General features: G+C 29.6%; 10 protein-coding genes and 2 long non-coding RNA genes across 27 annotated transcripts in view; 7 read left to right on the top strand and 5 right to left on the bottom strand.

Moving 5' to 3' along the window:
- Positions 1 to 3,589: 3,589 nt before the first annotated feature.
- LOC413270 (kelch-like protein 10) lies at positions 3,590 to 11,829 on the bottom strand. The gene is made up of 9 exons (XM_396715.6): positions 10,749 to 11,829; positions 9,916 to 10,253; positions 9,061 to 9,392; positions 8,005 to 8,189; positions 7,202 to 7,413; positions 6,265 to 6,600; positions 5,844 to 5,966; positions 5,327 to 5,494; positions 3,590 to 4,988 (listed from the first exon to the last, which is right to left on the bottom strand). The coding sequence occupies exons 1-9, from the start codon at positions 10,973 to 10,975 to the stop codon at positions 4,813 to 4,815; spliced, it is 2,097 nt and encodes a 698-aa protein (XP_396715.5). The 5' UTR covers positions 10,976 to 11,829; the 3' UTR covers positions 3,590 to 4,812.
- A 1,070-nt stretch (positions 11,830 to 12,899) lies between these two features.
- On the top strand, positions 12,900 to 22,767 carry LOC409847 (15-hydroxyprostaglandin dehydrogenase [NAD(+)]). Of its 4 annotated transcripts, XM_006560115.3 has the most exons (8): positions 12,900 to 13,107; positions 18,096 to 18,216; positions 18,785 to 18,860; positions 19,322 to 19,445; positions 19,702 to 19,808; positions 19,915 to 20,088; positions 20,419 to 20,573; positions 21,402 to 22,767. In XM_006560115.3, the coding sequence occupies exons 2-8, from the start codon at positions 18,203 to 18,205 to the stop codon at positions 21,514 to 21,516; spliced, it is 765 nt and encodes a 254-aa protein (XP_006560178.1). In that variant the 5' UTR covers positions 12,900 to 13,107; positions 18,096 to 18,202; the 3' UTR covers positions 21,517 to 22,767. The 4 variants fall into 4 exon arrangements, with proteins under 4 accessions (XP_006560178.1, XP_006560177.1, XP_016769892.1 ...); XM_006560114.3 differs by lacking the exon at positions 18,785 to 18,860 and having other exon boundaries at positions 12,905 to 13,107; XM_016914403.2 differs by lacking the exons at positions 12,900 to 13,107; positions 18,096 to 18,216 and adding an exon at positions 19,038 to 19,177 and having other exon boundaries at positions 18,850 to 18,972.
- Positions 13,234 to 17,461, bottom strand: LOC102655223. The gene is made up of 3 exons (XR_001704447.2): positions 17,151 to 17,461; positions 14,909 to 15,752; positions 13,234 to 13,512 (listed from the first exon to the last, which is right to left on the bottom strand). It is a non-coding gene; the product is annotated as an uncharacterized LOC102655223 (long non-coding RNA).
- Positions 22,768 to 24,296: 1,529 nt separating the features above from the next.
- On the top strand, positions 24,297 to 28,591 carry LOC100576781 (15-hydroxyprostaglandin dehydrogenase [NAD(+)]). Of its 6 annotated transcripts, none has more exons than XM_006560112.3 (9): positions 24,297 to 24,339; positions 25,034 to 25,138; positions 25,479 to 25,593; positions 26,090 to 26,216; positions 26,678 to 26,772; positions 26,986 to 27,162; positions 27,244 to 27,389; positions 27,829 to 27,991; positions 28,327 to 28,586. In XM_006560112.3, the coding sequence occupies exons 3-9, from the start codon at positions 25,510 to 25,512 to the stop codon at positions 28,450 to 28,452; spliced, it is 918 nt and encodes a 305-aa protein (XP_006560175.1). In that variant the 5' UTR covers positions 24,297 to 24,339; positions 25,034 to 25,138; positions 25,479 to 25,509; the 3' UTR covers positions 28,453 to 28,586. The 6 variants fall into 6 exon arrangements, with proteins under 6 accessions (XP_006560175.1, XP_016769890.1, XP_026299215.1 ...); XM_026443431.1 differs by lacking the exon at positions 24,297 to 24,339 and adding an exon at positions 24,414 to 24,924 and having other exon boundaries at positions 25,037 to 25,138; positions 25,479 to 25,606; positions 28,327 to 28,588; XM_016914399.2 differs by lacking the exon at positions 24,297 to 24,339 and adding an exon at positions 24,417 to 24,924 and having other exon boundaries at positions 25,037 to 25,138; positions 28,327 to 28,584.
- Positions 28,592 to 30,825: 2,234 nt separating this feature from the next.
- LOC724838 lies at positions 30,826 to 43,060 on the top strand. The gene is made up of 18 exons (XM_026443365.1): positions 30,826 to 31,030; positions 31,305 to 31,431; positions 32,736 to 32,842; positions 33,232 to 33,405; positions 33,808 to 33,965; positions 34,265 to 34,388; positions 36,947 to 37,048; positions 37,150 to 37,276; positions 37,708 to 37,814; positions 38,051 to 38,224; positions 38,897 to 39,045; positions 39,438 to 39,570; positions 40,887 to 40,985; positions 41,176 to 41,299; positions 41,759 to 41,865; positions 42,026 to 42,199; positions 42,469 to 42,596; positions 42,836 to 43,060. Exons 1-18 carry the CDS (start codon positions 30,938 to 30,940, stop codon positions 43,008 to 43,010), a joined length of 2,382 nt encoding a protein of 793 aa, XP_026299150.1. The 5' UTR covers positions 30,826 to 30,937; the 3' UTR covers positions 43,011 to 43,060.
- A 4,708-nt stretch (positions 43,061 to 47,768) lies between these two features.
- On the top strand, positions 47,769 to 51,469 carry LOC100577149 (15-hydroxyprostaglandin dehydrogenase [NAD(+)]). The gene is made up of 7 exons (XM_003249582.4): positions 47,769 to 48,360; positions 48,717 to 48,877; positions 48,955 to 49,081; positions 49,319 to 49,425; positions 49,516 to 49,689; positions 50,026 to 50,180; positions 50,269 to 51,469. Exons 1-7 carry the CDS (start codon positions 48,357 to 48,359, stop codon positions 50,501 to 50,503), a joined length of 963 nt encoding a protein of 320 aa, XP_003249630.1. The 5' UTR covers positions 47,769 to 48,356; the 3' UTR covers positions 50,504 to 51,469.
- LOC410015 (protein LSM14 homolog A) lies at positions 51,091 to 57,270 on the bottom strand. Of its 2 annotated transcripts, none has more exons than XM_393502.7 (7): positions 57,043 to 57,270; positions 55,832 to 55,986; positions 55,240 to 55,528; positions 53,944 to 54,145; positions 53,547 to 53,828; positions 53,120 to 53,299; positions 51,091 to 53,015 (listed from the first exon to the last, which is right to left on the bottom strand). In XM_393502.7, the coding sequence occupies exons 1-7, from the start codon at positions 57,161 to 57,163 to the stop codon at positions 52,715 to 52,717; spliced, it is 1,530 nt and encodes a 509-aa protein (XP_393502.3). In that variant the 5' UTR covers positions 57,164 to 57,270; the 3' UTR covers positions 51,091 to 52,714. The 2 variants fall into 2 exon arrangements, with proteins under 2 accessions (XP_393502.3, XP_006560173.1); XM_006560110.3 differs by having other exon boundaries at positions 55,345 to 55,528.
- A 256-nt stretch (positions 57,271 to 57,526) lies between these two features.
- On the top strand, positions 57,527 to 60,397 carry LOC413605 (cytochrome c1, heme protein, mitochondrial). Of its 2 annotated transcripts, none has more exons than XM_006560107.3 (9): positions 57,527 to 57,660; positions 57,796 to 57,913; positions 58,488 to 58,535; positions 58,771 to 58,919; positions 59,007 to 59,139; positions 59,344 to 59,508; positions 59,652 to 59,765; positions 59,847 to 59,981; positions 60,058 to 60,397. In XM_006560107.3, exons 2-9 carry the CDS (start codon positions 57,842 to 57,844, stop codon positions 60,172 to 60,174), a joined length of 933 nt encoding a protein of 310 aa, XP_006560170.1. In that variant the 5' UTR covers positions 57,527 to 57,660; positions 57,796 to 57,841; the 3' UTR covers positions 60,175 to 60,397. The 2 variants fall into 2 exon arrangements, with proteins under 2 accessions (XP_006560170.1, XP_397047.2); XM_397047.7 differs by having other exon boundaries at positions 58,485 to 58,535.
- Positions 60,398 to 60,754: 357 nt separating this feature from the next.
- LOC409920 (ubiquitin-conjugating enzyme E2 variant 2) lies at positions 60,755 to 63,503 on the bottom strand. Its single transcript, XM_393411.6, has 4 exons — positions 63,247 to 63,503; positions 62,682 to 62,824; positions 62,272 to 62,397; positions 60,755 to 62,199 (listed from the first exon to the last, which is right to left on the bottom strand). Exons 1-4 carry the CDS (start codon positions 63,269 to 63,271, stop codon positions 62,059 to 62,061), a joined length of 435 nt encoding a protein of 144 aa, XP_393411.1. The 5' UTR covers positions 63,272 to 63,503; the 3' UTR covers positions 60,755 to 62,058.
- A 504-nt stretch (positions 63,504 to 64,007) lies between these two features.
- LOC413464 (tyrosine-protein kinase Src64B) lies at positions 64,008 to 134,661 on the top strand. 4 transcript variants are annotated; one of them, XM_026443428.1, is made up of 9 exons: positions 64,026 to 64,243; positions 65,128 to 65,222; positions 66,578 to 66,741; positions 127,695 to 127,924; positions 128,731 to 128,922; positions 129,715 to 129,925; positions 130,271 to 130,524; positions 130,619 to 131,329; positions 131,592 to 134,661. In XM_026443428.1, exons 4-9 carry the CDS (start codon positions 127,882 to 127,884, stop codon positions 131,804 to 131,806), a joined length of 1,626 nt encoding a protein of 541 aa, XP_026299213.1. In that variant the 5' UTR covers positions 64,026 to 64,243; positions 65,128 to 65,222; positions 66,578 to 66,741; positions 127,695 to 127,881; the 3' UTR covers positions 131,807 to 134,661. The 4 variants fall into 4 exon arrangements, with proteins under 4 accessions (XP_396908.2, XP_006560166.1, XP_026299213.1 ...); XM_026443429.1 differs by lacking the exon at positions 65,128 to 65,222; XM_396908.7 differs by lacking the exons at positions 65,128 to 65,222; positions 66,578 to 66,741 and having other exon boundaries at positions 64,008 to 64,243; positions 128,731 to 128,862.
- A 1,802-nt stretch (positions 134,662 to 136,463) lies between these two features.
- Positions 136,464 to 138,662, bottom strand: LOC724683 (oxidative stress-responsive serine-rich protein 1). Of its 3 annotated transcripts, none has more exons than XM_001120574.5 (2): positions 138,201 to 138,662; positions 136,464 to 137,341 (listed from the first exon to the last, which is right to left on the bottom strand). In XM_001120574.5, exons 1-2 carry the CDS (start codon positions 138,314 to 138,316, stop codon positions 136,660 to 136,662), a joined length of 798 nt encoding a protein of 265 aa, XP_001120574.1. In that variant the 5' UTR covers positions 138,317 to 138,662; the 3' UTR covers positions 136,464 to 136,659. The 3 variants fall into 3 exon arrangements, with proteins under 3 accessions (XP_001120574.1, XP_003249629.1, XP_016770019.1); XM_003249581.3 differs by having other exon boundaries at positions 137,889 to 138,201; XM_016914530.2 differs by lacking the exon at positions 138,201 to 138,662 and adding an exon at positions 137,586 to 137,729.
- Positions 138,663 to 138,690: 28 nt separating this feature from the next.
- Positions 138,691 to 144,179, top strand: part of LOC113219056 — a 9,359-nt gene continuing 3,870 nt past the window's right edge. Inside the window, exons 1-2 of the long non-coding RNA XR_003305507.1 lie at positions 138,691 to 138,809; positions 139,129 to 139,154. This is a non-coding gene — a long non-coding RNA (uncharacterized LOC113219056). The remainder of the gene's footprint in view (positions 138,810 to 139,128; positions 139,155 to 144,179) is intronic.

Raw genomic sequence — 144,179 nt, 5'->3', positions numbered from 1 at the left:
GTCTTTGGGATTTTTCCTGTTCAGCTGTAAGATCGCATCGTTTCAAGTATTATTATTTTTTTTTTTTCTAATATCTTTACGCTCTGTCGCTATTTACGATCGTTGGATTATCGAGTGGATTGGAAGCGAGGAGAAAATGTTGTTCAAATATTCTGAGAATGGTCTTTCCTTCGTGTTATCAAATGGAAGTATTCGAATGCATTTGAAAATTACTCTCAATGCAAGAACCATTCTCAATGCAATTTTCATTTGTGAAAAGATATTCTCAAAAGTAACTCTCAATAGTTTTACTCCCAAATAAATTCGAAATTTAATTTGAGATTAAAACTGTCAAAAAATGTTCTAAAGAGTTATTCATTTCACTCAATGAATGCTGCGTTGAGAGTGAAAATTATTGTGGACTTATTGTTATTTATTCTTGAATGTATTTACTCTCTAAAAAAAAAAAAGACTCCAAGAATGTTGAAAAAATATTAGATCTTTTTTTATTATAATGTAATTTTATCCACGGTTTTCTGATATTAAAAATTTTTTCACTTGTTACAGTTTTAATCAATATCAATATTACTACTAAAAACTTTTCTATATTACCTAAATAAATTATCTTATCTTTCATATTATCTTCACATAATGTATTTAATTTTACAAAGTTACAGTATCCTTTTTATTTCATTAAAATAATTCATTTAAAAATTGATTTTATCTCTTTTTAATTAATCAATTAAGACAATTATAATTTAAAAAAAAACCATTCTCATTCTTTCATTATTGAAATCCAAAAGATCGATCTTCAGAAAAAAAAAAAAACAAACTCATCAAACTTATCCCTCTCCCTTCGCTTCTCCTCCACTCTCCATTAATTAAATATCAAGCCGTCGTTCGTCGCACACTCGCACGTATACCCTTTTTCTAATCTATTTGTAATATCTCGAATGATCGTATCAATCGCACGAATGATCTCGTTCCAGCGTCCTCGTGGCGCATTTTCTTCGACGTCGTCGTTTTCTGTATAAACAGTCCCACTCGAATTCTCGCGTTTCACGCGGAAGAAAAAAAAAACAGAGAGAAAATAAGAGGAAGAAAAAAAAAATAAACTTGTGGAACGTGAATCTTGTTTTATCTCCTATTGTCGATCGATGGAAAGAGAGCGAAAAAGGGGTGGAAGAGGATTAAAAAGAAACAAAGGGTTCGAATGGATTTGGATCGAAAAAACTTTCATTGCTGTCCTATTGTTTGCTCAATTGTACGTCTAATTGTACGATTAATACGCAGTTGTAGCCGGGTGTCGATTTTTTACTCTTATTCCCTCATTCTCTGTAATTGTTAATCAATGTTTTTTAAAACCTTGGAGTTAAATAAAAGAAATATATAGAGGGAACATTGTTGTTTGACTTATTTTTCATTTAAGAACAATTTTGTCAATTAATGATTTTATATTAATTGTGCAGTTTGTTACACATTAGAAGAATTTAAGTAATATTATAAAAATAAATATGTTTCTAGTTGGATAGAAACTAATATCAATTTTGCTAAAAGCATCTATATATTTTTACATAACTATAAAAATAAAAAATTTGTCAATTTAGATTTTTGGCAAATTCTTTTTTTGTTAAATTTATTCATTTTTCTGTTAATAAAACTGCAAGCTTTTTTTATTTTTATTTCAAAGAAAATGATATGCAAATCATCATGTTTTACTTATAGAAAATGTTCCCTTTATAAATTTCATTGCTCTAAAGTGATTTTTAGCTTGATCATTGTGAAGATTGATGTACGATGTTGAAAAGGTTCTCTTGCACGATTGGAATAATATCAATTACGTAAAAGTAAAAAAATTTGTTAAATAAACAGATTTTCTTATAGAATTTCTATAAATAAATTTACAAATTACAATTTAACTGATATTTCGCGTAAAATTTAACTAAAATATCTATATAATTTGCAATTTAACTCATTATTATTATAATATTACTACTTAAAATTATAAAATAAATTATCGTGCAAGAGATTTCAGATATGAACTTATAAATGATTCACGCTGACGCGAATTTAGATCAAGATATCTTTTTATATCAAATATAAATAATTGTAAATTATTATAATATAAATATAATAATCAAACATGGCTAACTTTGTGCCTAATTATATCTTCAAAAAAAAAAAAGAAAAAAAGAAAAAGTTACCAAGTTAAAAATTTAATTCTAATCAACAAATATAATCGTTGTACAAATGTACAACATTCGCGTGAGCGTGATCAGAAGAACGAATCGAAAAACGAGACACCAGTGTTCACGAGGCATTAGGAAGCCTTTTCTTCATCCTCTGAAGAGAGGCGTTCGCCCTTATTTTCCTCGATGGCCAACGTGCCATTTGTCGTCATTTTGTACAATCTTTTATGACGTGATTTCGGCCGAACAGGAACGAGAGAACGAATGATTCTTTCGAAACAAAGAGAACGAAACGCGAGCTGTTCGTTAAGCCGGATAGAGAAAAAGAATAGAAAGAAGGAAAAAGAGAAGGAAGAAATACGCGACGATATGGATGGAAAAAAACGACGTTTTCCAACGTTTTCGGTCGCGTTTCTTTCTCTTCTCTCGGATATTGCACGATCGTTGGAACGTTTCGATAGACCTCGCCCCTGTTATTCGCTCGACAATCGTAAACAGCGCAATCGTAATCGAGAGTCGATAAACTCGAGTGTCGTTGGTGTATGAAAACGATCGTCGATCGAATGGTGGTTACGTTGTTTGCGGGGAGATATGAAGGAATATGAAGATTGAGAGAATGAGGGGAAATTAAATCGATGGAGAATCGTTTGTAGTTGCGGAGAATGCAACCGTCAATGAACAACAAGTAACAACAATGTATACACTATACATAAATATATGGATGCATATGAAAAGTGAATAAATCTACATATACATAAATGAGATAGATTAATAAAAAAAAAAAAAAAGCGGAGTCTTTGATATCATTGTCACCATTGTTTTATCCTGTCTTTTTGATATCATATGTTGTTTCAAGTTTCTTTCTTTGCATAATTGTTCATTAATTTCGTTGCATGATTTTTTTCTTTTTTCTTCTTTTTTTTTAAAAATGGAACCAGCTTTATTTAAAATGTGAAGAGAAATAATTTAATATTTAATATAATTTAATAATAATTTAATCTATAATTATATAATTTTTACTGATTTAAGAAAGATTTAAGAAAAATATTTTCGAAAAAATCAGATGAAAATTCTCTATTCTTTTTCTCGATGTATTTTTTTTATTTCACTGTTTTTCTAACAGTTGCAATGATAAAAAATTTTGATAGGATTTACTAATAAATTAATATTTATGAAGAATTCACGTACAAATATTATCTAAAAATTAAATATCCAAAAATAGTGATACGATTTATGGTTCTTGAATGTATAGATACATAAATCAATGTGATAATTTCAATAATCACGAACTTAACATGGTAATTATCACATTGTCGATATAAATTTTTTTCAAGAAATTAAATCAAATCTTTAACTTAAAATAAAATCTTTTTTTAATTAATCTTGATAAAAATTATTGTCCAAAAATCAAAAGATAAGCATGTTCTTAATCGGTATAAATTTTATTCGATTAAAATAACAGACCAAGGCACAGGATCTCGTCCAAAAAAGAATAATCGTGCTATATGAGATACACGTGCAGGGGCAAGAAAAAACGTATACATCAAAAAATAACAATTTAGACTCGACTAATTATTAATCAAAAAGAAAGAGGAAAAAAAAAAGGGGGAAACAAAAAAATTCTGGCACGCCAGAATTGAAACAACCGTGCATGTGTATCTTTTATTTCGAATCGCACTTCTCGGTTAGGGGAAAAAAACGTCTTAACGAGAGGAAAAAAAAAAATTTGTCAAAGCCACAATAAAATTCATAAGTTATTCGCTAATACGAAAATCGATAAAATCCATGATCCTCGTGGATAGGAAAACCTTGAAAAAAATTTCACGAGGCGCAAGTCCTCCATAAAAAGAAGACAAAAAAAAATGAAAAAAAAAAAAAGATAAATAATAGCTTAACAGAAAAATAATATCACTTACAAAATTGCGATTTTCGATTAAAAATTGAAAGACCTAATTTTCGTTAAAACCCGCGTAAAGGCTTTACGCGACAAATTTTTATCGTAAAACTAGATATAAAAAAAATGGTTAACTTGATAAATTCTGTATACCTACCATGTTTTTATTTCCTAAGCCTCTGGTCCTGTCTATTAATTTTTTTTTCCTTTATTTATCCCTATAAATTTATTTCTTTCAAACTTTTTTTTTTCTTTTTTTTCCTTTTTCTTTTGCTTCACGAATATTTCAGAATTTTACATCGCCATATGAACATTTCTTCGAGCAGAAAGTTTTAATTTCCAGTTCAATTTGTCCATCTATATCTTGATTTTTCCCTTTAAATAATAATTATCGATGAAAAATATTCTGATAAAAGTTGAACGATTTCAAGAAGATAGGGCAGTGATGTATTTTTCTAAATTTAAAAAAAAAAAATAGTTTAATCGTGTATATTCTAAAATATTCACATCTTCTTGAAAGATACGTAACTTTCCTTCGAAATATTTTTCAACTGAAACTATTATTTATTTTACACATGTTAAACATTATAATTGAATTTTTTTGCCATTTTTCATAGTGTTTTTAATAAAATGGCGATAGAAAAATCTTGCGTATTCGTGAAACAATCATCTTCCGAAATAATGTCTGTTTTTTTTTATATTTTTGAAATTTTGAAAATTCTATCTCGCGCGCTGAACAGTGTCGTAGAATTATCCTAAATAATTGCCGACACTTTCAGCCATCTCGTTCATAGGGATCACCTCCCTTTGAACGTGTTCATCGAAGTTCACCGTCTCCTCTTCTTCGGTGGAAATATTGGCATTCGTTTCCACTGCACCCTCTCCGCCCTGGATGGTTTTCTGTTGATTCTCTGACGAAGCTTGACCTAAATTATTTATATTTATATTAATAATAATATAAATTTTTAATTTTTTAATTAAATTTTATAGAAAGAACACTTAACTTAATGGAAAATATTTTCACATTACAAAACTATAAAATAGATAAATAAAAATGCATTAATAAAAAATGCATTAAAGCAGCTATTACAAACTTTTCTTAATGATTAAACATAAGCATAAACATAAACAAACTTGATGATAGTTAAGAATTAAAGAAATAAACTTATAAAAAACGAATATCATAACATGCAATTCTTGAAATATTAATTTCTTTTTTTTTCTTTTTATTTCTGTTATTATTATTTACTCAACAATCACTAACCTTGACCAAGATCTCGCGCTTTGCCGTGATAAGAATATTCACGTGCATTCGCGAGACCAGAGATTACACATGCACTCAAGGCACTACGATTCAAATTCATCGGTGATGCATCGTACCATTCATTGCTGTCCGCATCGTAACATTCCGCGTATGCAATCGTTGTCGAGCCTTTTGAATGAAACATAAAATTTAATTATTTATTGCGAAATTAAATTTATTTTAAACAAATTTTTATTTTTATATTTATGAAACTTTTCTCATATAATTTATAACTTAAATTAGATAAGATTCTTAAATTTTTAACACTTTTTAAAAATTCTGAAAATCGAAACTTTCGAAGATTATTATTCCACTATAATTAAAAGACTAAGACTCTCAAAAATTTTCCAAAATTTTTAAGCTTTCAGCGAGTGATTCAAATTTTACAGAAGCATTCCAAATCTCTATTCATTGACTATGTATATGTATGCGTCTATACATTAATAGTATCCCCAATTAATATCCAAGTTTGCGTTACCATTGAATCCACCAACGACGAATATCATGTCGTCCAAAATGACCGTGGCGAAATTGCTGCGGGGGCTGAACATCTCTGGAACCGCGTGCCAATCCTCCGAATGATTCGGATTGTAACGCTCCCCTGCAAGATCATAGGGTCGATATTGTAGCTGAGAACGTTAATTTCTATGGGGCGTCAGATTTCTGCGCCAAAATTTCTATGGAATATATTCCGGAATATATGTTTTTACATTATCATCGAAATATTTTAGCAAGAGAATTTTTATTAAAAGAGAGAACTTCAGAAATTTCGAGAAAGATTAATTTTTTAATTAGATTGAATATTCAAAACCTGTGTTATTAAAAGCACTGTTTATTTCAGCATCATCGAAAATCTGGAAAATTTTCCAAATATAAGCTAAATAATCGTGCATGATTACCAGAGCTAAGCCTGATGAAGCCGTTGAAGCCACCCAACGCATAAAGGCTGTCTCGAAACGCGACCAAAGAGACACCAGACCGCGGATTGATCATAGGATGGATGTAGGTCCACTGATTGGTCTCCACGTCGAATACCTCCGCGGAATTCAGAACTTCACGACCGCTGAAACCGCCGACGATGTAAATCTTGTCCTGCAAGGCGGCAGCGCTCGCGTCCGATCTCTGCCTGTGCATCGGCGGTATCATCTCCCATTGGTTCCTTTGCGGTTCGTATCTTTCCCCTGAGCTCATTCTGGTGCGGCCATTGTACCCGCCGAGTGCGTATATCTTTCCTCCTGATGGTCAATGAGTCACGTATGGAATGATTCTCGTATTAAAGTATTTGTCTTTCGTTCGTGCCATAACTTATCTTTTGTACTTACTTCAAGCAACGATTGGAGATTTAAAACAATTTTATTAATCGGAGGAACATTTGAAATTTGAACATTTAGGTTTCAATGGAAGAAGACTTGCCATTTCTTGGTAGAAACGTTAAAGAATCAAGATTGTTACATATTGTAACACGATATTTGAATTTTTGATGAGATTTGACATCTCATTTTTTTCTAATTTTGACAATATGATAATTGATGTATTTATTCAATTATATAAGGAAATATTCAACGACAATTAATGTCTTTTTTGAAAAAAAGATATATAACTTTAAATCCTAACGATCCTTCTTGAAACAAAATTTATATAAAAAATATTTTATAACAATCTAACGAATTTTGAATGATGCACTCAAATGTTCGAATAAAACACCCTTTATAATTCTAGAAATGTAGAACCAGAGTGTTTCATACGCGGTTATACGTGCATATATGTTCTATATTATAAGTTCATCGTCCTGGCAGGGTTAAAAAGAAAAAGAAGGAAAGAAAAAAGGCCACTAACTGTGGGTGCAAACGCTGACGTAACACCTCGCGTGATACATGCACGCCCGTTCACGCCACTCCCTCGTCACTGGATCAAAGCATCTGACCGTGTTGAAGTGCTGGTTGCCGTCGAACCCGCCGATCATGTAGATCAAATTGTTCAACGTGCACAGGCCGTGGTAGGCCCTCGGTGTCGCGTCCGTGCTCACTGATAGAAACCATCTGTCAGCTCTGGAGTTCACATTACACACATTACCTGTGCGAATCTCTATCAACCGATTACGATTATTCGACGCGAGAAATCAACATCGCGGCGATCGATTGAGAAAATGAGAAAAAAAATCGGTGGATCAATTTATCTTTTAATTGTTAATTGTGTGATACAAGAACAATAGAATTCCATCCGTTTAAATTCACCAGGAAAGAATACAAAGAATCAATAATAAGATTAAAGAAAAGCCTTATTTGAATTTAAGATGAGATACATAAGATACGGAAAATTTAAAAAAATTAACATGATTTCTATCATGAATGATTAGCTATACTGCTAAGAAGAATATTAAATATTAAAAGTCATTGAATCATTAATTAAAAATGACACTAATGACTTAAAAAATATTATCCTTCTTATGAATCGTGATTTGTTTAGAAACTATTAACTAACTATTATTGAAAATATCAAAGTCATCAAATTTTTATTATGAAAATTATCCGTCAAAATTAATTTAATCAAGATTAAGTAGGATTTAATTCTAATAAATGGAATTCTACTGTTTCTATTAGCGGAAACCGTGTTTGCGGTTTGAGGAAGGTATCGAGCACCTCGTGTCGTAGGTTTCCACAAAATTCGTCGGGGAACCGGCACTCCAGCCACCGATCGCGAACAGGATCTCGTAAGGGATACGAGGTTTAGCCAGGGGATTGTTCAAATCAATTTCGCCACTCCCTTGTTTCGCTTCCTGCTCTTTTAGGTATTGGTTTGCGGGAGCTAGTACTTGCTGGCATGACTTTGAAACAAAAAAACAAATTTTACAATTCATTAATCGTGATATTAATTCATAGTAATTGATTTGTTGTTTGATAAATTAACAATTTAATTAAAAAAAAAAATATTTTGTTTTATGACACGTGTATGATAATAACGACATATAAGAAGATAATTTAAAGGTAAAAAAATATTAATAAATATCTTAGGATAAATTTTAAAAAAAGAAATATTTCGTGTTTATACATTTAAAAACTTAAAAACTTTAAGAATATTCAATAAATGTCGAAAAATTTAAGGGATGATTCTTCAAGCTAAAATAAAACTTAAAATTACACGAGTATCTCTCACTTGCATTTCGTCACTGATCAATTCCAAGCTCTAGACGAGTAAGATTGGTCAGTGATAGACGCGAGTAAACAGTTTTTTTTATTATTTCTAGAAGAACATACACAAAATTTCCTGGAAAAAATATAAGTCACAGATCTATTCAAAACTTTTCTACCGTGTTCTAAGCATTATGTTTGAATCCTTATATCTCAGCAACTAATTGAGATATAAAAAATGATTTTAATGGCATAATTTCCTCTATTTCTTGACTTGTATTTATATAAAATTTCAATTTTTTATTTATAATTAATATAATTATATAAAGCGATTTGTTTTTATTATTATTATCCATTTTAATTTTTATTTCGATTTGACGAATCATCCCTTTGTGGATATATTACATTTATTTTAATTATATATACTTTTTTCAATTTTATGATAAATGTAAGTAATTTTTATAAGAGTAAAGTGTAATAAAATTAATAAAATTATATAAAAATCTTATAATTATGATTCTAATTTTATTTATGGTATGCAAATAATCAATCGTAAGAAAGACTCACTTCATCCTCCTCGATAATCTTCCACGTGAGAACATTGTTCGTGAAGAAGTTGTAGCTCATCAAACCGTAGCGCACACATTTCAAGAGCCTGGGTAAATAAGGCCTTCTTTCATCGACGTTATGCTCGAGCCAGGTTTTAACGGCCTCGAAAACTATTTCTTCGTTTTTAACGTTCAACTCGTCGTCACGTAGAATCGCCTCAAGTTCCTTGCTCGTCAGCTCTTTGAATTCCGGGCTCTCTTGTAGTATCCGCTTAAAATGATGGCGAATGTATTTCCGGCCCTTCTCTTCTAGGTCGCGGCAGAAATAGTGACGAGCGAATTTGAAGATTCCTAAATAAAAAAACCGATAAAAATTTCTGTAAATTACCGTGAAATGTAGTAAAAAATATTCACGTTAAAATATTCGACGTGATAATTTTTTTTTATAAAAAATGTAATAATAAAATAATATAGAATATAATAAAGTTGATGATTTTAGAAGAATGGTAAAAATTTGATAAAAAATTTTAATTGCATAAAAGTAGTTAAATATTCTTGGAAATTATTATTTTCGGAGATAAATTTATTTGTTGTTATATGTATATATGTATATATGAATTAATTTTCATTGTACGAATAGTTGTATATTTTTTTTCTAAAAATAAAATAAATACTACAAAAGCATAAAGATATTTTTCACTGAAACTTAAATTTTACTTAACTTTCCAATTTTATGCGCATCTCTCAAAAGAAGATATTATATCTTATTTTAATACGATAATTGCTCGTCTCCAAGATTCATAAAATGTAATTTCTTATTATGTTTCTTTCTTGCGAGATAAAAATTAGAAATTTAATTAAAATGGTTTATTACCTAAGCAATTTTCCGGGCGAAGCTCCTGCAAAAGAAACTGGCAGCAGAGCTGAACAACACCCAGGACCTCGAATTGATCGGCGAGGGGTAAAAGTTGTTCGACATTGTCGGCGTTCACGTTGCATGTGCCAGTGTAAGCATAATCGAGGATCAGGCTGAAAATTTTCCCGGGGACCGAATCAATCGCGACCTCCGTGGTTTCCGTCTTCCCGCCTTTCAGGCTGTTGGTGAAGAGAGCCTTGAAATATGGGCTGACCGCGGATAAAATAGCGCGATGCACCGGGAAAACGTGGCCTGTGGCACACCTTATTGCACCATCGCACAGTTGTTGGTTTGCTCTAAAACATTAATGTTACAACATATTAGTAAGAGAAGAAACTGAAAGAAATTGAACGTACGTATTATTATTACAAATACGAATATTATTTTATTAATTCGTACGATTTCTTTAAATTTATCAAATATTTTATTCTCTCTTTTTTCTTTATTGTACGATTCGATTCGATCAATTTGAATCTAAATTAAATTTGCTATAATTTAAATTGATCAATTCGAGTAAGAGAAATGTTTAATTTTAATTTCAAAATTCATTAAGGCTAATTAGCCCCAGTGTGGAGGCTGTGTTGATTCTCAATCTCAACGGAATTCCTCAATACTATCACACCTTGAAAAATTCTTAAATTGTAAAATTTATCGTCTCAAATCGATCGATCATACGTTCGACAGAAGCCGATCCATTCTAGCTTTCCTCGTAACTCGATTAAAACATCCTATCCTCGAACGAAAGAGTGTAATAGGAGAGGGTCAGTGATGAAGAGGGAGATCGTACAGACCTAAGCTCGGACCAGACCAAGGGGAATTCAACGAGGGCGTAATTGGATGGCAGGCACATGCATTTCCTTATTTTAGCCGGCTGTTTTCTGACGCACTGCTTCAGCTTGGTAGCGGAAACGGCGGCCCGCGACATACGGCTGCGTGAAAGCTTCCTAAGCTTGATCCTTCCGCGGCCGTCCATTGCCTCGCGGACGAGCCACGCGATACCCGCGTCGCTGGCCACCATGTGCCCCGACCTTTCCACCGCGTTCCGCGATACGTTCCTCTTCTTCGTCCTCCGCTGTGTATTCGTTATGGTTAGCGATGCGAGCCCCGGCACACCGGAGAGTCGCGGCCATGACAGAGGAAGGCCGTGAATTTCAACTGAATGGTGAACGCGATCGAGATCGAGTCGTGGCGTCGATTCGAGGACAATTTCAATTGTGCTTTGTGGAGTTTCAAATATGGAAGCTTCGTTTCGAAGGAACCAACATGTTCGAGTTATTTTGCGTGTAATTTTTCACATGTAGGAATATGTATAATTTAAATTAGGTAGGTTTTTATGTTTTTATATGGATATTGTACGTATTTTCTCCTAGTTTTATTATTTTATTTTTATTGTATAGTATTTAGGTTTCTGAAGTTAATTCTAAAGATATATATTTATATATTATTTTTGATAACATTAGAGAAATGTTTCAGACAAAAATTGAATGATTTGGAGGAGCATACATTGTGATGTTATTAATTCTTTAGATAGATAAATGTTGTCTCATTCCATTCTGAATCGATAATATCGCATGCGACACAAGAATGATAACAAGTTTTCGAATTACGCGACACAAATATGCATTGAATGATGAAAATCATCGGAAATCTATTTTATATCCGTAGCCTGTTTTTTTATATTAAAATTATATTTAGTTACAGTTAATTATAATTCCTTTGATCCCAGTAGCGCTGTTATCTCATTTTATTCTCGATTGATAATATCGCTTGTGATACGAGAATGATAACTCCCCAAACAACAAAAAAATACATTATTTTATAATAAGACCGATTATACTATACAAAAAATTAATTATTTAAATTGTAAAGTATTTAGAACGAAGGAAAAATTAAAATTATACATAACATTTAAGATAACATGAAAGAAAGAAAAAAAGAAAAAATAAATAAATAAAAAATGAAACATTTAAATCATATTCATACAACAAACGAAAATATATCTTCGACGAATATTGATGTAATTTTTTCCAACACCCCTAAAACAAAAATCCCCCTATGAAGACACCAAATACAACCCCAAACGCTTAATCAACCCCTTGCTGCTATCACATGCAGCGCACCCTAAACGAGAGGCGTAGGATACGAATATAAAACAGTACATTACACACATCCTCGTATGGTTATTTCAAAGCACTTCACCACAATTACTACGCCCCTAAGAAGACGAGTAAAGTCACGTTACGAATTCACCGATTTCTCGATCTCTCATCGTTAGAAATATCGTTTGCTAACGAGCTTTAATATTTTACAATCAAAAAACAAAAAAATTTCTAAAATAGCATCATTTTCCAAATCCTCGAATCATCAAATCATCCCTCGTATACCAAAACCTTTCCTATCCTTCCCAAAAATCAATCTCCTTAAAAAAGAAAAACCTAAAACATCGACCATCTCCCCTCGAAAATTTCCAAACACCGATACGTGTCCCCTCCAACCAAAACACTCGAAAACACAAAGCCTAAACACACCGCTGCACCCTCCAAGCTTAATCAACTACCGAAACGAAAGCCAAAAAAGAAAAAAAGGAAAAAGAGCATCCCCCTGGATCTGGTGGATCTGGTGGCGCGACAGGGCGGGGTCGTTGCCGATCGAAAGCGTATCGGGCCAGCATCGTGGCCTCGAAAACAAAAAGCCACGGTCGAAGGTTAAGGGCTTGCGAGGGCGAGGGCGCGCGCTCATCGTTACCCGCGAAATCGTATCGTCCCGCATACGTACAGGCACACTCACACATACGCCCACGCACGATATAGAATATAGTAAAACGAAGACATGCGTGAGTACGTGCGTGGTCGTGGCCTACGTAAAAGTCACGTGGCACGCGACCGCCGCCAATCAATATCGAGGCGATGTGGGGTGTGTGCGTTGACGGGGAGGCAGTGAAAGGCGGCGAAGCAGCGCGAGCCAGTGCGTCCGCGGCCGTCAACCACACCTTGTCGGGTTCAGAGAGAGGAGAACGCGCGCGCGCACTCTCACAAACACCCTCGACACGCACCCCCGTCGCCGTAGTTCGACCGGTCGTTTCGCTTTCGACGCGGTCTGCCTGTTGCGGGACGGCTGACTCGCCGAGGGAACGAGGATTCCAAGTGCAAGGTACGACGGTGGAGCATTGTGTGTACGAATGGTTATTTTCCTTGTTCTCTGGCTTTCTTACTTGCTTACGAGGGGGAGGAATTGTATTTGGAGGGTTTAAGGGACGCGAGAGAAATCACGCACCAGTTTTACGAGAACAAATTTTGTTCGAGGGTATCTTTTTATTTCCTTTTCTTTTTTCTTTTTATTTTTTGGGTGGTGTTTGATAGGTGTAATTTATGTTGTTATCGTTGCTTGCTTTCTCTGCGAAGGAAGTTATATTGGAAGGAAATGAATGAAGTTATGTTGGATGAAAGAAGGGATGAATTTTGAAGGAGGATCTGTTCGTAGAAGTGAAGTACTTTTTCTTTGGTTATTTGTAAATGAAGTGCAGGATTTAGTTTCTTTTTTCGTAGTTCTTCTTGCCTAGAAAAAATTGAAAGATGTTGAGAATTTTAAAAAGAGAACAGGAATGATCTTTGTTAAAATGAATTATATCATTGATTTCGATTTGTTTTTGGTGGTGATAAACCTTTTCCTTTTTTCTTGCTCTTTTTTTACAGAAAATATAAGAGAATGCAATGATTTTAAGATAAAGAAACACAAATATTTTTTTATTAACGTAAATTAACATAATTCGTATCATTGCTTGATTTTCTCTTTCTTTGTGGATAATTCAAAATATTCTTCTTTTTTTTTTATTTAAAACAAATTTCTCTTACCATCGAAAAATGATTTAAAAATTTAAAATAATTTATTTGTATTATTTATTCTTGCAAATTTCTAAATATCAAGTTAAAGGATAATAGATACAATTTTAAAATGAAATATTTAAAAATTTAAGATTGGCAAAGCTGTGTATTATGCATGGACGTCGTGCACAAAAACTCAAGAGGATGAGTAGATAGTCTGGGGACAAATTAGTGGTGAAAAATGAAGTAAAAATGTTCAGAAAAGTGTATTCTCTGTAAAAGTTTTAAAAGCTTTATCACCGTGTTTAGAGGGAGAACGAGTTGTGTGAACATTATTTCGTTATCACGTTGTTTCGTGACGAAACGGAAAAGCATTGTTTCAGAAAAATTAAAACGTGTTACCTTGGTTAATTCTATTTTTTTTCTTCGATGTAGTTTCGAAACCTTTCAAACTTTCGATTTGAAAAGTTAAAAGTTTGTTAAAAGTTGAAAATCTGAATATTGTATTATCTGTTTCATAGATAAAGCCATTCATGAAAAATTAAATTTCGTTGTAATGATAATTTTAATTTCTCCTATATCTTATCTAGAAATTTTTTCAAATATATAAATAAATATAAATATAAATTAATAAGTACTAATAATTTATATACTACAATATACTACGTTTACAAAATGGCCTTTCTCTAAAATATAGATACTTTCATAAATGACTGTATTTGTATCTCTTCTCTGTTACTTTATCTTATCTTTCATACTTTACTGCATATTGTGGAAAAAAAAAAAGTTAATCTTTCGAACGATACGTTTATCAAAATTTTTATTATGTTTAATATTCTGTAAAATATAGTTAAACAAACTTTTTTCTAGTTCTTATCATCGCGAAAATAATTTATAAACTTTTTCTATTTTCCAACTAATTCTTCATTTAACTTTCCTAAATCTGAAACTCGTTGCTCCCTCAACGGATTGATTATAATAAATACATTTTTCTAACTATTAAAAATTATAATTAATTTTCAAACGATCAAAGAATCTCCAAATTAATCAAGAAACGTCAACAACGATAATCAAAGATCAATCCTCACCTCGACAATTCAAATTTTCTCGAACAAGGGTTAAATACAAACCAACAAAACATCGAAACTACTTCAAACTCTCCTCACGTCCACCATTCACCAACCCCATGAAACCCAAATCCAATAGACGTCTCGCCCTTCGACCAATGAAATTGCATAGTCACAATATCCTCGAATAATCGAAGAATATTCAAAGTTACTTTCGATGGCCTCAGTCTGGTTTCTTTGCCACATTTTCTCGATTCTTTTCCAAAGAAATGAGTTTCTGAAACTAAAAGGAAAAAAAAAAGGAAAAAGAAAAAAAGATGTGGTGGAAAACTCATCGAGACTTAACTACGGTCGAGCATTTTTCGAGGAGGTGAAAGTAGAGAAGTATGCGTGCCAGCCAGAACCGCTTCTGTCGGCGTTCCTCGTGCCTGATATCGAGCGATCGAGGCGTCGTGAATTTTTTAGATCGGCCCTTTCTGATGCTCACCAGGCGAAACGTGTTCGCCGGTTTATCTACGGCTGCCAGACACACACCGGTGTCACGGTGAATGCAATATTAAACGAAGCCGCGTGATGCTGTTTCGCGAGTGAGGGTGAGATTCAGACGGCATTGGGGGCGGCGTTTCAAATCCTCCACTCTGCACGCGTGAAATTCCTCGACGTTGTTCTCTGTTTTCGACGAGTCGATGGTATCTTCCGTGTGTTTGTATATTTCGTCTCTTCCTCTTGCGGTTTCTTTTTTATTTTTATTTTTTTTACACGAATCCTTTTTCTTTTCGTCCGTGGATTGGAGGGATGAAAGTTGCGTGCGAGGATAATTACTTGGATAAAATTATTATGTTGCGTTTGATGGTTTTGTAGGATAAAAGTGATATTATTTTGATGCACGTTTTGATGAATGGTTTATCTAAATAGAATAAAAAGAAGAACAGATTTGCATTTAATTTTCTAATAATTCACGAGAAAAATATTTGAAAACAGATTTAAAAAAAATGAATTATGTTATTATCTTTTTATAAAAATAATTTTCTACGAAAAGTAAATCGTAATATGCCCTGCTTATGATAATGAAAACAAATTCTGATTTAAATAATTCTTATTAGAATGAAATTTTTGTTTTACTTTGGATTCGTTATATTATTTATTTTAGATGATCGAATGTGATAACAAATAATTTTGTTGAACTCTAGAATTGAAACTCTATGGGACATGATGAATATTTTATTTGACATAGGTAGCTGAGCTCTTGAATTTTTTGTGAGGAAATTTTATTCGATATTTATGTTGTTTGTAAATATTTGATAACATTTTTATGTTATCTCTATTGATCGAATAACTTTTTTTTTTAACTAATACAATTTCTATCGTATCTAATTTTTTATAAACGATTCTATACACTAATCTTATTTTAATAAATCAGTAATTTGTTACATTATATTTTGAGATAAATATATTTCATAAAATTAATTTCCAAATATATAAAACATATTACGAATAAATGTTAAACGTCTAAAAATTATAATAAACTTAAAAATAAGAGAATTAAACAATGGAAAGTAGCTACAAAAAAAGTGTTAATATCTGAAGAGAAAAGTGAAAAAAAAAAAGTGTAGTCAGTACTGATCGATACTAGACAACTCTTCCCTATTTAAAAATTCTGGACACAGAAAGAAACTGGTTATATGAGGATATTTTCAACGTATATTTTATCAGAAAATTAGAAAAATATCAAGATTCATGCACGTATTAATTACGTGATATTATTTATTCTTGTAACCAGTATTTTTCTTTTATTAACGCTATAAAACAATGAAAAATGGATGCTATTCTTTTTATGTTCTTTTTACAGTCCGTAAAGATGAATTTTCGTGTTTCACAGTCATAACATAGCCTGACTAAATCTATGATCAACGAAACGTATTTCCATTATGTAAATTAAACAAAGATAAAATCTATATTTCACAAAGAAAAAACAAATTTTGTAATAAATTTAAAATTTGTAAAAGAATCATGAAAACCAATAATTATCTACTATAAATTTATCTCGTAAAATGTTTACTTCAATATCTCTATTCTTTATCTTAAATAATTTTCCCTATAAATATTCCTAAAAATATTCCCTATATTAAAATATTTCATATTTGTATATAAAAATTTCCAATTGTTTAATTCTCAATCGATTCATTTACACTACAAACGAATTATATTTTAATCCTAATAATTATAATTAATCTAAATTGTTTACATTGCAAATAAACTATTTTAACTGACTTAAACACTTAAATATGCAAATATTTAACCATACCTCTTTTTAACGTTACGATACGCCTATTCGTTAATTGACACGTATTTTTTATAGACACAGCACAACGAAAAACGGATTCAATAAATCACACGCCTTAATTTTCAAGCATCCTATCGCCCGAGAAGTCGAGAACGAAATGATTATAACGACGTAATTCGATTTCACCTATACGACCGTCGAGTCACAACAAATCGAAAGTCGTTTGTATACTGCGGCATCGCGTGCTGTTTCCAAACACGAATTAAAAATAAGCTCGAACTATCGAAGTGATCCTGTTTGATTTGGAAGGGAAGAAAATTTGGAAAAATATTTTATTTAATTGAATATTCGATATTATTAAATTTATGTTTTTTGAACGATTTATTTTATTTTGTTTTGTCTAATGTAAAAATCTAATAATCTATAATAATTGATACGAATTAAATGTAAATAAATAATTAATAAAAAATATAATTATTATGTATTATAACTATACTAATACACTATAATAAGAATTGTTTTAATAATTATATTAGTAAAAAAATTATTCGTTATATCAATTTCGTTATATCAAAACCAGTGAAATAGAGAAAATTCTCGGTTATTATTGTTTCATTTGCAAACAGCTTTTACAAAAAAACTTTTTCAGAATTTTGTGACAAAATTATATGTATTTTTATATAAAAAAAAAAAAAATATGAATGAATAATCAAATAAATAAAAAAGATGAAATAAAATGGATTGATTTATGAAATTCGAAGCATAAAATTAATATTGTTTCACGTATAAATATTTCAAATAAATTAAAAAAAATAAAATAAAATTGTTTTATCAAATTCGATAAATATTTTCTGAATATTTCTAAATTTTTATAAATAATAACTTTAAATAGATTGTTTTTATACAAATATGGTGATATTTTATTAAATATGGTAATAATACGATATAATATTTTTGCATTTACAGACGGATAATTGACAAGGGACTGAAGAAGATGGACATAAAAGGACGAGTTGCCTTGGTGACGGGTGCTGCTTCCGGTATTGGTAAATCATGTGCCATAGAATTATTGAATGAAGGTGCGATGGTAAGTGAAAAATAAAAAGGAAAATCGTCAATTCACAAAACAATTTAAAACTCTTGCAAAAGGAATATTTTTTCAACTTTTTTTTAATTATAAAATATCGTTAATGAATTCAATTATCGTGAAATGTGATTTAAGTGAAAACAATTTTGAAATAAAAATGATATATTTCTAAATATCAATACTAAAAATTCAATTATTATTTTAAAAAAATATTTAAAAATCTTACACAGGAAGAATATATTCAATTTTATAATGATTATCAATTAAAGTTCATTGAGTTTCGCTTTTTTCATTAAAAAAAAACTATTATTTTTTATCTTTTATTTTGAAATAAAATCCTAGCGCTGTAAAAATCCTAGGCAATCCATGAAACATGTTCTATTTTTCCCAGTACAATGTGCAATCTTTCATTTCGAAGAGGTTATTTATCATGAATGAAAATATACTACTTTCGAGACCAAAATCGAAACGAAATCTGTTCTTCAGTAGACAGAATAAATAGATTGATTCTTCTAGCAAGAAAAATGAAACATGCTACTTTTCATAACGCATCGATATTCATTTATAGGAATATGAGAGGCAATGAAATCTTTATAGTGCTATTTTCATTAAGGAAAGTGACGTTGATACGGGTTTACCCCATGGTACGTAGTACCTATAAAAAGCCGATATTAATAGAGCACTAAGGAGAGCCACAAGAGGCGTTTACTTATATGCATTTCGCAAAAATCTCCTTAAGGATATAACCTTGACTTAGTATGTATATCGTTCCATGAATATTCCAAGACTCTCTTGCTCAAAAATATCTCGCTTATATTTAGATTTCCTTCCCATCCGAGAAGAAGAAGTTTTATCTTGCTTTCTGACCGACTTCCACGAAATAACAATTTTATTTTAACGACTACAACGACTCGTTTATCGTGCATAAACGCATGCACAAATGATTGCATCGAGGCATCGAGTAAATTTGTATTTTTGCAATGTTAGAAAAAAAATTGAAGAAATTATTTGAGATATTTATTACGATATTTTACGATCAAATTTTGATTTGTACCGTTTTCTATCGTTTAACGATCGATTGAATAGTAATTATTTTTTTATATAGGTTTCTATATGCGATATAAATGCAGAAGATGGTGAAAAATTAGCGGAAACATTGTCCACGGAGTACGGAAAAGATCGTGTAATCTTTTGTCAATGCGATGTCACAGATTACGCGCAATTCGAGGGTAAAAATTCTGATTTAGTATTAATATAAATATGAATAATAAAATACATTATTAACTATAAATTCTATTGCACAAAATTTAGAAATATTTCAAATATAGAAATATAACATCTTTTAAATGATAATGATTTTCTTTTGTAACAAATCTAATTTTCGTATTGCATAATATTAAAATCTTATTTTTCTTCATTTTCTCTTCCTTATAATTTAATCTTAAATTTTTTTATTAAGTCTCTAACGAATAATCTAATTCGTAGAATCATTTCAAACGACGTTCGAGACATTTGGTCACATCGATATCGTTGTTAATAACGCTGGTATCATGAATGATCGGTTTTGGGAATTAGAAGTCGACATCAACGTTGTGAGTATTTATATCCAACACTCTTATGACTCCACTAGTTTTACTACTACTTTTTCTTTTAATTTTCTGTTTTATCTGCACGAGGTCTTTGTTGAAATTATTGCAGAATGGCGTGATTCGCGGAACTATGCTCGCTCAGCGATTTATGGGGACGGATAGGGGTGGCCAGGGTGGAATAGTGGTTAATATTGGAAGCAGCATCAGCATCAACCCTTACACCAGTGTTCCAATTTACTCTGCCACCAAGGCGGCAATCGTCCACTTCACCAGAGCGTTTGGGGTAAAACAATTTTTTAAAATAAAATTTTCTTTCTACACATCTTCACTTATAAATATTAGAAGAAAAAAATGAAACGAGTAAATAGAAAGATTAATACTTGTATTTAAAAAAATGTAAAAAATTATATTATATTATTTACTTATATATTTCATAATATAATTTTCATGATAATTTCTTAATTCATTTTTTATTTTTTAATTAACTTTAATAACGCACATTTCTTTGATTTAATTTTGAAAAACATTTTGTTTCGAGACTGTTATTTATATAAATAATAATTATAGAATTGAATATAGAATCATATATATTATATATATTTTGTTATCGTAGCACCAATATCACGTGGATTTAACTGGTGTAAAGGTGATGGCATTGTGCCCAAGTGCGACAGATAGCAAAATATTAGGAGATGTCAGTAAACAGTTGCTCTCACCTCGGTATGTAGACGCCTGGCTTCGTGATACAGCTAGTTCTGTTCCTCAAAGGTAAGAAATTAATTTTTGAATAATAATTACAAGCTTCTACAAGTAATTATTTTAATAGATGAATATTCTATTATACGTCTATATATATGCAATTTATTATTGAATAAACAAATATTTTTATGATAATAATTAGAAGTTTAATAATCTTTATACTCGTTTTTCGAAATTATAATTATTGAATTATTTATTATTATGTTTAAATATGATAATATCGCGGGTCATTAAATGTTTATATTTATTATGCATAAAGAGGTTGCAGACTATAAATATATATACGATCGATATAATATTCACTCTGTTAGGCTCATACATAATGATATTAAATTATTTTATTCATTGTTCTATTTACGTGATATTAAAATATACAGGGTGTAAATTGTATTCGTGGAACACCTTCGATGGACGATTCGAGAAAAGCAAATACAAAAGTTGATATATAAAAATTTCAGTTAAAATTTATTTATAAAATTATAAACAATTTCTTCTCTCCTCGTTTCATTTAATGCAAAATTAAATTGTTTATTATTTAATAAATAAGCTTCAATTATTTTTATATTTGCATATTTATTATATTATTCCATTATCATTGTGGCAATTATTAATATATTTAAATGTATAATATATTAAATTATTAAATATTTCATGAATAATATAATTATCTCCGTTATTTTACTTTTTCAATATTCAAATTTTTTCTCTAAATAAAAGTTATTTAGCTTCAAACTTCTTCATCACAGTTAGAAGATAAATATTCTAATAATAAAAATTTCTCATTTAATATTCCAATCAAATATTTCGAGACAATTATTCATCTTCACAATTTTCCAGAGCGGAACACGTGGCCAAGGCATTGATCCAGATCCTGAACACGGACAAAAGTGGAAGCGTTTGGCTTGTTGAAAAAAGCCAACCACCTCACGAAATCACATTCCCAAAGATCTAAAAACCTTAACTGCCATCATTCGCGTGGATCCTCTTCTCGCTTCAATACGAATAACCATATTATAATCACGACGCCGTAACGAGATTATTAATATAAAAATCTGAAAGATCACGCTCTCTCTCCTTCTCGATCTTCTTAATCGATTTTCCGAAAAATTCGTTCTGAAATCTTATCTTGAAATTGCAAATCGAACATGCCCTTGAAGGGAGGGATGGATCAATATCCGAGGCGTGTAAAGCTATGCGGGATCAAGAACGCGAATATAGATGTAAGGGAGAATAAATCGCATTACCAAAGATTACGAAAGGCAGTTTGTACGGTCAAAGCGTTTCTTTATATGTTGTTATCCGTTCGTGTTAGATTTAGAAAGAATAGAGCTCGTTCTTATAACATGATAATTTAATTAATGGATTTAACGAAGCGATCGTTCCTATTTTCCATCGAGTGATTGAAACGATCTTGAAAGGGGAGTTCTCGATATAAGTGGCGCTTATTATGTGATTAATAAGAGTGAGAGAGAGGGAGAGAAAATGAAAACTCGATGGAAATTGGTGAGTTGAAAAATCGATAAAGCAGTTAAAATCGTAAATCGTTTGGGATAAATTGGAATATCGTAAAAAAAAAAAAAAAATCGAAAATCGTTCCCGATTTCAGGATTGAAAGAATCGACAACTTTGTGTAAAATATTTCCATGACACTTACACTTTACATTTGTTGATAACAAATGTTGATTTTCCACGGATCAGATTTGTAAGGGATCTTTTTTAAATAATTGTAAAATCGAAGGCTTAGATAGATCTTGTACAATGTTGTAGCGGTAAGGAAGGTGTACTGTGAATTTTCTTCAACCTTCGAAACAAAATGTGGTCTCCTATTTATAATTTTTTTTTTTTTGTTAATACACGATTTTATTTTTATTTGTAAAATTAGTATAGTTAGATATTTTACTTTCAATTTCAGAGAATGTTTCGGATTGAACTTTGTTCGATAAAATTGTAAAATTGATCAATCAATTGTATTCTATTGACGATCATTAATCGAAATAATGAAGTTAAAAATTGTGTACAAAATACGTAATTTAATCTGTGAAAAGATTTCAATGAAAGAAAAAGAAATCGAACAAAGTTTTGATCTCTGGAAAAACTTAAAAAACACTTTCTCGGTTAACGAAAGCGTTCGTTCAAAATGTATGAGCATTCTTCAATTAGGCTTGTAGTGATGTATGATAAGGCAAAAAAACAAAAAAAAAAAGAAAAAAACAAAAAAACGATAAGATTCCAAGCAAATAATTAATCCTCTATAGCGATCCAACAATTTGTAACGCGATTTAAGATTCTTTTTATACGATTATTAAAATCTATAAAAAGATTTACCTCGATTTAGACTGTCCAATTCGCAATATGGATGCAAGCAATCATACATTTGGATATATATACATATATATTTAGTAACGAATATTGATTAGATATCAATTTCAAAATTAAATCTCTAAACACTTTTGTAAATTTTCTACGCTCTTTTTTAACTATAATACGATCAATGCGTAAGATATTTGGAAAACGACATTCAGTCCGTTAAATAAATATCTTAATTGTTCCGAAAATATATCAAAAGAGAAAAAAAAACTGGAAAAAAATGAATTCCATCCATGAGATAAAAAGTTTTCTACATATTTACAGAAACAAATCGATAATCATAAGTGGACAAGTATTTACTCGAGAACGAATTGATCCAATTCATTATGACTTCGTTCATCGTTTGATGTATGCAAATGAAACATCCATGAACAATCAAAATATAAATGCGCAAATTGTTTCGTGATCGTAAAGATATTGAAAAAAGTAGAACATTCTTTCAAATCGAATATACAACGAAGAAGAAAGGAAATCAAAAGAATTGTCCAAATTGAAGATCGAAACAATTTGTTCACACGGTCACAAGTAATAATCGTAATTTTTATACGAACTTTTAAACTTGAGAACGACCAATGGGAGAAAAATGAAACAAACATAGATTTAGATATGCGAAATCGAGGCCTAAAACTCTTCGATGCACGAGTTATAATTATTATTACATTTTAATCGTCCAGTCTTCGATCGAACGTTCTTTAATCTCTCTGTTTCTTTTTGGAGCAGAAATTACGAATTATAGAAATTATGAATCATATATATTGATATAATATATTTATATGTAAATTAATATTTATTACAATTAAAATAATATGATGAAAATCATACATCATCATAAACTTGGTATTGATACCTTTTAATAAAACTATAATTATAGATTCATAGAATTAACAAACTAGTCAAAATGGCGAATTTCGTATTTTTAAATGAATATTATTAGTCTTTGTTTAAATAAAAATATAATTAAATAAGTATATTTATCCATTTTCATCATATTACATCATATTAATTTCGATGTTTTGCAATATGAAATAGATACAAATAAAAGGTTTCTAGTTTTAATGTAAATTAAGTATAATAGTTGATAGATTTTCTTAAAAGATTATAATCGTTCCTTGAACAATGTTACGATCTAAACAGAGAGGATTTAAAGAACTTCCGAATCGAAGAACAACCGCACATTCGAATATAACATTGCGTAATCTTAATCGACAGCACGGTCGATAGCTAGTGGAAATTGTTGGTTTTGTTATGATTTGCTCGGAATGTATGTTGCAAGCCTAGCCAATAAAATGCATAGCTTTTTTTACAAAAAAATTGAGAAGAAAAAAGTGAAGAAAAGTGTATTACCTTAATTAACATTATTCTTTGACATTTTCATTCATTTCGTGTGGAAGATCTTTTTCTAATTAAGGTATTGAATTATTTATTGAAACATCTTGCTAAATATTTAATGTTTTTTTATTTTTATTATCGTTATTAATATAAAAAATGATCTTGAAATTAAAATAAATTTGATCTCTGGTTTTTAATTTTAATGTTAATATATATTTTTTTTTAAATAAATGCGATTTGAATCTATAATCACAAAAGAGGGATTAATGTTGCTTATTGCTTATTCATTTACATGTTTTATTAATATTAGCATATTATTATTGAAAATCAACCAATTCGCATGTAATGTTGATATGAACAAGCGAATATATTCTTTATGAATTGAGAGAAAAACGAATGTCAACATGTGACATTGACAAATGCAAAATGTAACTATCCAACTTTCGGTCAAAATTATTTCTAAATTACCTGTTTATTCATTTAATGTTGCATTTGCCGTTCATCTTCGTTTACTATTACTTTTTTTCTTTCTTGTGTACATACTTTATTACTTTATATTCAAAAATTCATAGTATTAATCATAAGGAAACATTATATTTTCAAACAACATGCTATCACGATACTTAACCTCACTTTCCTTCAAACTCCTCAATAAGAATCCAAGGTAATATGATACATTCGTTGCGTCCATTTTTATTTTCCCAAGAACGTATTTAATTCTATGTTAGTTTTCCATTTGATCATAAAGGTTTTGTTCTGTTCTGTCATTTCAGTAGCCTGTGGAAATGCAAACGGTGTCAATTTCATGTTAGTGTGGCGCGTCAGAAAAAGAAAAAAAGCAAAGGTGATGGTCCGAAGATAATAATACCTGGCAACTGGTGAATCTATATTTTCTATATTAAAAAGATAAATTATTTTCTTGGTAAAATATATTATTAATGTTAAATAGTTAATATTAATTTTTCTTCAATTAATTAAATTAAAGAAAAAATAATATTTTTTTTATAAAAACATCATTTTCAAATTATCTTTAAAAATATAATGATATACTTTTTGAAATACTTTCAGAAATTTATTCTGATCTATTATTTATTGAGAATAAAATATTTTTTATCTAAAATTATAATGTCTTAAAACTATGATTAAACAATAAAAGAAACTTGTATCACTTACTTTCGTATAATTCTTTTTTAAATTTCATTTAAATTTCAATTCTAGTGCTGAATCGTCTAAACCAATTCTGGAGCCTATGTGTAAAAATGCTATAGTGCTTGGAGGATCTGATGGCTTTGGTTTTGCAGCGGCTGATCATCTCTTGCTCAAAGGAGCACGTGTTGGTGTTTTCTGTAATATAAATTATCTTATTTTAGAATGATTTAATTATAATTATTTATATAAAAAAAATTATATGGTAAAATTATGAATGAATTTAAATTACGTTGAATTAATTTAATAAATGAGGAAGAAATATCATGATTATATATAATATTCACACTTTTAAAAAAACCAACTCTAGAGTGCCAAACAAAACATAAAAGTTGATATATAAAAATTTTGACTTATTTATTAAGTTATAAGTAATTTAAATTTGCATTACACGAAGTAAGATGAGGATAGAGCAATCAATCAACAATGTGACAAAGATAGAACTATCTTTTCATTCAATGCAAATTGCTTACAATTCAATAAATAATAAATAAGATTTTTATGTATCAATTTTTGTTTTTTATTTTGATATATAAAATTCTGCAAAGATATCTCACGAATATATTATTGACAGCCTATTAATAATACAAAATAAGAAATTGATATAATCCTTCGATTGATAGACTGTCGTAATAGCTGATCATGATCCTGAAGAAGGGAGAATAGCAGTCGAAAGACTGTGCAGTTTTCATGGAAAAAATCGCTCATACTACGCTCATTATAATATAATGAGTGATTGTCATAGTCACAGTGAGTTAATTAAACGATAGAGTAATAGAATTTGATTTTATACGAACAAGTTAATGATCGCATTCAAATTTCGAGATGAAATCTTTTAGATTTTAAAAGAAAAAGGAATAATAAAATTTGATTTTCGAAATTCGAATACACTTCCATCTCCATTATTTTATTATCTCGAAAAAAGAAAAGATTAAATTTAAATTTAATAAATCTATTGAAATTATGAATTCTTTAAAAAGTATTTTTTAAAAAAAGGATAATAAAGAATGTACATATACTATTATCCTAATAGTATTATCGATATCAATAGAGAAAATGTTATAAAATTATCTTATAACATTAACATGTTCGAATAAATAGAGATGTACTATTAATGAAAAAAAAAAATTCTTTTTCTATTGATTTTTCATTTCATATATTTAAAATTGCATAATAAAATTCTTTTTCTATTTGATGTATTCAATTTTTAGGTAGTTTACACGATGCTCTTTGCAAACTCAAAGTGATTCATATTATTTTTAACAATGTTGATAAAGAAAAGACATCGAATCCGAAGATCGAAGAAGTAATAAATGAGATAATTAATCACAGATTATATATAAATATATATTATATATTTAAATTTTTTATAATATAATATAAGTCGTTATTTATAAAAGAAATTATATGATATATTATTATTAAATCATAATGTTAATAATAATTTTTTTTTTGGATAATTAATTGCTTGTCATCAAACTTCGTAAAGATAATATAATTTAATTATAAAAATTTACAGAACACTATACACAAAACGATTCGAATAGGCTTGGAACTTTTAGGGAAGAATAATGGTGGTTCTGGCGGAATAATAATAAACTGTGCGAGTATTTTCGGGTTCTTGGGATGGCCTCAAGATCCATTCCCAATTTATTGCAACAAAGAACCTGCTATAGAAGTCACCCGACATTTCGCGGTATATTGTTTAAATCAATCGTATAAATCAAATTATTTTAACGTTAAATATTAAATAATAAATATTTATTCGTTGACAAAGAAAAAGTATAATGTGGAAACAACTGGAGTTCGTTTAGTGGCACTTTGTCCAACGAATAAACACCTTCGCGACATAGGATTGCCAATTTTTCCAGACCCTCTTCCAAATAAAACTATGTGTGAATTGCCAACTTGTATTCCGCATTCGTAAGTCATTAATTTAATTTATAAGTTCAATTTATAAGTTATGCACATGATAAATTTAAGAAAAAGTAAGTGGCATTAATAATATAGTTGTCATAAAATTATACAAACACCCAGCTTTTGTATAATACATCCAATTCAATTTAATTGTTAAACTCTTAACATTTTTAATAAATATGTATCATTACACTTTACAAAAAAACTGTAAAATGTAATGAAAAATATAAGAGTAATTTACATATTATTGATGATTGTTCAAACAGTGAAAGAAAAATAAAAGAAAGAATGATTGATCTTATATATAAATTGATAAATTCATTAATTAAATAATCAAATAAAAAAGTCTGCCAATTTAAATAAATTTAACTTATTCTATGATTCTTAACGTTTAAAATAAAATAAAAAAAAGAAAATTAAATTTACTTAACTTGTATCTGTGTAGGAAGTATCACATAGGAACAGCTGTAAGTCATATATTAGCGTGGGCAAAAAACGGAAGTGCGTGGTTGGTCGAACCTGCAATCAGCGTCAATCAAATTCCTCAATTACTTCATTTTCCGGAGAAGGAAGGCGAACAAGTTGACCCCAAAGTCTATGAAACACAAGTAAAATTAATAGATTAGAAAAATAATAGATCTAGATCCTATAAAAAGTTTTTTTAAAATAATTTTATCAAACATTATACATATATTGCCATATATGTATATATTGCCATATATGTATATATATATATACATATATTGCCAAAATATTTGTTTTAAATATAATATTATTCATATAATATTATGATTTTAATCAACAAAAAAAAATTTTTAATCAAATTTAATTTAACATTGACTGCAATTCTTTTTATTTAATAATTTATTTAATAATTTATTTAATAATAACGAAATATGAAAAATTATAAAAATAATATAAAAGAATTTTATAACAATTTTAGTATTGTACCGTGAATATTGACCCACCCTGTGCCAAAGCTAAAGTATGTACACCCACGAAAGAAGAAATGTGCATAAAGAAAGAAAAAAAAGATAAAAAAAAAAAGAAAAAGAAAGAAAAGAAATGAATCATTCCTTTTTTTACAACGTAGAATTATTATGTAATTGTTAATTCATCAAATCAACTGCAGAAATCAAACATGTCCTGTTAATTATAATGATATATTATAACGATGTATAAAAATATTTTTTGTCAATCATACATGTATATGTTTATAATTGTAAATACTTCAATGGAAATAAAAAGGAAATAATGCTTAATATATTTCAATTATTTAAAAATCTAATGAAATATTAATTTTTTAACGTAAAAAGGAATATATTATATAATTTAAATGCGTTAAATGTTAAATATTATATTATTCAATTGATATTATTATATTATTGTATATGCGTATCAAAAATAAAGAAAGACAAGGAGAGCAAATAGAGAGTAAAGGACAGAAATTCGACAAAAATTGAACAACTAGCGCCATCTCTGAACTACTTAAAGAAATAAAAATAAAAAAAATTTGAGATAAAAATTGAACAACTAGCGCCATCTCTGGAGCGCCAAAAGAAATAAACATAAGGAAAATAAGTAAAAATTGAACAACTAGCGCCATCTCTGGAGCATCAAAAGAAATAAACATAAGGAAAATAAGTAAAAATTGAACAACTAGCGCCATCTCTGGAGCGCCTAAAGAAATAAACATAAGGAAAATAAGTAAAAATTGAACAACTAGCGCCATCTCTGGAGCGCCTAAAGAAATAAACATAAGGAAAATAAATAAAAATTGAACAACTAGCGCCATCTCTGGAGCGCCTAAAGAAATAAACATAAGGAAAATAAATAAAAATTGAACAACTAGCGCCATCTCTGGAATATCTACGGAAACAAATATAAGGAAAGCAAATAATTAGAAAAGGATAAAAGAAAGAATAAATAATCATTTCTAATGCCAAATATGTTTTTAAAAATACATAAGAGATGGCGCTAACAGTCAGTTCGTATTCTTCTTTTACTATTTGTCTCATTTAAGGCATTTTAGAGATGGCGCTAGTTTTTCACTCTTAATCACAGATTAAATATAAAAATAAATCAATTATTTTTTGAACTTTCGAATTTGAATCAAATTTGATTGATCATATCTATTTAAAAATTTCACATTGATAACTTTTACATAAATCACATAAAATTTCTTGATATGATAAAAATGATTGTTTTCAATATAGTGAAATAATTTCAAGTAATATTTTTTTTTTATTTTTAAATATTTTATCATTTCTTATTTCTATTCCATTTCAAATTTATTTCTAATCTTCCAGATAAAAGATTAGTTTTTTGTAATTTCCATATATTATACATTTCATAATTAAATTTTTATAAATAAAAAAACAAATAATCAATATAAGTACGTATAATCAATATATATGTATATTAAGATATCAATTATCGTAAAAATAGTAATAAACAAAATCATTAAATAGATATGAAATAGTAAATATGAAAATTAAATTCTTAAATCTAATAATTGTAATAAAATACGTGACTTATTAGATATTTATGTTATAAATAATAATATTAATAATAAGATTTCATAAACATTTTGTAACTAAAATTTTAAATGATATTTTACATTTTTTTTTTTTTAATTTTTGCAATCTGTATAAATTGTATAGATATACATGTTCAAATACGAACATTCTTATATAATTTTAGATTGATACTAACGAAAAAAAAAAAATGTAATAATCAATTTTTTACTTATTATTCATTAATTATGCATTATATCTTCAAAATAAAAAAATTTCCATAAAGGAAATCAAATCCATAAATAATCCGTAAATTTCCATTTGTATTTGAAATAATATTTCTAATTAATTTCTATTCGAATATTATTCAATATCTCTTCCATGATATTACTCACTTAAAAATCAACTTTATTTATATAAATTATTAATCCATATAAAATACCCCCCTATTTTAAAAATGTTCATCTAAATCGTAAAAAAAAACGAAAATACGACAAGTATGTTATTTCGAGTATTCACGATACGAAAAATTATATTTCTAATAAATATAAAACCGACACAACTAAAACGCGTTAATTAAATCAACGATCAACCCGTTTCCTTCGCGATTCCATTCCTCTCACCTCCATCCACCTCCGTTCTTCCATCTTTGTTCCAATCATACAAAATTACTGTCTGTCGCCACGTGGACAGCAGAGATCTAAAACGTTGCACGGTAACTCAATAAATCCGTATAAACATTAATACCGTGCCACCTCGCGCCCAACTTTCCATCGATCGGCGTAAATTCGATCCTGTTTACGGCGGTCACGTTATCCCATCGGATTATCCGCGGGAGACATTCAATCTCGTACGATTGATTCCCGATTTCTCGTGTTTCACCTTCGCCTCCGTGTCGCCGTGGAGGTCCTCGGTCGTGGGATATATTCGCGAGGCGAGGCTTCGCGCGTGCACGCCACGAAAACCACCGTTCTTATCCAGCTGGAAGAAATAAAAACAGGGCCGGCCGCCATCCATTTTCTTTTTCTGCGATCGATCATGAGCATCGAGGGTAAGATCGCGATCGTAACCGGTGGTGCGAACGGAATTGGCTTCTGCACCGCTCGTAAGCTACTTCGAAATGGGGCGAAGGTACAACAGATTTGGAATATTAATTTGCTTGAATTTTGAATTTTCAATTATGCTGGATTCGTATATATTCTAACATTACGAATTTTCGAATATGATGAGAAGTTCTTTGTAATGAGAAAAAAATATTCATTTTATATTCATCTCAAAGTTGGATGAAATATAAATATTTGTGACAGAAAAATATTGTATAGTTGAATAGATATTTTTCTTGTATGTATCCTTTTATCCTCATCTAATTATTGTCTCTATCTTCAGTTTCATTTATGTGATTTAGGCTGTGGCTCTGTTGGATTTAAGCGATTCTGGTGGTGAGAGCGCAGCTGCAGATTTGAACAACGAGTTTGGAAAGGATAGAGCTATTTTTATTGCCTGTGATGTATCAAAGAACGAGCAATTTCAAGGTAATTGAAGATAATTAAATAAATAAAAGAAAATATGCAAAGATCGCGTTTATGTTTCCTTGATCTTTGATCTTTTTCTATCAGTTAAAAAGAGATCAGAAGGAAAGAAGATTTATTTATTTAAGATAGATATAAATAGATGATATTGGCTGAAAGTTTTAACTTAGATTATTGTAAATTTTTATTTTTCTATTGTTTTAATATTCTGTATAATACTAGATTTTTTTTGGCGAATATTTTAATTTCTATTAATATAAGCTAAATTAAAATAATTAAATTATAATTAAAATAGTAATTTTTTTATAAAAATTAAGTTTTGATATCTTCTTGGATCTATAACATGATGCTTTAAACAGTTTAAGCCATTAAAAATTATTTTTTATTAATAATATTCTATTTCATTCCTATTTTGAACTAATTTTTTTTTTCTATTTTTCTTTTAGTATGTATTATTTTTTACTTATACAAATGTCTATTTGTTTGCATCATTTTATCATGCAAACATTTATCATTTACAACAATATAAAATAATTTAATTTGATTAGATAAATCATTTATAAATTAATAAGAAATTTAAAGTACTTTTAATTTATTTTTCTTGTACAACTTATTCTTTCAAGTATTCAAATAATCCCATTATCTTATTTATCATATTATCTCATATTATTATTATCTCATGTTCATGCATTATAAATATCATACTTGTTTAATTTTTATATTTTATATATTATTATTTTATAATTCATATTATATTCATATTAAATTGATCAACAAATTTTCTTATCTTTTTTGTTTAATATAAGATAAAATTAATTATGTTAAAATACATATATATATGTATAAAATACATATATATAAATATATATATTTATCATTAAAGAAAATGTCTCATAAAAAGTTTGTATACATATATAATGAAATATGAATTTTTAAAAACATGAAATAAAATTTGAATATCAAAACTTGCCTATACTACTAGGTATTATAAATATTTAAAGTAATTACAATATTTTATTGTATATTATGTATTATATAAGGAGCATTTGTTTGTTATATAACAAATATTTAAAAATATTTATTTATGTTATATCTTCTCAAAACATGATAATAATATTACATAATTAATTTTTTTTTTTAAGTACTATATCTAATATTTGAAAATTTTACTAATCAAACATCAATTTATATTTATCTCTTAAACGCTTTACGCTAAACAACTATCTTTATTTTATTATTTCAAATAATTTAATATTATTTGATTAAATGTTAACTATAATAAGATACAATGAAAACATTGTGTACAGAATCGTTCAAGAAGGTTATTGATACGTATGAAACTTTAAACATTCTTGTAAATATCGCGGGTATTATGGATGATGCTGATTGGGAAATTATGGTCGATATTAACTACGTAAGTAATCCGATATTTCTTTATCATATTATTATAATATTATAATAATATTATAATAAAATATAAATATAAGAGACTTGTCGAAATAGTTAAAACAAAAATGAAAATAAATAATATTAAAGAATTATGTGTTTTTATAAATCATCATAAATTTTTATATATTAATCAAAAATTGTAAATTTAAAAAACAATTTTAAAAAAAATACGAATTCTTTATTTTTTCCAAGAAAAATAAAAAAACTGTCACTTTATGAATTTGTAATAATATGACTCAACGTCAATATTTTAGAATAGTAAACTTATCATTATTGTATTTTATATTATTCAAAATTATTATATTATTTATTCAAGAAATGTCAAAAAATTTACCAATTGTTTTTTATTGATAGAAAGGTATCGTTTATGGAACTATCTTAGGCTTGCACACAATGGGAAAATATAAGGGTGGCAATGGTGGTATTATTGTGAACATGTCTTCTGTAGCTGGTCTCGAAGGTATCCCTATAGCGCCTATTTATGGTGGAACACAGTACGCCATTGTTGGATTCACTCAATCATTGAAGGTAAAAAATGGAATGAAAATTCTATCTATTTGTATTAAAAATAAATTTTTGAAAATTCGCGTATATATGAATCTTGTATGAGAGCAATTCTTGGGGAAAAATTAGAATTTTGAGTTTTACTAAAACGATATGAAGATAAGAATTTAATATACCCAATTTATCTTAGAAATATAATTATATAAAAATTAAGAAAAAATATTTAAAAAATACAAATTATCATTTTAATCTTGAAAGAAAATAGAAAAAAAATAAACATTTTTTTCTCTGTTTTCAAGATATAAATATTTTTTAGAGAGAAAAAAATATGACATCAAATTTTAACTATCTATTTTTAAAATTATATAAATTTAAAATTTTTACCTTGAAATATTAAAATAGTTCTTTTTTAAAAAAAAACCAAAGCATTATTATGAAAAAACTGGCATCCGCATGTTGACGATATGTCCTGGATTAACAACCACAGCTATGGCTGCCAGATTCATGTCCACCAAAGAACATGCTATGGATCTTCTCGACGAAGAAACAGCGGCTATGGCGATGGTCACTATGCAAAAACAACCGTAAATAATTTTTTTCATTAGAATTAAAAGACGAAATTTAAAAAAATGTTAAATTTATGTTAATTATTAATAATAATTTCATTTAAAATATGATAATTATATATCGTAGTATTTTTAAAATAATTGAAATGTAGAAAAAAAATAAAAAATATTATAATTCAAAGATATTAATACTAAAAATTGCATATTGAATTAATATTTTCAATAAGTTTCTAATAATGTAAGTTCAAATTAATATTCATAAATGTTAATTTAAATATTATTCAATTTTATTTAAATATAATAATATTTGTTAACAGGCCAGAACACGTGGCAAGTGCCATTATCCAATTAATCGAGCAGGGGGCGAATGGCGCAATATTCGTTATCGAAAATAATCAACCTCCTTATGCAGTCGAATTTCCTAGTTATACTACTTTAAAAGTCTCTATATAAATGAAATCAGAGATAAATCTGGTTTAAAAAAAATATTAATTATCAATTTGTTATTAATTTAATTGAGAATTTATAACTTACATATTATACATTTATTAATTTATTATTTGTGAAAAATTCAAATCAATATTAAATGATTTTATCTATTATTATATATTTTTATATATTAAATCAATATTTAATGTTTATTAAAAATTCATAAAAATCAATAAACTATCCTTTCTTAATTGAAAATTATATCTGAATTGATAATTCATAATTAATGCAGAATCTTCTTAAAGAAGTATTGAGATTTTTGCGATTGAAAATATTTTATATTCAATATTTTATATTTTATATTTTATTTCTATAACATATTATTGAAAATTTATTGTATAATAAAATAAAATAAATCGAATTGCTTTATATTATTGAATTTAAAAAAAATATTTTCAGAAGAAATATTTTCAATCAAATGCTTCAAAATAACAAATTCGATTGGAAATTTCAATTAAGTTTTTAATTTATGATAAGATAATTATATTGATGATGTTGCAAGATTAATAATATAAAAATCACATAATGATATCTGAAAAATATATAAATATATAAATATATAAAATATATATAATTATATTTTGAAAATTTTTCTAATATATAAAATTAAACATATAAATATATTAATATATAATACATTATAATAATTATTAACAATAACAAGTACTAATTATATATTAAATATTAAATGTAACATTAAATATAAAAAAAAATTAAATAACAATCACTACTAAGTGGTGTATTATATTATATAATAATAATAATAAAATACAATAAATTATATTAATTATTAATTTGAAAACATTTATCAATAAAGATTAATTTATTTTTAGTGATCATATCAGAAACGTTCACATTATATGATATTATCAAATATATTTTTTAGATTTTATTTCTTTATTTGAAAAGATTTGAAAAAATAAATATTTTACTATTATTTTTATTATTTTTTATTGAATTCATTTTTGTTCTTTCTCTTAACATTTTATTATTCTGAACTTTTCTTCGTAGTTTTTTGAAATTTACTGAAATTTCTTCATCCTCGGAACATCATTGTAATTAATTGAACTAGATAAGTATAAAAAATTATATTTAAAATTATATTTAATTTATTCAATTAATTAATATATTTAATTAAAAAATATAATTTATGTAATAATAATATATAATGTAATTTATATTTAACATTAGCATATTATTATTAATATATATTTAATATTCATATTTAACAATAATTGAATCATTCTATTATATGGATATATGGAATATTCTATTATATGGAATACATAGATATGTAAAATTTTATTTAAATAAAGATAAATATAATTAGTTTCTTTGCATAAACAATGTAGTAATTTTAAAGTTAATGATATTCATTATATAACGAAAATTATAATATATATGTATAGTTATATATGACTGTAATATAATATTAAAATATAATAATATTACAGTTTTATATATATAAAATATTATAATTTTACAAAGATTATATTATAATTATTATATATAACAATATATAATCTATATTGAAAATCTATTATTCTACTAATCTCAAAAAGATTGAAATATTAATCTTTCCTCCAATCTTTCAATCCTTCATTAATTTAATATTTTTAAAAATACTAAAAGAATATTGATAATAATTCGATCGAATATATTATTAGACCCAAGCAAAATCCTCAAAAAATTATAAAATATATTTATAATCATAGTATAATCTATTAAATAAAATAAGGAAAATATAATTTATATTTAATATATAATTTGTTTATATTTAATTCATAATTAATTTTTTTTAATAATATTTAATTTATAATTAATTCATATTTGATAATATTTGGTAATTTTTTTTGTATCTAATGATTGCAAAAAAAAAAATTACAAAAGTATTAATAAATGAAATGTATTAAATAATAATTAATAATATATTTTACTGTTTATTTATTTATCAATTATTTGATACATTTGATTCTAAAAAATTACGTATATCTATAGATATATACAAGTTTTTTCCATCGCTAAAATTATTTTAAAAAAAAAATCTTATTTTGTATCACGTGTCATACGTACTCATGTACATATAGATATAAATGAGTGTCTATAAATATATATTTAATTTAATGTACGCATATAGCAACAGTTCATTTCTCAATCAGGAACGATACTGTTTACATCTCCCAATTGTTTAAAATAAATTCATAATAAACTTCATAAATTTTAAATTCAAACTTGGTGAGTGGATGAAATAATTTTTTTTTTTGAATTTTGAATCATTATTTTTTTTTTTTCTAATTCAATTATTGAAATGTTAATTTCTAAAGATTTTGATTCGATTTTATACGATCGTTTAATAACACACAATAATAATAATAATTTTAATAGAAGAAAAAATATTTAAAAATGTGATTAACGAAATTTGATTAATGAATTTTGATTAGTGAATATTAAAAATTAAAATTTATTCAGATATAAAATTTTACTATACGAACAAAAATTTTTTTTTATAGATCATGACAGACAATATCAAGAACAAAACAGCTTTGATCACCGGTGGAACGGTTGGACTTGGTTTAATCTATGCTAAAAGATTGTTAGAAAATGGAGCAAAGGTTAATTATTTTTAAAAAAATTATATCAGAAAATATAGTGTTCACAAATAAATTATGTTTCACTAAATATTAAATGTTAAAATTATTGATGTAATTTTTAGTGCGTTGCTCTTCTCGATTTGAGCTCTTCTCCTGGTCAACAAACGGTAAATAATTTGGAAAAAGAATTTGGAAAGGGCAAGGCGATATTCTATGCTTGTGATGTGAGCAACATTAATGAATTCGAAGGTATTTTGTGTTTTAATTAATTTTAATTTCATAAAATATATTATTTATATGTTTTTTTCTTTTTTCAAAAAAGAAATTATACTATTTATATATAATATTTATATATTTACGTAAATTTTTCATTTTTTCAATAAATAAATAAAAAAATTAATATGTAAAAGTGTGCATTAAAGTTTATTTTATTATCGAATTATAAACGACTTAATTTTGCATTGAAAATAAAGTAAAATAAAGTGAGATTCATTTAATAGAAAAAGATAATGTATAAAATAATTATACAGTATTATGATTCTAAAGTATTAATATATTCAACTGATGTTTTATATTCTTAAAAATTCTTAATATAAATGAAAGTAATGATTAGAAATGATCATCGATGAAAAAATATATTTTATTGAATATTTAATTCATTAAAAATTATATTTTTGTAGCGGTGTTTAAAAAAGTTGTGAACGATTTGAATGGCTTAGATATTGTCATTAACAATGCTGGTATATACAACGACAAAAAATGGGAGCAAACTATGTGTATAAATGTCGTAAGTAAAATATCTATATTTTTCGGAAAGAAACAAAGATTCAAAAAACATTATTTTAATTTCTTTTATAAATTTTCACGTAATACAAAAGTTTGATTTAAATATACATATTTACTCTTTAAAAGAAACGAGCCTAATTGATCTATCATTTTTATAGATTTGATGAATATCAATATAATCTCCTAACGAAATTATTTCCTGATTATTTCATAATTTTTTTTTTTTTTTAATTTTAGGGTGGCGTAATCCAAGGATCATTGCTCGCTTTTGATCATATGAGCAAACTCAAAGGTGGTAAAGGTGGTACTATAGTAAATATTGCATCGATCGTGGCTCTAGATATCATATACAGTAATCCTGTTTACTGTGCTAGCAAACACTTTGTATTGGCATTCAGTCGTTCTTTGGCGGTAGATATATTTAAATTATCTTAATTATTTTAGAAACATTAAATATTTTAGAACATTAATAATCGAAAGATAAGATGGAAAATTTTTAATTTAATTTTTTAATGGACTAATTACAATTTGTCAATTACAAATAATATAATTAAATGAAATATCTAGATAGATAGATAGATAATAGATAGGTATATATCTGCTTATGAAAACATTCAATTTTCTAATATTTGTTTAACTAATTGTCTAACCAACTAACTTGAAATTTTTTTCTTTAATTGATTAACATCTATGATCTAAATTTTATTAATTAGATATTATAATATTTAATATTTTATAAATATTTTGATTGAATATCTCGATTTTCCAATTTTGCAAGGATTTTCGAAGAGAAATATTAAATTAACTATCTATTTTTACTATACTTATATATTTTTATTTTTTAAATGTAGAGATTATAATAAGAAAAGAAAAGAACTCAATTAATCTAATGTAATGATGCAAAATTAAAAACAATAAATATAATCATTAGGTTATCATAAAAATTATATTGATAATCGAATTCAAATATTCCAAAAGTTAATTATATGATAAAATTTTTCTCAAAGATATAAGAAATCAAAGAATATTTACTTTAATTTAACGTTCTCCTATTAATTCACACATTTATTCCAATCATTTCAGAGATACTACAATAATACTGGAATTCGCATTCTCATAATGTGCCCTGGTGTTACAACTACGAGTTTACTTGAGAATCCTCTTTCTAAATCTTTTGATTTTGTCACGCAAAATGATTTTTATAATTGTTTAGGAAAAGACATCCCGCAAACGTAAGTGAAATTTTAAATATTACATAAACAATTTGAAAGTTTTTGTACAAAAAAAAAAAGAACTATTATTAGTATTTTACTTATAATAATATACTTCTTCCAACAATACTTATTCAATTATTTATTATATTTTTTCCTGAGAATTTTTTTTTTTAAATAATTTATATTGAGAGAATCAAATAGGCTTTAAAAGATACTCGATTTATTATTGAAAATTTTCTTATAGATTCAAATAAAAAATTTTGAAAAAAAAAAATATAAGATATGATAAGATAAAATGTGATACAATGATAAAAATATCATATAAACGAAAATAAATATTGATTGATAAAACTATTTAATATGAATAATATTATCAATATTTTTTATATTCATTATATGTTATTTTTTAGGCCAGAACATGTTGGAAATGCCATGGTAAAACTTATCGAGAAAGGCAAAAATGAAGCTGTATGGGTTTGTAAAGAAGGTAAACAACCTTATGCTGTTGAATTCCCTCCATTGAAAAAAATAGAGCTTCAATTATAAAGGTCTCCTTATAAAATCATAGTTATAGTAAAAGAAAAATTATTTTATGTACAATAAAAAATGTTAGAAATATAATTATTAATTGTTAATCATTTTGTATTATTGTTTTTTATTAAAATAAATTTTGTTATTAACTGTCTCTATATCCAAAAAAAAAACAAAATAACATTTTATATATATTTTTTCTTCTATAATAAAATCATTGAAATACGTATCCCGAGATTGATTATTCAAAAAATTTTGTAAGTTGATTATGCGATTATTAATATTTATGATAACGATGTAATAAAAAAATAATAAAAAATTCTTTTCGATGTTAACATATAATCTAATTTAATATCGAAAAAATAAAAAGACTTATTTAATGTCCAAGATCCAAAAATTTTGTTCCAAGACATCAATCCTATTATATTTTCATTAAATCTTTTATTTATACAAAACTCTCGTCAAAATTACTCGATAATTTTTAATTCTTCAACGCACATTCAATTATATTTTATGTATAATCGAACTTGAAGATATAAAACAAGAATAATTTAAAATAAATATTAAATTTTAACTTATATAAAATTATAAAAACTTAACATGTTAACATAACAAAAAGGCTTTAATATTAAATATTAAACTAATATGAAGCGAAAATGAGAGAAATGATTATCAAATTATAATTATACAATAATTTATCTAAAACGAAAAAAGGACAGAAAAACTAATCAACGCAACACTAATTCAATAATTTTTTAGCCAATAACAGATCAAAATAGCATGTGCTGTAATGAAAATTTGCACAGATAATGGAAAATATTTTCGCTAATCATTATGACGCAAAATAGGTCGAAGATCATGACATGAAAGCAGCAAGTTTCTTTCTTATCATCTTTGATAGAAACCTTCCAATAATGTATCGCGACGTAAAATTCTGACAGTTTCGCTCTTTGACTCTCATTTCTCTTTAACAATAATAATTTTATCCTTCCATAATTTTAATTTCTATCTTTGTAAATGAATCAAAATAGTAAAAATTATACGAAATTGTTCCATGAAAGTTCCAAATTTAACATATCAGATATTAAATCGATCAATTGGAAAAATAAAATATATTTTTAGGTAAAATAATAAAAAAGTTATTTATATTATTTAAAGTGTATAATTAATAAAATATAAGATTGTATCTTTTAAAAAAAGAGAAAGTGTCATCGAAGTGTACAACAAATAGAAAAAGTGTATACAAAAATTAAACGTATCGAAAGATTTTTTATGTTTATTTATTATTAAGATTTCTACTTTTTTTAGGAAGAAAAAGGTAATATAAAAAAAAAATGCAGATCAAAGATAAAAGAGTTATCATAACAGGAGTGGCAAGTGGGTTAGGTTTGACTATTAGCAGAGAATTGCTGAGAAATGGAGCATCTGTAAGTAATTGATAAAATAAACGAGAAAATATATTTTTAAATTCATAGATTAATTTGCATAAAATAGTACATCTAGAATTTAGAATAAAATGTTTCATACGAGGATGTAAAATATATAAATAAAAAATGTTTATGAAACATTTAAATAATTTAATACAGGAATATGCTAATCTATGAAAAATGATTTTAGATAATAGCGATGATAGATGCCGAAGAATCAGGCAAGGAAACAGTGGATATATTAAATAAGGAATTTGGACGCAACCGTACTATATTCTACCATTGTAACATTGCAAACAATTCTGAATTCGATGGTATATTTTATAAAATATAATTTTATAAATCTAAAATTAGATAAATTAAAAAACTCAAGACCTACCACGATAAGAAATAAAAACTATAGATAAATATCTATCCAAAGAACAATAAAAATAAGAATTGTAGAAACAATAAAATTTATAGGTATAATATTAATAAAAAAATTCCATATCAAAATTTAATATTGATGTCACTTATTTTTAAAATTAATATCTTAATCAAAGGACATCATTTATAAATTTAACAATAATCCAATCCAAGAATTTTTATAATCTATATTTAAAAACTATTTTTATTAAAATAAAGTATTACAAAATTTAACTGCAAAGTTAATATTTTATATTTTAATAAGTAAATATATGTTTATTATACAATAGTGATCTATTTTTGTAATAATGTAATATTATATATAAATATATATATATTTGAAATATTAATTTTTTTTTTATTAATAGATACGTTTAAAAAAGCTGTGAAGGCACTTGGTGGATTAGAAATTCTAGTAAATAATGCTGATGTAACGAACGAAACTGATTTCATGAAAACTATTGACGTAAATGTGGTAAGCAAAAATATTATTTTTTGATTACAACATTTTTTGCGATGCAATCCAAAATGTTATATCAAAAAGATTAAATAAAGCACATATTCATTTTTTTAAGATATGATATGTAAAAATATCTTTATGATCGCAATTCATTAATTGAGAACATTTTGTTTAGACTTCAGTGATACGTGCAACGCTTCTAGGAATCCAACAAATGCAAAAGGATCTTGGAGGCAAAGGAGGTGCTATAGTAAACATATCATCTTTGGCTGGTCTCTATGCTGCACCTCAACTACCAGTATACTCAGCCACGAAACATGCTGTGGTTAGCTTCAGTCGTTCTTTTGCGGTAAGTTTTTCACAGGGAAACATCATTCTCAAGTTTCTAAAATTTTATTCTCAATTTTCCAAGACTTTGAATGATATTTTACAAGCATAATTATGTATTTTCTCTCAGATGTTAAATTATTCCTGATTCAATTTTATGTCTATATCAATACTTTGCTAGTTCAGTTAATTAATAGTTATATTTATTTATTACAAAGATTTGATGCAATCAAATTATATGAAATTTTAATATTGATAATTTTAATAGTAATAATAAGTTTGATTTTGCAGCAACCATATCATTATAAAAGAACTGGAGTAAAAATATTAGTCATGTGCCCTGAACTTCCTCAAATTATTGATGTGAAAAATTTAGAGAACATCCCACATGATGATGTAATACAGAAGTATTTTAGAAGGTATTTTAATATAGAAGAATATTTAGCACATATTTTAATTAGAATATATTTTCATTTATTGATTTTCTAATTTTTAATTTCATTTTTTCATTTAAATTTTTTTATTTTTTGATATTATTCTCTCTATTTAGAATTTGTCTCTCCAAAAGTGTTTCAAAAAATGGAGAAATTTAAGAACTCTTATTTTTTTTATTAAAATATTATAATATACAATCAATTAAAATATTTTTTTATATTAGAATGCTCAGTATTGCACACGGATTAGTTTATGTGCTAAGATGCGCCCAGAATGGAAGTATTTGGATCAGTGAAAATGGGAAACCTGTGTACGAGATACAACTATTCGATAGTTTACCGCAAAAGAACGATGATTTCATATTGGATGAAAATGAATCTAAATTGCAGATAAATTAAACTTGTAAATACTTGTCGATACTTGTAAATAAAGATATATATTATGTTTTGTACATAATGTATATTATTTTCAATGTTATTTTTTTATTTATTGATAATTAAAAATTATCAAAAAATATTCCTGAGCAAACATCCATATATGAATGAAATACTATATTTCAAATAGCGAGAAATATAATGATTCTCAAATCATATATTGTAATCTTCTTTTCTATATCTTGAAATAATATGGAATAGTAATGGCTATTGCAATTCAGAATTATTATTATTTTATTGCTTGAACTACTCTATTTAATTCGTTTGTATAAGAAAATTTGATTATGTCTAAAAATATTTGATAATTAAAAAGTAAAGTTGAAAACAAAATATTTTATTTTTAATTTTTATTTTGATTTGAAAAATTATTCTTTAATTTTTAGATATTCATAAAATATAGAAAATATATATATATACACATTTATTTATCTATTCAAATAAAAAGAGATTTGTCTTATATATTATCCTAGTAATAATGGAGGGTGAAATTTCTCATAAATTATTTGATTCTTCTATTTAATAAATTAAGAACGTATCCGGTAAACATAGATAAGAAAACATCTATCAAAGTAATTATATTGAATACAATTTTCTCTGTACGTGATTGCAAACACATTCCAAATGAATCAATATTTAAAAAAAAATTCAACAAAAAGAATATCTATCGATATTCTTCAGAATATAAGCATTTAGCAATACAATAATTACTTGTTCAAAATTTGAAATGATTCTACAAATTTTTTATCAAAAAAATAAAATATATAAGTGATATATAAAAATTTAAAATAAAAATATATAAATTAATGCAAAATATATGGATATATTGTTAAATTTATTTTATAAAATTCCCTGTTTATCAAATAAAGATTTATATCAAATTGTTTCTATAAATTCAATTATAATAAATTTTTATTAAAGATTAATTTAGAGACCTACCACAAATATCGCATAATCTTTAAATAATTACATACATTTCTTCATATTTTTTCAAAGAAATTGTTATATAGTATACATATAAAAAAAATTTAATCACAAAAAGATTATTAAACATTTATCACTGTATGGAATATACATATCTTCGTAATACAAAAAAATATTTTACTAACACCGTAATATTAACTTACGATTATAAATTTGATTACCGAAATATTGATTCATTTGAACTTTAATTTGAATCTTTTATCATATAAAAAAAAAAAAAAAAGAAAGAAAGAAAAGAAAAAAAAGGATTTGATAAGCATTTGAACTAGTAAAAATAGTTAAATTCATTTCTAATACTTCTGGCGACATCTATCGATTGTACAAGGTACTTAACTATAAATTCACTAAAAATTTGAAGTCACTAGCAGTATTTTCTAATTTTTATTTGAATTATTTTGTCTCTCTTTTATAATATTTTTCATATGGAATAAGAAATAATCTAATATGATAATGAAAAATATAAAATAAAAATAAAAATAAAAATAATATATTTATATTAAAATAAATAAGTTATCAATTAAAAATGATAACTTATTAGCAACAACTCTTTAAAAAATATTTCTTGGTTTGCACATTAAAAATCTTGTACTAATATCTTCTAAAAAAAATCTAAGTATTTTATATCTATCATTCATAAAAATTATAATTTTAATTAAAACATTTTTTTTATATTTATATTTTTTTCAAATCTATCGAAGCAAATAAAATTATCAATAAAATTATTATTGAATTTATATTAAATTCGAACCAAGAATAAAATATTTATAAAAGATTTGACATAGCCTTCGTTTGAAAAAGTGATTACTTTGTAGATTTAATATATACGTAGTTACACCGTTTGATACGAAATAAAATTGTTATATGATTAATCATGAAAAACGAAAAAAAAGAATCCGTTAGGTCGAATAAACGATAACCCAATAACATACCATTTTTTTACTATTTAAAATCTACAAAGATATCAAGAAATAAGTATAACATTAGTCAATAATATTTATCTCGAAAGAATGAACATTTATCATTACAGAATAATAAATACAAATTGAAAAATAATTTTGAAAAATATTTTTTGGTTTTTTATTTAAAAACTTATGAGAGTTTGATATTAATTGAATTTGTCATCGATATGAAATTTAAATAATAGAAATTTTTTGAAGAGACTAGATTTAATAGATTTTCTTTATATATAATTTTATACATTTTCCTATTTTCTTTTTTAAATATAGATGATTAAAAATAAAAATGAAGACAAAATTACAGAATAATGATAAAATTATTGTAAAAATAAAAAAAGTAATTTATGAAAATTATTTTTTTAGGGAATTTTGGTTCTAAAATATATTTTAAAAATGACGTAAAACATTTTTTTCACTATCCTATAATAATAAATTCGAAAAATACAAATAAATAATTTATATTTATCTATTTATAAATATTTTCCGAAATATTTTCAATTGAAATGAATAAAAGTGAATGTTAATTTTGATTGTTTGTTGTGTCTTGATTTATTATCTCTATTCTTTGAATTTATAAATCTTTATCGAACGTTATTGAATTATTATTATTATTATTTTAAATGTAAATTATATTAAATATGGTGCCATAATTATCAACAATATACGTATATAGCACATCATTATATCGAAACAAGTATAAAGTATGGAACAAGAGATAAAAAATAACAATATTTCCAACGATCATTATAATTATCTCTCTTTTTCATCTTTATACAACAGTTACAAAATTTATTAAACATATGTTCATATTTTAAGACAATTATTTTCAAATATTTGCAAAGTCATTCCTTAGTATTTTTTTATCGTGATACAAAATTAAAAATACAATATTATGATGTAAGATGGTACATCTCTAACGATTTAACAGAAGAAAAAAAACGAAGAAAAGGAAAAAAAAAGATAAAATGAAAGAAAAATAAATTTAAAAAAAAAACAAACAAAAGAAAAAATTAAAAAACAGATAAGAAAGAAAGAGAGACAGACAAGAAAAAGAAGAAAATGAAAAGATAAACTAAAACAAAAAAAAATAATATTAAAGAATAGGGATAATATAAAAGAAAGAAAAAGAATCGAATTCGCGTTCCAAAGACTTATCAGACTTGTATTGAGTGAAATTCAATATAAAAACCGATTCTTACTGGATTCAGGGTGTGCCTTTTGGAACGCGTGGATTCGCTTCAATTTATCATGAATTCATGATAGATTAAATGCTCTTTTTTTCGATAAGGTCGGAAAGCACGAGCTGCGCATACGTCGACAGTTTATCGCAATTGTATGCCACACGACACGCGCGGAAACTACGTTTTCCAACACGATTTGTGATTGTATATAGTGAATGTAGTTTATTATAAAAAAAAGAACAGAAGAAAATAAGAAGGGGATCGTGAAAAATTAGTTCAAGGAAGAAAATACTGAAAGAAGAAGAAGAAAACAAGATAGAGGGAGAGATGAGGAAAGAAGAAAGAGAGAGAATAATGAGAAAGAAGATGATAGAAAAAGAAAAAGAAAGAAGAAAGAAAAAAAGAGAAGCAGAAAAGAAAAAAAAAGAATTGATGAAAAAAAAAGAAGAACAGAGAAAAGAAATAGAGAAAATGAAAAGAGAGATGAGAAAGGAAAATGAGAAGAAAAAAAAAGAAGCAGAGAAAATAAAGAAACAAATGGATAGAGAAAAAGAGAAAAAGAAAAGAGAGAAAATTAAGGAAGAAGAAGAAAAAATAAGAAGAGCAAAGCTGCAAATTGCCAAAAAAGAAAATAAAATAAAAGAAAAAAAGATGACGATAAGAAAATAAGAAAGAAAAATATATAAAAAATGAAGAAAATATGCTGATTTTGATAAGTATTAATATATTTTATTAGTATATTATATTATTAGTATATTTTCTCAAATAAAAATCATTGATAAGATAATCACTATTTCAATCTAATAAATTAACTACTACTAACATACTAAGATTTTTTTAACATCTTTTTCACACTTAAAGATAAAAAAAGATGAGTCAAGGAAAATATTTAGATCTTTTAATTCTAGACACTTTTAATTCTCATTTATGAAAAAGATTATAAAAATCATATAAATAATATTTAAAAAACAAAATAAATAGAATAATTTTAAATAGACACTTTTAATTCTCATTTATGAAAAAGATTATAAAAATATAAATAATATTTAAAAAACAAAATAAATAGAATAAAATTCTATTGAACATAGAATTTTTTTCGTAAGGTCATTACACTATATTGCATTCTTAGAATCATGAAAATCACGTAATATCGTTGAATAATCAAATATCAATATCACGTAATGCTACGATATTAAAATAATTTTGCCAAAGAATTGATTACTTTTAATTCTGAAAAATTTGTTAGAAAATTATGAATTATAATATAATAAGAAAATATTGAATTTAATTTAATAATAAATATGCAATATATTTCCTTTCGATAAAAAAAAAAGATATAAAATCAATGAAATTATTATTTTAATTATTTTAATAATATATAATTATTGTAATAATTTTAATAATTTTAACCTTGCTTTTCGATAAAAAATTTGTAAAATTAATATTATTTCCAATAAAGTTATAAATATTAAAAATTTTATTTAAGAACTTGAACATTTTATCTGCGCAAAAATTGAACGATAATATAAGAAAGAAAAAAGAAATTCAAGTTCAAATTAAATTGTGATTGTATATAGTATTTTAAAATTTAAAGATTGTATCTTTAAATTTAAATTAAAAATCCTCATTGCTACATATTATTTATTTCTCACCTGTATATATTTAAAACTGCGCATACAACCAGGAATAAATCAGAAATTTATCGACGGACTACCATTATTCAAATACGATGTAATTGCGTTTATCGCGAGGGCAGACGCCGCTTTAACGTAGAAATTTTTTTCGAAGGAGCGCGCGATACGAGTCCGCAACTGAATTAATTACTTTCTATGTCAAAGGTTAATTAGAGATTCTATTATGTATTATACATACTATCAACTGTTCGAGATTCATTATCCATCATAAAAAAAAAAAAGAAAAAAAAAAATAAAGCGAAAAGAGAAATGATTGATCCCCTCTCATCATCTATCCACGAGACACTCTTAATGATAAAAATTCATTTATACATTTATACATACATATTATGGAGTTTGTAGAAATCATCATGACAGCTTGTTGTGCGTATAAATACGATCGACGAGAACCGATCAAACTTTAGTAGAACGAGACACGTTGACCCCGTCGTGTGCTCTCCAATTCTAGTGAACACTATCTCGTATATTCGATTCAGTTACGATTTCTTTCGAATAAAAATGGGTACGTTTTTCTGCGTACTCCTAGAATCAATGAAATAAACAATATTTTCAGAAAACCGTTCAATCGAATGATTTCAGTTTATTACAATAAAAATAACCTGCTGTTTTACGTAGAATTTTTCAACTTGTTCAAATAATTAAATTAACTAGTTATTTCCATAAATATAGAATATATCTGTAAAAACAAACATTGTTAATTGGAGAATGAAATTAATTATAACATGTAAAATATATTAGTATTTATATAGTATTGAGGAAATGTTAAATATTTTTTAATTTATATTAGGATTTATATAAGAATTTTTGTGCAAGTTTACCATGTAAGATAATATATTGAATGCCATATAAATTTTGCAGAGAACGAGAATAATAAAAGAAGACAATCCTCCGCATCTGAGAAAGCGAAAGAAATAGAGGCAATATACGGTCTCGTTTCCGGTAAGAACGTGCTCATAACTGGTGGAGCTGCGGGTTTAGGAAATGCATTTATGAATCATTTTTTGAAACACGGTGCGAATGTAAGTGTTTTCTTAAATTAATTCCAAAAATATAATATAAAATTTCAACTTATCATTTAATTTGAATAAATTTTTAGAAAATAACTATAATAGATATTGACAAGGAAATCGGTGAGCGCATAGAAGTGAGCGTAGAGAAATCCTGCGGAGAAAAAAAGGTGCTATTCATTCATGCTGATGTTTCCAACCACGAACTTATGACTGGTGAGTGTTAAATATAGTATTATATGTAGAAATCAAAGTATAGATTGATAACGCATTGATAATTTTTTATGACTCATAAGTCGTCATTAAATAATCGATAATGATGAAGACGTTGACTGGGATTTGATTTAAAAACAAAAAAAATTTTTGATAGAAAAGAAATAATATAATAATTTATTATTTAATATTAATTTATCATAAACTTGTTCTGATTGGATTTCAATTTATTTGTAATAGCGGCTTTTGAGGAAACTTTGAATTTTATGAATGATATTGACATTATCATAAATAATGCTGGTATTTTGGACGAACGAAGATGGGAAAAAGAAATAGCAGTTAATATTGTAAGTAATAAAGAGATTGTTTTATTGTCTATTTGTGTATGTGTCTTTTTTTAATGAGAAATTGTAATATTCTTATATTTGATATCTTAGGGAGGAATGGTTCGTACTGCATTATTGGCTATAAAATATTTAAGCAAAAACCAACTTGGACATGGAGGAACTTTAGTGAACGTTAGTCAACACATAGATATTAAAAGCACTGCTCAACTTCCAGTTTACACGGCCACCAAACATGCCATGATTGGACTCTCACAATCTCTTGCGGTAAAACATTTGTTATTTTAAATTATATATACTTTTCTGAGTTTAATATTCTATATTCTATATTCTATATTCTATATTCTACAAAAAGATAAAAATATTAATATTATTTTCATTGAATTCTTTAAAAAGATACCAAATATTAATTATTTAAAATATTTTGTTTTTTAACTCTAATTTTAAATAAAATTCTTCTAATTTCATGATAATTTATGAACAATACTACCATATTGAATACTGGTTTTGTTTCTTTGAACTTTAAGAACAGTCTGCAAAACATACATAATAAATGTTCAATAATAAGAATACAATTTAAGGGTAAATTTGAATCTATTTTAGGAATCTTACCAAATTGAAAAGACTGGTATTCGTGTGATAACGTTATGTCCTGGTTTGACAGAAACTGCGCTTACAGTGGATAGCCCAAATAAATTACTTTCTCGTGTTATGAAGGCAGACTTCGTAAAAACTCTCGATCAACTATCAATACAAACGTAAGTTTTTCTTTTTTTTTCATTTTTTATTAAAAAAAAATTAAATCAAAAATAAAATCAATTTTAATCAAGTCTTTCCTTTTATCAGTCCATATGTGGTAGCTCAAGGTCTAATGTCGATCTTGAGAGTCGCAGAATCTGGTAGTATATGGGTGATCGAAAATGGTCGAACTCCGTACGAAGTTTATGTACCAAATCCACGTAGTTTGCGACGTACATATAAAAACAATTTTACAATGGTTGAAACCAAAGTAGGGACAAGAGATGGTTCTATAAGAGAAGTTTGCGATAATACACTGACAGGTCTGATGAGCTGCGCTTGACATAACGCTGGAACATAAATGGCCATGATTATCTGCGTTCTAGGGTTGAGATCGCAATGATTTCTTTTACTTCCTTTCGTTTGAATAATTCCCTAGTACGATAAAACTTAGGAATAACAAATAGAAAGTTGAAGTGACGAATGATCAAATCGAATTTTCTTCGATCACTTGAAAGTAATTGAGGAAAAGAGGTTCAAGCTACTTGGTATTTGTTAGTCATTGATACAATGTTAAGTATTTATACAGATAATGCACGCGTATACACATGATGTTTTATATATAAATCAATCGCCATCGTATTTAAGAAGTTTCTTAATTAATTAAATTGTTAATGATAATAATGATATGACTTGTTTCCTTATACGATCAAGTCTTTTTTTTTTATTTCTTAAATTTTTGTTAAGTAAATATCAATTTACAAGTGTTTTTACTTTTTTTTTTATTTTTTTTTATTTTTTTATTTTTTTTTTTTATTATTATTATTATTTCTGCCAAGCAATTTATTCACATGTACGAAAAAACGCAAGAATAATTGACAAATATTACCCGAATAAATGTCTCTCGAAGTAATTAGTGGGCTTAAAGAGTACAACAAACATTATTTTATTACTTCAGTATTATTCAGCATTGGGAATCACAATATCCGCTGTACAAAACAAAAATTCATCATCGGAAAACCACATATACCGTGCATTTCTTTACACGAGTAATGCATAAAACTTAAAAGTTATATTTCTTCTTTCCCCATATTCCTTTCTATTTTACTTATCTTTATTCATATATGATTTATACTTTTTTTTTTTTGTAGTTTTACCTTACTTTGCAACTTTACTGATAGCTTATGGAGGTTTTCAATTTATATGCAACTAAATCTCATGTTATGTATGTATATATCTGTATACGTTTGGGACTCCATACGAGCCATAAGAAAATAACAGTCGCAAATAATATACTTATTCTGCCTTTCTTTTTTACGTCTTATATTTTTAAGGACATTATCATGCTTTTAGAGTCTTACTCTCGCAACGCTACTCGCGAACGGCGCACAACGTTCTCGTACATCAAACGATTTCTTCGAGACTCGAAGATATTAAACGCAGTCGAACTACAAGAAGGCATTCGCACTCCCATTTTCTCTTTCACTAGCATACCACGTTCAATATTTCAAAAATTAATAGTCAATACAATCGATGTACGATTCGGCCTCGCGTGCGCACGCGTATCTCTATGAATCATACAAAATCAATCTTTTTTTTTTTTTTTATTTTTTTTTTTTATCTTTTTTTTCTTTATATAAGGAACAATTTAACGTTCCTGTTCGAAAATCAAAACCCCCTGGTAAATACGTGAGTAAAATAATTATTTCAGCTTAATTCGCATACACGGTCATCATAAATAAATAAAGTTTTGACTGTTCCAAATAACCATAATATTGTCCTACTCTATTTTGCGATTTACGCATGTTTTATTTTTGTTTTTCTAATTTTTCTTTGTTCGATTTTTATTCACGAAAGAAAAGAATAATTACTGCTTTATCTCTCGATTCCACAAAATCATAACACATGCAACGCGAAAAATTATTTAGTCATTTTTTCTTGTTTTCTTTTTTTTCCCCTCATCTTCACGTTCTATTCTCTTACGTTGTGTTACAAAAATTTCTTTGAGATTCTCTTTTACTTAATCGGAGTTGCATGCTTGTCGAATTAATTAATAGTATACAAACAAAAGCTCAACTGAAAATTTAAAACTTGCTTTTTCATATATGTTTGTTTGCAAATATACGTTTGTTTCTACCGTCCGGCGTGTATTGTACTTAATTACATTCAGAAGCATTTGACGATTCCTTAATTTGTAGGACATGATGGTTTTGAATATCGAGTTTTCGAAAATTAACTACTTATAGCAATAAGATTCATTTTTATTTGTCCAGAAATTCTAAACGCAGGATCTGCAAAGCACTGATTAGTTTCCTATATTCCTGCGTGATAATACAAAAAACTCACAATAAAGTTCTCTCAAAGAACTTTTTCTGTTTTTTTTTTTGTTTTTTTTTTATTTTTATTTTTTATTTTTTTGTTTTTCCTCTTAATTCCTTTCTTTCAATCTTTCTTTTTGAAACTCGAATTCAAATCAGTCCACAAGGGCAGAGCACGTATCGTAAAAATCTTAATCTAAAGTGAATACTTATATATATAGTAGTGCGTTGTTCATTCAAAAAGATACAACGCGACTATTCTGCTGTGATTGAGTAGCAGATTGTTCGTTAGTCGTGCGATTTTGACTGCCAGGATTATTTTGCTGTTGTTGATTAGCAGGTTTACGATTTCCACCTCTGGAACCTCTATAACCACCTCGGAAACCAGAACCACCAGCACCACCACCTCGATACATGCCTCCCATCCCACGATTATAATAACCGCGTCCACGAAAACCACCGCGTCTCGTTGACGCTACACCAAATGTTTCAGAGTTCAATTTGCGCTCTGTCCTCCAGTCTGTACGTTGGAATCGTCTATAATAATAATAATAATAATAATAATAATAATAAAAGAATGATTTTTTTTATATTTTAATTATAAAATTTATGATTATTGTAATACAAGTTTTTTGACTTACCCTTTACTTCTCTCCACTGCTTCGCAACTGATGTTATCAAAGAACGATTTTGATTTGTCATAATGAACTATCTCTGGTTCTTCTTCTGGTTCACCTTCACCTGCTCCAGTTTCATTACCACTATCATCCTTCTTTTCATTATCAGCACCAGAATCAATTTTTGTTTTTGCTAATTGAGATCTAAAATGCATAATATAAAAATTCACTTTGTAATTTTCAAATATTATATATATATATATAAAATTTGATGTGATAAAATAATGCATATGTTGATGCACTGCGTAAACAAAGCATGTATAATGTGAATACATGTTGCTTTAAAGACACATAACATTGATTTTGCATGGTATTCACATTTGTCATTTCATATTCACTTGAAATAAACTGCTTTGACCATGCTATATATATTTGCAAAAAAAATATATACCTTAATTCTTCGAACTCAGTATTAGCTTGTTCAAAATCATAATCATTATCGAATTTCAGCGTATTCTTGGGTTTGGCACCAGCGTTACCGGGTTGATTTCTAAAACCACCACGACCTCTTCCTCTGCCACGCATATTTCCACGATTCATCCATCCTCCACGATTTCCACGACCACCTTGAGCATGAGTACCTTGACCTTGAAGTTGACCATCTTGTTTCATTGTATCACGTTTTCCATCATTATATTGTGATACAGTACCTCCTGTTTTATTACCACTATGGCTGTAAATAATATATAAAATTATATTATATTAATATATATTATATTATATTAATAATTAATTAAAAAATTGTATTCTTTAAATTTAATTAAGTATTTTGAAAATAATAAATATACCTATCGTGATCACGTCGAGCAGGTTGAATAGTTCTTATATTCGTCTTTTCACCAAGCTTGCCAACATTTCCACTCTGCTGTTGTTGTTGTTGTTGTTGATGGCCTACCTGAATACTTTGATCCATAGTTGGACTTTTTCGTGTCAATAAAGATGAAGTTGGAGTTGTTGATCGTGAACCTCCACTAATGAGATCTAATACACCTATGAAAATAAGTTAAAAAAAAATAAGCAAATATGCATATAATTTTATGAAAACTTAATATTTAAAAAATATAATTCTAAAGTAAAATAATTATTTAAAAATAAGATATGATATAGGAAATATTAAAAAAAGTATATTAGAAATTTTTAGTTCTAGAACTTAAATCAAAGTATGATTACAAAAGTACTACATTAAATATACGTTGCTTAAGAAAGTAATCTTAAAAAACGATTTCTACCTGAAATTTCAACTGTTCTTGCTATTATGTTACTTGCTAGTGCATAATGCTTCTAACACTATTAAAATGAAATTTTAAATGCATATTTAAAATAAAATTATAAATTATAAACGAAATATATATAAAAAATTTCATGCATATTCTTTTAATAAAATACAAAAACTAAAATACAAAAAATTAAAAACAAATTTGTATAAATATATTATATAAAATACATATAACATAAGCAAATCATAGCAAATTTAAATTATTATACATTATTGTAATATTATTATTTTAAATATTTATTGCCAATATAACATTAAACATTTATTTTAAAAAATCACATACATTAATGTCAATATTAAATCATTTATTATGCTATTTGAAATATATTTAAAGAAACTTTAAAATTAATATTATGAATTATTAAGAAGGCACATATCAATATGAAAGCATAAATAACAATCATGAAAGCAAATCATATTAAAGCAATATTAAAGATTTGTTAATAAAAAATCATGTATATACTATACTATATACATATTTTTAAATATATACAAATATATCATATAAAAAATACTCAAGCATTCAATATTAAATTTTTCATTTAAATTTATAATATAAAATTGAGAAGCAAATTAAATAACTCACAATAAAAATATAATTTACATTACAAGCAAAAATTCATAAGCAATTAAAAGAAAAAAATAAATGAAAGCAGGTATTTTTCAGGTATTTTCAAGTGTATCATATATAGTGAAAAATTAATAAAGGAAATTTTTTGATTTCACAAGTAAAGTTAGCAAGCATTACCAGAGAAGAAGCAGCAAGCATGCCATTGGCAAGGGATAGTTCATAGCAAAAACAGTTTACCATCTTCCAGAGATTGGTCTTTTGGTAATGGGTCGACATTGGCCGTCGGTAGTGAGTTTGGGATAGAGATGGCATTGGGTTCAGCAGAGCCCAAGCTCAACTCACTTGGCTGTTTATTTATTGGTCCACGAGGATCTCTAGAAGTTGGCATTCCCATTACAGGTCCCATGGTGCCCATTGTCATGCCATAAGGTGTTCCATATTGTCCACCCATTGGACCCATCATTGGATGAGCATAACTAGGTTGTGGTTGGTATGATTGCTGACTCATAGACGGTTGTACCGTCATCTATAAATAATTAAAATTATTTAGCAATCATATATGAAATTATATTAATTTTATTATTTAATATTAATATTATTTATTATAATAATTTAATTTAAAAAATATTAATCTTATAATAATAAGAAATATATATGTATATGTATTATATATATATATATATATATATATATATATATAATATATGTATGTATTATATATATAATACATACATACATACATACATGCATACATATATACATACATACGTACATACATATATATATATATATATATATATATATATATATATATATAAATTATAACTACCTGCACAATTGCTGGATCATTTGGAATAGAACTGACATTGTTGACAACTCTAATATCTTTAATATCTGAACCACGGAATAAAATGTATTCATATACTTGATTCTGTGGTGCCACTGGAAGTTGTGTTTCTCTATCCTCAGTCCCAAAAGAACGTACTATATTATAAAAAAAAAAATATTATATTATAAAAAAATGTTTAATATTTTAATAAAATAATCACATTTTTAAGATTAAGTAATTTTGAAACTAAATATAAAAGTTGTTTCATAATTTGCTATTATTATCAATATATTAATACAGATTATAAAACTATATATAAAATATATAGTTTTATAAATATATAAAATAAAAATATATAATATCTCATGTAATATAAATAATATTTAAAATTTAATAATACAAATAATTTGAAATCTATATTATGAAATTTAAATGTAACGACTCATGAGAATAACTGTAATATGACTAAAAAAAAAAAGGACGAAAGACATAAACAGGACAAGTACAAAACACAAACATTCTATACAATGGTGGATGTAACGGTTTTTAATATAATTTTACATAATAATAACTATTATATTTAAAAAAATATTGTATTTTAATTAAATATGTAATTTTTAAATTTTGTTATTTCAATTTAATTTAACATTGTACAAAAAAAATTTGTATTAAATGAGAAAATATTATATAATTAAATACATAGTTATGATATACAGTTTTCATAAACTAAAATTATTGATCTAAAACGAAAATAAAAATGTATAATTTTGAATAATATTATCTGATATATTTCTGTCTATATTACCTCTTTATGTTGAGTATAAGTTGCTATAAATTTGAGAATACTATATAAATATTTAACATATTTATTAAAACTAAAAACACGTTAAACAATGAGATTAATTTTAAAATATATATATTCAAATTACAAATAATACATAAAACACCCGTTATAAATGACGGGTGACCCCGGTTGTTTTGTATCGAAGCTTTACCGGACGAATCAAGTACCGATTGTTCTAAAAGCATTTTCGAATATAACAAATATATAAAAATCGTTAAATTTTCATAAACAATACATAAAAAAAGCGATAGAAGTAAAAATATAAACGTAATCGATGAATAAAAAGTAACGAATATTAAAACAAAATAACCGGGAAATAAAGCAGCGGCAAAACTAATTTCGGTATCCATCTTGATTTGAGACTCACCATTAGCTAGAGCAATCGTACATTCTTGAGGATCAACAGTAAAGAGTCGGCCCTCATAACGAATATCTGCTTTCGATATTAAACTAATCTTCGAGCCCAATTCTGGCATTCCTCCGCTCATCTTGAATCTCTTTCTTCTGTACGATGATCGATGTGATATTACAGGATTCACGATACCATCTGACGAAACCACCAGCTGACACCAATGGTCGACAGCGAACTGCCAAGTCTACCAACAGAAATTGCGCATGCGCCACACCCCCCATATATTTAGAAATGATTTACAAATTTCAAATGTAACAAAATTGAACAAAAATAAAATGATACAAATGGAAAGCAATAAGTCATTATGATAAAGAATATAATAATATAAATTATATTTTTTAATAGAATGTTGTATACTTCTATTAAATTGAAATACGTTTTAAATATTATGTTATAAATTGCGAATAATGCAATCTTTAAATTTAAAAAAATATATTATGTTTATTAATATTTACATGAATAAAAATGTTGCATGCAATCAAAATAAACATTTATTAATAATTTTATCATTTAAATGTTGACCTTATGATATTGGTATGCTTGATTATAGTCGCCTTACATAGTAAAAGTTGTGTAAGTATCTTTTGCTTTTTGTCTACTTTGTAAAAGGTTTGTGATTGCATATAAAAATATGCATATATTGATAACAAAATTTTATGAAACATGCACAATTACTATTTTACCACTATATGTATGTTTATTTTATAGATATTTAATTGACTAAGAATCTTTATACATTGTACCTTTGGCCAACATGGCGGCTTCATTAGGACGAGTTTATAAAATCGGTCTTTTGAAATCAAATTATGGAACATTATTCAATCAGGTATGTAATTTAAAAATTTAACTTGCTTTTAAATGTATTAACTTATTTACTTTAAAAATATCATTTATTATTTAAATGTTATCTTATAAAATTAATGTATCGAACTTAATGTAGATCTTTTGATGAACTATACAAGTTGTCGGCTGCTATGACATTTTTCTTGAAAAATATATTAATTTTGTACTTAGTGTCACTTTATCAATTTTAATGAAACATATTTTATAACAGGATAATAATTTCAACAGGATTTTGAAGACATTTTATTTGATGTTATGTAATAGTTATCAGCATACAAAATTATGATGTTGCCATAGCCAAACAAATCTAAGATTTATATGGATAGTTTAAAAATCAAATTTATAACTGAAAATATTTATAACTTTGGATTATTTTAATAATTATACAACTTGCATAATGGATTAAAAAAAAATAACATTGAAATTCATGTAAATATTTAGAATTTTAAAATGTAATGTTATAAATTTTATTGAATAAGATTATTGAAAAAGATTAAAATAAAAAAATTATATTATAAATTAAAAGTTTATCTAATATTTAAATTTTAATTTAGCAGGTACATAATTTTTCTACTGCCAAGCAATGGTCTAGAGGCAGAAAAGTGGTATGTGTATTTCTGTAATGAATTGAAGATGCCTTCCTTATTCCCATATTCCTAATGTACAACCAATAATAGTTAAACTCATTAAATACATGAATATATGTGTGTTATATATGTATGTTCTTATATATTGAACATATATTTATAGTAAGTTTCAGTTATGTCATAATGAATATATATATATATATTTGTATACAAAGAGACTTTTAATATATTTATATAATAAAAATAATTACAGCTGTTAGCATGTTTAGGAGTAACAGCTGGAGGTATCAGTGCATTAATTTATGCTTTGGATCAATCTGTAAAAGCTTTTGATATGGTGGCACATCCACCAACCTATAAATGGGGTTTTTATGGAATGTTTAGTGCACTTGATCATAGAAGGTAATAAAAGCATTATGAAAAGTGAGGAACATAAATTTAATAATAAAATATATATTTTTTATATTATTTTTTCATATTATTATTTAGTCTTCGACGTGGTTGGGAAGTATATAAAAATGTGTGTTCAGCTTGTCATAGTTTACAATATATGGCTTATCGTCATCTTGTGGGTGTTACACATACTGAAGAAGAAGTAAAAGCTATTGCAGCAGAAGTTCAGGTAAATATTTTTAAGTAAAATAGAATTGAATGATATAATGTAGTATAATAATAATAAATATATAATTGTGTAATTAAAAGTTAATAAAACAATTTTATTTAAAAAAATAGTAGATATTAGTATACTATTTTAAAAATATTAAAGATATTTTTAAATATTAATTTATTTTATTTTTTTTTTTTTATTAAAAAAAAAATAATATAGGTTCAAGATGGTCCTGATGACCAAGGAAATTACTTTATGCGTCCTGGTAAATTATCAGATTATATACCACCTCCATATCCAAATGAAGAAGCAGCTAGAGCAGCAAATAATGGTGCCTATCCACCAGATTTAACATTTATTATTAATGCAACTGAGCATGGAGAGGTAAAATAATTAAATTTGATTTACTTATTTTTTTATATATTGAATTTTATATATTATTTACTAATTTTATTTAGAAAAAATTATTTTTTATCTATAAAAATATTCTTGAAATGAATATATTATTCATATATTTTATATTTCAGAACTATGTATTTTCATTATTAACTGGATATTGTGATCCACCAGCTGGTATTCCAATAAGAGAGGGTCAATATTTCAATCCTTATTTTGTTGGTGGAGCTCTTGGTATGCCACAAGTAAGTTTATATAATTATTTAAGATATACATGATTTTGACAATTGATTTCTAAATTAACTTTTTTTTCTATTATGTTTCAGATTATTTATGATGAAGTAATAGAATATGAAGATGGCACTCCTGCATCAGCTTCTCAATTAGCAAAAGATATTGTAGAATTTCTTATGTGGACATCAAATTCAGAACATGATGAAAGAAAGAGACTTACTATTAAGGTTAATATTTAATATTGATATATACTTCAAAAAATATATATATTATTATTTTAAAAATTATATAATTATTTTGCAGCTTTTGGGTGTTAGTTCAATAGTAATACCATTATTAGTATATTGGAAGAGACATAAGTGGACAACTGTGAAAAATACTAAAATACTTTTCACTCCAAGACATAAACCTCCACAGTAATATAACTACAGTAATATAAAGCTACATTAGCTCAAGGAAAATGATCCGACGATGTTAGGTTCCCATATTGGAATGTAGTTTTTTACTTTGTTTGAATGTTGCGATATTTACAACAACATAATTGCACTCAAATGATAGACGTTTATTTAACGCGTCAATCGCCTTGTACATATAACTACAATTAATGATATCATCGTCAGATTTAAATAAACTGTAAAACTTATTTAATCATATATTTATTGCCTAAACAAAAATTCCCTGAATGTAAGGAATAAAAAAATTGATTTTAAATAATTTCTAAAGAAATTTGTTTATTCTTAAGCATGATTTCATCAACATGAAGTGATATTACTTAATATTTTCATTAATATGAATTAGATTACACTATTACATCATTTATAGTGTAATATTAAAATGCAAAGCTGATGAAAAGGTATGTATAATGTTTCAGGTAGTTGAGAATTTTATAATATTATTCAATAAATGTGAACTGTTAAAAATCTGGTACTTTGGTTTGGATTTACTTTAATTAAGGATAGATATTACTATAATTTGGATAATAAAATTTCAAAAAATTATATTATGTTTGAAATAATTTATGATTATATTTCTTTTTCTAAAATGTAACATAATTATGGAAAACTTTTTTCCGCTCTGTATACAACTTCATGGGAACGGTATAGTTTGTAGCAATTTATAATAGAACTGCACTAGCATTCAAACCTGATTCTCTAATGATTAAAAACTTATTTATGATACTTTGGATTTTTATTAAAAATTAAGTATGATTTTATAAATACATCAATTATGAAGCTTTGATCAAAGAGTAAATAATACATGTGTATTATATTTGCATTATAGTGACCAAAAAAACTTAAAATATATTTCTAATATATAAATAATGGAATGGAAGAGAGAAATTAAATTTTAATCTAATGCTTCATACATTGATGTAAATGTCTTCATACAGTGATGCAAAACACTATACCATTATCCACATATTATTATAAATCAAATTATTTTATATGTTTTAATTATAACATAAATTGTTTATTAGTTAAGAAACACTTTTCTCTATATAGAAGAGGCCGTTCTTGGATGATGTCTCAACCAAATACGCTCAATATATGCTCATTTTTATGCTATTTGCACAAAAAGGCACATTATTATATCAAATATTGATCTCAACAACCTGCTATTTGCTAATATTTGAATAACAATTAACAGAGAAAAAGTAAAATAAGATTTGGTAAAAATGAGCACACAAAAATATAAATTATTAAAATTTAGAATTGTCTACAATAATAATTACTGAGACACCTCCACAAATTATGAAATGGCACTTATGCTCAAACTGAAATGTTATTCAGGCTATTTTGTTTTACTTAAAAAACTTTGAAGGCATAAGTTATTCTTATTGATTATTACTTTTATTACACAGTCTGTGTTTCCAGTTTTAAGAATCAAAATATTTTATTTTAAATCGTATTAACTTAAAAAGCTGAAACAGCATTTTCTTAAATTAAATACGTGTGCATGTTTTTAAAATAAAATATTAAAAATAAAATAGTTTTACATATATATGTATATATTATATATATTATATATATGTATATATATATATATATGAAATATGCTATAAGTTTAAGAAATAGTAAGTAATAATAAATGATTTATGAATTTTGTAAGTAAATATTTTAGTAAATTGAAAACACTGAATCAACTTTTATAGTCATCATTTCCTTTCTTTTTTCTTTTTTTATACAGATGTTATTTCTTAGTATATGTCTTAACTTGGTACCGATTTAATATTTGGTACCTTCATTGAATCTCACCCCATGCAATTGCAGAAAGGAAGAGATGTTATGTTTATATGTGGTTAGGCTAAAAAGTGCTACCCTCTGGAGGCTGAGATAATTTCATATTTTCCTTCAATGTCATTAAACGACGAAGTTCTTGAAGAACTGTCTTAATTGTGTATTCTCGTTGCCACTTTGCAAGCACTGGTACACTGCGGTTATCAACCTATAAAATTTAATACATTAAATATTTACTTTTATATTATTAAAAAAAAAAAAATTAAAAAAAAATACTTACTGCACCAGTAGTACTATTAATACAATTCATATTGATCCTGCTTAAAAATCTTACATTGGGTGCATCATCTGGATATCTTTGACCACAATCAATTTTCAAACTATACATTCTATTTTCGTATGGTGTCTAAAAAATATTGTATAATATGTAGTTAATATATTTAATCAATAATATCTGTATATATTTAATATTATTTTTCTTATTAATAATGGTAAACTCATTTTTTTTTTAATATAATATAATTAATTTTAATTTGCTATTATTATTATAATTTTTAAGCAATACAAATTTATATTTAGCATAATATTATAAGCAAATATTTATATAAATATAATGTATACAATACATAGGAATTTAAATTTTAAATTAATATATCAAATAGAATTTTATAAAAATTTAGAAAAAATTACTCTAGGTGGTCCAATTATCATTCCAGTCCAATGTGTAAGAGTCATATCATCATCGTTTTCTAAGCCCCAACTGATTGTACCATCACCTACACCTTTTTGACCTTGTTCTAATTCCTCTAATAAACGAAAGTTTCGAGGCACAACTAAAAACATAAAATTGAAATTATTTTTTATAAAGCTACCAATAAAATATTATTAATTAAAATCACTAAAACATAAATATAGGTTATGAGTCTGTAATTTTGCACGACGTAATCTTCTCGTTAATATTTTCAAATATTTTTTATGATATATATAATTTTATTTATATAAAAAAAATAAAATAATAATGATATTTTCAAAACCCCGATATACTATTAATTAGTTTTATATACATTTACTGTGCGTGATATCTTTCTACATTATATGTCTACTCTTATATTTTATCAAGATTTTAGAGATATAATTTTCATAATAATATTTTATATATGATTCTTTAATTTGAACTCTTTAATTTTCAAATGATATAAAATCTGTTTGTTGTTTGCATTTTTTAGCCCGTAAAAAACAGATATAAAATACTTACCTACACCGGTAGTGGGTACCGCCATGATATCTTATTTTTGTGAAACGCTGTATATTTTTCTAAAGAATACCAAATTAACACCCAATAATATGCTTCAAACCAAATCACTTTAGAATATGCGTTTTAATTATAGTATAAATCTTTCATTACCCGAAGCTAAGATGAAGAAAATAATATCTAATAATCAAGTGAAATTCACTTTGCGAAAATTCAGCCAACCTCCGTGAGGTTGTCTGTTTCCACAGACTATTCACTGTCTAGATGGAATTACTACATTATAGATTTCAGACTTTTAATTATCCTAGCGTTTTTATAAATTTTATGCTTATAAATTTATCATTTCTTTAAATTTAAAAATATTTATATTTTTATATTTATAATGGCAAATATTATTGAAAAAATTTAATATTTTAATATTTATATAAATAAATGTTTTTTTCTTAATAAATATAAATTATTTTATAATTATATATATTATATTTTATAGTAGATATAAAAACGACATATATATATATACACAATCAAAAAATATTAACAATAATTATTTTTATAGAAAAGTTATATACAATTTATTTAATAAAAATTTATTAAATTTCATAAATATTAATCAAAATATAAATTAGAAAATATACCAAAGTTTTAATTTAAATTCAATTTTGCATATTATTAATAAATATCGAATTTAATATATACAAAGTCAGGGTTCCATTTTTTTTCGATACGGTTATGAAAGGGAAAGAAGGTTGGTACAAATGGCGTCAACTTGTAGAGGGGAGGAAGTCAGTAGTATCGCGCCGGCTGCGCAAGAGCAGCCTGCAAGACAGATTTTCCAATAATGAACAACCCGTGGTAACTGTCAGTCTGCTCGTGGTGCATTCGTTGACTCTTTCTGTGCATAGTGCATCCCGGCGTGTGTTAAAATGTGTTATATGATTAATTGAATATTCCATTGAACGCGGATTACTCGAAGAACGCCGAAAATCCTGCCATAAGACAGGTATGTAGAAGAAAATAATTTGAATTTTTTGCGTTAAGAGTTTATTCTAATATCCGTGTGTGTGCTGTTTGACATACCTATAGATATATCTATTGAAGTGCTCACCATAATAAACAAACGAACGCCATTGACCTTTGGCTGCACATTGTTGCTAATTTCTAAATATTTAAAAGAATTATTTAAAAGAATTATAAAGAATATATATACTTTCTTAAGCTCTTACATTACGTTATTTAAATTATTTTTTAATCTAAATAATATTTGTTTCATAATTAAAAGAATTCTTTTAAAAACTGTAAATGGTAGATATCATAAAGTGGCTTTCACGATGATACGTAATATAACGAACAATTTTAAATTTTATAATAATTTTTAGTTTCAATATTTCAATCTCAGTTTTTGTAATAAAAAATTATAATAAAAATTGATTTTATGATTGACTGCAATTCAATTTTTGATATTATATGATTGTATATTCTAAAATATATAGTATAAAATATATATAATTTTTTTTTTATTTTATTTTAACATTTTTCTATAATTATTTTTTTTAATTATAAATATATAAATACAAGATTTATTATTTGACTTATACGTATTATTGATATGCATATTTGCTTAATTTTTTTTATTTTTACTTTTATGTAAAGAGCACATAAATCAAACAGCACATAATCTAAATATTTAAATGTGTTTATTCTATCTCAATGAATTTATAATATTTTATAAACGGAAATTTCTATAATTGTGTTTAATTATTTTAAAACCTGTAAATATTTACAGGAATCGAATAAAATGATAATCATTATTCTTATAGCTATAGTCAAGTTTCAATAGTTTTACATTATTTATTAATATAGTTATTTTTGTTCTATCAAATACAGTCTACATTTTCCATTCACAATCATTGAGCATTATTGTCATTGAGTGATCTCGCAGTGAACCGTGAAAATGGGAACAAGTAATGACAAGAATGAAAGTAAGACAGCTAATAAATGTATCCTTTTCGATTTGTTGTTCATTCGTTCGGTTTAGGTATGTACCGTTATAGATGCGATTAACTTCGACAATATTCTGTTAAACCTATTTCTCGACGCGCAGAAATGATACAGATAGAAATCATATCAACCATATGATATATGCTGTCACCATGAATTTTCTTTAATTGAAAATCTATCGTTACATGGCGTCACCGGCATGCACATACGGCATTGCGAGCTTTCACCACACGCGCCCACTTTGCAACGTGGATTGACCGTTATCGTTCACGTTCGATAACATTGTTACTAAATGCTAATGTTACAAATTTACGAAAATATTCCAGAATACAATTTATAAATTTTTATTAATATTTAATTTTTTTATTTTTTTATTAGTTTTATGAATTAAAGTCGTTTTAGTTATGTATTATATTGATTGGTCATATAACGAAATAATATATTTTTGAAATTTTGTATTTAGTTATATTTCAGTTAATTATTGAAATATATAAATATATTTCCATATATTATATTATACATAATATAAATATAATACTTTTGCATGTTTATAAATTTATTAATTTATTTAATTTAATAATTCAATTTATTAGTAATTTATAGCTAGTAACTTTTACAATTTCACTAAAATTAATGTATAGTAGAATTTTGTTTTTATTTATATATTATAAAGAATAACATTATTGAATAAAATTTAATTCTTTATATTTAAAAAAAGATAAAAATATTTTAAATAAGGTTTTATTTTCGAAAAAAAATCAGTTTTTAAAGTTCTTTATTATATTTTTAAATTTTATAAAATAAATAATTCTATAACTCTATAATTTATTATTATTCTATTATAATTGAAACAATATGAAAACATCATCGTTAATAAAAATATAGGAGAGCGAGTATGACGATACAAGCAGCATTTTTCATCTCAGAATAATCATTGTTTTGCCATTGTTTGCGATTAAAGTCATCGAAGCTACATATAGTATATTTCTGACAATAGAGAATTTTATGTTAGTTTTTTATTACTAGAAATTACGGATTTTTTATTTTTTTTTATCGAGTAAAGAAATAAATACATATTGTTATTCTAGTTTTTAATAGTTTTAATTTATTTTTTATTTTGTAAAAAAATTTAATCAATTAACATTCTCCATGTAATAATAGAATCAATTTAGAAAACAAGAAATATTCAGTTTTTTTGAATTTCAAAATTTCACCAATCATATTGTTTTATAAAGTCACGTGATTGTGTAACGAAACATGGATGCCATAGAGAGCAATTATAATTATTTTATAATTAAAATAACATCAAACATTTCAAATTCTTTCTTTTTTTTAGTTTTTAAAACTGGTGTTGAAACTATTAAGTTAAAAATTAAGACGACGTCATTTATAACCACGTGTGTTAAAATATCTTTGGATGATAGGATAGAATGTTCATTCAAGAGGCTTTATCTCTTCCGGATATATTGAACAGTTCGTGTATTACGTCGTAAGAAACAGGTAATAATATATTTTTGAAAATTTTAAGAAATTTTAATATACATATATATGAATTTAAGTGAACGAAAAAAACAAAAAAGAAAAAAATGTTAATGTATTAAATCTAGATATATTCAAAATCATTTTGCTCTTGTGAACATTTAGCATTCTACGCCCACCAACGACATTTAAAAGATACGAAACTATGTGCGTCAATGTATCTTTAAATACGACAAGACGGATCTATGTCGATGTTCTCAATAATCTTATGTCGAAAACAGTATTAGACTTTTAGAAAATAAAATACTATAATATCATGCAATATTAAATTTACATAGTTAACTTTGAATCTTTTTCAAACTTAAAATTGTATATTTAATAATTTTAATATTAAAACTTGAATAATTTTCTTTTTTTTAGATTTGGATTAGACAAGAAACTTATATGATATGGATTAAATATTAGAGAAACTTTTTTTCTTTCAAGTTTTGTCTCTTTAATTATAATTATCAAATTATAATTATTAATATATTACAGGTAACTCTTGTTTATTATATTAATACATATTATGATATAATATTATGTATATTTTCAAATTATATCTTTGTATAATTCGTATCATAGAAATTTTAATAATTTTTTTATATATAATTCATATATCTTTTAGAATTATCTAAATAAAATTCTATTTTTAAATTTAAAATTTTTAAATATTTAATTTTTAGTTGTTATAGTTTCTTTATATAATTTTAAATAATTTTTACAGATTTTTGCTGCGTCTGGGATAATTATCTTGCATAAATAAAAATCGTTATCCTGCATAAAAAAGAATTGATAAATAATTTTTTCGATAATCTCGAATCGAATAATACTTTAATATTTATGATCGTAGATCTATTATTCGTTTTCACGAACAATTTCCTAATTTTATTTTATCTCAAATCAACAATCAAAAGATATAACCTCAAATTTTATTCACTGTTTCATATAATTAGGGCACAAGTTTTCGTCAAGGAATTAAGTAATAATTTTTAATATGAAAAATTATATTTGATATATTCTTTCTTATATAGTTTACGAAAGAAAAAAAAGAAAGAAAAAGAGAAAGAAAAAGGATATTGTATTAATGTGACGATATATTTCGAGACCGCTACATGCGAATTTGTAGGTAGGTTCTTTGAGATTATCTCGAGCCACTTAAAAAGTCTTCCTGTTCTCCGGTGTCTATGTTCCCCAAGTCGTAAGACGACGGGGGTAGTGGAAGTTCTCAGATAAAAAGAAGAGTCGTGGAATAGCCCGGGAAGAATTTCTTTATTACGATTTCTCGAAATACTACCCTCTTCACGTCTCATCCCATTCGGGCGTGTTTTAAATGCAAAACATCTTTTCACGAGCAACGCCATTTAGCGTTGAAACGCGCTCATTAAAGGGGGGAGATCTTTTTCTGTCTTTCATTGTCGTGAACCAGTGATTACACTAACTTTCGGAAATCAAGAAAGCATTTACTTTGTTCTTTCTTTTGAATATCAAGGAATCAGTTTCATTTTAGGGGACATTGTACATATCTTACTTATTAATTTATTCGTTAATGAAATCATTATTTTTCTCTTAAAGATAATCTGTTAAAGACAGGAACAAGTATCTATTATAAGAAAAATATAAAGAAGAAAGATATTTAATAAAATTAAAGAAAAAAGAGAAGGAAAATTATAAGTTTTTTAACTTTAATAAAATGAAGAGATATATTATATGATATTTTAATTAGATGTTTCAAAAGAAATGATTAATGAAATTGTTTTAAAATAATTACAATTTTTCAAAGAGGAAAATTACAAAAATTCTTCATTTTTGTCATCATTTTTGTTCATTTTTCAAATTTTCTTAATGTGTGCTTCCATGATACTTCGTTCCAAATTTCTTTAATGAATTTCATTAACGAATTTCATTAAGTGAGATAATTGTCTTCATAAATAATTTTTACAAATCTTGTTCATCTTGAGGACTGTTATTTTGCATAAATATATAAAAATTCGATCGATTATCATATTTTACACGACATCCAACATTTATTAAAGCAGATGTATAAATAACATAAGAAATAAATAATAAAAGCTCGTTTCATAAATTTCGAAGATAACAAAATTATTCATGCTCCAAAACTTTTGGAGCTTTTAAGCATCGTATATTATCGTTCCTCGTTATAAATACAATTTTTGTTGTTCGGTGGCTTATTTATGGCTGGTTGCATCGCTAGACGGAACTGCGTGTAAATCTAAGCCACGTAGCACCTCCGGTTGCGCGAATCGAGCAAACGCTTCCGTTGGATTCGTGCCAGTTATCCGTCGAAAGTCGCGATTTAGAGGGTGGGGACGTGGCCTCGAGTTTTCCTTTCTGCGAACAGTCCTTTGTGCCCTTGGGGACCTCATCGACTCGGTTACAGCGGCATTCGTGTCCCGGAAGTAGGCAATTCGACATGTTTGCTTGGTTGAGCATCCTATAGTCACATTCTCAAATAATAACACTATGTTTTGGTTTAAAATTTCTTTATTTCTTTCTTTTTTATTCTTCACTCCATTTGTTAATCTTGATATCAATTTAAAATGATTTAAGGGAAAGAAGAGTTTTAGAAATTTATTTTTATTTTATTTTTTTATGGACCTATATATTAGATTGTTGTTAATAGATCTTCTTTCAAGATCTTTTTTCAAGATCTTCTTTCAAAATTTTAAAATTGTTGATAAGGAGAGGAACTCTTGATTAATTTCATCTTTATATCATTTTGTTTAGAATATTTCTGTCTTCATTTTTATCTTATAATTGCTATTTGTTCGTTTTGCGTATTAGTTTCACATAGAGTAATTATAATGTAGTAAACATTTTTATAAAAATATCACTTTGATATTCTGAAATCCACTTTCCACGTATTAAAGTGCTAACAGACATTGCACATCATTGCAAATCTAATTTGATTATACTATCTTACTATAAAAAGAAACAAAACAAGTTCAAATGGTTTTATACTTTTAGCTGATGGTACGTAGCTCTCTTTCATTTGTGAAATGAAAATTTAATTTCCATTCCTTGGATAAAATATATAAGGGAGTGGCAAGAAAAATGAAGACTAGTCATGAAAGAATATCATAATGTGTACCAATACTAATATTTTTAAGAAAATAATTTCAAATTTGAATATATTAGAAATTAAATGTTAAAATAATTTTATATTTTAACAAATTATAAAAATTTTATTATTATTATTATTATTATTATTTGATAAAATATATTAAATTTATTCTTACTTAAATACTTTTTTAATAGTTACTTTCTTAATTAAATAGTTAAAATGAAAAATGGATGGTTGAAATTACATCCAATAATAAAAATATTATAAATTAAAGTTATATCATTTCTAGTCTTCATAAAAAATTAATTTTTAAAAAAAATAAATCTTCATTTGACTTTTTTTTTAGAAATATTTTTCTTTTCTAGATTTGGAGCAAAAATAGCACAGCATAAATAAGTTATGGGAAAATTCTTAGATTAGTTCAATTGAATAATTGAATATAAATTTCGTCTATCCCTAATATTTCCATATAACATATATAAAAAGTTTTTCAATCTATGAAACACAAACGCAATTCCCATAACAAACGCTACCATGAATAATAAAAGGACGAATAAAGAGACTGTGTAAAAATAATTCTACGTAGACGCACCACCTACACGTGTCTCACCCATAATTTTTATTTTCCTCTCTACACTCAGAATCGCCCTGTTCTCTCGTTTGCACCCTCCCATATTTGCCCCGTTCCGTGTGCTCGTTGTGTTTGTCGAACGCAACACCGACCGTGTACAAAAGCCTCGTGCACCAATCACAAGACAAAACATCGTTTCTTCTCTCCACCAATATTCTATCCTCGAACAATTTTCGTAGATAGACGGATGGTTCTCTACGAACCGCGAATATCATTCCTCGCGTTATTGACGCGACAGAATCCGTCCAGCTTTTCAATTATTCTCTCGTCCAATAGAGACACCGAAACGTTGAGAATCGATTTATCGAGCTTTGAACCGAAATAGTTCCACAGTAAAATAATATCCCACACCGTTGATAATTTTCCCCCTCGTTGGGCTATCTCGATGAATTTCTAGATTATTAATATATGTAGGCAGTATGTATAGAGTATTCAAATTTATGAGACCATTGAAGGATTGTAGACAAAATAAATATGAAAATTGATGTACAAAAATATTGGTTAAGGCTTATTTATTAAATTAGAAGCAATTTAAATTGAGAAAAAAATAGAGTGATACTTGATGTGACAAACATTGGAACTTCTTTATTTTATGTTATATATAATCTTGTTTTGCCTAATTTAAATTGTTCTATAACTTTATAAATAAGTCTTAACTGATTTATTAACTATAAATTATATTTATATGACTATAAAGTCTTAACTTTTTAAATAAGTTTTAACGTTTTTACCAAATTTTGTGTTTATTTGTAGAATCTATTCTATGCCATGAATATATTAATTCACTGTATACATTAAGCATATGTTAATAATATAGAATTCATGGAGATAATTCAATGGGGGAAGAATTATCAATGTATACGTGTTTAGCAACACGACAGATGTACTTTGTTCCAAGATTAAACCGTTTTCTGGATACAACGTGAAATGGAGGGAAAGAGAACAATATCTAAGACAGTGTTTCCCAACCTTTTTTTGAGATGCGACCCCTTTTATAATAAACGGTTATCGATTCTTTTCCTTTTATAAATGTATTTCTTTAAAAATTTAAATATCAATAATTTAGAAATTATCATTGCTAGTTTATTTCTTATTTATTCTTTCATGTAATTATATCAAATAAGTATTGAAAATTTTTTATTACTACATTTTCCATATAAATGAATTCCAAGTAAAAATAACTGTTGCAACCCCTTTGTGGGTCGCGACCCAGAGGTTGGGAATCCATGGTCTAGGTCCTAGACTTTGGGACGATCACCGATGAAAAACCTTCGGAAAAATCGATCGTCGTCCCGTGTTCTCTCCCTAACTCCTGTCTCCAGGGGTTGATTCAGAGAACCCTCTGAAGCGTCCTTCGAGACCATCCTTATTTTAGTCCCGTTCACCCTCGAAATAGTTAACGAGATTCATCGTGACGAGCCAACCACTTTTTTTAGGTTTTTTGTAACAATATAAGGAAAAGAAAAAAATACCAAACTCACAGCACAGAATTAGAATGCGAATCTGATCAAACCTATCGGACAATCAACATAGTTTCCGTTTGCAAGAAACATTCTGAAAAATAATTCTCGAGAATTTATTCTCGATTTTTCGTTATCCTGTTTTAAAAATAATTCTCGAGACTAAGTCTCGTAAATTTTACTCTCAAGTATTACTCTCTTTACTCTCGCTTTCACAAATCGATACGCACTTTTACACGCGCGTCACGCGTAGAAAATGCTTCCGTTCCGTTTCGTCTCGTTCCATATCGTTGCTAATCTCTGAATTTTCCTCTTTCTCTCCCTCTCTCTCTCTCTCTCTCTCTCTTTCCTCTCCTCGTGTGTTAAGCTGGCACAAAAAGCGTCGAGGCCTCTTATCGTATTTTCTTCTTTTTCTCCTCCTCCCCTTCTCTCTCTCTCTCTTTTTCTCCTACACGGCGGGAAATAATGTTCTTTGACGCGAGTCTCGCGAGTTCCGCTTTTCCTAGCGAGAAACAAGGTGCACCGAGGGGAATTCCTTTGAGCGTTTTATCGAAAGAGAAGGCACGACAGGGCTTGCTCGCTCGTCTTTCTCTCGTTCGGTCGATCTCGTTGCTTGATATTCGTTTCCCGTGTTCCGTTAAGAATCCCGCTTGATTTTACGGGTTCGGTGTTTATCTCGGGGAAAATTCGATGAAAAGCCCTTTGACGGGAGGCGGCGGTGGTCGATGTTTCCGCGCCGCCTTTTCCAAAACTTTTCCGGGCGTACATTATTGTTTTCTTTGTTCCGCTGCGATGCTTCGCGTCGACACCGATGATGCTCGAAAGTTTCGCGAATCTGGGACAATACGTTTACGTCACGTCGGTCCAGATGATTGATATTAGCTATGAGATTTTACGAGCGAGATGTTGGACAGATAAGATTTGCGATGAGAATTAAAGTAATCGGATAATTAGGGGAGCTAAGATTTCTGATAATCACGAGTTTGTGAAAAAGATTAGTTTTATGCACGAGTATCTCTTGTTTGTTGTTCGATATCTTTTTCGTGTGGGTGTCGAGGAGAGAACAATGAAATATGGTATAAATGTTGAAGAATTATTATCACTTCATCTGAGATTAAAAATAATAGTTTAACATAGTTCTCTTCTTTGTTATTTCTTCTTTCAAATTTTTGAAATTAAATGTATTTAACAAAAGGATATCGAATATCATATAAATATTTCACTTTTTTTCCAATCTTTATAAAATTATAGAATCTATCAGTAAATGAAAAAAAATCCTTCAAATTTCACAATCAGTCAAAAAAAAAAGAAATAAAACAAAAGAACCCCAACATTTGTCTTTGATGCCAACATCACTTTTCAAAATTTATTTATATCCGCAAAGGAAAATACCAGCGACGAGGTTTATATAAAAAACAAATCAAGAAAGAAAAAAAAAAAGCAAGATCGCTTGACCTACGGCTCCTTGTATAGTCGAGTGTTAAACCGTGCGCGTTGCGCAAATAGGTTGCCGTGCTCATTAAGTATACGAGGTAGAAAAACCGTTCGTGGCCTTCCATATATGCACGTTAGAGTTAGGGGACCCCCTATCGGGGTGGTTATACTATTGATTTTTTTCGCCCTGTCCCGTTGAATTATCGAGAGTCCTCCTCTCGTGCGGGCGATCCTGCTGGCACATTGTGCCCGTCCTAGCGCAACACAGCCAACCTGGAATCATGCGTGTTAAGGAGCGGCCCCCCCGATAAAGGACCCCGTGATCCCCCCCCGATAACATCCCGCGCACGATTTTTACCTTTTATCCCGCGTCCTTTAAACCCTCTCTCGATTCGAAAGAAGGGACGGTGCTTTTAGAATGTTATAAAATATAAAAAAAAAAAACTCCCTTCGAAGGGAGGAAGAGAGGAAGGTTTCATTTACACTCGATCCGTTTCATAATAGTTCCGACGCGATACTTCCAATTAGACTGTCGACTCGATCGAGTGGCGCGAGCTTACGCGGAAAATTAACGAATATTCACCGGCATTTTCCACCGTCGACGACGGTACCAATTACGATTATTGATTGAGAGCTGTCGCGGCACTCTCTGTGAAATCGTCGACGCGAGAGAGCCGAGGGGAAGGGTCTCTGTATCGGAAACGCGCGAAATAATAATTCGACCGAGATATTAGGGGTGTAATTGTTGCTTCGTGTGAGAGAGAGAGAGAGGGAAGGGGAGGATGTGTCTTGTAACAGAGAAGGAACGTGCTCTTTGGTTCTGGTATCTGTCGAGACAAGGACGCACCGTACCTCTTGTCCTCCCCATTGCCTCGCAGCCACTGTTGTTGCGTGTATGGTATTACATCGAGCCCAGGATGCAGTTTAATCGTAATAACGGGCGGAGGTGTAGCGCTGCGTTAGATTAATCGAGCGTGCCGGCCACGTATAGCGTATGGCATTTCTCACCTGCCCTTTTTTTTTTCACTCCGCGCGCGCTCTTTTCTCTTCCGCGGCGTTGTCTGTCGAGTGTTATGCGGCTTTTGAGCCACGAAGAATCGTAGGTAGTCGTGGCATGGCAAGAAGCGAATTGTACTCGTTCCTGAACGACTAGGTTTATCATTGTTTCTTTTTATTGTAAAAACGTAAATTGGATATTATATTTGCTAGTAATTTTAATCTTGCTATTCTCTCTTTTGGTATTGGCATTATTTTCAATAAAATTCTTGTTAAAGATTCGTCATCATTTTTGTTTAATGCAATAATTTAATACAATAATTTCAAAGATTGAATTTAACGAATTGGAGCTCGATTCGTTAGATTTCTCGGTACTGCTAATGTCGAATGAAATTTGTATATGCGAGAAGGGTATTCGCTTGATCGAGTTGGGGAACACGTTGGTTTCTTTGTGGATTGGTATGTGGTTAGATGGGGGGATGTAGGAGCATTGAAACTATATTCAATGCAAATTGTATTGTGTTCGGCTAACTGTGCGTCGAACGTAATGGAAGGCTTTTTTTAGTAATTGAAATGTAGATATCGAGAGACTTTGGTATATTATGTATGTACGTCTCTCATGTATAATTCAAATTTAGATTAGAGAAATCGAGATCGATCGAACGATCAATTTTGAATAGAGTTTATTTCCTTTCTCTTCTCTCGTTTAATCTATATATTACAGAAATTATTAAATCTTATTAAATCATTCGAGAAAAATTCTCTTACGTTATTTCTAACCATCTGCATTTTCTTTATATATTTAAAAAAAAGAACGAATCAAACAGTTTGCAATTTAAGACGTCAGAATTAAATATTTCATTTTCTTTCACGCGTTCAAAATTAAAAATCATAAATTAATCGAGGGAAAAGAAAATACACGATATATATATAATTTAATTACATCATAACCTTCCATCATCCAACACTTCAAATTAATATTAATAATCATCATCGAGTTTCTCGTTCGAATTTTTCCCATCCTTACATCCCTCTCATCCAATCCTCGTCCGAGTTTTTAATGAAACCCCCTGTCCCCCCCTTTCCATCCCCCCGTTTCGTGTTTACATTAAGCGCCTCTCCTTTATTATTATTCGTCTGTCTGGAGGATTCGTGGTCGATATTCTAAATGCATTTTTCCAAGAGCACGTCGGCGATCACCGTCACAACAACTTGGAAATCTCGGAAAGGGGTGGTGAGCCCCTCGTGAGGGGGGGAGGGGGGCCGCGATCCCGCGCTCGACGAGTGGGTGCTCGACAGGGTGGAGTGAACGGTACAATTTCATCGACGGCTCGGGCAATAATCTCGCCGACAATGCGGCCGCACCGGAGTCAGGAACGAGTCAGCTGGCATCTTCGATCCGTCCTCGACTCGGCTACGACAGACCCGGTGCCTCGATGTGTGCGCTTTCAAACCGTTTCGAAACGATCCTTCTCGAGCACAATTGGCCGTGGCTAGAAAGATTTCGATAATACACGTCGCTTACACGATAACGATTTCTTCTCTCTCTCTTCGATCGAGCATTTTATTCGATTTTCAAGAAATGGAAAAGGTTGCTTCGAGTTATTATCCCTCGATTTCGAGATCATTATCGTTGATTAAATTATTAATTTTTTTTTTTTTTTTTAAGAAAATATTCGAATACATAAATTTGATGTTTTTCGATTCTTCGGGTTTAAGTCGAGATAAAATAATTTTTTTTGTAGCTAGATTTTTGCATGAACGATATTGTATCGGGGATAGGAAAGGACTTAAACGAGGCTTGATTAAACTAAAATACGGCGGGGACGACAATTAATTATAATTTTAAAACCATCGACTGTCGTCCAGCTTCCATTAAGGATTATAAAGGAAAACGGTAGGCTTGTTTCGTACATCTGCGGGTTGGTCCCTCGAAACTTTGCAACGTGTGGAGATTTTATCGGGTTGTTACCATTTTGGTTTAATGTTGGCTTAATGAGCGTTCATAATTAATTATTACAGCCTGGGTCGTCTGATATTATCATCCAAATTTACGTTAATGTTATTACCAATGGAGAAATTAAATTAAATTATACGAGTTTACGGGTAATCTGGAATAGATTAGACGAAATTTTTCTACTATTACACCTGGGAAAACTTTTTAGGATCTCTAAAATACGATCGGTGTTAAATCTTTCGCGAATCAAATGATTCATCTCGATCATTTTCAAACAAATATACACGATAACACAAATATCTTCTCTAAAAATTCCCAAGAACGGAAGAATTTTGATGGAAAAGAATTAAAAATAGGACATGTATCTAAGAAGAAAAGAGAGAGAGAAAGAACGAAAAAAACAGGAAATTGTACGTTCCTCGACGCACTTCTCGTCCATATCACAAAAATTTGCCCGTCTACTCGAACGTAAATGGCCGCCACTCCAAATTTCCTCGTTCCACGATTCATTCCTCCGGCATTCATATTTCCCTCCCCCACCCATTTTCAAAGCTCCGTTTTTCCCGTTGAAAGCGTCACCGGCACCGGGGCGCGTTAAATACCATAGAGGACGAGCCGACGATGAAACCCACGACGGCGATGAAGGCACACACCGGGCATTAGCCGGCGAGCATCGCCAAGCTGATGACACCTCATCACGCGATCCGTTCTCTTTCACCCGTTCACGCACGTGCCTCGATTCTGTCGGCGTTCCCTGGCTATCAATCTTCGCGCTAAACATATGCTCGAAATCATACGCGTTCCTTAACCCTTTGCTGGATGGACGGGCGTTTTTGCCGTTCGATTTCTGCCATTCTAGAACCGCATGTCCGATCGTTTCGATACTCGCATACCATCGGCTCAATTTTAAGGAGCGGTAAATGATCGATCTTGATTTGAATCTTGCGGAAAGTTTTTTATTTTACTTGAAGAAATAATGCTCTTCAATGAAATTATCGAACGTGACTTCTAAATTAGACTTGCTTTTATTTTCTCATCAATTTTGTTTCTGTACGAAAGAGATCTTCCAAAAGATGTGGTGTATCTTGTATATAAAATAGGACACGTATCTAGAGGAATGATTAATTGGAATTTTATCGAGCTTTAAAGCAGATGCATCCATATCGAGGTTTAAAATACCATGAGTGGAAGAAAAAAAAATATATAATAACCTTGCGAAATACCATAACCTTGTTGTTGCAGGAAAATAAAATAACCTTCTTGTAAAATATCAAATCACCTTGTTATTTAAAAAAAAAGAAAAATAGGTTGTATATTCTTTGATATTTAAAGAAACAATTTAATCGTATCGATTTAACATGAATAAACTTCAAACGAGATTTATCGTTCGTGTTCTTTAAGCGTATAATTATTACTCACTTAGAAATAATTTATTTATTACTCGTGTAGAATTACTTTCATTTTCTTTTTTTTTTTATATACATATTACACCATAAATAATTACATTAAATATAGATATTTATTTTTTGTATCGATAAAAATTGTGCTTCCGTATATATGAAAATCTTCCATCTATGAATCCTTTATCCATCAAAAACTCAATTTACGAAGATTAAATATCTAAGAAAATAATATTTTCCTTTAATACTCTTCTCGTCAAACAAAACTATATCCCCATTACTCGATTCAATCCAAAGACAACAACTATCGGAGAAAAGTAAAAATTTCATGATCGAAGGGAAATATTATCGGGAATTAAGCGTATATTATTTCTCAACCACCGAACGATTCAATTTGCAAAGGGTTTGTGTTCCGACCAAACCAATCGTATTCGTCGGCCATTACGTCTCCTCTGCGCAAGCTGTGTATCGAGAGGATAGGGCGTATAACAGCAATTTCACCATTGTAATAAACGCGTTGACAATGGGCCTGCTCGGTGTACAGAGGCCCAGCTGGCCCCCTCCCGATTTTTACCGCTTGTTTGCCACCTTCGAGCCATACAGCCCGGTCCATATTACAGGCTACAGGGAGACATAGAGAGACACGAAGAATGCTATATAGCAATGCCCCTCTCCCTCTCTTTATACACGGCTGGTAACACATGTTGCATGGGAGTGTGTCCCATTGTCTCGTGTCGTGGCTGTTCTCGTGCCGCACACCGGGTGACGGACGAGCAAACGAAGGACTTTTTGATCGTATGTCCGTCTGGACACGAGAGATTTTTTCGATGGATCGGCACGTTCCATTCTTCGCTTCGTTCTTGGTATCCATTACGCGGAAATTATTCCCAGTCCAACTCTTGTGGAGCCGGTTTTTCAATATTTCGTACATCGTTGATTCCACTTGGAGAATTCATTATGAGAAGGAACGATGTTTCTTTTTTTTACTTTTCTATTTTATATCGTAATAAATGATGCGAAAATTTTCAATTTTCTGGCTTCGCTTCTCCGTGAAATTTTTTTTTCTTTCATTTCATTTGAAGATTCTTTTGCACTGCTAATATTTCGTAGTTTCCAAAATCACTGAACGAAATTTTAAAGCGTAGTAAAGGGCACGTTGTATTGCACAGAAATCCTCATAGGATATCACAGGCCGTTAATTCAAGCTTAAAATCGGTAATAACCGCAAAATATAATCCGCGCACAAATATCCATATTTTACCTCAAAGTAACGAATTAATCGTTGATTAATCGTTTCATAGGCGCAGCGACGCGCTCATTATCCAATACAAACGGACGAATGAATCACGTCAAAGTGATTTCCCTGTCTGACGTCACGTTGGAAAGGCTCGAGTTAAAAACGGTGGAGATAAGCCCGATGAAAAATCGCGATCGTTACGAAGGCCGCGTATCGACACGAATTTGCATATTTTCCCGTGAAACGCGATAATTATCTCTCTCTTTCTCTCTCTCTCTATCTGATTCGCGCAAGATTCGCGACCCAGTTCCGCGACTCGAAACCGAACACGTTGACGAGGAGACAGGAAGGAAGGGTTGAAAGAAACAGGGTCGAAAGGAGAGAGAGAGAGAGAGAAGGGTGTAGCACGTGGTATTTGCAGACTGCAATATCGCGTAATGGAATCGATGTTGCGAACAAATTGCGAAATGGGTGGACAAAGGGTGAAGGAAATAGCCTGCGAAATGCACGCGAGTTAATTAACCTCTTTGCCCTAATTACCTCCTCCTCCTCCTCCTCCTCCTCCTCTTTCTCGATAGGTGGGAGTAGGTGGGCATTGGTTGGGGGCCATTCCACGATGTTATACACCACGATGATCGTGGTTTTCCTGGCAACGCGCGGTTGACATTCACGACGATGTGACGACAATCTAAAGTGACCGGAATAGACGGAGAGGGAGAGGGAGAAAGGGTAAAGCGTCACCGGAAGAACGAGGGAAATAAATAAAACATGAAGTATTTTCGAAGGGACATGCGTTAAAGGTTACCACCTCCTCCTTCTATTGGGAGGATGAGAAGTGTAAAATGATATTGCCACTTTTGTATTCTTTGCTGGCTCACGTTGGAAGTTTATTAATGGTATTGTATGCGGGATGATGAAGGAAAAGGGGGGAAAACTACTCGACAAATATGAGGGAGAGGAATCTTAAGGGATTGATATTTTCAATGTCGTAAGTGATTTTTTTCGATGAGAGAAGTGAGAGAAAATATTACTATGTACAGATTAGTTTTGTGTCATTTGTTGTAATTGATGGTATTATATAGATATAGTGATGAAGAATAAAAAGGAATTTTAAAGAATTAATATTTTTTGAGAAATATAGAATATTTGATTTGCTATTGCTATTTTTGTTGAAACTTTTTTAATGTTGATTAGATAGTATAGAAACAAATTTTTATTTTTACTGTTAGTTGGTGGGAAAGAAATATTATTTTTTGAGAAATATAGAATATTTGATTTGCTATTGCTATTTTTGTCGAAACTTTTTTGATGTTGAGTAGATAGTATTGTATAGAAACAAATTTTTATTTTTACTGTTAGTTGGTGGGAAAGAAATATATTTTTTCTTGAAAGGATCGTACAATAAAGGATAAATAATAGAAAAAATTTATTAAATTTTCACACGAATATTTCAAAATTTATGCATAAAATTAGGAATCGTTGAATTTCTTACAACATCTTTTATTTCGAGGCGCAAAGATTTCTCGTTCCTTTAATCAATTTTCTTTTCTTCTTTTTTACGTCGTCGCACCTTTAAATAGGACTATTAAAAGTTTTAAACTGTTCGCGCTTTAAAGTGCAAAACTATGAAACTTCTTGTTAAGTAGTATATTTAAGACAGAAAAAGAAACGAAGAGAACTAGTTTCATCGTTCCTTTTATGCAATGGAAAGCGGAAATAGACTTTTGTGGCGAACATTCAGATTATGGTACCCATGAGATTGAATATCTCTTCTTTACCTTGAAGAAAGAAAGAATAATAATTTCCTCCTTTGATATTATTATCAAATAAAAAATTCTTGAATTTCGCATTGAATTTTTTACGAATCTATGCAGGAAATCGTATAATCGAATCGTTTCTTATCACATAGTTAATACGCTATTAATATTTAATACGTGATTAATATCGAGTTTCGTGGTTTCAATCTGCCTTTAAAAGTCGATCGTTCGCGAAAAGGATCATTTTAATGAATTTCCATGGGGATGCTACTTGATTTTACGAGGAGCCATGCAACACGTGTCGATGACACGATTTCAATTTGCATTTATCTTCGCCGTGGATTATTTCTGATTTATACGAGTTCGATTTATGGAAAAATTTATGGAAAAGAATCCTTTTTATCACATTTCCATTACGAAAGATCCGTGTTATTTTGATAATTCGATTTCCATTTAATTTATAAACAAATTTAATTGGGTTCGTACAAATTTTTGCGAATTTAATTTTGAATTGTTATAGTGATATAATAATTCGATAAATTTTATCTGATTAATAATATAAATATCTGCTTTGTAAAATTTTATTTTTATTTATTTATTTTCAACATGTTTTCTGAAAAAAAAACGGTAAAAAAGAATTTGAATTTGCGTAATAATTTTTCGATAAAAAAAAAGTACGTAAAATTTCAATGCAATAATAGTATATAAAGATCGTATAAAAATTGTAGATCATTATATTTTTACGAGGTCGTTAATTTTATTCAACATCAGTAAAACGTCCTTTAATCCCATTTAACGATCTAGCTTGCCAATATTCCTTCCACGATTGCTAGTCAAGGATACCGCAATTATTACCTCATCGATAAATCCCTTTAATTCATTCACCACACGAAACAATAAATCCTCGAGGGCACGGTTAGGGTCCCGGACACACTATGCTGCTAGCTATGAATCCGACTCAACAAATCAATTCTATTATCAGGCAAACGAGCCACAATGACAAACCCTTCGCACTATTGTCAATTTCACCAGTAATCGACAAAGTGCCTCTCAATTCCACCAATCAGTTCAACCACTCTACTCATCTCTAAACTCGGCCAGTACTTTCTCAACTTTTATGAACCCGAGGATGTCCTATCATTCGATACTTCAATTTCTACTTTACAAGTTTTCCAAATGGATCGATGGATCTTGCAATTAGAGATTGAGATATTAAATAATTTTTCAAAAAAAGCAGCATATTTTTGAAATTTTATCTCAAGAAAAATTAAAACGATAAAAAGATATATTGTGATTATAATATATCAGCGTGAGATTGATAAAAGATTCTTTGATAAGAGATTTGAATAATGTTGTTTACAGTTTTGAGAATCAAGATCTTTCGGATGTGAGTCACGTCTTTGAGGAAAATTTCGTTTCGATATTATTACGTCAATATTGCAAGTGACTGCATCAGCGTTCAAGTGAGATATTGATATCGGTGCATGCTTGATAACGTGTTATTTATATAGAGATAATTTACAAGTGCTCGTGTTCCACATTATTGTTGATATATCAGGTGGAATTTAATTGAACGATTAAAAAATATTACATCATTATTTTTCGATACGAACAAAATGAATGAAATAGAAATAGAAATCTTAATTTGAAAATATAAAAGAAAAAAATGGAAGTAAGAAATGATTTTAACTCGAAGATTAATTATTCTGCAATTCTACGAATGATTGTGATTCTTTATCACAAATATTTTTAATAGTAGAGTATCTTAAAACAGGATATTTTAATAAATAAAATATCAAAGATGTTCAAAGTTTTAAGTTTTGAAAAAAAAGATTATTAATAATACATAAGGATGAATTTAAAATTTAGATTAAATTACAATCTGTCTACATGAAATCAAAACTATAATCCATACCAGAACAATGACTAATAAGACAGATTTACAATCAAGTATTGAGATCATTAATGCACCAACGATCCTCAATTTTAATTCTTATATTAAACTATCGTCTCGTTCAATATAAAATTTATCATCATTCAACAGAGAAACAAATTCAGCTCTCAATATATAATAATATTAACATTTTCCAATAGATATTGATTTTACGTATCAAACTTGGAATTTCACCGTCAATTCAATCACTCGAAATTCGACGATATCAAAAATAAATTAAATATTCGATAATAAATTTTCAAGAAAGAAAAAAATAAATTTACCGGATCAGAACACAGTAGTGCGTCTAATAAGGCAAGGATTAATTTACGACATCCATTTCTCGTCACAGCAATGAATCACCATCCACTTTTACCCGAAAAAACATCCTCGTTAACGTCGGACAAATCCCCCTAATGAATTCCACGCGCGAAACCACATGTCCAGCGAGGCTCGGGCACCCAGAAACCCAGCTACGATCCTGAATCGAGAGTCGATTCTATTGTAAGGTGAGGAGGCCAACGGCGTACATACACCGGGTGGCCCGATGGATTATTCATGCGAACGGTAAACAGCACGCACGCACACGTTGAGGGGAGCAAGGAATGTAGCTACTAATAGGAAAGATACGGGGCCTAATATTAATTTCTGGGACCAACGGGATCGCATCTGGCCACCACGTGCTCCGCCAACCAACCTTCGCACCCCTGTCCGAATAGCGAATTCTTTCGGGTGAGGATGATGGCGGCCGTTTTTCGTTAATGGGCGGTCGTATATCCGTGTCCAGAACAATGTACAGAGTTTTCTTCCTTTTCTGAAACCAGCCAGCCAGCACGTGTTTATCGGGGCCATTGGACGAAACGTGCCTCGAATTTGCTGATCCTCTTTAATACATTGCCCCCAAGCCCGGCTGGGTCGTCGGGAGAGAAGTTTATCGGATACGTGTCGCTTAGAGAGAAGTTCGAGAGGAGACGAGATTACAACCAATTGTAGGGATTTGGTGAAATTGCATTTGGAGATATTTTAAGCGAGAAATGATCTTTTTGTTATCGTTATCCGTTCCGAGGAGAGGAGGTTTAATGGAGTATGAGATTTGGTATGAGTTTTCTTTTTTTTTTTTTTTTTTTTTTGATATGGTTTTTGGGTTTATTTAATATTGCGGCATTAAATTTTTTACGATAAAAGTTTGGATTTGAATTAGGAATTATTTAATAATTCCATTTTTAAATGATGAAGTAACATTGGAGATGATATTTTTGAAAAGATGAAAAGGTATTTCGATTTTTTTATACATTCAAAGAGAAGGTTTAGCGTGATTTAATACGAGATTTTTAATGTGAGTTTTTGGGAAGGTGATGTAAGTTTTTGTAAGCATTCTGTATTATTATATAGACTGCTTTACATTTTAGAATGAGTTTTAAAGTTGTTTCAATTTATATGAAAGATTTGAGGGATTTGTTATAGTTTCATAAAGAAATTTTTTTATATAAATAAATATAAATAATATAATAATATATTTTTTTTATTAAAATATTGTTTATATATCGTAGAAAAATATTTTTTTTCGCGTTCCATAAAATTGGGTTATTTATAACCAAATTTAATTAAATTTATAAAAAATTGTGTACTTCATTATACAACCGTTCGTTAAGTTAAATGTTGAATATTTTTAAAAATAAAAATTCGGGCGAAAGAAATTCGTGGATAAAATTTCGCTTGAATCGTCAACGTCCCAATTTACAGAGGATTAAAAGTACAAATATATATATATATTTTCATAAAATTCACATCTCTATATTAACATTGCAGCTAAATATGCTTAAATTTATCGTATTTTTTCCATCAATAATTTTTTCAAAATTGATATTTATTTCATTTAAAAAAAAATATGATTATAGTTAATTATTTTTTTCTAGTCATTTATTTTTTTTTAATTATTTCAATTATTATTATTTACACTAATTATTACAGATCTATATTTAAAAAAAAAATATATGCACAATATATATTTTGTAAAGAGAAAGATGTCTAGATTAGTTGCAGTAAGAGCATACGTTATAAAATTATTCAACAGTCAATATTTTATAGACGATATTAAAGGGCAAATAGATGTGTATACTACACCATCTTGTAAAAGAAATAATATAGGAAGGAAACACTTAAAACCCTTTCCTCGTTAAAAGCATTAAGGAGGCGAAAATTGATTTAACGCGTTTCCTGTTTATCTAACATTATTAGTTAATAAACAAAGTAAATTATTACGTAATCAAATAAAATATTTGCAGCTATTATTACATTTATTCTTCATTTTTACAATTACTTTGTATTCTATCGATATTATATAAATTAATCGTGTATTTTGATGCTTTCATCGAAGAAATTTTAATTTTTACACATTACAGTACGCTTCAATTAAATTTAATTAATTTCTGTAATAGAACAAGGAAATAATATACACGTTGCGTAATTATATTATTTAACGAACAGAATATGGGAAACTGGCATTGCAAAAGAGCGATAGGATTTTTGAAAGTACGATTTTTACGTGAAATTACGTGAAAGAGAATTGTTTCACCGTGAAAATTTTATTTTTTAATACTTTTTCATTGAGAAATCTTCATCGTGATTGAAGATAAATTTCAAAACGGATTATAAATTGAAAGAATCGTTTATAATTTATAATCTAAACTTTATAATCTAAATTTTCTCATAAGTTCTTCTAGAAGAATTCTAAAAATTTTTATCTATTGAATACAAAAAAAATTTGTTTTGATATTTTGTTTTTTATTATTCGTTTATTATTTTCCACAGTCAAAAAGCACATTAAATAGGGTTCATAGAATTTAGATGAAACAGAGCACGAAGAGTTTGTTATCTAATCTTGGACCATACTCCAGCTGCGACCATTTAAAAATATCCCTTCGTTCTTCTTTTCTTCTCTCCTCTCTAGTCTTGTAAGACTTTCGAATAAAAGGAAAAACAGATTAAAGGATTTCTCCCAAACGAATAGACGTACGAAAATAATGCCCACATTTTCACATTAGATGCTATTCATCTTCACGAAAAACTTCTTTTTTTTTTTTTTTAGATAATCAATTAACTCGAACTCATAAATCTAGAGTTTTGTATATAAAATTAAATTATTGAAACAACTTTCAGTAACTGAAAAGAATGTATATTTAATTTTGTGAAATTTAATTATTTTTTTATTACATTATATGAAAAAGAAATAACAAGAAAAAAAAATATACACATTTTTAGATATTTCAATTTAAATTTTTCAATTTTAGATTTTTTTGTTTCAATAGTTTCATTTAAAAAAAAAAAACCCAATCATCATATTATATATTACATCCATATTTTCCATCACATTTGAAATATATTTAAAAAGAATTCAAATTTTCACAAATACAATTCATCCTTTATTTTGGAACTCTTTTTTTTTAAAAAAGATTTTCTATTTAAATTTAAATCTTTCATTGCATCTCAATTCAAATATTTTTTTATTCAAATGATTTCTTTCTCATTTTCACCTAATGACACAAAATAGACTAATATATCTCACTCAATTCAAAGATTAATCCTTTCATTAATCATTTGACAATAAGATTCGACCCAGAATCGTCAATTCGAAAAAACTCAAAGAATCCTTTAAACCACAATAACTAACTAACTACTCGTCACCACATATCATTTTCACCTCGCACAACAAATTCAAAGATGCCAATAGATCCGGTGGAAAACTTGTCCCATTCCTTCGAAACTCGGCTGCGTGTATGCGTGCACAAGAAGTCGTTCTCTGTTTTTCGTAAACAAGCATCGGAGCGAATGCACACGCGACGCGGGGGTGCGTGTCGAGCGGGAGAAAAGAGATCCAGTTTCCAACAAGCACGAAGCACACTTCCCTATAGTTTATCCCGTCCCCTCGCCTATTTGCTCCCTATTTTCTGGCCGGCGGCTCAAAGTTCCTCCGCGATGCATGCATGCGTGTACCGAGAGGAAAGTTGTTTGAAAGGACGCGAAAAATGGCGCGGTAAAAAGCCGGGGAGGACGGCCGAGTTTCCGTCTTCTCGTTTTATTATCCGGCCTACCCGCGTATTCCATCTTCCTTCGCCTTTACCTCCTTTTCTTCTTCTTCTTCTTCTTTCTCTCTCTCCCTGTTCCCTGGTGATATCGTGTTTAACATTTTTTTACGTGTATTCAACTGGTTGCCGTTCAGAAGGGTTTTCGTGCTCGAAAACTTTAATAAACGAGCCATCCACCCGTTCGTTCCCCTCTTTTCTTTCTTCGCCTCGTTCCCACCCCTCTGTTACCACGGTGAAAGCGGAGGACCTGTCTCCGTCTCTTTTCGGCGCACACCCGCCCCTAGGTCGTTCTCCGTCTGTCCCGCAGCTTTCGACTCTGGGACACACGATCGATCGATATCCATTCCCCCTCGAGGGGAGAAGGTGAATTTTCGCACGGCAACAAGATATATCCGGAGGAAATAGGCCCGCGACATTAATAGACACTGGCACCGTGGTAACATCCTTTACAGCCTCTTAAATCGGATTCCAACGATTTTATTTAGAAGATGTAGTTTTGTGTCTGTACTCGGCTAATTGATCGATTAATAATCATATAGAAATTTTGAATATGGAATATGGATAAAATTCGATCGATTATTTAATCTAAGTGTAATATGGATTATCCAGTTTGTTTTTTTGAATCGATAAAGTATATTTAATTTAATCTATTAACATTACAAAACTTTTTCTTTTTTAATTTATAATTTAGAAATTAAATGGGGGAATGAGGGTAGAAATTGGTCGAATAAAATGAAAATTCATCCCTGAATGTTTTTCCTTTCGATTTTTATTTTTGTTAGAAGAAATTTGAAAAATTTGATTCGATTGTATGATGAAATAGAAAATAGAATTTATATATATCATGGAATTTCCATCATTGGATCCAGAAGATCTTTTTGAAAAGTTGTTAGTGTACAAATTATATATATCAATTCAACTGTGGAATGTTTCCTCTCCAGAGGATAAAAAATTGTTCAAACAACAAATCTATAAACAATATTAAGGGTGGATTTGTAGAATTTCTATTTTGTTATTTTAAATATTAATTTTTAAACATCGTATTATTATTTTATTTCCGGATCACGCGATCATTATTTTTCTTTAACTCTTGCAAATAATTCGTATAAATCTATGAATATATCGTAATCATTAATATGTACTTGTAACGGATCCATAATTTCCCTGACAATCTGGGTCAGTTATCACGTTTAATACTATAAATCAGTGGTTCCCAATCCATGATTTGCCATTCCTTTCTAGGTCATCAAATTGTAAGGTTTCTGTTATTTTTAGTCAATAATTTTTGAAATTTACAAGCGTAATAATATCCAATTTCTAAATATAATCATACATTATTGTATTCTATTGTATAAATCCTCAAATTATCGAAGCCATTCTATCATTAGTCAAAGACAGTATCATCATTCATTTCGTGAAATGAAATGAAATAATGAAACCAATATTTTTTTTTAATATTTGAATGGTAATTGAAACGATTAAGAAAAGAAAAGAAGCAACGTTTCGAAAAAAAGATTACGAAACGCTGTTATAAATGTACATCTCGAACTTTTCGTTCACGAATTCATCGGTTTCGCCCTCTTCCATCTCTCGTGGGAAACGAAGAAATGAAGTTTCATTCGATTCGATTCGAATCGTTCTGCCCTGGAACCAGGGTTGGCAAGGGTGGGAAATTAAACACGAGGGTTATACCTATCCGTTTTTAATCGCGCGCTGTTAGTTTTGTTTCCTTTTCCGGAGTTAGTGTTCACGGAAATCGAGCATATGGGTTCCGTGTCTGGTTTGTATTACACGGCTAGTTTCCTCTTCTCTTTCACCTCCCCATATCGAATCGATTATTTCTATTTCAATATATACTAATGCGTATCCCTCATAAGAGAGTAATGCAATTTGAAAGCGTTATAAAAATTCTCATTTTATAAAATGGTATGTATGGAAAGTATTGTTCCTCGATCAGTGAATCGTATCTTCTAATTGGATAGAGAAACACGTATATCGAGTTTTCAAGATTCGTAGATATAATTTCTATTTTTACATCTGTATTCTATTTATTCGAAATATATTTCTATTAATGAAATAGTGTGAGAACATCTACGTTTAATCTGCTTCTTAATCTTTTCGTAATTGCATTTGTTAATATTATTATTGTCAGTTCTCATGGATGATGATGAGTGTTATTAATGATGCTTCTTTATGTGCAACCAATGCCATAGATTCTTTTTCAAAAGATCTAGAAGATAAGACAGAATTTTACTTCTGTATTCGATTTTTCTTTTTCATACATTTTTCAATTCGTAACGCGTTTCATTGTTGCATTATTATGTGCCATATCCATTTTGGATTTCATGCATTTTATAGTTTCTTCTTTTTTTATGTAACAAAAAATCGATATCTATTCCCAGAGATCCATTTCGATTTTTTCTATCCTATTGAATATTTTTAAATCCGCATTTCTTTTATGGAATCTCTTCTCAGACGTGTATAAAACGTGACGTGATTTATATATTTCGATCGAGCTTCTCTCTGTTTCTCGTGTTACCGATTTGACATAATCTGCCCAAAGAAGAATTTAATTATTCTTAATTTTTTCCCCGATGTTTTTCGAATGGCTTCTTGATAGATCGTTTGTGGAATTGGTATCGATTATTCCGTTAAGGAATTATTTAGAAGATAAAATGGAGGATTGTATGATTTATATCTGTTCGATTAAACATTATTTTGATATTTATATTACATTCGATATTGCATTTAAAAATCGTATCAAATTTAATCGAACAATATTTGGAGGAATTAAAAATAAATATACCGAACCACGTAGAAATTATTTTATTGACTTCGTGGTTTTCATATTTTTAAACGATTAAAAGATATTTGAAAAAAAAAATCGGATAAAAATTGCAAGTTACTTTTGACAGTAACTTAACATTAAAACTTAACGAAATATCCATATTTAAAAAAATAAATTATTATAAATATAGAAAAAAATATGCGAAAATAAAGAACAACTCGTATTTAAACCCATAGAATTATGCATTTTCGTCTCGAAATCCATCTTTTCTTCTTAAATCTTAAATATTAATTCGAACATTGCGTATTGCATAGCCGCCAATCGAGTCCTATTACGTCCGGATCGCATCGATTTATCGTTCTCGTGATGCTCGGCGGTTTTCGCCGGAATTCGAACTAATAATGCGACCGAAAACAATATCGAGAATCGTAATTACGGCGAAACGCGTACGCGTTCGCTTCGAATACGCGCGAATATCCTGCATATGGCAGGTTATTCGTTATCGAACATGCGGTTTGCGACCTGGTATACTCCCATCATGTGTACATTGTATATACGCTATTGGTATAATGATGCACAGGAACGTTTGTAGAAAATTTTAAACTGAGATGGAGATATAAATTTTCTCGTTTGAGGCAAGATTTTTTTTACATATTTTGTGGAAAGTGAGAAATAAATCGGTGTAGAGTAGTATGGAAATATTTCAATTTTCCGTATTTAAGAAACTTTTTCTTTTTCTTTAATAAATATTTCGTTTGGCAAGTGTGAAACAGCGACGTAAGAAAACTAAGTAGAGAGAAGTATTTCAATTTCTTCCCTTTAACAACCTCGAAAGCATTTGCTTACAGGTAAATTGAAAATTTTCATTCTTAATGAAAACTTTAAAAAAAAAAAATTAATTTTTTAATTATCTCGAAATATCTAATAAACAAAATAAGAATCTTTTAAATTTTTTACTATCTTCCGCGAATATTTATATAGATAAAAATTTATTTTACAATTAACTACAAAAAGCAGAAGAAAAGTGAAATATCTTGCAAGGAATAAAAATTCTCCATCTTCTAAATTTTTATATCATTCATTCACAAATTCATACATTAATTTCCAACCAAAACCAAACACTTCATCATTTATAAAATCATCATAAAATCCCCATAAGAATTATCCTATTATATTACTTCACAAAAAAAAAAAAAGGATTACAAATCTTACCATAAAAAAAGAAAAAAAAGAAAAGAAAATAGATCATCAAGAATCCAATCGATGCAACCCCCCTCGATAAGACAGCAACAACTGAACACTTTTGTCTTGGAAACACGCCAGTGGAGGAGCGTTCTAAAAAATTCATACGTTACCCATCAACAATAAGCGAAGAAGAAAACCACGCGAGCGAGCCTGATACTCGTACTATCGAGTACAATCGAGCGAGATCTCTCCCGCGCCGCGATATCGAGCGCGCGGGCATTATACGAATGAAATAAAAGCCGGGGGTATTGTCTAGTTAGGTAGCAATGAAAATAACACGACCGTTACACAGTTAAGACTTCTGTGAACGCCTGTTAATTCTGTCTGCGTGAACACACGCGCGGAATGGAGGAGCGTGAAACCGGGTCCGGGCGGAGAAGAGAGCGAGACGAATCTTTGAAAGGCCACGTTGGGTAGCGCTATCAATAGTTCGGTGAAGTGCCTACTTTACCCTCCAACCTTTTGCACAGTGGCGTAGGTAGAAGCAGGGTCAGCCGTAAATGTCGATGTTCAAACAAAAGGGACCGAAACCTCCGTGTGAAGTGGGGGATGTGTGTCTTTGTTGCCCGCAAAAAAAAGTTGAGGATGATCGAAACACCTGAAGGAAGGCTTCCTGGTGTTGGAATGTCGCATGTGGGGTTGTTCAATATATGTGTTGGATGGAAAGAAATGAATGGGACGGATACTCTCTTTTGAAATTGAAATTGTCATTTAAGAAGAGAACTCTTTTTGAGAGTACAATTTTAAACTGCTGTGCAAGTTTTATATTTTTTATCTTACTTATTCTTCAATTTGTGTTCTCCAATTTCGAGAAGCACATGATTAATTAAAGAACAATTGTGGATACTTATTAACACCTTCATCTACCGAAAAAAAGAAGTACAATCGAAAGAAAGGAAATTCAATTTCTCCAGCAGTCAAAATCATTAATTTAATATCGCGAATCATTCAAGATTGGTAGAGGACAACGATCAAATGGAATTACCCTTTATTTACGACCGGTCAAACTTACGATCGTTTATCAAGCGAAATCGAGTGCGAAGCCACGGTTCTCGGCCGAATGAAAAATCAGTCGCTGGAGGACAAACGACACGGACGTGGAACCAACTGTTTTTCGCGTCGAAAAACTTCACGGGTATTTTATTTCTTCCTCCCCCATCCTCCCTCTTCCATATCTATCCGTAGGGAAGAGGCGAGTTTGCCTAGGAAGTGTCGTAAATTTTCTCTCGAAACCGTGCGGAGAAGCGAGCAGATGGAGAACGAAGTTGGAAGGGGTCGATGGCCAAAAGCCGTCGATGGTTAGTGGAAATCGTTTTGAAAGGCTGACCTAATAACATTTTAGCGATATCGAGCGCGTAACTCGAATGACACGAGGGTGGAAAAAAGTCGTCGACCTTTAAAACGGTGTCCGACTGATCTAGAAACCCGAAATCCAAAGGGGATTATTTTTCGATCGGGCTTCTTCGTCCTTCTACCGTGAGACTATTTTAAGAGGAACGGCTTACCTTGCTTTTGTCGTCGATAGATGCGGAGCATCTTTTCAAGCTGGTGGCTCGATAGAGTGTTTAGTCGGAATTTTTGAAGAGGATAGTTTGTCGCGGATCTTTGATTGTGGGAAATCGACTTTTCTCTCTTTTTTTCTTCTCTTTTTCTTTGGAAGATGTAGGATAAGTGGCGCGTTCAAGAAAGATTTGCGAGATCTAAGAATCTTGTGGGATAGTTTCTTTTCCTTTAATTTTTTCTTTGGATTAAAATTTTCAGAAGAACGTGATTATTAATTATTTTGTTCATTATTTTTGCTTTGGAGATATACGATGCTCTGGGGATATTTGTTATTAGATTGCATCCTGCAGTGTGTAACTATGCAACTTGTTGGAACGTATATGATTACATTTTGCGGCTTATAAGAGTACGCTATGAACTGTATATGCTGGTATATAGTCGAGTTTAATACTACTTGTGCGTGTTGCGAATGACTCGTGGAATGTAATAATACGACTTTTTTGTTGTAGCGATATGGTATTTAGGGATAATTTCAATATTATTTTTATATCATGACTTTTCCAATATGATGTAAAAATTATTATTCCATTTTACGAGAATAAAAAGTCAGTGTGAGGGGGAAAAATCAATATATTTTCATTGCACGAACTGTACCTCGCGTAACAGATTTTACTTCATAACACGATTCGTGATTAAAATAAAATACAGCATATAATATTCGAAATTCCCATATAGATCTATTTCATCAATCGATACAACTTCTAAATTTTCCAATATATTATCGAATCGAATAACTTCTCTCAGAATTCTTTCGTTAAATGGAAAGGCAAATATATCCCTTCGCGACCCAAAATCAGACAGTTCATCAGATGAACAATTATTTCCATCAGTGTGTCGCGTCACACTGGAGGAGGCGAGCTTCCAGGATTACACTGGGAAGAACGGGTTGGAAATGAAATTCGGCCGAAAGAATTAAATTTCGTGCACCCTTCCCCGGCTGCGAATCCACCAGGTGTTCCAACACACTCCGTTGGATTTTCGTTATTTCGATTCCTCCGCAAAAGCGGAGTGACCTTTCGTTCGCAGGAAATCTCGGAAACCTGCGAATTAAACGGGAGATCGATCCGTTATTTCTATCGATCGAATTCCATTCTTCCGTACGAACGGTCGCTTTATACCGCTCTCCTCTGTGTATTTATTTTGGGAAAGAGTTTCCGGGGTAAACTGGCGGCGATCGATAGAGTTTACCCCTTCCGGTATTCATTCTTACGTCGGCTCGCGGGGAATAAGGAGGGATTACAGAGTTGTGGTCTAGGCGTTGTTCGACCGGTGTATTTATTGGTTTATTTTATTTTATTTTCGAGTAATAATAATATTATTTTCTATAATTATTTGGGGAAGTATTTTTATTGTTGTTTATTATAATAACAATTTTTATTTCCATTATTCTTTTTAATTTTTAATTAGTTTGATCACGAGATTGGTTGAAATATAAATTAGTTTTTAATATTATATGAATATAGTTTGGATCTATTGTATTAGAATTGTTTGTTCAGAGAAAATGAGATATGTCCAAGGATCTTAAAATATCAGAATTTATTTATCAGGAGTTGGTAGTCAATGTCAGCCAAGAGAGTAGTAGTTGGTGATTAATTAGTTCCAATAATAGGGCTTTTAGTCCAAGTTAGCTTATTTCGTTTATAGCTTGTATATATATCGAATGACTAGAAGTTTTTAGCCTATCTTTTAGGATGATTGTTAGATACTTCTTCCTCTGTAATCAATCGTGTCGTGACTCTATCTTCATCAAAATTTTTTAATTAATAAAAGTATACGAATTCCATGTTTTTAAAAATATTTAGATTAATATTTAATATTTCAAGATATAATTTTTTTAACGCAGTTGATTGATTTAATATATTTAGAAAAATTTCTCATTCCTGAACAATTTTTCCAATTCTTGTAAAAATGTAAATTTCGCGAGTGATGCTACTCATGAAAAAATGCTTGGAATTTTCACACGACCTTAGAGAAATTCTCTGGAGAGAATTTCTTTTGAATGTAAATAAGATTGATCACATTGCACCCACTGAATACGTATGTATATTTCTAATCATCAGCATTTGATATTCTTCGTAAGAATATCAACGATATTTCAAACGAGCCACTCGCTATTTCAATCGTTTCACGTCTCTCAAACGTACCGGCAAACAACTGCATGCACAGAAGCAATTCCTCACTCGCGTTGGATCTATTTTAATCCCAGTCATTCTTGTAGACGTTCACCCTCAAACGGAATCGCACAATGTTGAATCGCCGTGTGAAAACGTCTTTTCAGTATGCAAATCGCGCGACACTTTCTGCACAACAGATCTCAATGGCTTGCGAAAATCATCCTTAAATCTTCTATCTCTATCTCTCGAGGAGGATTTTTGTATATTAAGAATCATGCAAAAATTGTACGAAAAGCAATTCGGTTGTATTCGTATAGAATAATATAATATCGATATAAAATTAATGGAATTCTTAATAAGAAAATTTTCGTCGTATTTGATTTTTTTTTTTAATAATTGAAGCATTATTTTAGAATGAATAATATAATTTTTCTAAATCGTATATTCATTATGTAAAATAAGAGAGGAGAATATAAATCGATTGTATCATTATTTACATAAAAATTGGACGAATTAATTTCTTTTTTGATTAATTTGGAGATGGAAATTTGGTGTGCAATTTGGAATAGATTCTGGTATAAGCATTAATAACAAACTTACTAGCATTAAACAATGATAAATTTTTATGTGGGAAGTTGAATCTAGTTAGTCTTACGGTATGCCGTATCGCTGACCCAAGTTCAATCTTACTCCTTCCGCTTCCTTCATCATGAAAGGGCTGTTAATAGTAATTTCACAGCCGTTAAAAGTAAATCGCGAACGATAATATGATGGAGAGCGGCGATTACAAAGGCATTGTGCAACAAACTGTCGATACCAGATAAAGGGTTTCAGCTGGAGATTAAAAAGCTTTGAGGAAGAGATTAGCGAAGTTAATGCCGGAAGTAGCCCTTGCAATCACGGGTTAAAATGACTCGAAGCAACAAGACTTCCTGAATCAATATTTTTCACCAGTTTTTTTAACCTTCGTAACTTTAACCTCCTCGTGAAAAACTTTGCGCGATATTTTTTCGACCCAAGTTGCGCGGATAAAATAATACGAGTTTCCCTTTAAATTTTTTTTTTTAAATTTCAGATTAAACGATGAAAAATTATTCTAAAAACTTTTCTACCTTAAATATTTATATATTTACTAATACACATTTGTAATACAAATATAATACAATATGATACAAATATTCATAATGGCCCCCTTAAAAAAAATAATTCTCACGATATTCGATATATTATGTATATATATCCATTTTCAAAATTCGCGCGAAAATTCACTCAAATCCATCGCTCGAGTCGATCGATAGGACATATTTCAATAACTCGCTTAGCGAAGGTTAACGCGCGTCGTGTTTTGATCGATACGTATTCGAAAGGACGAAACGAATTCGCTCGCTCGACACGCTCAGTCGCACGGATCACGGCGACCGATTCGTTCTCTTCTCGGATCGATCGCCGGTTGGTGAACGCGAGTACAACGACCGAATTAATAACGACAGCAACGGGCCACGTAACGCGAGGAAGCGGCGCGTGCGAAAATTTATTGGCAATTTTCTCGGTTCTCCGCCAACTTTCCTTATGGTGCAACCGCACGAAAGTCGACCGTGTATGTAGGTCGAGATTGAATGGAAATTTGTAGATCGGCCGACGATTGGTCGCATGTATATATTTTCCGCCACATCGTGTGATCATCGGTTTACGCGTTGAACGCGGTAATCACGGATTCGATTTTCGTTTGTCGTTTCATTCATTAGACTGCATTTTCTTTTTTTTTTTTTTTATTCCTTGCTCGAGAATTAATTTTATTCGTTTCACGACGCGATTGATATCTTTTGTGTCGTGCGCAACATTTTCGATTTTGTTTAAGCGTTTATTCGCTCGATTCTTTTCTCTTCTCTTCGTTGTTGGAGGAGGTTTATTTTATTTATGTTGTTTATACGTATATACGTTTCATTCCAGAGATATATATTTTAAAGTGTAATTAAAATCTGTTGAATATTTCGTTCGTCGAATTAATATTAAAAATTGTTTTATATTTTAATTTATTTCATTAAGTTCAAAATGAAATAAATCAAACAATTACAAACACGATTAAATAAATATTAGTAAATAATCTTTCTATTATCTTTCGATTAATTATTTCCTTCACGGTCGTAAATAATCTTTCTTTTATCTTTCGATTAATTATTTTCTTTATAGTCGTAAATCATTGCTCTTGCAGAAACAGTGATACAATCCATCATCTATTTATCTTTTCGCGCTGCAAAGTTCATAATTCAAACAAAACTTCATCTCATCACTCCATTAGCGCGAAACAAAAAATTAAATAAAAAAATAAACATCGATATTCTTCACATATATATATATCCATATATAAATTCAACGTTGCTTAATATTTATTACTACGGCGAACAAGAGATACGCGACGTCGATTTTCAAACAACGAAATAAATTATGTGCAATAAATAAAATCCGTACGTCCAAAAAAAAAAAACAATTTCCAGCGTTAATTGCCTCTCGGTTAATAATAATTATGATTCTATCGTCGATAAGTATCGATTCGAATTGTTCCAAGGAATCACGTTCTAATTACCACGCAATACGTGCGTAACTGGTACGTGTGCAGTTGCTCGTTACGTCTTTGCCGACAAGTTAACGACTGTTCTTGCCTTGTTGTTGCCAACATTTATGAGCACGAATGTCTTCGAGTTTGAGAAATTCATTTGGTAGTCGGCCCGCGTTTGATGCGGCGGGGGAGTGCATCCTGGTGTGAGGGAAATTGGATTTTTATCGTTTAGAATTTTTTTTTTTTTTGGAGAGGAATTTCTATCGTGCCTCGATGTTTAATGAACGTGTCGTAAATTCGAAGAATGGAAAGATGGCATTAAAAATTATATATCGTGACAAAGATATATCGATAAATAAACTTTTGCTCGAATAATTGTTGAAACGAATTTTCCATTTTGATCCTTTCAACGTTTTGATGCTTCGTACGTGCAACGTTGTATTTTTTTTATTTTAATTACGGTATATTCTGCGAATCGTGTTGAAATTATATCCCTTTCGAACCGAAACATTTCTATCCTTGTGAAAATGGTGAAATGTATTATTTTACCATGAGTTCTATCGTGTTGATATTATACACGATGAAGTATTATCGCAATATACGTGCTCGATTTAGTATGAATCTAGCAATGCAAGCGTTCATAGAGCATTGTAATGTTGTTAGAACATATAGAATTCATTGCACAAACTAAATGTGCGATGATTGAAGACCTTACTCAATGCTGATAGCGTTATTGTATTGCTAATAAAATATAATATTAAATGTAGGATAATCAAACTCATTAGAATAATAGATTTTTAGATTTTCTTTTAATCTTTACTTTTAATTTTCAAATTTATTAATATGATAAATGTGATAATAATCGAACATATACTTTTTAATGAATGAAAATTTTCATCAATCTTAAAAATTGATATGAGTTTGTTATTCCACAGAGTATAATGCAAGAATATACTTTTCTTCATTTAAACTCGTAAAACTCTGTTGCCACTTAAAATTCGAACATTGCGCTCTGTATCCGTAGTTTTTATTCCCAGTGAAATATGTTAATGGATTCTATGCAAGCTAAAACAAGAACACGTTTATCCATTGTGTTTCTTATCTATTGCTTTTATCTATATTCTGAGCTTAACACACATACACGGGATAAGCTGTGGATGGAAGATATGCAGGGGGGAGATGCATTAATAGAAAGTTTAATCATATTTTTATTGCATACATTACATACATGGAATGCGTAAAATAATTGCATTACATATCGAAATAAAAATTTAATTTCGGTATCAGACCGGTTCACTGGTACTATCGCAATACTAAACGATAAACATTTTGCTCGCGAATTTTTACAAATCGATGTATTTCAAATCCATCCCTACATCTATTCATTCCTCGCAATATTTCGAAAACGAAACAAACGATCCTCGCCAGAAAGATCCAATTGCTTCCAAAAATATTATCACACAGAATAAAAAAAAGAAAAAGAAGACTTCAGGGAAGAGATTTAACAGGAGAGAAAAAAAAGCGTAATAAGCGAAAATCAAAGTGAATTAACCGAGAAAAATTTCATTGAAAAAAATCTCTCCCTTTCCTCTTCTTTCTCCTCTCCCTCCCTTCCTCCTCATTTATATTTCACTTCCATAGTTTCATTTTTCCACTCGAGCCTATACCATCTCAATTTCCTTCTTCCTTCTTCTCTCTCTCTCTCTCTCCCCCTCGCACCTATCATCTTTTTTCTTCCCTCCTTTTTTTATCTCGCGCTTTCTTTTTTTTTTTGCACTGTACCGAGGCATCAAAGCTTTGTCGGCGCGTTGGCCGGAACAACGAGCAGATTCGAAATTAGCACGGCCCGATGGAGGAATGGGGGTGGAGACGACGTTGCTCGCCACCCCCTCGTGTTCTCGCAGTCGGTCGAATCCTACCTTTCCCTTTTCCAGGCGCCGTCGAGTCTTCCTCGAGGGCCTTTGCACTCCTCGACTACGTCATTACCACGTTAATCGTTCCACCCTTATCGAGGGAGGGAGGGAGGGAGGGAGGGAGGGAGAGAGGCTATCGATCTACTCGGGGGCATACACACGAAGCCACGCGACTCTTGCGCGAGAGCCAACCCCCTCCTCCTCTCGATATATATATATATATTTCTTAGGATAGGCGGAAGAAAATCAACGCTTCAGATATGCCCTTTGTTTTTCCTCAACCCGTTAAATTGATACCATCTGTGGCGGGTATTGTTCGATCATCCCTAAGGATAGGAAGGTTTTTACACACTCTCTTTCTTGATGCTCTGTTTTTTTTCTTTTTTATTTTTATTTATTTCTCGTTCCTTCACTTCGAGATCGCAACGATTTGATAAGGAGATAAGGAGGAAAATAGGGTAGAATAGGAGTTGAGTAAATTGAGTGATGAATTTTATTATACTTTATAAGATATAAGGGATATTTTTGTTTCGGGATCTAAGGAAATGAAAATAAAATTTTGTAATAGAAAAATCTTAAGTTTGTTTAATTAATTTATATAACGATATCACAATTTGATGGTTATTAAAATAGCAATCTTAAATTCCATTTATTTCAAATTGGAAAGAGATATTTTAGGGTTCGAATAAAATTTCAGTGATACAATGATAAATTGTATTATTAATATAACGAAATTATATTCATCATTTAATTAATCATCAAATTTATATATGTATGGTAAATTAAAATTGATAAGTGAATTATTATTAAAATAATATTTCAAAATTCCTCGTTATCTCGTATTACAAAATAAATCGATCGCGTTAATTATCCATCCAAAATTCAATAAACTCTTGCGTATCTCTATAAAAATAATAATAAAAAAGAAAAATAGAAAATTTCATCGAAATCGAAATCGGTTTTAAAACTTTTTAAAAAGTAGAAATAATCCTTTCGACCATTCCAACTAGCTGATCAATAATCTTCTAAATCTTTTACGCATAACTTCTATTGGCGACGTCAAAACGGATTGAAGGATTTATTAAATATGTCAAACTTCAAATTTCCAATTGAAATGCCCGGAAAACAAAGATCCATCGATCTTCATTTCCTTCAGTCTCTGCGTTTAACAACTCCATTCAATTTAACCGAGAATATTGACGATCGCATTTCAAACAGACACCGTGGTCGCCACATTTCGAAACGATCGACAATGGAAACATAACTTGCCCAGTATTTAACACGGTATTTTCATTGCGGTGAAATTTCGTGCAGACTCCGTCCTCCTCCTAGATGATGTTATCCAATCGAGACTTCAAAGAACCGCACGCTCTGATCAATTTGAAACTTTAATGAGTTTTTATCAGACCGATCGGCTAAAAACAAATATTGGAATCTCGTTAAAAATAAGAAATATAGAAGATAAGCGATGGGAGAGCTTTCTACGAGAATGTGAAAGCGAGTAGCTTTCCATCTCGTCGTTTAGTCGATTAGAATCAATATCTTCTATGAAGTTTATTTCAGAGCAAGAGAAACGATTATATTTCATTTAGACTTCGATATTATTTAGATATCTGAATTCTATTTTAAGAAGGGTATTATGGTATGGGTATATGGATAGGTATTATAAAATACCTATCCAACCACTTGAATATCACGTGCACTCTCTTCCACGTATAATTCTTTCATTCAATAAAGCAATAAATATTAGAAATAAATTTCAAGCTAGTTCTAGATAAAAATCATTAAATTATACAACAACTTTCAACTTCTATTAATTCTTTTTTTTTTTTTTAAATATGATTTCAATATTTATTTTATATATAATCTTATGAAGTATACCTTTACAAACCTTCGAATCAAAAATCAAATTCCTCGTTCTTCTATTCTCTATCAAAGAGCAAGATGAAAAGAAAAAAAAAGGAATCTCAGTATCATCGTCAGTAAACTCGTAACCCATCTCAAGGTAACGTCCTCCAGGATCGATACATCGATAACGCCCGTATCGTCCCACCTCGCTTCGATCTCACGTTCGACCAGCTTCCGGTGTTCACGTAAATCGTCACGTACATGGACACCGTCGTCTTCGACCGTCTGCAGACGATGACTACGTTCCACGCGATGATTGTCAGTGCACGAAGGAAGTCCCTTATGGACGTGGCTCGCATACCCGATCGACCAACCAACGATACACACGTTTGGGGGGGAAAAAGAATAGGCAAACAGGAGGGGAGAAACGGTAAGGTGAGCCAGGATCGATGCTTTTTTTCCAAAAGCCGCGTTCGTTGTCCACTGAATCGTAATGTTGGAAAAGTTAAACTGATTCTCTCTTTCTCTGCCTATCTATCTTTTTTATTATTTATCTTTCTCTCTCTCTCTCGATTTCGCTGCAATCCCATCGCGACATCCTGAAGTTCTGTACGCGTGGACGCTTTGTCAAACCGTTGGGAAAAGGTATGGTCCGTTGCCTGTAATCGCATTGCTCGGTTGTATTCATTTTTGCGCCCCTTTTGTGCACCGCGGCTGTAATGCGGCTTTATTTAGAAAATGGAAAAAACGCGTCTGAAACGGTGTGCGTCGCTTTTGTTGTGACGATCAATTGGACGTGGCCGTGGAATTATTCCGATTTTCGTTATATCATTTTGATCGATGTGAATTATCGGTGAATAATCGTATTTGTTATGCACGTGTACAGGGAACAAACTGTGTAATCTTTGATACATGTTTGAAGTTTTTTTTTTTTTTTTTACGATTACGATTTCACGGATGTTTCTCACGAATTCATTTCGAAATTGCATCTTTAAAGGGTTATTTAAATTTTTATTCCATCGATTTTATTATATAATTCCTGTTGCAAAGATTAATCTTCATGATTGATCAGGTTCATGGATTTGTTAAAATTATTACGATCGATATCTCGTCGAAGAAAAAGATTTTTAATATTGAATTTATCATTGGATCATATCACTGTCTTGCTATGCTCTTCAGATATCAGTAATTCAAGTAAGATACAAGTAAAATACAATGTAATATTGTTCAAAATATAATGCAAAAGTGCAAAGAGCAGGCCATCGAATACACTAAAATGTTAAATAGATGTTTCATCTATATCAGATTTTATCTGCAACCAAAAGGAAAAACGAATCGTAAGTTATAATGTGATAAAATAATAACGTCTGAGGATATGAAAGTTATTCTAAGTTATCGAAAAGATCTTTTATATAAATTTATATAGCTGCCTGGCAAGCGTTATCTTCAACATTATTTTTCTCCAACGATACGTTGTCAAGTGGAAAAGGAGACTATGAATACTCTTAAATCTCCTATTATGAGAGACAGACACGCATCCTTTGAGCGATCAGCTTCTGAATCGTACAATACCAGTTTAGATAATTCTCTCTAACTCGGTTAAATTGGAGAGAGCCAAAAGGATCCTTGGCTGCCTTGTGCTTTTGCCAAGATATCTGGATAAGTTAGCAACGTCTGTATCCTGAATCGTTAAAGGATTGGACCATTGTACTCTGCTACAAAAATATTTAATTTTTATAAAGCGATATTTATTTCTTTGATGCATATTTGCAAAAATATTTTTGGATAAATTGATTGATTTGGAATAATTACTTTTATTAAATTAATGTTTAAGTAATAATACAATAATTTTTGAGTGATAGAAATCAAGACTGCATTTGAGTAATAAAGGATTCGTATCAAAGGATTAAATTTAAAATGGATCAAGAATCACATCTTTCTATAAACTGTGCATTGATTTCAATATTATTTGAATATTTCCAAACAGCTGTTTGTGGTCTGCTTCTTTCTCAATGCATGGAGCTTTAAGCAACATAAAAAGGAAATAAAACTTTAGTGTTGCACAGAGATGCAAAAAGTCTATGTGGTATTTCTCGAAAATAAAATCTTTGTTACTTTCTAGTGGAAAGATGTTTTTGCAAGGACACTTAAGCATGGATTAGAATTTTCAACGAGCCTTTACGGTATTCCAATTGTTTCTCTACTAAGCGATTTTCAATACTTGCTTAAAGAATCGAGATAAACAAGCAATTTACCTTAAGAAGCAATAAATAAATAATTCTCCTGAATATGAATTATGCAACAAATGCAGAGACAGATTGATCGCTTAATCATGGATTGAATTCTTCAGCAGCGTAGTTCTTTTAATGTTTACCAATTGGCTATTTAAGAATTCCATCATGTTCCATTTGTTGGAGAGTAATCCATCAATGTAGTTTTTGAAATTCATGAGTTATTTTTCAAACTTTTTCAAACAGCTTCAATAATCTCATCTTTTATAATTCTTAAATATGATATTGCTTTTTATCGTGTATTTATAATCTTTTTAAAAAATTATTTAGAATAATAAAATTAAGCTCTAACAAAAGTAAAATATTTTAATTATTGATATAAAAATATTAAAAAACGATAAAATATAAAATAATTTTTCTGTATAAATCTCTATATAAAAATATTAAAAAACGATAATATAAATAATTTTTCTTTATCGTGAACAAATTTTTTTTCTATTATATAAACTTATATAAACTTAAATCTAATAAAATTATTTCGTTCAATATATATGTGTGTGTGTGTAGCTGGTACAAAATACTAGTTTTTAACGCTGTTTCTGAAACGAAAGCCAATAATTCACTGGACACTTTCGATGCTACGAAAAAGAAAAGGAAGGGCCTCTTGACACTTTCGGTGTCTACATCTATAACAAGACCAAGAGGCGAAACTGGTTCGGATACTAATATCCTATGAGGAGTTTTGCCCTTATAGGTTATAATTCTCCGAGGATATAACTCGTTGAATGGCTGGAGGCGAGTTCCGTGCACCGGATGTGCTTAATTCTCGAATCCAACGAAACCTTATCGAAGGAAACGAGAGGAAGGAAAACAGAATAAGAGAATAGATAGATGGTGAACAGAGATCGACGATCGATGATGGAATAGAGGGGTAACAAATTTCAGTAGAAGAAGTTTTATCTATTTTTAGTTTGATTAAACTATATCGTTTAATCCGATAACTTCTTTTTAGAGTTAAAGAATTTATTAGATTTTAGAATTATTATTATTTTGTGACATTTTACATTTGAATTGATTCATCTTTCTTTTTTTTAAATATAGAATTATAGGATTTATTAAGTGATTTATTTAGCATTGGATTTTAAGGGTATTTTTATTGAAATATTGTTAATTTATTTAATATCAGGTACGATAGTTTATATTGGGATAATTTTCACGGTGAAAATTAAATAAAAAGTAGTTATTCAAATATTCAGAATATCAAATAAGAAATTGACGTCTCAAGTGTTTTCGAAGACTCTTAACCCTTATCACTGGAACGAGCGCAGCAATGCTGTCAAACGCAGACCAGTGTTTTACTCCAACCGACAAGTTTAGGATGATGAGGGTTAAAGTTCACATCCTTACAAGTTTGATAATGTATTTCGTGACGTACTAGCACTTTGCATTATTATATTAATACTGCACAAATAATTAACAACATTTCAAGCATACTAAAAACGATATGAAACAAAGTCACTTAAACATTTCTTATCCCCATTTTTTTTTTATATATTAATCAATAATTTTCAATCAAAATATATGTATATATATATTTTATATCCTAAAAATACGAACGTCAAAATAATACAATATTATCGAAGAAATAATTAAAAAAAAACGATCTCGAACAAATTAAAAATTACTTAAAAATCACCCAGTGGTTCTCAACTACCCTCCCATGAAGTAAAATCAATATCACTTATACCATCACCCCCAATAGTCGGGAGAGCAATCATTTCAACTGCACTCAAAAAAAGCAGAGAAAAAGAAAGGAAGAGGGGAGGGGATACAAAAAGAAGAGGAAGTACTACTACACCCCCGATGACCAAATGAATCTTGAACGGTACATTGCACCCATTGTTCGAACGGCGGAAAATCGAAGTCGAAGCTGCGAGCCAGCTGATTAAAGGGGCGCCCACCCCCTCTCAAGCCTCGTTACGAGATTGCTCGTGACCTTCGGTCAATTCCTTCGAGATAGGGGTACACGGATGACCAGTCGGAGGAATCGATTTCCGTGAAAAGCGTCCCCTAGTTTTTCCAACCCCGCAAATTCCTTTCACTCGGTTGGCAAACAGAAGACGAGGACCAGGAAGAGGAGGAAGAAGAGGAGGAGGAAGTGGAAAGGAGAGGACCAAAAAAATAGAAGGAAAAGGAGAAGGAAAAAGAGAAAGAGAAAGAAAAGAAAACGTCGGGCCATTTAACCGCGGAACGAGGTCAAGAGCTTTCCGCGGTTCTGCTTTCAGCTTTCCGCTCTTTGGGGATTAATAGACCGTCCGTGGGAACACAGTCGCTACGTTGTGGACCGTTGCGCCACGTTATTATTCGCCTTATTGAGAACGAAATCGGTGGTCGGGCCTCGTGGAAAGCCGAATTAAACTTAATCGCGAACCCCTCGAGGAGATGACACGGGAATATTCCCGACACGAGAGAGGTCTCGAGTGCTTGTCCCGCCAGTTTCCTCGCCGCTTGTCTCCGCCTCTCTGACAGGAGGCTTTAATTATTTTTCGGTTTCACAAATTTAGTTACGTATTATACGTTGGGTGTCTCGAAAGGAATCTGGTTTGAGGAAAATATATTCGTTCTTCAATTTACCGATGAAATATTTTTATCAATTATATACAAAATAATCGAGAGAAAAAGATTATAATTGACGAATTAAAATTTTGCTTGTTTATGAAAAGGAAAATTTATGATTCGTTAAAATTATGAATTAAGTTTTATGTTATAAGTAAAAATATATCTTGATATTAATAGGGTTAATTTTAATTTTTGGTTTGAGAAATATATCAGATTAATTTTAAGTATACCAATAAATATATTAATGAAAATATAATAATGGAACAATAGGTTAGGTAAAGAAGAATGAATATCTTTTATGAGTTTGTTGAAAAATTAAAAGATGTATTAATAAATTCAAGTAAGACTCCAAGAATTATTTGTTTTCGACTCGTAAGGGATCTTTATTCATCTCTGTCCTGGATTTCTAACATGTAGGTCGTGATCCTCAAGAGGGTCACGAAGTGTTTTCCGGGAAGTCGACGCCGGGAAGTTTCGTCGACATTATTCTTAGTAGCAATTATTTTTACAGAAAATTTCTTCACGAAAAGAAATATCGTTTTCGATACTCGTTTTTATTTTATTCTTGGATAATTAAATTTCTCTTCTATTCGAAAAATATTTCTATAAATAATTCCATAACTGGAAAATTTTAATTCTCATCGAGAATCGAGATTCTTAGTTTAATGAAGTTTGATTTTAATTAATAGTTTCATTAATAGTATTAAAATTTGCAAAGTCAAATTATAAGTAATCGAAAACTGGTTCATCCTCGACATTCTACGAAACCGTGGATCGGATGGAGGAAAGGCGATACTATTCAAATATCACGAGTCTGCTCTCAATGGCACACGGTTCCACTCACGTGCCATCGAGGAACTCGAAAATCGTCGAATCTGATCTCTCGAAAGTGCGGAATAACGTTTCGCCCGGCGAACATCGTTTTCTTCTCAACTTTTCCCTGCCATGATTTTTCCATCATCCTTGGAGAACTCCTTGGAACGGAAGTTGGAGCTGGGAAGTAAGAAGTCGGAAGAGAAGAAGCCCCCCCCTCGATTCGATTGAAAACTTGTTGTGTCGATGGGCGAGAAGAACTCTCAGGATTTATTTTTCGAGGATGCAAGGCTCGCTTTCGAGATTAAAGGAAATGAGGGTGTCACAAGGGTGTTTCGAAAATATATATTTAAAAGTTGAAGTGCTTTCGAGTCAAACTTCTTTTTCCCCATTCGTTTTTTCCTGTTTGATGTACCTTCGATCCAAAGTTTCGCAGATTAACTTCAAAGATTTTGCTTTGGTACTTTAAAGATTGATTAATTGAATAAATTGGAGTGGTTGATTTATTATTCAATGTTCTTTCTTGTCTTGATTTATTAATACTTGAATGTGATGATTATTGAAGAAAAAGATGAATGACACGTTCTTGAAATGATAGATAATTTTAAGGTTAATTGGTTGAACGAATCAAAAGAAGGAAATTCAACAGATGACAGTATTTTCAAAGTTTTTTTAATAGAAGCGAGTTACATAACGTTTCAGATATAAGTAATTCTTTCTGGAATCCAGCCAGATTTGGAGAATATTTTCACAAGATTATTTCACCACAAATTATTATTTCTTTCGTAGATTAAGTGATAATAATAATCAAGGATGATTGTGAAATCACAAAGCGACCTATATGCGTTGAAAACTAATTCTGACGTGGTGAGCTTAATGATCGTGAAGAGCTTTACTGTTCACCGTGTTAAACAGAATCGAGAATGCTCATCTCAAATGTAAGCGGATGTGGAGAATCAGGACAGTGAAATAACACGCAGCCATGGAGGTTCCATTAAGGTCAGGAAAATTAATACGTATTAACGGGCAAGATCCTAATCTCAGGATTATATTCAACGATTTTTCGGCGGAAGGATTAAGGAAAATATGGATTCTAAGGCGTTGAAAAGATTAATAGATAGAAAAGGTATTAAAATATAGTCTTTAATGGCGATACTGAAACATAATTAACTAGCCGTGAATCATTCGTGTGATCTAGCGGAAGTTGAGGAACTTGGAATACGTATTTAATTTTTTAGAAATCACAAACAATCGAGAATAGAAGAGATTTTAATTGCATTTCTAAAGAATAGATCTCAAGTATCATCTTCGTTGAATGAGCGAATGAGATTATCGTCTCCGATGTGAGATCTCTTAAAAACCGATGATGACTGTTGAAATAAACGAAAACTAATAGAAATTGTAATGAATAAATACTTTCCAACTTAACGATACAAACTCATCGCAGAGACAGTTAAAGATAAGATAATGGCTGGGTAATTAGACGATGGAATAATGGCTTGTTAACGAGTTGAAATCATAACTAATCTTAATTAACATTTAGTTTTAAATTTACATTCAAAAATTCTAAATTACATACGATATCTATCAAAACAAATATTTACACATTTATTATATTTCATATACAAATAGGAAAAATCAAGATATTCAATAAAATATAAGAACAGTGCAATCCAAGAAGATCTATTTTTTCAAGGCAAAAAATAATTAACAAATTATTCATCATTTATCAAGCTATACTCCAAAATCCAATTTAAACACAGTACCTTACTTAACAAAATATAAACAAAACTAAAAAAATAGATATATCTTGCACCAAAAATCTTCGTTCAAAAGATAATCTATCTAAATACAAAAATACATTTGTCAAAAAAATGGAAAAGATCGATCCCTCGATTCGGCCGATTCCCAACTCGCAGCTTCGACTCGATGCAGAGGCTTGGACGAGTGCAAGGGCGCGTAACGCGACACGGCGAGGGTTAAGTGATGCTCGAAAGCCGCGGGTCGAGTGCTCGAGCCGCGGCTAACGACGTCTATTCTTCGGGCGTCGGGAGAAGGCGATGGTCTACGCTGACCTGGCTCGCTCTCGTGACTCACGGATGTTCCGTGACTTAGTCATGAAGCCATCCTCTTTCTCTCCACCGGTTATACCTGCTCGTCACCGAGTCACGAGGTTAAACGAGAGGTCGACGCGCTCGGCTTGGAAACGCAGAAATCGGCCGAGAGGATCGCGATCTGATCGACTATCGATCGATCCCCGATCGTGGCCCGGTTATCTCTTACGATGGATCTTCCGTGTTCCTCTTCTCTTCTGTCGGTAAAAGGAATGTTAATCGAGTATCATTAGAACGTAACATTTGTTGTGAATCGGTGGATTAACGTTGGATCTGTGAGACGTCTTTTAACATTAGAGGATGGCTAGAGGATGAATAATATTTTTGGGGATGAAAATTTTGTTGCAAGAAGAGGATAAATTATTTATATAATGATATTTTAACGTTGGAGAGTGGTAAAATATGGATGAGTAATATTTTTGGGGATGAAGATTTTATTGCAAGAGGATAAATTGTTTAAATAATGATATTTTAGTGTTTTTTATATTTTAGAAAAATATAAATCAAATTATATTTGATTATAGATCTAAACTCGTAAAAAGAAAGATTGCATCTGCATCGAGGATTATTCGTTTCGAGATGAGAAGAGTTATTTGTCATTCATGTTGCAAAACGATATTAATTATTAGTTTACGAGGATGGATTATAGATTCTGGATTAACAATAATCGTTGAAATCTGTTTTATCTTATTTGAGAATTTGAAAAAACATGGAATATTTAAAAAATAAATCGTTTAATATAACATTGAAAATGGAGCATAGAAATGGAGAAAGACACGTTCATTATTTTGTCTTTGAAATCGAGAATCTTTCGAATTAGTATTACGATTTCCCTTTCAGCATCAAACCCTAAATTCAATGCATAATTCATATCTCGTCGTAATAACAATACACCAATTACACAAACAACGGTAACAATATTAGTCAACACATTTAATATTCCAGAATTAAACGTGATCTACCTCTCATCAAACTTACACAAATGGATCTCTCTATTTCGCACATCTGAAAGCAAAATTATACATTCAATCGAGTTATTACACTGTTAAATGCAGTAGTAGCGGTATTTTAGCCCTGAAAATAGGAATCTAAAAACAACTACACATATATATATATATATATATCTTTTCGTTATTTTCGTTCCTTCTCTTTTTCTTTCTCTATTAGCATAATCAACGTAATGTCTGAGCTAATTTCCATATCAAACGCATAAAAGTGTTGCGGCCGGAATGCTTGGCGAGAGCATAAAGGAAACTGAAAAACTGATTTTATTGATTTTATGCAGTCGACTGCGAGTGTCTCGAGTTTCTATTGACTTTTCCTCGACGAGTATAACTCTTCACGAATGGCTGCTAGAGGTGTTTTCAACCTCAGGGGGCGAAGCCCCTCTATTTCATAATCGATATAAGGGATCTCCGTGTATTCCTTGTATTTATAAAACCTGTGCATTCTCCGGCGAAGAGATTTTTCTTGTCGTCATACGTATTTTCACAGCATTCTGAAAACATTTTGGACCGTGGTAAAACGTAGCAACAGATACTCGCATGTAGATTTTGTTTCAAGATTTTTCGACAACGTTTGGAAACATTTATCTATAATGTTGCAACTTTAGATTATTGTTAATGCTCGAAAAAGAGAAATTACAAAAAAGAATTACATTCTGATCTTAGATATAAAAGTGTTCTATTTTTCTTTTACGTATATATATATTTACGTCATTATGAACAAGCACAGAAACGTGAAGAAACTTTTTTTAAGAAATATAATACGTTGTTAAAAAGTTTCTCTTGTTGCTTCACCGAGGATATAACTTAACGTTCTATAGAATAGACAATAATTTGGAACGTGAATTATTATTAAAAATAAAAATATTTTTGGTAACTATTTGAAGGAAGGTATATAACGATAAATAGATGATAAACTTTAATAATTCAGAATATTAAATTCTTTGCTAATTTGAACAATGTAGAATTACTTTTAACTAGTAATTCTCGAAAGTTCTTCGAAGTTAGTTTCATAGTTGCAAAGTTTGACAAAATGGATGAAAAAGATATGAACAAGGATATCGAATATCGTAAACTTACGATTAATTTTTCGATATTAGATTCTATCTAGCTGGTTTGATCATCATGTTATTAGAAAAAGTTATATAATCGAGTTATCGTTTTTCACGTTACAAAGTTGGAATTAGTTGCGTTTCAGATTTCTCAGAAACTTGTTGTATATTAGCAATCGAAGAGAAAGAAACGTTGTATCAAATTGTTTTATCAAAGCATTCAGAATTTTGAAGTGCTCTTACAAATTAATAGGAAACGAGAAAATTATTTAATTTATAATTTGAAAAAAACAGTAATTATATATAAATAAATTTACAAATTTGGATGCTTTGTATTTCTTCTTATAGATATTTTAAAAAACTGTGGCGTATAATAAATTTAAATAATATAAATAATAAAATGTTCTTCGAAGAGGAACTTTCACGGGGACAAGAACTTCTTTTGATACTCTGCAGTTAATCTCTGTATTATTTAAAATTCATCTCGGCTTTCCTCCTCAAACCAGAGTTCTGGGAAACTTGTACACCTCTCGTTCCGTTTTTATTAAATATATTCAAATTGTACACGATAAAAATAACTGTGATTATTTAATAGTGCATCCGTATATTTTCACGTTTCACAATAATAATCGAATAGAAAGATTATTTAAATTGATCAAAAAAAAGTATTGAATTTTAAAAATTGACAATTATCTCGTTTCTGTACTCGGAATTCTCGCGAATCCCATTCTTATTTTTTACAATTTTGCAAAACGTTTTACAAAATTCTATCTCTAATCCAAATCCTCGAAAATGATTAAATTAACGAAGCAATTTTCGAAATTCCGCGGAGGAATCCTTGCCCTCCCGCGGGATTAATTATAAAATAAAACCAATTCCGAGGATGGAAGGGAAGGGAAGTTGCACGGAATACTAATTGACACGAGGGAAATCTCTCTCTCTCTCTCTCTCTCTCTCTCTCCCCTTTTTTCTTTTCATTTTTCCACGCGAAAATTACCGATAAAATTAACCAGGATCCATTCAGTAAGATCGTTTCCTCGTGCCGGATTAATTGCATCCAACTGAAGCGCGAAACAGTGAAATCGCGTGAGTGAATTTTCCCGCGTGTGTCCACTCGGCGTCTCTTAAACCGCGTTATGCTCAAGATGATGATGATCTGGCGTAAGATCTCTTAATTAGCAACGTTTCACGCTTGACATTTCAGTAAAAAACTTTGATCATTATTATTTTCAATTGGATTAATTATTGTTAACAATATATAAACGTGAAACGATTTATCAAAGTTGATCAAATTTGAATCGATTTAATTTTCCATCTACGTGGTTAAAATTGACGATTCACAATGTTCTTTTCAAATTGGACGAGCCTTTTATATTCCATAATGTGAAAATAAGTAACAGTCTGAGTGGCCAACAATAATTGGCCATTGTTCGGAAACACTGAGTGGCAGGAAATGTTTTGATCGTTGCACACGTGAAACAAAATTCAACACGTTTCTGACACAGTGAACTCCACTATTTCGAAGAAGGGTGATTCACCGAGGAACGAGACGGAAGGCCAGCTGAGCAAAGTCTCTTCCTCTCCTTGCTTCTTCGAGTCTGTTTGTTCCACGTCGTTGGCCAAAATCCACGTTTCTTCCAGTTTATCGGTCATCAGAAAACGCGTGACCTTATCTACTTTTACGACACACACGCACGTTTACATAATTTTGTTTAAAAAGGAATGAGAATTCTTGATGAAATTTTAAATTGAATGTTTCACTGAAGGAAGCAATTCTTGTTTCGAAGCGGATATTACTGGTGATAAAAAAAAATCATTTAATCAGACAATCTTCTGAAACGGATTATCTGAAATTAAAGCATCTTGTTGGCAAAAATTTGACGCTTTGAAATAATTTTAGAAAACTTTTTACCTATATTTAACCGATAATTTGGTGACAAGAATACGAGTCGACAAATATGAGCGTGCAATTAATCTCTAGAGAATTAAATAATTAATCGAGATAACCCAATTTCGAAACTACTAATAAAAGATGCCGAACGAGAAGATTGATCCACTAGTTAATTTGGCGAAAGTCGTAATGTAATAGTCGTGTAAAGCAATTAAATCACTCACTTATTTGGAGTAGAACTAATTTTCCAGTGGCCGCGCGCGAAAACATCGAACGGCCTGAAAAATCAAGAAATCTTTATTCGAGAATCGGGGGGAAGTTCGCTCGTAAATCGCTCGAAATTTAAATTATCCTGATCTGTTAAAATTTCGAGGCTGCATCGATAAAGCATCGAAAGCGTCGAAGGAAAGGGGGCGTTTTCTACGTTACAACCTAATAATCGAAGCCATAGAGCCCCAGCCAGGGGACTTCTTGTCCGCCTCCCTCGACCCAGAACGGGGACAGAGAGAAGAGGCAGCGTGAGGATTCGCTCGAGCGACTCAAGTAGTCGTTACGGAACGAGGCGTGAAATAATTTCTTCTCGTGTTTCCGCTCGCGCGAAACCAGAGAAACACGAAGATAAATCCGCCGAAGAAGTGTGAAAATGGCGAGGAATGGTTTCAGACTTGGACCAGTCATCGGTCGGCCTGAGATCTTTGACCCTGTCGAGATGATCGGCTGACGTCATCCACGGGATTCACGTGTTGAACTGGCTATTCAAGGAGGAGTCTGTTAGGGAAACGAAGTGTTATAAATTTTGGGCAAAAGTTTGGAGTCAATTTTGCACTAAGTACAAATTGTTGATCGGATTTTTCATTAATTTTGTTATTAACTCGGAGATTGATAAGCTTCGTTAAATAATAAAATTGGATCGGTGTTGATTGGATTTTCTATTAAAAAGATTTAGTAGTGATTGCAGTTTTTTTTAAATGAATTTTTTTGAACGGGGAAACAATTTTCTGTTAATATTCTGATTTGTTTTTCTTTCTTTTTTTTTTTAAATATTAGATGAAATATCGATAGTTGAAAAGTGGAGAAAAATTGTAGATAAATGTAGATTGATGGGTGATATGGAATTGTTGAATAATTTGGAGATAAAACTTTATTATTATCATTATTCTACAATATAACTTTTAATGTGCTGTTTTTCTATTCTAGTTTCTATGAAATTAGTTTCATTTTTGTTCCCGTAAATTGATTTGCCGCTCCAATGTTTTATTAATCATTTGTGGAGATCTTTCTGGAACAAAGTCGAGTTAATCTTTGAGACATAAATCTCTCTCTTTAAATTTTCCCAACTGTTACAAGCATTCTCGCATTATCACTTTTGTACAAAATCCTTTTCGTGAGATGTTCCATTATTCTCAATTGAATTAATATCCCGCTTCAAATCTTTTCCCTTTCTCTTTATTTCTCTTAGATAAGGGAAAAGACTTCTTTTCTAAATATCCCCAATCCCAATACAATTACAAACAAAATACTTTCGTCCAATATTATCATAAAACACCATCCAACAGACCCTTTTCCTTTTTCTTTATTTTCCCTAGACTCCTTTCTAGGGACCCCTATACCCCTAATCATATATTTACGATACGATTACAACCAAAAATAAAACATTAAACGATACTTTTCCCCGGTAATACGAAACCCTAACAAATTACCATTTCCTTTATTTATTTATCTCCCATATTTCTTCTCATCCCCTTATATAACTGTAAATTTACGCGTATATTTACAATAGGATCACGAACGAAACCAGAAAATCTAGTTACAATACAATTTTCGAAACGGAACGGAACACTGTCACGGTATCAAGATGGCAGATGGTGGAGGACGATTCATTAGAGAGGCTGGAGGACTGAAGGAAAGATACACGGGTTCACAACGATCTCGGGCTTCCTGTCGCGGATAATTAATCACTCTCGGTTTGCCAGTGACTAAGAAGTCTCTCGGTTCGCGGAAATTTTCGTGGTCTCCTTCTCTGTCTCTGCATAAAAGTTGGCTCGCGTTTTTCATCCGGAGTCGAGCCAGAAACTCCCCGGAGAAGTGGAAGGAAGAAGGGTCGTTCGCGTAGCCCGAAGGGACGGTGGAAAATCGGGGCGGAGGAGTGGCAATTTCTCGGTCAGCGTTTCAGCTATGACGCATTTGCATTTCCATCGAAGTTGCGTATTGCGCTATCTTTGAGCCCCGCCGCTGGAAACGATCCCGCAGACGTTGGGTCCTCGTCTAATTCCGTAAATGTCCTCCAGATACTGAAGCGAACGACCGTTTCGTTTCTATTCTAAGATCCGCTTGTGATCGGGCGAGGTGTTAGTTAGAAATTGTTATATCGGGAAGAGAATATTTTTATAGTTGTTTATCGCGGTATTTTATCCTAGATTTTAGAGGATTGTTTTTAGAATCGATTGGAAAAGTTGAGTATATATCTGTTGAATCATGTAAGTTTATTTTGAATTTTTTTCTATTTTTTTACATTTAGATTTTTATAAATAATTACAGTTATCCATATTCTGCTAATATTCACATTATTGTTTTATTTCATTTTAGGTAACATGAAATGATCCCAAGAAGACAAATTCAATGAAAAGCATTAAACATTCTGATTTAAAAAAGGACTCAAAACATGAAATATTTTAAGTATTTTTTTAATTATAAAAATACAGGTCAATTAAGCTAATAATAAGTAAAATAATTATTATTATATTGTTATTAATGTCATATATAAAAAAAGAAGTGTTGTAGAAAAAATGATAATCTATTGGCGATTGAATTAAAAAAGAATCAAATAAAATGGAGTGTGCTGTATAGAATATAGTTTCAATGGATATTATTGAATCACCAATTTTTTCTTTTTTTATAATTAAAAAAATATTTAAAATATTTCATGTTTTGAGTCCTTTTTTAAATCAGAATGTTTAATGCTTTTCATTGAATTTGTCATCTTTGGGATCATTTCATGTTACCTAAAATGAAATAAAATAGTATTGACATATTAATGTGAATATTAGCAGAATATGGATAACTGTAATTATTTATTAACAATGTGTTATTAACGATATCGGTAACTAAATTAATTTTACATGTCATGTATAATATATATTCAATTGCATAAGAAGATTTATCCAACATAGTCTATATATATATATATATATATATATATATATATATATATATATATATATATATATACATATATTTATACTGAATTTCCAATTTGCAAGTCATTGAAATATAATTATTACTGTAATATAATAATAATAATTATTATTATTATCATCGATATCTACGGTATTTTAATTTCACTCGTGTTATTCAACAATATTAACAAAAAAATCAATTTCTTCAGATTTCATCTTTTTGATCGATACATCTTGGGAAGGGAAAAAAATTTTCATATCCTCCAGCCTGGAGATTGAACAGAAAAAAATGGCGAATGTTAGGGTGAATGCTTCGGATCCGGAGATGCTTGGCCGAAAATTAGGGGTTGCAAGACAGAAATGGCTGCCACCCCTCGACTCGGCCAACTCGGGAGGGGACGCAGAAAACGTAATTTGCAACGCCTTCGCCTCCCCCTCGCCTTTGTCCTCGAAACGTTTTCGTCTTGGTTAACGAAACGGCCGTGTGGATCATGTGTCTTCGCATAATATCTGTCTCTTTTACTGTTCTAGACACGATCGATAGTGCATGGAAATCCGTGTGCTTCCCTAGTTCGTGGGATGAGTCACTTTCGCGAGGGAAACGGTTATGCGTGTGCAGAACCTGTATTTGGTTCGATATCCGAGAAGGGCAGAGCTTATAAATCCAGATTGCTTTCAATATCGAGTATCGACGTCTTTTAACTCTCGTTTGGTTTCGTTGAACCGTATAACTCGTGAAATTATTATTATTATTTTTTTGTTTGTTTTAACATCTCTGTTAATTTAATACGATTTCAGTTTAGTAAGAGCTTGATTAAACATTTTATAACGAGAGATTTAAAACATGGTTGACAGAAGAATTATAAAGCTTGGAAATATTGGAATATTTATTTAATAAAAATTTTCGGTGTACAGATTCGTGATAGTAGATTACGAATTTTAATTGGATGAATATATATTTTTGAGTGGAATCGTTGATTTATTAACGTTATTACAAAGTAAATAAATGTCTTGGACTTTTGAATCCGTGTTAAGAAGAAATATTAAAAATTATTTCATCTTTTTCTCTCTTTTCATTTTTAAAAGAATCACACACAATTTAAAATGAATAAAAATAAGAAAATTAAATAAGGTAAAAGTTTTCTGAGAAATTGGATATTCAGGAAGTTACTTCGAGAAGTATTCTTACGAACATTTTACGGAAATTATTAAAGTTTTCTGTATATTCTTTAAGATCCAAGTTTGAAATTTCGGGTGAAATTATAACATTAAAATTTCATACTATCCACTTTGAAAAATAAAAAAAATAAAATAGTAATAATAATAATAATAATAATAATAAAAATAATCGGATTGAACATTTTTCCTTATTTATTTTTTTTTTTTTTTTACACATACTTCATACATATACAGATCTGTTTCTGTTTCTGTTTCTGTTTCAAAGTATCTTTCGTTTAATTCAAAGAATATAAATGAGAAAGAAATCGATGGACTACATTTTGATATTACTTTAGACACTGTTAACCCAGATGTAGGCTACGATTGTCTCCGTTTAATTCACGAGTGAGATATTAACCTGAATTTATTTTCCACGCTTGAAACGAAACTGTTTCGCGAAATTATCAAGCGGAGATGTACAAGAGTTCTTGTCAACGATTTTTCGCGATGTATTATTAGTACTTCATTCTTTCAAAGATCAATATTTACCTTGCATTATATTGAAAGGTTTTTTTTTCTAGTTCATAACGTTCTATAAACCAATTGATGCTTCACATTTTTCTTGCAACATCAAAGAAGAAGTACATTTGAACGAAAATCGTTCTACACGACGAATAGATATTCTTTTGAACTTTGTCCATTTATAAATTTAATTATCTGTAATAAAATTGAAACTTGCTTTATCCACATATTGTTAAAGCATAATTGTTAGTTTTATAAGCGTTAAACAATTTATTATTAAGCAGAGTGTCATTGGAAAAGGAAGGGATTAATGTCTAAGAATTTTCATTCACTTTTAACAATTGATAATATTAATCTTTTTCTTTTAACTCTTGTCAACTATTAGAACTTAATCCAGTGAATCAAATCTTTCTGCACACAGATTCGTACATAATTTATTATACTAATTCCAAAAAAAAAAACGTTAAATTTCCATATTTAAATATATTATCCCAAGCACATTCCAATCATCCCAAATTCGCCATCATCCCTCCCCCATCCTTCAACATCTCTCACCGAAACAAACTCCCTCATTTGTCCCACGGTTAAAGAAACGACCATCTATCAACGATTTTCAATACAAAACAGCCTTCCACGCACACCCTTCTATCCATATATCCAGAGATAATCCAGCCAGTTTTATCCCCCGCGTCTCGTCGCGAGCCACCCCCTCAGGTTTCTGTCGTTTTCATCCCTCCTCGAATATCGTCTTCCCGAACGGATATATAAGGCTCGTGATTTCGGCGACTACGCCCTTCCAACCTCCTCTCCCCTCCCCTATCCATCCGCTAGGAGCGTCACGGGGGTGGCCGATCGGACGTTATTGCGTTGCAGGGGCGTATAGACGTGGTGGTGCATCGTGTTCACAGTGAATTTCCCTCTGCCCGAATACACAAATGATTTCGCCCCGCGTTCCCCTCCCTCCAGCACGGAACACGATTACGGGATGATGAATCGTGCGGGGCAAATAATGCGCTCGTATATGTCCATTAGAATGTCGAGCGCGCTTAACGGAAACCCAGTTACGGAACCTTGGTGGCCTTTGATAAATAAAAAAATAATCGTGGCCCGACGATAATGATAGTCGCGTGCACGATCGCGTGAATTGTTAATGGAAAAAAGTTTTTAACGAGTTGATTTTTATTAATCCTTTTGTTAGTTAAATGTTATGTATCATATGATGGAGCGAGTTTAATTAATTTTATTATTGGCTTTATGTTTCTGTGATTGGTAATTGGTAAGGAAGAATGTTTTTGTTTGTTGGTAAGGAATTCTTAGTCTTGAAAATAGGTTGGTCGATGGAAAAAGAGAAGGAGGAGGAATATTTTTTTTTTTTTCTTTTATAGATCAATGGAAAATTGTTTGAACTTTGATTTGTTTTTCTCTTTTCTATATATAGGATAAATTGCGTAGGATTTTGTACGATGAAGACAAGAAAAAATATTTGATTCGTAAATAGTAATTGTATAGTATTTATTTCCTCGTTTTTTATTTTCTGGAGTTATTTTATTATTTTGATACGGTTCTGTGTTTTTAATAAAGTTTTTAATAAAATGGTAAGATTAAATATTGTTACGTAAAATATAATACGTTGTATTATAAATTATAATTGCAAAATTAGAATACATTAATATTAATAATTTATTATGATAATATTATATCTCGTTATATAATAATGACATTGAACCTAATTGACAATTAGTCTCATGTGTTGCTTAAAATGAAAATTATGATAATGATTGCATATAATGTCTGGTGGTACTCAAAAATTTCATGGTACTTAAGAATTAATACAAAATGATAGATACGTGTTAAATAAAAAGGAACACTTGCAGGATGTATCTAATCGATATTAATATGTAGATGACAATTGTTATTCAGAGGATAAAGAGATTGAAAAAATCCTTTTTTTCTTCTTTTAATAATACATTGTCATTTAAATTTCTCGTTAATGTAACTTCTTTTATTATTAGAATCTTTGAATTCCACTGTCTCTAAATCCATAAAATTCATTTAAATCATTATTCTCTTTTTATATAAATATATATATATATATATATATATATATATATATATATATATCTCTTTTTAAATATTTTATATTTCAATAAATGTTCAAAGATTTTCAATTCCATCGAATTTTTATTGATTTGATTGCAAAATCGAAACAATGTCCTCTATATTTAATAGATTTTTCAGCATATTTAAAAAATATTATTGATTTTAGTATCGTATATTTTTATGAATTTCGATTTTCTAACATAGCATCTCGTTTATTTTATTTATATATATATATATATATATATATATTTATATATATATATATATATATATACAATAAATAACAATCAATATAAATTGCTATTCATTTTATTAATATGTTTATTTTCAGTTGCACTTCATTCATATTCTTTTTATATTCAAACAACAAATATCAATGATTTTTCTATTAAATAATCGTGTAGATTATTACGAAAATATATTTGACCAATTTATCGAATAGAAATTATTGCTCTTTCACATATAAATAATATCATTGAAAGTTAACAACATTTTTCTCCACTTCCTTTATTCCATTCATTTTATTCATTCATTCGTTCGTTCATTTATTTACATATTGCTTCTATATATGCACGAGTGCATTTACACAAAATAATTTATCGATAAAATAACATTCTTAGTTTCCAATTTTTATCTCTTGCAAACATTATCGTGCACACTTTTCTAGAGCAATAACTCGTCATGCATATTCAATTTTCGTAACCGTAACAACCATTACTAATTAACGACGGATATTAATTTAAACAGATGTAATTCAAGCGTTTCCGCGAATACATGTACCGTAGAATCCAATATTCACATAATTCTAAACACTGGAATAGCTAATTAACCAAAATTAAATACCAATAAACACAACACGTATCCAAAACCAGAAAAAACGACGATCGAATCAAAACGAATCAATGATGGAATATAATGAGAATTTCTAGTTTAAATATGAAATTTTTTTGTGCTAGGGAAAGGATATTAAGGATGTTCAAAGGAAAAAAAAAAGTCTTTGCATTTGTTAAATTGTATTTATTGTATTTAATTTATACATCAATCTTTTCTTTTTTAATACATAATAATATAATTAAATAAATAGAAATTTTATATACATTTATTTATTTTTTTTTTTTTATGTAGAAATTATAGCAATTAGATCATCCTTCTAATTCTTTCAATAATTCAAATTCACAATATTTACAAAAATTTCTTGATGATTCTCAATTTCAAAGAGCTCTCTCTATCGTCGTTTCTTTGTTGATCTTTTTATGCAAAATTTAATAAAAGTTCTACAAATTACAAGGATTGAGAAAATCCCTCATAATTCTCCCTCTCGACGATCAATCACCTACAAAACACAAGTAAGTAACATTAACTCCCAATGACATGGTAACCCATACACCATCCGATTACCTCGGTAATCAACCTCGTCGAGTTTTAATACTCGCCTATTGTTCGAATTTCCATCAGCCGGTTAGGAAAAACTCTCTCCCGCGCGCAACTTACTTTTTCTCCATCCTTTCCTCTCCTTTCATCCACCCTCTCGCTTAATCCCCCGCGCATCGCGAGCCTCCACGGTCTTAAAGTGCGTCAGGACGAAAATTTTAATTCGTCTTTGCCCACCCCGCCACAAAACGGCGCCATTGTTCGTCACATAAAAGCCCCATCAGATACCGAGTATACACCGGGCCACCACCGTGGGATATCGACCGTCTCTATCCCTGCGTGTGTTTTTGGTAGCGTGCGTGTGCGCCCAGACCTGGAAAGGGATGGATATACGGATAGAGGGCAGAGACAGAAAGGAAGATATATATATATATATATATATATATATATATACACTATCGTTCATAAGTATGCGAAACTTATAGTCTATTTGTCGTAACTTGGATTTCAATCGATCCTTGGCTAACGATGATTAAATCAATCAAAGTATTTTTCTTACCTTTTTAAAACTTGGATAAATTCAAAATCTGGCACGTAATGTATTGTTTATAAGAGAGATTGTTTAAATAACAATTGGAAATATTTATATTATTATTGAATTATTATTTTAAAAATTAATCTCATGATTTTTCACGAATTTGATAATTAGAGATGTTGATTTTGTTGTTGAACAATCATTCGTATACTTTTGAACGATAATATACGTGTCTCTGTGATAGTGCTCAACGTAACCCATGGTGTTTCCATGGGGTTCGCGACATGGGGTGGGCCAAATCGACCGCCTCGCGCTTTCCCTTGTCCACCGAGGTGTATTCCCTTCGAATACACCTCCGAGAAACCATCTCTACCCCCGTTTAATTAAAAACTTTCGTCGTTCGGCCATGTTTTGTGGCGTCTTCCGATCTGCGGAAATGCATGGCGCATAAAGTTTTTCTTTTCCAATCCCGGTACCCGGTTAGAACAGAGATCTTTACACGCGGGATGGCCATTGTCTGTTCAAGTGGTCACGAACGAGGAAAAACGCGTGGTTTATACGAAGGTTTCCTCTCTCGTCTCGTCGTCGTCGTCGTCGTCGTCGATCGGGTTTTTTAGATGGTTCATCGAGGTTGGCGGATGGGTTGGAGGTATGGGGTTTGTTGTGGAGATTCTGGACTCCCGTAGTCGTGAAAAGAGAGCTTTGAAACGTGATGTTTTTTTTTTTTTGCGCAGTTGTTACGAATACCCTTTTTTTTGGAGCTTTATTTTTGGGATTTTTCTCTTTTCGAATAAACAGATAATGTTCTTAATTGAGAAATGATAACTTTATTGTTTTACTCTGTATTGAAGATTAATAAAAGGTTTTTTTTTGTTTATAATTTTAAATTAGGATGAAATAAATACAGAAATTAATATATTTTTAATTCAGTTTATTCGATCCAATAGAATTTTATTTGCTTGTGAGAAGGAAATATTAATTCTTTTTATAATGAATAAATTTTTGATTGGGGATTATAAGTAATTTACTGTAAATAATCCACATTTAATTTAATTCGTATAATATAAATTTTAAAATTATTGCGTTACAATGTACAGTTTATTGTAACATAATTTTTCAATCGATAACATTAAATTATATTTAATGTTATCGCTAGATTAGTTAATAACTATGTAAAGCACAATCTGAGCACACGTTACATGGATCGTGATCAGAGTTAATAATAAATGGCAGGCACAAATACCATAACTTTCCTCCAACTAAATTTAGGATGGAAAGCAATTACCACGGTCCTATGAATTATCGAGAAATATCGAAGAGGACCACATCCTGAATTACAGCGCGAGAAATTGCGCGGTCTAGCGTACACCAAGATTAAGTGCCTAGCCAATATTAAGTGTCCCTGGTTGCGAATATTCCGTCTTAAATTCATTGACGTCGATTTTCAACTCGATCTGTCCCATTCTCGCTTGACATTACGACAAATAACTCTTTGCTTCTTAATATTTTCTTCGACTCTTTCAACATTAATTATTAATTTAAAATCTTGTAATCTATTTTTTAAAATTATTAAATTGAATTGAATTATTAAAATCTTTTCAAATAAAAATTATATAAGTAATTTAGAAATTGGAACAATATTCTTCTTAAAAATAGAAAATCTGTAACTCTTTGCTTCTTAATATTTTCTAAATTTCCTTCGACTTATTCAACATTAATTTATTTAAAATCTTATTAATATAATCTATTTTTTAAAATTATTAAATTGAATTGAATTATTAAAATCTTTTCAAATAAAAATTATATAAATGATTTAGAAATAGGAATAATATTCTTCTTAAAAATAGAAAATCTGTTTATTGGATTTTTTTCCATTAAACAGATACAATTGTTCTAATATTTGTTTGGCTTACTTTTAAGATTACTTTAACTCTCACAAACTAAAGTATCTTTCGTTATAAACAGAACAACAAACGTACAATATCCCCGTTCATATCAAACCAGACCTCGAGCATCGAGTTAAAAATCCAAATTCACAAGAAATCTTTCCCACTCGTTTCACACTCGTTCAAGTGGCCCTCTTCACGCTCCTCTCGTTCACAGCTGGCCCAAACCGGTTGAAACGAAATTTCGTTTCGACGTGTTACGTGTTATTATCCTCAAACGTTCCTTTTAAAGCGATGATTTCATTCGTCTCCGCTTCTGCCGCGGCCGCGTAATTTGTTTATCGGCACATCGAAAGCGACGTGCCATCGCGAACGACCTGCATTTCCGTTCCGAGGGCCGACACGTGCGCTGGAAATCGGGGATACGTGTGCTGTGCACACACAAGGAACTTCTTCGTTCCAGACGGGATATTAAACACACACGTCGAATCTCGAAAACGCTGTCAACTACAGCTTTGCCGCGGTGGAAAACGAGATCGTAAATATTTAGTTCGACGCCGGGAAAGGAAGCCGCCGCCTCTCGAATTCCGGAAGTCGTTGTGCGAATTGGTAAAGGGCCTTTTGTCATTTTCTCGTAATGGATTGAATTCTTGTGTTCCTTCGTAGCGAGGCAAACGGAGATGTTGCCATCCTTGTATTTTTTATTTGAAATTAACTCGAGTCAAAGGATTTCAATTTTCGCCAAGGTATCATCGTTATCTGTAACAAAGTTCTTTTTCGTTATTTGTTAGTAAAGCAGAAATGTTAATGCGATATATATAAGTTATTAATAACGATATACCTTTTATAAATTTATATCCAAAGTATTTTCTATTCAAGTAAGTCAATTAAACATCAATGAGGATAATCAGCTTTTCGCAATAGTATGATGAAGTCTAATTAAATATTCGTAGGGCTCGTTTTGTATTCCCTATATCCTTGTGTTGCATCCTCGGAAAATTGTGCAATGGTATGATCTATTTTGTACACGTCATATTTTTCTATCTCACGTTTGAAAAAATTATTAATAAAATATCGGTAATAATATATTTTATATGTATAATATGAAAATATTTTTGTAAAAGTAATTGAAAGAAATATCGTTATAAAAATTTTATACAATATTTACAATTCTTGAAATGATGTAGTCTTTGATCAAATTATAAAGAGTTTCGAGAGGAAATTCTACGTCTTTGAAGTCGTTCCAGTTATTACATTATTAGTTTTCTCTTTTAAGAATTTCCAGGATGCATTAATAAAAGAAATCAAAAGGAATGGAATATCTTTAGGCATATTTATATTTTTTCCATTTAATAACACGATTTCTTATTTTAAAATTTCGACACGATATAATATTTTTCCTTTAATTCGTTTATGATTCCTTATCGTAAAATATATTTTTTTGAAAGGGAACGATATTTCTAAAAAAAAAAATATTCTACTCGATAATACTACGATAATAAACTGGTTTATTATACTCATCCAAAAGAGGATATTAAAGTTGCCTGTTACTTATAAATCAATCTTATGTTAGCCAAGATTTTCGAAAGTGGGTTACGAAGCGGTAGTTCTTTTTTCTACGTCCTTATTAGACTGTAAAAATTAAATTATATTTTCGTTCCAAACTCTAGCTTCGTTGTTATTGTTAAATTGAAAAAAAAATCGATCAAATGTGATCAATTAAAAACTGTGAAAAATGTATCAAATTAATCGTTAGAATAAAAATTAATAATTAGTCAAATTTCTGGGATTTAAAATCGTCGAAAAACGCCATCAGATTTCAAAAATAAATATCGAAAAAAATAAAAAATTTTTATTCAACGCTAAATTACATTTAGATCAAATGTTTCATAAAAAGTTAATCGTAAAATTTAGTTTCTTTTAAATTAAAAATATTATTACAAGTAATTTGAGAAAATTGAGATTTGAAAATTGTCAAATTTAATAGTTTCCGTGTAAAAGTGGCAAAATAAACAAATTTAATTTCCTGTCCTCGATAAACACTGAAGTGTTTAAAAATCACATCAGGTTAAATTTCAATTTAAAAATGCCTGGCACAGATTCCACGATTAATATTTCGCACGCGTACATAACCTCTCAATGAGCGAAATTTTTATCACGTGCAATTTAACTCGTAGCTAGAATTAGGATAGGCGAAGAATCTCTCTCCCCCAGGAAGAGAAGTTGGAAAGTTGATTCGTTCAAAATTCTCGCTTTACTTACGTGTAATAAGTTCGAAACTTGAAATTCGCAACTTTGTAATTACGCGTGATGTAATGATGTTTAACAGACGATAGAAGGCGTATCCTGCCATCCACCAGTTTATTTCCAAGTTTAGTTGTTTCTTGTTGCGTTTTACACGCGCATCGTGTATGCAATGCTGAAACAATCTCATCGAAGAAAAGATTCGAACAGGGGAGGAGGAGGGGAAAAAGTTTCTGCGTGACTTCGTGTTGTGTCTCTTTTGTTTTCGGGAAAGTCTCTAGGGGAATATTGAGGATTGGGAACAGAAAAACCTTTCATTCTTCCAGTTTTTGTTTTTTTATTTTCTTTTATTTTTATTTTTTATTGTTATATGCAGGTTATATGCGAGTTTATGCAGGCTGATTCTGGAATTGTGATACGATTGGAAAAAAGTTGGTTGTGCAAAAAAATAGGTCATGAGAAATGGAACAGAATGGACAGATGATAAAGGATAAGGATTAACAATAAAAGATTTACGTAGATTTAAGTGAACTTCTTTATTCTTAGAACTTTATATTAAATAGTTCAATTGAGTTGTTAATTTTTTGTGTATTAAGTAACAGATTCTTTATCTTTGTTAATACATTTTTTTTAATATCATTTTTTAAACTTGATTATTGTAATTACTGATCACAAGAAACCATTCTTTCTTAAATTACAATTTTGGTATATAAATATATAATATAAATATATATTTCGAGAGTCAATTAATTTATTTCAATATCAGCAAATATCAGCAATTAATTCTTCAAAATAAACTTAGAATTTGTGATCTTTATTATTAAATAATGAGAAACAATAGAAATCAAACTAAATCAAATAGTTTTACAAGTAATTTCGTGTTTAACACGGCATTGAACATGATCTTTTCATTACCAAATTCACAAAAAAAAAAAAAGAAAAATCTCTGTCATCGCTCGAACCACAATGAATTTCACAATCCACAACGAAGAACACTTCTCAGCGGACTGAGTTTAAAACGCACGAAGAGCAAAATGGTTCGGTTAATGACTCATAAATATCTAGCAGGGGAATTAACATTTATCACTGGACGTCAGCGTGTTAATTAATGTATTAAAGCCGTTCAAACGGACGAAAGGGAACATTTTTCCTTTTCTTTTTTTTTTTTTCCTCTCCGATGGCGTTCACCATTTCTATGAATGAGAACAATCGACTAGTTAGCATTCCCTGCGCCCTCCCTCGTTACGCTCGTTCTAATTTAACGTGTTACTCGGAAACACGGTCTGCGTGCCTGATTTGTGTCGCGCGGAAAAGGAAACACGCGACTCGCCTCCTCCCCCATTCTCTGAAAAGAAGATGCATGACGTAGAAAAAAGGGAGGCAAGAAAACGCGGACGTCTTCCAAGTCTTCTTTAAATACAACGTGATCGATGATCCAGCATGGTGGATGTGTAGGGCGTGCGACGAAAGCAATTTCATAAAGTCTTTCGAAATATTAGGTCTGTCAGGAAATTGAATTGTTCCTGGTGACAGTTGGACAGGAGGAATATCGTAAAATATGAGTATTTTAATCTTGGTCGTTTGCACTCGCTTCGTTAATTTTTTTTTTTTTCTTTTTGCGTCGATTATTTTGGTAATATTTTAACATTTTCTTTTCCTTTGTTTTTAATTCGCGTCTTATTAATTCATATTTTCTCTCGTAAATCCTTTACCTTCCTTTAATATATCATATATTAATTAAATCTTGAATCATTACATGTTATAATGACTTTATTTCACTCACTTTTATCCACATTACAATAAAAATATATACTGTTAACTTCTTATTAGAAGAAGCAAACAATTCATCCTATTGCAATATTTCAAATCTCTTCAAATTCTGCGAAACATCGTGCAAACCTAGAGAAAAATTCTTAAACAAAGTACAATGCATCTTTGGAAAATGCATAGCTAACTAACGTGCTCCTTTCATATCTACTGTGTTGTTAAAAAAAAAAACAATAAATCGAATTCAATAATAGATTGAAAAAGAGAGGAGAGGGGAGGAAAGAATCGCAAACAAAACATTTGCATTGATGCAACCTCGTTCCTTAATGGGCCCTCCAATAACGAGTTATGACAAAGCACATTTTGCACCCTTAAAAAAGAAAAAAGAAAATCGCATTATTATAACGGCGAGGAGTAATCACGGCCGATATTTCTGGTTCACCTTGCAGGTGCGCGATATTCAATAAACACGCGATGGAGAGAAGAAAGTGATGATAAAAATCGAAACGGAAGCCGCCACCGCCGCCGTACCAGCCCGGGTTCACGAGATGGAGACTTTCCTCGGGGCACGCAGAATCAGTATAGAAGGCGCGTAGAATCAGGATCGAAAGGGGAGCATCGAGCACGGGATCCAAGATGGGCAAGTGTTGCAGCAAGCGGCAAGAGCCTCAACCCCTCGGTGAGTAACCCTCCTCTCAGCAATCCCCCTTTCATCCTCGGCGGCGGTTTCGCCATGAGTTTTTCTTTTCCCTACTTCCGCTTTTCCTTCCCCCTCCCTTTTTCACGTTTTCTATCTCTCTCCCTATTTTTCTCCCTCGCATTTCTCTCTTCTTTGAAATAATTCTTGAATGGAAGGTTGGCTGTAACGAAATGAAACCGTGAGTGAAATTTTGGGAATGGGGAAGGGGGAGGAGAGGGTTGGAGAAAAGTTGTTTAACCGAGTATAGTGAAACTATACGTTTCTCTCGTGGGAATAAGTCGGGCTGAGGCGGGAGATACGATTCGTTAAAAGTATTTTAACGGTGGTACGTGCGTGGTAAGATGGGGGGAGTTTTAATTAGAATTAAATCTCTTTGATGCAATTTAATTAAAGCGTTAAAAGGACGGGCTTTGTTAACTCGGTGGGCTTGTTAATCCTAGTCTAATTGCTTTTCTTGATCGATTTGATAGAATTATTCGAGGTCTAGATAACTTTATTATTGTCGGCTGTTTTTTTTTTTTCTTTTTTTTTTAATTATCGATATTTTCTATCATCTCTATTATATCACTTAGTTACAATTAATTGTAATTAAGTTTTTCTTAAAATTATTTTTGTAATTCATATGAAAATTTTCTCATTTCTTAAAAATATAATTTATTCAAGATTATAATTATGTATTCTATTGATCCATGAACTTTTATCTATGATCTGATATAAATAATATCGCACATAAGGCCATTTTTCACTCACTTTCGTGTTAACCAAATGTCGGTTTGGTTATCCAGGTTATAAGAAAGCAGATACAGGGCTAAGCTCGAAACACAGCAATGGAGGTTCCTTGGATCGGTACACTGCTGACCCAAATCAAAGGGGTGTACAGGCTAGGGCAGACATCATTCGACCGAGGCCGACACCTTGTAAGCTACAAATTCCTCACCAGTCACGTAAAACAAGCTCGCCTGTCGTTAAGCCTGCATGTGTGTATATTTATGTTCTTTTATTTCATTTTTTAGCTAAGCGATTTTACTTTAAGCTTTAGCTTTAAGATTCTAATTTATAAGCCTACGATTTATTTTGCTTAATCTTCGAACCAGATCAACTTGTTATATTTATCACAAATTGTACGATATATATTTAGAGTAAATTTATTTTTGCGCGGATTAAGTTTAATCCAAATGTTTAATCCAAAAGAAATTTGCAATTTGCAAATGGACAAAATTTTTACAGGTCTCAGGGAAATTGATATTATGCGAAAAAGAAGTTTTTTTTTTAATATCCTCTTCTTCGAATTTATTTAAGCAGAAATCTGCAAGTGAGAATTATTCAAATTTTATCCAAGTATTACATAAATCGATAATTGTCAAATTCAAAATTTCACGTATTAAGCAAAGTGGATCATTTATATTCAAAATTTAACCCCTTTCATTATATCTACTTCATTATAAAATTCGTTAGAGCTCTAAAACTTTTTTTTTTTTTTTAATAAAAATAAAGAATTTAAGGATAAAATTTCGCTTAGATCGCCAACCATTTAATTTTCACACAGGGAATTAATATCGAACGAGGTCATCGATAATACTTTTTTGCAATAAAGAATGATTCCAATGTCTCATCGACGCGTGATGAGTTTAATCAATCAATGTTCTATCAATTCCACCTGCGACCCTAAATAGAGATCAATCGTGCTTACAGGATTCACGATAAAAGAAATTTTCTCTCAAATAAGCCTCTATTTCTCGGATTTGTAAATTGATTTGTTCTCGAAACAGCGCATTCACAAAGGTCGAACAAGATCGTGGTGGCTCTGTACAATTACACTGCGCGCGAGAGTACCGATGTCAGTTTCGTAAAGGGTGACCGAATGGAAGTATTGGACGACTCAGAGCCCGACTGGTGGAAAGTTTTACACTTGACAACTTTGCAAGAAGGTCTCATCCCGTGGAACTTTGTGGCCGTGGAGCGTTCGGTCGAGAGCGAAGAGTGAGTTGTCCAATTAAAAGCTTATAGTTTTTTTTTTTTTTTCTTAGCAGAGAAGAAACATGAGACAAGATCTTTTTTCGTTTCGTGATCTAAGAGATGTGAATTATAAAATTGAAATAGTCCATAAATTAAAATGTAGAATAACGTAAAAATTTAAATATGCAAAAACTTTTCTGAGAAAAGAATTGAATTATTAAATTAATCTTTAATCCTTGTTAACGAATTTTATCATCAATTTCATCACAATATAAAAAAAATCTTGGCCGTCTCGTATTTCAATCTCATTTTCTATTACCGATTTTATTTTTATACCTAACGATCCTCTCGTTTTCCATTTTCCTCCAGTTGGTTTTTCGAAAACGTCTCGCGCAAAGAAGCCGGTAAGCTTCTTCTGGTGGATGAAAATCCTCGGGGAACATTCTTGGTCCGACCCAGCGAGCACAATCCAAGGGGATACAGTTTATCCGTGAAAGATTGGGAGGAGGGAAGAGGTCATCATGTAAAACACTATAAAATTAAGCCACTGGACAATGGTGGCTTCTTTATCGCCACCAACCAGACGTTCCCAACCCTTCCTGCTCTTGTTATGGCGTACAGCAGTAAGTTGGACAACAAGCTTGGAAACATTGTTCCCCTTCGAAATTTCTACGAACCTCTTTTGCAACCTTAGTTACAAACTATCCAATATTCCAGAGAACGCGTTGGGTCTGTGTCACGTGCTCTCGAAACCGTGCCCGAAACCGCAGCCGGATATGTGGGATCTCGGACCCGAGCTACGGGACAAATGGGAGATCAATAGGAACGAGATACAGCTAATACGGAAATTGGGGCATGGGAATTTCGGCGAGGTGTATTACGGGAAGTGGAGGAACAAGATCGAAGTGGCTGTGAAGACGTTGAGACCGGGGACCATGTCGACGGAGGCATTCCTACAGGAGGCGGCGATTATGAAACAGTTCCGGCACAGACACCTGGTCGCGTTGTACGCGATCTGCTCGAAGGAGGAGCCGATTTACATCGTGCAGGAGTACATGTGCAACGGTAGCTTGTTGGACTTTCTGAGGACGGGTGACGGCAAGTACATGCAGTTCGAGGATCTGATTTATATCGCCGCCCAAGTGGCGTCCGGTATGGAGCACCTCGAGAGCAAACAGTTGATACACAGAGATCTGGCGGCGAGGAACGTGCTGATAGGCGAGAAGAACAAGGCGAAGATATGCGACTTCGGGCTTGCAAGGGCGATCGAGGACGACGAGTATTGTCCCAAACAGGGAAGCAGATTCCCCGTTAGGTGGACAGCGCCGGAAGCCATTGTCTACGGCAGATTCAGCATTAAGAGCGACGTTTGGTCTTACGGTGTCTTGCTAATGGAGCTATTCACTTACGGCCAAGTTCCTTATCCTGGTACGTTTCCAATCCTTCTTTCTATATAGCTGCTACTTTTTCAATTATTCATATGTTATTTCTGCATTAATGATTTCTTTCTTTTAATTAATTTAATCGTTTACGTCGTAGATTTTTAATTAGTAAAAAAAAAAAGAAAACAATAAAATTGATTCGTTTATTTAATTAACAATTATTATAATATATTTTTAATTAATTTAATTACTCGATGCATGTTTTATCGTGATATTTTATAGATATTTTCTATCGTTCGTTTTTACAGGTATGCAGGGTCGCGAAGTAATTGAGCAGATCAATAAAGGCTACCGAATGCCTAAACCATTGAATCACCCGCTGCCGGACAGCATTTACCGATTAATGTTGCAATGCTGGGATGCTAGCCCCGAGAAGCGACCCACTTTCGAGTTCCTTAATCACTATTTCGAGTCATTCAACGTAACTAGCGAAATACCGTATCTGGAACCACCAACGGACTGATACACAGCTCACATGCAGAGTCACCTGGTACCGCACGGTCATTTTCATCCAGCGCACATCAATTGTGCCATGGAGTTTTATGGTATTTATTGCTAAATCTCTAGCAATCATTCGGAGATTCTGTTGTTACCGTGTTCTTTTTTATATCGAATAATTCGCGGGTTTTCTGCGTGAACGATGAATTTCAAAAAAAAAAGAAGGAAGAAAGAAGGAAGAAAAAAAAAAGAAAAGACCAAGAAACAAGAAAGAAATGGTACAGAAATTTTATAAATTAATATATCGGTGGCGAAGAATTTTTGTAAACGTTACCAGAATTTCTCGAAGCAATCATTGTTAAAGGCTGCCAAAAATAAAATGAAAAAAAAAAAAAGAAAAAGAAAATAATTCTACGATGATCGAAATTTTGAAAAAATTATTGAGCGTCATCGAAATAACATCTCAAGAACAATGATCTTGTGTGCCATTGAACTTTATGAGAAAAAAAAAATAAAAAAATAAAAAAAATCTTATTCAATACTGTGAAAAGGTATTTTCAAGATCTTGTGAACTTTTGTGACCAATCATGGATAACTGCCGATTAATAATAACGAGTAAAAACGTTGCGACTGAAAATAAAAAATTCTCTAGAATGTCTCTACCCGCTATGTATCCAATATATTATATTATAGAATTTAAAAATGGAATCATTCTCAACGTTCGAGCTATTTATTAAGCATTTTCACAATTTGGAGAATATATTAAAAATATTTGACGATGATATCTTACTAAAAAAAAAAATAAAAAAAAAAAATAAAAAAAAAATATAAAAAAATATAAAAAAAAAATGTTTAGAGGGTAGAAACGGAACCAGTTGAGAATTTAAAAGTAGAATTTTAAATAGTAGACGATATAACCGATTATATTAATCCGTCAATGTATGATTACAACGCCGATAAATGGAAGAATTCGCGACATTTATAACGTATATATCTAAGCGATTGCTTCTTTATTGATCTCTGAATCAATCGCGACTGATTTTTCCTAAGATCCAAATAATTTTTTTTTTTTTTTTTGAACTCGATCCTTGAAAATTTCAATACAAATTACACAATTTTGTGCATCGTATCGATTATTGAATGCACAGAGTCTCTGTATCGAAATACAATCACATTCTATTAATGTGTACCTAGTTGTATGCAAGTTTTGATTTCGAACGATACGTCGAGTAGGACAATATTTTATACGAGAAATTAATACGTTTTATATACGTAAATGAAGAAAATTTTTTCGATGTATTTTTGTTCTGTGAACAGTAATACCAGTCCCAAATATATACGATTCGAAAGCACACGTTCGTTTCTCCGATATATACAAATTTATATATATTTTTTTTTTCTTTTTTTTACTGTGATCATAATCTATTTAAAAAAAAAAAAAAACAGAACTACTTGTTCTATAAAAAATCAATAATATCTTATAATATTAAATTAAAATTTTTTTTATATATATATATATATATATATATATATATATTCAATATGAGAATAAGAAATTATTGATAATAAAAATAAACGTGCGTTATATGACTGCATGTCGCCACGAGGGGTGACATTTTTTTTGAAAATATTCGAAAAAAATTTCGAATTATGTAAATCTATTAAGAAAAGGAAAAAAAAGATAAAACAAAATAAAAAAATAAAAAATTAGAGATACTTGAAGGTAAAAATTAAGTCATCGATGTTGCTCGTACAAAGTGTTTGAAAAAAAAAAAATTGTAAATTTTCTACTAAATATACAAATGACAGGTTAGGGTAGAATTTAGGCGATAGAATCGTGAGGTAGATTATATAAATCTCCTCGAGATGTGAAACGTCGAAATATCCTTTTTTTTTTTTTTTTTTTCATAATTCCGTTGTACAAGATCTTTCTCGGATAAAAAAAGGTTTCGATCTCGAGGAAAGTTTCGATATATCGTTGTCTCGTCATGATCGTTCTTCTCGCGGAACGTATTGTTAGACATAAGTCCCTAGGCGTACATTGAATTATTTCACGATAAACAAGATGAGCCATTATGACACTTTATAGATATTAAAAACATTTAAACAAATAAGAACAAAAAAAAAAAAGATGGAAGCGAATGAGTGGATAAAAATATCGGGGAAAAAATGATAGAGTATATGAATATATGAAAGTACGAATGATGATAGGATTACATGTGTGTGAGTGTAGTGAATTGTTACACACCCGTGAATGTGTGGTATTTTTTTCACGCGCATCTTGCCGTGACATTAAGAAACGAGCAATAAAATGTCGTGCTTCTTGTACGGCCCGTAACTATTGCTCAATAGAAAAAAAAAAAAAAAAAAAATTATCGTTTTCGCAAATGAAACATTTTCCGTGAAAAGAAAAATAACAAATGTCTGACAAATCAGTGTTTGTTTGTTGGTTGTCTAGTGACAAACTTCATGTTTAACACGGACACCGAATACATTCGAATACTTTTGTAGCTTATGTTTATTGGGATTCGTCGCGAACTCGACATTATATTGCCACATATTATATAGTATACCAATAAATATAATGTTTTTTACTATAATTAGCGAGGCAAACACCACATACCTTCGTTGTGTGAGTTGACTAATTTATTCTATATAGTATGATGCGATGAATGCACGTGAAAAAGCATCATGTTTATGTAGAGTTAGAAAGGTAGTTGTATTACGTCCAGTAAACTTTTTCTATGAGCGTTTTATACCGATCAAAATGTTGTTGTGTTTCTCATGAAGAATGGTCATTTAAGATTTTTCGCTGAAGATCATGTTGTCGCCATAAATGATGTAGAATACGTATGAAATACAAATCATGCACGAATTCAATTCGTCGAGCGATGGAATATATCCATCATTCGTATAGAAAGTATATACGTTTGATTTCTCTATCTTGAACATGTCTCACTGTCGCATTTATATCATTTTATCCAAGCAAGACGAAGAGAATAGTATATATAAATGTTAAATACTGGTAAGGGCATCATGTGGCCTTTCCATTGGACCTAGAGACTGATATTATTTAGACAAAAAAAAGAAAAAAAAGAAAAAAAGAAAAAACAATTTAATTGCATTCGAATTCATATTTGATGATTATACTCATGAGAAAAACTTTTCACGTGAATATCAAATTATAATAAATAATTGAAATTTCAAATTTTCTTATGGCATTAGTACAATTTGGTAATAATTCAGATTTTATATCAATTATATATCCGCAAGATTATGATAATTCTTCATCAGTCCATGTTCAAATTAGAAATTCAAGAAAATATTGTAGAGAGAAAATATTATCTCTTCTTCAAGATTTTTAAATAAAACAAAAATAACAATTGTAACAATATATCGAAATCGAATTCTGGTCGGGAGACGCTGCGTGTTTTCAATCAATTGTAACGTAAGATAAATACTGCAGTTCATAATGAAATTATCATAAAAGCAATAATGTTATCGTTATTATGCTTTTGATCAAAGCAAAGTATATTGTACTCGATATACTAGTTGATTTAAAGCTATTAATTTTTTAATATTTCTGAAGTATTCGTTACCACATATAAATATAGAATATTAAGATTGTAGATTTAGAATTTTTCACTAAATTTTTGTAACATATATATATATATAAATATTTGTCCTCATAATCAATCGAGATAATTATCGATAATTATAAATCGAGTAGTACTTCATAACACTAGTTCTATTTTTACTACTTTTATCTAATAGCTATTTTTACTGTTTAAGTATCATAAAATTATTTTTAATTTTAAAATATGAATTATAACATTGTAATTTATATATATATATTTTTTTTTAACACTGCGTCTCTCGACTTGGAGACAAGTTTCCTTCCTTAATTTGTAAAGTATATTTGAAATTTGCATCTTTTTCAATTTTTCTATTTTAAAAATTTGTTTCGTTGTGGCTCCGTTCAAATGAAATTTTAATAAATCTGTGATATAGTGACAGACCTCATGTTTTGATACAGAGTTTGATTATTGCGCGGAGCTACCAACGAAATTAACATGTCAAATTATTTAATAACCCTTTGTAAATGTTAAAAATGAAAACAGTCACGTGATGCGCACACCAAATAGATGGATATTTTTTAATGCATTTAGGCTTTTGTCAAGATTTTCACAATACACCGCGCGTCAACATGGTTCACTCGTACCTAAAGTAAAAATGGATCAATATATCGTCATTGTTTACGTACCAAAGCTTATTATCATTAAGTAATTTAATAGTTACTTTATATCATTGTATTAAGTACTATAAGCCTATGCAGATAAATATATTATGTATCATATTAACAGAAAAGTGTTAAATGATATTCATATATTTTATCCATGTAACTCAATATTATTTTTTGTCAACAAACACATAGATTGGGAATTTTAATAATACAATATGTTCATTGCAAGAAATTTATTCTAGTATCAATGTTTTTTTTTCGTAATACAAAAATTTTATAAACAAAGATATTAAATCTTTTCCATAAATAATTAAATGAAGTAGTTTGATACAAATAATTTTTCAAAAAAGAAATATATACTTTGTTTTATTATTTTCAAAATTTTTGTTTTATCATTTTTACTAAATTAAATTTCATTTTTAATACTCTTTTTCTCTACAAAAACGCAGGTTTTTTTTTCATTTTTTGTTTTTTTTTTTGTTTTTATTGTATATTATATATAATTTAGGTACCAAGTTAAATTGGATTCGTAGCAAACATACAGTATTTAGACTTGCAATCATGCATCAACCTTGCATGCTGGTCTTTGAAAAACTGTATAAGAAATCTGTCTATTACAATTTAATATATTATAATTAAATATACATCATTTCTGCCATGTGTGACATCTTCTTTGGAATATGAACAAACTCCTCGAAGTAACTGGCAAGCTCGTCAATAGTGACATCACACGAAGATATTCTTGCTTGTACTGAACATGTATTTGAACTTGAAGGTTGTTGACCAGTTGAAGTAGTAGTTTCTGATTGACCATTATTGCCTCCACCTGGACCAGGTCCTCTTTTTAAACTTGGCATTGTATTACTACGTGCTCGTTGAAAACTACTAGCTTGATAATTATCTTGAATGCTGGTATCATCTTTAACTTGCCTAGACTCTTGGTTAATATTTAATGCTTTAAAGTCCTTTGCGACCATACCATGGCCAAATATTTTTGAATTTTTTCCACACATACTAAATTTACATGTTTCTTTAAGCAATGTATTCGTTAGATTATCACTAAGACAATTAGTGCCAGTATCATTTAATTTTAAAACAGCTTCTTTAATAATTGAATTTTTATTTTTATCAAGTACTCTTTCATTTTTTGATGGTTTAAAATTCGTTGTACTTTTTACTCCTCTAGGACTGATTGTGGTTAATGTTGGCCTAATAGGCATTAATCTTTTTTGAAATAAATGACTGCAGTCTGAACTGACAGTTTTATTTGTTGTTCTGAATGGATTTGATGACTTTATCTTGTCGGTAGGTGATATACTGAAACAACAAAAAATAATGCTAATTTAATATTATTAGTGAATTATATTAGTTATTATATTATTAAAGTTAGTAATATTAAATATTATTAATGAATTATATTATTATTAATATCATTAATAATCATTAGAAATAAATAAATTCATAAACAAAATTTGGTTGTAAAAAAGATTTAGAAATAATATTGAAATTTTTAAGAATTATTTAAAATCATCTTGATAATTCATCATTCATAGTACATAACCTTGAATTAAATATTCTAAACGTATTCTTTCGTTGCTTATGCAATACTGTCAAACTACGTGAATTCATATTAAAATTGTAAAAGGTATAATATCTAATTCTAAATCATATTCGAAAATATATAATTCATATTAACATATTTCGATTAATAACAATAATATTCCCCACTTCATAGTCTATTTTAATTCTCTTAATTACGTTCATAAATAAATTATGCAAGAATAACATTTCATGTATGTAGATGACTCTGTGTGTGAGATCTTTTAAACTTGCTCAAAATATGTAAACATTTTGATTTGCTTACAAATCACAGTCAATGTTGTTATTTCGCACCATCGAGAACAAGAAATGACGATCATTAAAATACATATTCACAAGCGCTTGCATCATTAATAAATCAAAAACGCAATAGCGTAAATAGAAATCGTCACGTAATTTGCAAAATGAAGTAACGTTAACTAAAGACCTTGACCGCGTGTGAAAATGGATTGAGTCGCAAAACCGCCACGATCCGATACATCGAACAGATACACGGATTCAGAATGTTCGAGGTACTGGAATGGGATAGTTGTGAGGAGCAGGCGCTTTAAATGAGCTTTCGGCGGTAAATGCTTACTGTGGACAGCTCGAGGAGAGACGATCAATTTCGAGCTTCTCCAAACTTGCCGGCAATACTTCGTCAGCCATGCTAACAATTTTGCACAGATCTGTGCTCAACGTTTGTGAGAACATGGCATCATGCCGAATCACTGTTGGCAAACAAACGTTGACAGCGCGTCGGAAAATTCCAGAATGAAGAATACAATGTTTCGGGAAATAGGTTAGAACGATGACGATAGTCTGAATTCCACAACAACGACATTCACCGCGTTTTTCTTTAACTCCGCGATTAAATTTAATGCGTTTCACGTGTGCACCATCTCGTTTTCGTTATTACTGAATTCACTCATAGGATATTGCCTATAGATGCGACTTCGCGATCAATTAATCATCGACAGCACGTAAATAAACAGACTTTTGCGCGCAACTGCCATTCTATTGCTGCTCGATACCGGAAGTAACAACCGCAGATGGCGCTTCGAGTGCATTCATTGCCCGCCCGACGCCATTTAAACTTTCGAAACTTTTATCGATGTTTAAATGAAGAATCTACAAGAAGATATATACATGTGGGTTTACATTTATCTTTATCTTTTACGGAATTCAATATATCATCAGCAAACAGGTAAATAATAGATAAAACTTATTAATTTTTTGACATATAAATGCAGCATCATTATGAATAATAAGATTAGATAAAATTAATTAAAATGAATTTACATTTATTCATAAAATTTCTTTAAAATTCGTTTAATGTACATTTTAATGATGTTAATTAATTATATATAAATTTAATATCAATTTATTTTGATATTATTTATAACTTTTATAATGAAAATATCTCGTGACTGAAGATAAATTGAAGATAACCTTAAAATTTTTAAAATTAAACATAATTGTAATTTCTTTGAATGATTTGTTTTATGATATATATTTTTTTACAGATAAGCTGTAATATTTCAACATATCAGTAAGTATACATATTTTCGTTCATAAATTGTAACTTCTATACACATTTTATCATATATAATATTCATTAAAATTTTATAGTTTTATTGAAATTTTCATTTTATAATTACAACATTTAATTTACAATATTTATTATTATACTATGATAAAAATTGTAAGTATCTCAAAATTTTTAATATATTTTATACGACTAACCTATTTTATCAAATATAAATCTTTATATTTTATAAAGAATTCGATGTATAGATACGATTATTATAAAATAAGTTTAACGTAATCACAATTATTTAAATTCTAATTAAAATTTCTAGATAAAGATATATGTATTTTAAAGCAACGAATCTATTATAACTTAATCACATGTGACATTCTACTTTGACAGATCTCTATTACTATATTTGGCCATTGTATAAACTACCAAGATTTAAGTAGAACGAAAACGGGTTGTAATATTGATCAAACGAATCTTTGCGTCATTAAGGATGTCGTGATTTCCGTGGAAGCTTGTTAGAAACCCTCATGGGATCGATCTAAGCCGCGACTAGAAGCATAGTATCGTGAAATGTAATAGGTTTAATCTGTTTCTTGTTTCGAACTCGAAGTCCCTGTTGAATAGCTTGCGTGTACTTACTTATTGTGACTTGTTGTGTAAATCTTGAGATAAAATCGAAAGAAAATTTATTGTCTTAATTTATGGAAATCATTCTTATCATATCCCATGTGGCGCTTTATTTTCTTTTTTTAATGTGAATTTTAAATATCTGATGAAATACTTTTGCATTGCAGTAAGATATTTTCCAAATCAAAAGAAATAGATTTTTGAAATAGATAATTATAAATAAATATTCTTATTTTTGTACAAAATTTTTTTTTTTTTTTTAATATAGGATGACTAAAATTTTTTTACAGATAATAATTAGAATAAAAAAGAATAGTAGTTATATAAAAAAAGCAATTTTTAATATTATTTCAATACAATATATTAAACTCATATTATTGTATAACATAATATAACATAATATAAAATATAAAAAATTTAATTTATTTCTTTAAAGAATAAAAAATAAAAAATAGAATATAGATATCTTTGATATTTATTGTGTCTTAATTAAATGGAAAATTAATATTTTATTTACAGTGAATTTAAGTATAAATAGTATTTATTCGTGATTTAAACATTACATAAAATCATATTTCCAAATAGCGTTTGCTTATGAAAATATTTCAATTATCTAATATTTGTTTAAACATTTCAAATTTTCTTTATCTCTGAATGTATATTTTTTAATTTTTATTTTATATTATAAAATTTGCTAAAATAGATTTTTAAAATTAAAATCATTGAAAATTTTCAAAAACTTTATTGAATTACACATATATTTCTTAACTTAAAAAAATTAATATGACTATCTTAGATTATAATATTTTATTATAAAATAAAACATATTAAAGATTCATGAAATTTAAATAACATTATTTTTTTTTTTCAATGCTATTTCAAAAATTTTTAAAGTTAAGCATGACTCAATATATTACATATATAGTATATATTATGAATTTACATAAAATATCTGGACAATTTTAAAAAAAGTTATGAATATATATATATATATATATATATATATATATAGTAAGAATTATTTTATCGCATAAAATGTTCGATTTCCTATATAACTATAATGAATCAGCCAACGAGACTCAGGAAACCTGACGCACTCTACGAAACGCTTTATTTTAGCATATGAGCGAAATATTTACGAATTCCTTGTGCCGAAAAGCACTCAAGAGCTTGGTACGTCGAATGTGAATCTTTTCAAAGATATTCTCATATTTCTTCACTTCATTAATCTCCTTGTCCATCCTTGGAAATTGGAATGCCATATTTCTTCTTTCGATTAAGTAATCTTCGTGTTTCATAATACTGAAAAAGTAAAAAGAATTAGGCAAGAAAAATAGAATTCCACATATATACATAATACATACACATGGAAAGAAATAACTTCCATACATTTCAAAATAGTCACTTTCTAAATCTTATACTCAAAGCCTTTGCACTTTCTACGATAATGTTATTCTAAACATATTATTAATATTTCTAATCAATATTATGATTAATGTTCTTTGTTTATTTGATAGTAAGTATAACATATTATGTTAATGTTATTCAGTGGTATTCTTATTTTTCTGTAAAAAATGGAAAATTGCTTGGAAAAGGATTAAATTTATCGTTTTTTGCATATTTTTCTTATTAATATCTAAATAAGATAGATTATATAATTTCAAAAAAAGGAAATTATTAAATAATAAGGGAATAGGATTTTTAATCTTCAATATATAAATATTATATTTATACAAATATAGTTTATTATGTAGTATAATTAATAGATAAAATGGATTGTTTATGTCTAATTCCAACTTTTAATAAATTTAAAAAAATTCTAAGATATTTATCAACGTTTCTATTACATTATGATTCATTAAAATAAACTTTCAGAATTTCTTTTAATAAAAATAAAAATTTAGAAGACTTTCACCTTGCTTATGGAGAAAATTTTATTATCATACATTTTTTTTTGTTTTTTTTTCTATTATTTTATAAAATAATAATAATTCTACATCAGTAACAATAATACTTTAATAAATATTATTTCTATTAAATAAATCATTTCCAATATTAATGTTTAAAAAGATCTGCACTTGTTTTTAATTATATTGATCTATTATGAAATAAACACAATAAAAATAGATATTTTTAGGATATTTAGTTCTAAAAGAAGAGATCTATAAAATATCAATACATTTGATACAAACATGTTCTAATATAACATTTTAACATGTTTGAAATTGAAATTTCAATGTATATTGAGATGAATATATCTAAATAAACTTTATTATTGACATAAATTATAATAAAGATTATTTTGAATCGTATTGACATGAATATAAATAAATTTTATTAGTAACATAAACGGACAGCTATATAAATCATAAATCATAATAAAAATTATTATTTTGTTTTTATCAAAAAGTAAAGGTTCTGATAAAGGTAGATCAATTTCCAAAAAAACCAGAAAAATAACAAAAAAATTTCTATTCTACAAATTGATGATCTCTATGAGATCGTTCGAAGGCGTATCCCGTTTGTCTCGTTTTCTCGCTTAAGCGGGTAGAAACGCGGGTTGGAATTTTGCCAAGACCATGGCACACGTACAAGTCACACCCACGTTCCTCGGCCGCGTTCACTTCCTGCGGATTTGCACACGGGTTAGAAAAGGCCGTGGTATGGCACGCGGGATACGTTGGAATTTATATTTCAAGATCGGTCGAGCAGAATGATCTTTTTACGATACAAAAGACATTTCCTTGACAATAACTATCCCTGATTCAAGGCAATAACCGACAAATCCTCTTCTTAAGATACAACGCGACGAATACCGACAAAATGGCGCGAGAGAAATCATCATCATTAAATTAACAGTGGGTTGATACATTGTACGCGACTCGTCGACACTTGTTTTGGAATATTTATAAACATGATAGAAGGAATTTGATTTCCAATGTGTTGATGTGTACATATTCGAGCAAAGATTTGGTAAACGTGTTATTAATGATTGTGCAGAGTTTTGGATATAGTTTTATATATAGTTTTAATTGATGAGATGATTTGGTGTAAAGCAGTTGTATAGAGCATAACGAATAGGGTTTTTTTTTTAAAGTGTAAGAAGGAGATCTACAGAACATTTATATATCTATTTGGTAAAATATTAGATTGTTCTAAAAGTTTTTTTTTTTGTACATAATACATTATTCATTTTAGTTTGTTTATTTTCTTTTAACTTTTTAAGAATTCATACATTTCCTCTTTTAGTATTCATTTAGTTTTTTTGTAAAATTTACTAGTAGAAAAATAATTATTTATAAATTGATTAATTTATAGATGATTATAGATTACTATAAATTACAATAAAGATTATTTTTCTTTTATTTCAACTTATAGATCTATATATCTATATGTATCTATATATATATATATATATATATATATATATATATATATATATATAGATCTATAATATAATTAACTTATATGATATTATTTTAAATTTGAGAGTGTAAATGAATTTATCAATGTAATCTATTCTCTTTGTTACATCTGATTCATGTTAATTAAATTTTTTTCAAGTATCTAATAAATTAGAAATTTTTTTTAGATTTAGGTAGGTATATCTTTTTTAGGTAGGTATATCATTCTTCACTTTGTGATATCATCTCTTAAAACATTCTTAAGATAGCCATTTTCTAAATTCGTATAATTCTATAAATTCATAAAGACTCAAAATTTATAATGAAATATTGAATATCCCAATATACCTCAAGAAGTTGAAACTTATCATGTGTCATAGTTTGCTCCACTTTTAAGTTAAGAGAAACAAAGAAAGAGATATCTCAAGATCCGTTTACATAGTATTAATATCTAAATGCCTATTGATTAGCGTAGGGAGACGAATATAGAGATTCTAAACCGAATTAGTTCTTTCTCATTATATATTCTTCTGACCCACATACAATATTCAGCAAGTACTTTAAGCCATTGTTAATATGTATACGAATTATTTGATGTCTCCTGTCAGTTCAAATTAAATTTAATCAATTAACTTTATTTATTAAATTATGTTTATTCTGTGCACTTCTTTACGATATATAAAAGTAGATCATTTTAATCAGATAAGCATTCTGATGCATTTGAATACAACAAAATCATATATGTATCTCATATACGGATACACATTTAACAAACCTAATCTTAGATGATAAACCTTACTGTTTTTTTACGGTGAAACTGGCACCGTCGTTGTATCTAAAACGGAATGCAAAGATCATTTCTGTCTGCTACTTCACAACACTGTAAAACGTCAAACTGAGAGCAGACAGTGTATATACACAGCTCGTAAAATGTAACTTTGTAGCCCACATTTTGAATCCATTTTTTTTTTTTGAAATAAGGTTTTTTATATATTTTTGTTTT

Source organism: Apis mellifera, linkage group LG10 (assembly GCF_003254395.2).
Source record: "Apis mellifera strain DH4 linkage group LG10, Amel_HAv3.1, whole genome shotgun sequence".
NCBI classification, from domain to species: domain Eukaryota; kingdom Metazoa; phylum Arthropoda; class Insecta; order Hymenoptera; family Apidae; genus Apis; species Apis mellifera.
Note: the sequence above shows the minus strand (reverse complement) of the source record. Positions and strands in the feature narration are given on the sequence as shown.

What these genes read in the sequence shown, in the direction of transcription:
- LOC413270 (XM_396715.6), bottom strand. Translation starts at nt 10,975, where the DNA reads ATGGTGGCCAGCGACGCGGGTATCGCGTGGCTCGTCCGCGAGGCAATG. An exon ending in TCGCCCGGAAAATTGCTTAG is followed by an intron (nt 9,393 to 9,915) that starts GTAATAAACCAT and finishes TTTTTTATTTAG; the next exon opens with GAATCTTCAAATTCGCTCGT. An exon ending in AGCGCGAGATCTTGGTCAAG is followed by an intron (nt 4,989 to 5,326) that starts GTTAGTGATTGT and finishes TAAATAATTTAG; the next exon opens with GTCAAGCTTCGTCAGAGAAT.
- LOC409847 (XM_006560114.3), top strand. Translation starts at nt 18,124, where the DNA reads ATGGACATAAAAGGACGAGTTGCCTTGGTGACGGGTGCTGCTTCCGGT. An exon ending in TATTGAATGAAGGTGCGATG is followed by an intron (nt 18,217 to 19,321) that starts GTAAGTGAAAAA and finishes TTTTTTATATAG; the next exon opens with GTTTCTATATGCGATATAAA. An exon ending in GCTAGTTCTGTTCCTCAAAG is followed by an intron (nt 20,574 to 21,401) that starts GTAAGAAATTAA and finishes ACAATTTTCCAG; the next exon opens with AGCGGAACACGTGGCCAAGG.
- LOC100576781 (XM_016914398.2), top strand. Translation starts at nt 24,869, where the DNA reads ATGCTATCACGATACTTAACCTCACTTTCCTTCAAACTCCTCAATAAG. An exon ending in TCTTGCTCAAAGGAGCACGT is followed by an intron (nt 25,594 to 26,089) that starts GTTGGTGTTTTC and finishes TTCGATTGATAG; the next exon opens with ACTGTCGTAATAGCTGATCA. An exon ending in AAGTCACCCGACATTTCGCG is followed by an intron (nt 27,163 to 27,243) that starts GTATATTGTTTA and finishes TCGTTGACAAAG; the next exon opens with AAAAAGTATAATGTGGAAAC.
- LOC724838 (XM_026443365.1), top strand. Translation starts at nt 30,938, where the DNA reads ATGAGCATCGAGGGTAAGATCGCGATCGTAACCGGTGGTGCGAACGGA. An exon ending in AAACTATGTGTATAAATGTC is followed by an intron (nt 37,815 to 38,050) that starts GTAAGTAAAATA and finishes TTTTAATTTTAG; the next exon opens with GGTGGCGTAATCCAAGGATC. An exon ending in AAACTATTGACGTAAATGTG is followed by an intron (nt 41,866 to 42,025) that starts GTAAGCAAAAAT and finishes CATTTTGTTTAG; the next exon opens with ACTTCAGTGATACGTGCAAC.
- LOC100577149 (XM_003249582.4), top strand. An exon ending in TTTTGAAACACGGTGCGAAT is followed by an intron (nt 48,878 to 48,954) that starts GTAAGTGTTTTC and finishes ATAAATTTTTAG; the next exon opens with AAAATAACTATAATAGATAT. An exon ending in CAACCACGAACTTATGACTG is followed by an intron (nt 49,082 to 49,318) that starts GTGAGTGTTAAA and finishes TATTTGTAATAG; the next exon opens with CGGCTTTTGAGGAAACTTTG.
- LOC410015 (XM_393502.7), bottom strand. Translation starts at nt 57,163, where the DNA reads ATGAGCGGAGGAATGCCAGAATTGGGCTCGAAGATTAGTTTAATATCG. An exon ending in TACGATTGCTCTAGCTAATG is followed by an intron (nt 55,987 to 57,042) that starts GTGAGTCTCAAA and finishes TTTATAATATAG; the next exon opens with TACGTTCTTTTGGGACTGAG. An exon ending in GCAGTGGAGAGAAGTAAAGG is followed by an intron (nt 53,016 to 53,119) that starts GTAAGTCAAAAA and finishes TTATTATTATAG; the next exon opens with ACGATTCCAACGTACAGACT.
- LOC413605 (XM_397047.7), top strand. Translation starts at nt 57,842, where the DNA reads ATGGCGGCTTCATTAGGACGAGTTTATAAAATCGGTCTTTTGAAATCA. An exon ending in AGTGCACTTGATCATAGAAG is followed by an intron (nt 58,920 to 59,006) that starts GTAATAAAAGCA and finishes ATTATTATTTAG; the next exon opens with TCTTCGACGTGGTTGGGAAG. An exon ending in GAAAGAGACTTACTATTAAG is followed by an intron (nt 59,982 to 60,057) that starts GTTAATATTTAA and finishes ATTATTTTGCAG; the next exon opens with CTTTTGGGTGTTAGTTCAAT.
- LOC409920 (XM_393411.6), bottom strand. Translation starts at nt 63,271, where the DNA reads ATGGCGGTACCCACTACCGGTGTAG. An exon ending in TGATAATTGGACCACCTAGA is followed by an intron (nt 62,398 to 62,681) that starts GTAATTTTTTCT and finishes AATATTTTTTAG; the next exon opens with ACACCATACGAAAATAGAAT. An exon ending in TTAATAGTACTACTGGTGCA is followed by an intron (nt 62,200 to 62,271) that starts GTAAGTATTTTT and finishes TAAATTTTATAG; the next exon opens with GTTGATAACCGCAGTGTACC.
- LOC413464 (XM_006560103.3), top strand. Translation starts at nt 127,882, where the DNA reads ATGGGCAAGTGTTGCAGCAAGCGGCAAGAGCCTCAACCCCTCG. An exon ending in GCCTGTCGTTAAGCCTGCAT is followed by an intron (nt 128,923 to 129,714) that starts GTGTGTATATTT and finishes TTCTCGAAACAG; the next exon opens with CGCATTCACAAAGGTCGAAC. An exon ending in CGGCCAAGTTCCTTATCCTG is followed by an intron (nt 131,330 to 131,591) that starts GTACGTTTCCAA and finishes TCGTTTTTACAG; the next exon opens with GTATGCAGGGTCGCGAAGTA.
- LOC724683 (XM_001120574.5), bottom strand. Translation starts at nt 138,316, where the DNA reads ATGTTCTCACAAACGTTGAGCACAGATCTGTGCAAAATTGTTAGCATG. An exon ending in CTCTCCTCGAGCTGTCCACA is followed by an intron (nt 137,342 to 138,200) that starts GTAAGCATTTAC and finishes TTGTTGTTTCAG; the next exon opens with TATATCACCTACCGACAAGA.